Source organism: Dermacentor silvarum, chromosome 10, assembly GCF_013339745.2.
Source record: "Dermacentor silvarum isolate Dsil-2018 chromosome 10, BIME_Dsil_1.4, whole genome shotgun sequence".
NCBI classification, from domain to species: domain Eukaryota; kingdom Metazoa; phylum Arthropoda; class Arachnida; order Ixodida; family Ixodidae; genus Dermacentor; species Dermacentor silvarum.
Window position 1 is genome coordinate 151607302 of NC_051163.1, and position 144179 is coordinate 151751480.

General features: G+C 47.8%; 2 protein-coding genes and 1 long non-coding RNA gene across 3 annotated transcripts; 1 reads left to right on the forward strand and 2 right to left on the reverse strand.

Annotated features, from left to right (window-relative positions):
* The first annotated feature begins 19452 nt into the window (after nt 1-19452).
* Nucleotides 19453-94092, forward strand: LOC125941147 (uncharacterized). Its single transcript, XM_049658105.1, has 8 exons — nt 19453-19460; nt 20746-20824; nt 40119-40213; nt 48390-48453; nt 63054-63194; nt 64337-64414; nt 65940-66046; nt 93777-94092. The coding sequence occupies exons 1-8, from the start codon at nt 19453-19455 to the stop codon at nt 93982-93984; spliced, it is 780 nt and encodes a 259-aa protein (XP_049514062.1). The 3' UTR covers nt 93985-94092.
* Nucleotides 94093-121319: 27227 nt separating this feature from the next.
* LOC125940792 (uncharacterized) lies at nt 121320-124045 on the reverse strand. The gene is made up of 3 exons (XR_007463996.1): nt 123935-124045; nt 122716-122809; nt 121320-121433 (listed from the first exon to the last, which is right to left on the reverse strand). It is a non-coding gene; the product is annotated as an uncharacterized LOC125940792 (long non-coding RNA).
* A 5332-nt stretch (nt 124046-129377) lies between these two features.
* Nucleotides 129378-136878, reverse strand: LOC119431922 (putative nuclease HARBI1). The gene is made up of 3 exons (XM_037699364.2): nt 136417-136878; nt 136198-136343; nt 129378-129870 (listed from the first exon to the last, which is right to left on the reverse strand). The coding sequence occupies exons 1-3, from the start codon at nt 136870-136872 to the stop codon at nt 129378-129380; spliced, it is 1095 nt and encodes a 364-aa protein (XP_037555292.2). The 5' UTR covers nt 136873-136878.
* Nucleotides 136879-144179: the final 7301 nt, after the last annotated feature.

Consider the following 144179-nt stretch of genomic DNA (forward strand, 5'->3'; position numbering starts at 1 on the left):
AGGACGTGCCCCATAGTACTCATTTGCTGTAGCCACCTGCTGTTGATAATTTGAAATTACCGTAACTTCGCTAATTACGCACGTAAGTGCGGAAATTGCTCTGTATCCAGAGGCCGCCAATCCGTACACTCGAATGCTAAAGATAACGTGACCACGATTTATACGTTTCTAAGTTTACAAATTTGGTGCAGCTAAAAAAACAAAACACTGTATATTAGAAGGCCTAGTTTATTATTGCTACATTATTTCGCCGGATTGTTAAGCGGGGAATTCTGTCAATTCATTCCAAGTGGACACGCCTGACAAGCTCACCGGCTACAATTCGTAAATTGCAATATGTGTCGTAATGTAATTCACTAAGAAGTTAGTTAATGAATGTTTGTTAATTAATATGTGTTTCGATTGCTTGTGCTTCTAATGTCCGCCTCATCGAATAACCTAGCTCAATGATAGGAGTTATGCCGGCTGCCACAGGCCATTCTTGAAAATTCTGTAAAGCTTAAAAATGAGTATGTGCGTGTGTGTTGCGGGGGAGCGGGGGGGGGAGGGGCAGTAAACGTTTTAAAAATTAAATTATGGGGTTTTACGTGCCAAAACCAGTTCTGATTATGAGGCACGCCGTAGTGGGAGACTCCGGAAATTTGGACCACCTGGGGTTCTTTAACGTAAATCTAAATCTAAGTACACGGGTGTTTTCGCATTTCGCCCCCACGGGCAGTAAACGTTGTCGAGCCCTTTCGGCACGTATACGACATCGCTTTCCCGACTGTTCTTTGCTGAGGATCCGTTTCAACGTCATTCTTGAGCTTCCATTGCTTGCCGCCCCGATTTTTCGACCAACCACCGCAATCTAAGTAACCGAAAGCGGACCAATCGGAGACCGCGGCACCACCCTCTTCATCCAGTTATCTATTTTCACTGCGCTCCTTCGGCACAATCAAAACCGCCTCTACTTGAGCGTGCTCCTCGCCTCTTGTCAGCCAATTCGATAACAAAAACCGCTTAGTGTAGGCGATGTTATTCGTTTTGGAAGCGAACAAAGGTGACCCCCTCTAAACGAGGACAGTGTTTGATTAGGCTGTTCAGACAACGCCGCGGGTCACCACCCGATGCCTGCGTCGGCGGTTACGTAAATTTGACGTCAGGAGATTGAAATAAAAGCACATTGGATTAGTTTTACGTTATAGGACCCCAGGAACGTGACGCGCCTGAAAACCTGTTAGTTAATGAATGTTTGTTAATTAATATGTGTTTCGATTGCTTGTGCTTCTAATGTCCGCCTCATCGAATAACCTAGCTCAATGATAGGAGTTATGCCGGCTGCCACAGGCCATTCTTGTAATTCTGTAACGCACGCGGAACTCATGCCAACATTGGCCTTGGTGGCAAGATTTGTAACCGCCTGAACGTCGGCGATCTCCAGCTGAAGATATGACAGCATCGCATAATTTAAGCTTTGCATTGCGCATCAGAAAATTTTAAGCGTCATCTGCCATTGCCATAAGCAAATTCCCGACTTTGCCTTTCTTAGATATTTTTTCGTTTACTTGCTTACGTGTATTCAATATCTGCTCGACCGGCCTCTACAATAGCCAACGTGTAGCGGCGCACTCTGCGTTAGTGTCTGCTCTACACACTTCATTCATTTTTGCGTCCAAGAGTTCAAAACATCCTATAGCCTTTATTCTATGCCAGAATTGACGGCTACACTCATAGTCGCCAGAAACCTCGAGCATCTCCTTCGTCGCACGTGTCAGCAACAGTTTACTCGCGAAATTTCAAGCCCAGAGAGCCATCTACTCCGGCGGGATTCCGGTGCTTCCGTGTCAGCAATTAGTTGTGTGCACCCATCAGCCCTATTTCACCTGTTTCAATTCCTGCATCTGTCCTTTTGTGCTTGCGTGGGCAGCACATTAAGGTTGTGTGGTGTCTCAATAAACACACCCGTGAAATCAGCGCGTTTACTCCCTGCACTAATTTTAACACCGTTTTTGCTTTCGCAGCTTGTGAACCGGCGCAAGCCCCAGTGCCGGAGCAGTAAGCACCATTTGCCTCTTGCATAGGCGCGATCCTTGCAATATTGTCACATTGAGATGCCATATAAGGTAGACCATGGGATATAATGAGTCCCGTCTATGCCATGCACGGGTTTAATTCGCACTGTATTTCGTTGGTATGACTTGATACTGCAGCCCACTGCTTCGGACATAGCGCGGTACGTTTTGTGTAAAGAGAATATTTATGTCGTAAGTGGTTGAAGGATGGCGCCATGGTCCTGTGGATCGCTGTTTTGAAGGAGTCCCAAAGTGTCCTTCAAATTCAGAAACATCAGCACATCAGGAACCTTACTAGGTAGGGAAGGCGCTAATTTCGCAATGGACGCTATAATAAAAGTGTTTTTATACGAGACTGGCCCAATCGCCTTCACAAGTATGTTTGCTCTTATGGTTAGGTTTTAGTGGACCGAGCACGATTCCTGTAATATAAGGAGAATGACGATTCGCTGGCGTCTATCCTTTTACAAACCGGTGCTTACTTACAAACCCCTATGTGAATGTGACGAACGAAGTAGTGGGGGATTCCAAATTTGGAGCAGCTGGGCTTGCTTACTGTTACACAATGCACGGTGCAGAAACGTTATTACAATGTGGCCCTACGAAAATGTGGCAGACGCAGTGGTGAATCAAACCCGCAATTTCCGGCTTACCACTGCGAAGCCATACCCACTAAACTACTTCGGCTCGCTTCACAATGCCTCTAAGCGGCTTCTGCGTGAGCCGGCGTTCCGTGCGTAGCCAAACCACGGCACCACGGCCGTGGATTCGAAAGCCTTAATTCTACCTTTATTGACTATACCTTCACCTTAACACCCCCTGTGCTCCAAGGGGGTGTTAAGGTGACGGTACATTTAATTAAGGTAGAATTAAGGCACTCGAACACACGACCTTGCGTTGTGCGAACCTTGTGACGAACAACGTTGGTCGCGTGACGTTCGCGGCGTTTGTGCTGACGTGTCCGCTCGGGTCACGTGACTCCGCCAGTGGTGCCCCCGGACATCGCCGCGCTTCTGCAGACGTGGTCGCAATGCTGTCGCATTCGTCCACGTAGGGATAACTTAAGTGCCTCTTCAGGTATTTTGCTTACCTTCCACTTTTTTATCTTCTTTGTACAATCTATCTGGTTTACTACTCTTTTTTTCCCATTTCATTCATCTTCCACGGCGGCCTGGGTTAACCTGGTGTTAGGTTACCAGCCTTGGTTACAACATAAATGGTTATAGTGACAATGTACATCGGCAGGGCTTGCTTCCCCACATAACCTGCCGTCTCCCGTCATTGGGCTCCTTGTTAGGTAAATGGCACTGACCTCGAATATCCGATACATTTTATGAGATCTTCCAAACACTTCTCCACTGATCGTTCCTCAAAAAAAGGGGGTGCATCGATGCTACATTCCAATTATTTTTAGAGAACACGGAGACATCCCCAAAATAGGACAAGAAAGCCAGAATGATTTTGCTTTTTGCTGTCCTATTGTCTCACAGAGACCATTGGAAGTTACTATGAAGCCACCGAGTGAGCCAATGGGGACATTATACCTAAAGTCGGAGACCAATCGCCGTGCGTTAAGATAACAACAAACCTTGTGTCCTTTGGAGATGCCCTTATCACCGTAACAACACACCGAGTCCTGAATACTGTCAAAGGCGTAAATTCAGAGAATGAGCTGCTAGTTGATTGCGTTGTCATCCTTGCAGGAGTTCCTGGAATGATGAAAACGCAATCTACAAATGATCAAGATCAGACTCAATCGTCAAATTTAGTTAGCTAGCAGATTGCAGGAGGCAGAGAAACAGGGTACATACTCCAAGGTCAGAGTACGACTGTACATTCCAAATCGGTGACAATAGTTTTAAGCGCCAGTGTTTTGGCCATGCTTCTCCGGTCTATCGAGGGTAGCTTACCTGTCCGAAATGTGGTATTAAGGAGCATTCAGCTGACGATTGGGATACCGAACTCCATTACATCAATTGTGATGGTGGCCATGCTGCATACTCTAGATGATGTGCAGTTTGAAAGAAGGAAAATAAGATAATCGCATTAACAAAGCAAATGAAAACATAACGTCTGAGAAGCACGACAGCAACATTTGCACAGAGCGCATCCTTCGCCACAGTGGCGCATCGGGGGGCAGCATCACAACGGCAGTTGGCTGCCATCCGGGTCACGCTCAGCGAAGCAGGCGGCATCGCCAACGGCCTCCACGGTAGGAGCAGCCGAGGCTACCCTACCTTCCCAGGACTACCCCACACCACTGGCCTCTGCTAGCACTGGTAGCACAGCTCAGAGGCTAAGGTGTAGGGGTGTGCGATTAGTGCACTCCTTCATCGATTTGAGCATAGCATATCCTACACTAAAGCCGTACCTCAGGAGGAATGTAAGATCCTTATCGCAGCGAATACTTTACTAGAGTGCTGAACACAAAGTAGGATAAATGATCGCCACACGTCCTCGGTTGAAGGTCGAATTCGCTGACTGGAAGCTGTTCCGAGAACTGGCACATTTATCGAGGGATGACAGTTGCGCCTTAAGGATAAATGTTTTTGCATACTTCACAGCTTTTGTTACTTGTGCTGCAGCGAAATACGTACATCGCAGAAAGAAGGTAGTGGCTACCAGAGGGCGAGTTCCATGATGAAATGATGAATGTACGAAAGCGCAGAAGCAGGAAAACGTGCGGACGCTTTCGTAATTTTGGAACATTGAAAAACTAGCATGGTAAAATCACGCGGAAAAAGTCACCCCAATACGGTAGGAGGCACAACTATCTCCGGTACAAATACTTATACGGACAAGTGAAAATTATGGAATAGAGATAATAGAAACCGAGGCCAGCAGGCAAACCTATTACATTCGGTGAATACGCAAGTAGATACGGAAGATCCGAGGTATTTTCCGCGTGTACATTTTCAACACGCGTGTACATTTTCATCTCCAGCGCCTTGAACTTTTCCGGAACAATCCTGAGCTCAATACACACAAGCAGAACCGTAGTCTTTCGAAAAAAAAAAATGCGCACCAATTGACACATACAACGATGCATAAGCTTAGCGGAGCCCCAGACATCTTGAACTGCTGTAACACTGCTCCATTATCCCGCCAAATTATTGATGTAATAAGACACCGATACACTGAACCCCAGGAAACTCTCCGGTCTCTTATCAACGCCATATGGTCTTCAGAGTATATCCCATCTTCTTGGAAAGATATAATCCCAATTCTCCAAGAGGGCAACGGCCATGAATCTGGTACCAGTTTTGCTTGAAAAAAACTAAGAAACTATTGACAACGAATCAGGGACACTGAAATGTAAAATGAGCTGCTTTTAATTGATCCGGATTGGGAATGTTCATCTCCAATAACAAAGAACGACAAACTGAGCTAATTTTGTCGCGACCTTTTACATATCGGCATATTGCACACGCTCTTACTTCTTGAGTAGTGAGGAACCTCCTATCTGTGGCAAGTGTGACTATACGTTGACCGTACTCCACGTCTTGTTTAAATGTCGGGAAGCAAACAATTAGACAAAAAAGGACTTGCTTGTAACTTAACGACAGCAAACGCCACTACATCCGGCAATACTTGTTGGCACACAACCTTTTTTTTTACAGTGAAGCAGCTTTGAACTTTACGCACGGCAACTGCCGATTTTACCTTGGCTTCCGCGAAGTGAGGAAGCAATGGTGTGCCGCTTAGGCTTGGGCGTTGCATTCACCAATGCATATACGTGTTTCATTGGAATGGGTGATAGCGCCAAGTGCAATCCCTACAGTGTCGTTTAGAACATCTACTGTGATACTGCCCATCTTTTGCAAATGAAAGACATCTGTACAGCTCTGAATTACTTGGGTAGACAACAGTTCACCTTGAACAGGATCTTGGGACCATGACCTCCAATAAAAAAGTACGATTGGATCGTTGCTCGCTTGAAAAGCGCTGCTGCGATGTTTAAAAACTGCCGTATTGAGTGGCCGTCTGTGATCCGGACTGGGTGACTGGAACGTATATAGAGCAGAAAACTGTTACCACGTCGGCGATATCCACAGTGGATTTTCTCTTTTTCTCCTAATCTTTCCCTCCCCTTTTCCCTTTCCCCAATGTAGGGTAGCCAACCGGGCTCAGTCCTGGCCTCCCTGCCTTTCATTTATTTTCTCTCTCTACACGAGCAAAAATATTCGGAACAGATGTTCTCACTGAAGGCTGCTGCTACGATATAACGCTTTGTAGTTCATGTGCTTCCATGCCCTTGCGTTCAAGGGTCCTGCCTAAGCGCATATGTTTTAGTATCTCATCCCATCGTTGCATATCCTTTATATGTATCACACGTCTCGCACCTCGCGTGTGATTTTCATAGTGTTATTAGCTATTTTACGCACTTTCCAGCGAATGCATTTAGGCCTCTATAGAGCCGCGTTGCATCTACCCATCGAAAATCATTTCATGCACCACTGGAATGACTTACCCTATGCATTTGAATCATCATCACCTTTGCATACATATAAATATCAACTTTAAATTGTATAAGTAGTCGTCCTCTTACACACTTTGTACATAAAGTGTGTACTTCATTTGCTATAAAGTTTGTACAATTTGTATTGATAATGTGCGTAATTTTTATTTACATGTATGACTCCTTGTATATAATCGAATCTATTCATATCCACTACTACGTTCACAATATATTTACTTGTAGATTGCATATTATTTATACTCCTCTATCAATCATTTTGTAATCTTGTTAACCGAGGGTCCCGCTGCAGTCATTGGACTTTGAGAACCTCGCCTGTTTACTACTAACAACCAACCATGCATCTTATATCAATAATAAACTGAAACTGACAGCTAGTCGCCATAGACTTGGCGCTATTTGGCCATATTCGCCCTTGCACTTATAACATCAATAATCATCGCCAATGCTTTACGAACGGGGGTCTCAACTTCCCAGCGTCCTAAACAGTTGAGATCTCCTTGTCTAGTTTAATGGCCCAACGTAATACCGTCGGTACATGAGAGGGGGCGGCTAGATTAAGATTCATTTTGCATGCATAATGCAGCCTCCGTCGAGAAGTGTTGCAAGCTAAATTAACCTACTGTTGTTAACTGGCAATGCAGGGACCGGTCAAAGTACGTGACCTGCACTGTGATCGTACTCTGCCTGGTAGCCCTGGCACTGGGCTACATTTTCGTGACCACCGAACGTAAGTGAAAAACTTCAAGCTTCGTTAAACGGCGTTATGCGGCATTGACTGAGAGGTAGGGGGAATGAAGGAGGGGAGGGTTATACGACTTAAATACTGCGTGTCGCTTGGTAGACTGCGACAAGTTTCTGCACATGAACTTGTGCCACGATAACGAGCGCAAATGACGCTCTTACATTCTGTGCTTACGAAGGCTTTCAAGAGTATAGAGCGGGCTGGGTTTTATGGAGGCGGGTGTATCTTTACAAAGAAGGCGCTTTATTCCTGTGCACATGCGCTATTTAGGCGTTTGTTCATTCGGTCGCTGACGCAGCAATAATGAGGAGGCCCTGTGAATAGTTTTAAATAAAGCTCGCATTATGTGTCAACTTGTCCGCTGGTCGGCGACACGTGGCGTATACGAGCAGGCCAGGACTATCGCACTACTGTCGGCAAGCTGCCCCACCTAACCTAATCTTAACATAACACAACCTAAACTTATAGAACGAATCGAAAGAGTGAAATAGTTTTAATTCTCTCGCAATGTTGTCCCCGAATAACTGGATAACGCTCATACGTGCTTTGCTTTACATTGCTTTTGAGAGTATACAGGGGTTCATTTTCAAGAACACGGGTGTAGCTTTACATAGGGAACACCTTATAACTATAACAACTATAACATGGTTCTCTAGGAAGTATTGGAATTTGTGTATCTAAACCCGTTTCTGGTGTGTTCGGGTGAGGGTTCTGGTAAATATCACTGCACGGTTTCAAATTTGCTTTCAAAAAATGCCGGAAATGAGGCGTTTTATAGTGAATATTTTCAGTAAGTCCTGCAAGCGTTCGCATTCTTTGATACCTACCAGCCCTTCAAACGCACGCGGCTATTTCAAGGGCATGTGACCTGCGTTCTTGAAAGATCTGTAAATTTGTGTATCGTAAAGAATAATAAAATGTATAGGTTATCCCTGTTCCTCGAACCTTCAACGTTATTCAAATATTGCAGCACCAGAACAAAAAAAAAAAAAAAAAAAAAAAAAAAAAAAAAAACGCATATTGCGTTTTAGGAAGGGAAGCGATACAGCTACCTCTGAATTTGACGATGTGGTGAGTATTGTGGTCAGCGCGGCCTGAGAAAACTCCACATCCCACGGGCAGATTACCAAAGGCATGCATAGCCACACATTATTAGGTGACTGGTTTCAAAGGGCTATTTTAATTCATACATTTTAACGTTACAGAGCGTTCCGGTAGAGATAGTGGCATATAGTGGAAAGCTACACAAAGCATATTTAATTTGTCAATATTAAGAAATTTTTGTGTCCGGCTTCTATAGGGCCTTAAGGCTTGCGCTTCAAGAACTGATTAACGACGGAACACATCCTATTTCTCAAAATATCATCGTTTTCGACGTCAAAGGGACGGTGTGGGATTAGCAGCTGCTGCGGTCCGATTCGTGGGGATTGCATGTCTGCCTCCAGTACATGAAGTGAGCCTGCATAGTGTAGGAAAAGTGGAAAAAATGTTGATGATGATGACATCATCATCATCATCATCATCCTATTTTATGACCACTGCAGGACGTATATCTATACGTATATCTGGTTGCAAATATATTGAAAGGCGTCTTATAACTTTGCCTATATTGTATCACAGGCCCAACGTCCACGGCTACCACAACAGCGGCTATCACTACTCCAGCACAGCTGGAGACGACCAGCTCGACTACCATGACTACCACGACTACCATTCCAGGTGAGAGTTGACAACACGACGCATCGCAAAGATTCGCGGAGCGATAAATAGTAACGGGAATTAGAGTGTGGTTAGTTTAGTTAGGCGCCAACGGACGGCACGTTCATCCACGCAACACAAAGAGAGCACATGCATAGACGGGCCCATGCACAGCACATAGTGCTTCGTGTGTGTGCCTCTTTTGCGCATCAAATGCGATCCCGTGCAGCAGTGTGGTTTTCTTACGCGCGAGCGTATAAGACCCCCCTTCCTGTGAAATCGGCGAGTTATGTGTGACCGCGAGGGAAGCAAGCGCCGGAGGAGAATAGAACCGCCGCGTTTGGTTCCTTTTCGTTCGTGCTTCGACGCCATGGTGCTCGCTGTGCATGTTCGCGGTTTTCATACGCTTGCGCGTAGCCCGCATTCGCGAAGTGAAGGGTCACTAACTTTTTTATTTTTTTAATTCTATTTTTTTGTTTAACCTTTTTATTATTTTTATTTATTTTTTAATTTTATTTTTTTATTACTTTTTATTTTCATATTTTTTTATTTTTTATATTTTTTATCTCGTAGAAGCTTTATTTAGACGCTTACTATACTGAGAAAGTGTCTTCATGTTGGTATTATTAGCAGGCACCTTTCGCGTGAATAGATTTGCATGGATAAATAAAGAAACCAGAGTAAGGCCTAAGTAACGTAAAATCAGTGTTATATATATCAATGAGAAAATGTTTAGCAAGATCAAAGCAAATGTTTCAAATAACAATTGTCCACGTAAAGGAAATGACCATGCTGCGCTTGCCTGAAACCGCAATACTTCCACCCCAGTCAACACCGGATGTGTAAATGCACACGCCATGTAGGTCACGGCTGATTTTTATTTAAAAAAACGTGGACAATTGTTATTTTTTGAAACATTTGCTTTGATCTTACTAAACATTTTCTCGTTCATATATATAAGACTGATTTGTATGTTGCTTAGGGCTTACTCTGGTTCCTTTATACCGAGTATATAGCGTTCACAGATTGCACTAGTAAAACACCATAACACATTTGTCCCGACATTGGTACAGGCGACAGGCGAGAACTCTATATTGCGGGATCTGCGAGCGCTTGCCAACTTGCAACGTGCCAACTTCAATCTTGGCAACTTGCGCTAGCCAACTTGTAACGAAGCATGCGCACCGTGTCGAGCCATGTCATGGCGCATGCGCCTTCTGGTCAGCCCGCTCATCAAAATCGTGTAAACAGTGACATTTGCTACACTGCTTTTCTTTCTTCCGTGAACGAAGAAGCAACCAGCAGCACTGCAGAAAAGGGAGTTTTTTTGAAGTCAATCGTTTTTTTTTTCTGTTTATACAAAGGCGTTCCTACGTTTGTTTGCTCAGTTTATCCGAATTTGTCCTGCTGAAGGCAATGGTGTGGGTACAACTTCCTTCAGCGCTGGCTGTACTGCTCTGCAGGCAGACGAAAATAAGCTCCTGTACTTGTATTAAGGTAAGCGTAAAGAAAGGCTTGTGGTATCGCATATTTGATAGCCTTCATGGCGGCAATTCATACAGCGGTGTTGCTGATTTGAGTCATGCCGGCCGTGGTTGCTTAATGACTTTGGAGTTGAGCTGCGAAACACTAGGTTGCTTAATCTGACCCCGGCTGCCGTGGCTGCATTTCGATGGCCGTGAAATGCAAGAACACCCGTGCATCGTGAATTGAGCGCATGTGTAATGTGCTCAATTCCGTGTGCATGTAAAGTTAAAAAAAAAGCAAGGACAGGACGCCTCTTTCCTTATTATGCGCTACCTTGTACGCTTGATATTTACGATTTGAATGTACACTTACATTGTGTGTCTGGTCTGTTTCTATTAAGTTATAAAACCAGAAAGATCGCAAGTTCAGCAGCAACATCGACATACTGCTCTGAATGGTTTGCTGTCACTGAATATATTGTAGAAATTTTGAGGGAACCTTATACTGGCGTGCTTGCAGCGAGGTAAATTTTGCCCGTTGATTTTGCTCGTCTGATAAAGAAACCGCCTGAACAATGCGGTTTATTTATGTAGAAAATTTAAGGGAACACAATACTTGCATGTTTGCAGCGAGGTAAATTTTGCCCCTGTTGATTTTGTTCGGCTGATAAAGAAACCGCGTAAACAATGCGCCAGCTCTGCACGGGCCCCTACAGAGCTGGGACAATGCCTCGGCGCTATGCAAGAGACACAACATAGTTTCATACTTAGTTTCCCTTAATCACAGTCGATGCCTTTTATACCCTAAAGCTTCACATTGTTTGCTTCGTGATATAGCATACACGATGCAATTAAAAAACAAAAATGAAAAAAAAAATGATTTCCCAATGTACAGAGGGGTCCACTGTTAAAGGGAACACCGGAGCGCGTGGCGTCTGCTCGGCGCCACCGCCGGTCGGCGGCCGCAACGAGTGTCGCGCAGGCGCAGTGAGCGCTGTGGGCGGTGCTCTTTCGTCGTCTGCTACGGTCAGCTGCCGTGCTTCGTATCGTCGCGAAGCAAGCAGCTCGCGTAACTCGTGTTCGAACGCAGCAATTTTCCTTCCAGCAGGAAGGAAAGTGGCTGGATTGATGCATACTCACATAAATGCGCTAAACGTCAGCAACAGTGACCGTGCCCGTCTTTTGTTTGCCCGCCTCAAAAATTTGTTTACTGTGCACGTCAATTCCCATGATTCAACGATAACTCGTGTGATAGTTCTTTATAAATTAATACGCTCATTAAAGGCGTTTGTGGATTCTTTGTGCAGCCTACGCACTGCAGCGAATCTGATATGCAGTAGTACAAATAAGATGGCCACTACACACGGAGAAGTATTTCTAATATAGCTGTGCTACAAAGAGATCCGTAAAAAAATTATCATGTTTTTCTTGTAAGCTAAACGGCAAAAATACCTGCTTGGTAATATTTTGCCTCGTCTAACTTTCCTTCAGCTTTACAATAACTGGCTATCAGTGTGTGGCCATGCACTCACCGGCCAACATTAAAAAGGCGTGATCGGCTTGCTTCTCTGCTATCGTAAGCGCGGCAGCAGACGACAAAAGAGCACCGCCCACAGCGCTCACTGCGCCTGCGCGAAACTCACTGCGACTGTGCGGAACTTGTTGCAGCCACCGGCCGGTGGTGGCGCCGAGAAGACGCCACGCGCTCCGGTGTTCCCTTTAACAGTGGACCCCTTTGTACATTTCCTTAATTCACATACTATTGTTGAGTAAATAGCTAATATCAGACTCGCCCCTCGGATGAACACCATGGCTAAAAAAAACAAAAACAAAAAGAAAAACGTCCGCCCTTTGAAATGTCTCGATTACGTCATACCGCCTGTTATGCAAATTCTAAGTACAGCCGCGTCATTTCGCTCGTCCCTATTAACATACTGCCACCTTTGTACGGAGTTGCACTAGGAATTGTGTGCACTGCAAGGCTGGCATATCCTCTGCTCAACCCTACCTAGAACAAGCGAATGCTTTGGAACATAAAATCGCATGTTTCTTCTGCTGCGCTTCATGTTGCTTCTTAGTTCATGGAACTCGGCCACAAGCGGAAGCATGATTAAACCTGGCTTCCGTTTACGCGATGTTACAAAAACACTACGCGTCGTTAAAAAAGAAAAAAAATTGCCTCGGGGCGCTGAACACCGCATCGCATTTCACTGATTTCTACTGCAGTCGGGAGAAGTAATCAAGCATGTTTCTCTATATACGTAAAATCGACGAGAAGAGAAGATCTTGGCAAACTTTCAGCAAAAGGGGCGGCGATATTAATAATTTCCTTTGTGTAAGCACGAATTTATTGCGTGTTACGAAATATTTTAAAAATTGCTCAAAATATTCGGTGTACATGAAGAAATATAATTGAAGTGTCCATACCAAAATCCGGAGGGAAAGTAGCATATGCAACGCACAATAGGACATCGCCGAATGCCAATTTTTTGGCCTCCCGCATCTCACAGCGAAAATTCTGCTATGGTTTAAATTTATGAAACTAATGAATTTTATTTTCAATGCTTTAATACGCACGAATTTGCTATTCCGTAAAAGGTATTGTCCTACTTGCGTCTATGAAGATTATTTTCGTGCTGGAGCAAATTCCTGCATAAAGAAATGAGTTCTAAAACTGAATAGATTTTACAATGTTTTTAAAAAATATTGTTGAAATAAGAATATATTTCTGTGCACCGCGTGTAACACAATTTCGTTATGCGACGGAGCCGAACTAACAACGCCCTCCTTCGCTAGAATGTCCAGCATCAGCAGTGGCTGGAATTCACTTCACCTCGGATCGATTACGCGCTATAATACAGATCCTTGATGAACGGTGCAGTCCCATTAATACAAAGCTCAATACCGATGTAATTATACGCACTCTATGGGTAGAACTCCGAAAACTTTTACTCCCTTTGTACGAGGTATATTTAACCGGATTTATTTTTACACAAAGATACGCCTTGCAATGTCACGGGATACATTTTGATAACTACAATATATGGCTTTAGCTCAATTAGTTAAAAACGTAACATTTTTGTGTGACCTTTCCTAGTAGTCCGAGTAATGTATTAGAGTAATGGTATTTACCCCAGGCGACTTTACTCCTTGCAGCTAATAAATAATAGCGGTGGTTTCCTGGTTTCAACGTACGAAGTTAAACAGAAGCTTCGTATTTGCAACAGCCTTCACAAACATCTGAAGCATTTTATGCATTTGTTAGAGGTACTAAGTTTCCCACAGGCTAAATCTTATTGCTAGCCGAAAGCATTCGCCATGATGGGTGTAGCACAAGCAAATTACCAGTTCTGTTTTGCAGATTATACGTCGTTTAGCAAAGTACTTGCCAGAAGACGAGCGAATTACCTCTCGCATTTGGCAGTGAGCCATATAAGCGACCCTGAAATGTGACGTCTGGTATTATCTGATCGAGTTTCGCGAAGTATTCCTGCGGGCAGATTGCAGTGCAGGTTTTAAATATTAGCGCGGTACTCAGTTTGTGTTCGTGCATGATCCATAAATAAAAAAAAACTATTCTCTTGTTGTGCGGCCGAATAGGGGGAGAATTAGGGCGATTCGGGCGTAATAATCTTCTCGTATCACAGCCATGCTCCCATGAAATTTTTCTCTTGCTTTTGATGCAATGGATTTATCATTTACAGATATAAGGGAGGGGGCGCACCTCGCAAGATTGGATGTGAACTACATTTAAGAAAATTTTTCAGGCCGGATAGTTTGCATCACCGAAGTGGTCATTCAAGACACGGGCACACTGAAGAACATCTGCTCACAATTAGTGCTACTGATCACCTTTGACGAAAATGGACAGACAGACCAAAGTAAGTACACGCTTTGTGCAAAGACAGCCGTAACGTCTCGTTCTTTTTTGCTGGAGCAGAATATTGACACGTGCCTGCGTGATTTAGAACTTAAGCTAATGTCACCGTTATTCTACATGTCTATTCGTCGCCGAACCTTGCATTATAAGAGTTTCTCGAAACCACGCGGGTACCAGCGATTACACTCAAATCTTCGACAAGTGATGAACGAAAGCCGACGCACTTGACTCGCTGATCAAATTTCGACGAGAGTGCCGACTGTGTTCGCCGCTATCGTTGTGCTTTGAGTGTAAGTTGGTCTTGTGGGCACATGTTCTCCCAATGAGAAGTTAGTTTCGTCATTTTTCTGCTGTTTTCTTCACCGTCACTAGTGCGTAACGGTGAAATTCTGCTGGAACCTAAATTAGAGCTATTGTCACGTACTTGTCACCGATCTCGGCGGCGTGCGGGTGTTATAAGAGATGGAGAAGGAAGGCGCATGGCGACACAGCAAACAGATTTTTAATTGCACGCAAACTCCAAACCAAAAACCTCAAACTAAAAATCACACCAAAACATAGCGAACAAATACAAGTACAACTTAAAGTTCAATACACTGAACATGATCCAATTTACGCCTACGCTTGTCTGTGGCGGCTAATCCTTCAATGTCAGGCAACCCTGACCTACCCCGTTGAAACGCACACCTGAAGCGCTACAAAGAGTCACCTTGCTGCACCCGTCGTTGCACGTGTGTTCCGGCTTGTCGGCTCTTTTTCCCAAGCAGTTGGTGCTCTCGATGATGTAGTCGCCTTGCCGTCGTCGCGTCGTCTCTTTTATCAGTGGTGAGCTCGTCGGTGATTAGCTCGTCAGTAATTCTTCAGTGACCCGCCGTGGTTGCTCAGTGGCTATGGTGTTGGGCTGCTGAGCACGAGGTCGTGGGATCGAATCCCGGCCACGGCGGCCGCATTTCGATGGGGGCGAAATGCGAAAACACCCGTGTACTTATATTTAGGTGCACGTTAAAGAACCCCAGGTGGTACAAATTTCCGGAGTCCTCAACTACGGCGTGCCTCATAATCAGAACTGGTTTTGGCACGTAAAACCCCATAATTTAATTTTCTTCAGTGATGGCGCTCGGCGTTGCTTAGGCCCACCTGGATAGGCCTAGCGTCGGGATGCGTCGCAACGTCATGAGTGCCGACGTGGCGTCCCGCGGAGAATCGAACGTGCCGGTCTGCAGCAGAAGAGGGATCCTCTCTGGGGTGCCCGGTCCTGTCGTGAGAGGCTGCAGCCAGTCCAGGAGCCTCGCTCGAACTTGCCGAGGTCGACGGCGACACCTTGGACGGCCAACGTCACGGACTCAGCCAGACCCCCAAGTCTCCCGTCGCCAGAGCGTAGCTGGCGATGCGACCTTCCTGGCCTTGAGCCACGTCGATAATCCACGGACAGCACCGTTCATCCCTCGATTATGCCTCTGCTCATGCGCCTCGAGAGCTCGTGCCGTTCCGAACACCGTGCTTCACGTGCTCCTCTTCTTTTTCGCGCCGCAGGCGGCGTCTTACATATGACAGCTATACAGCGATCCAGGACGCAGTAGCGACAAAATTGATAATTTGGCGCCCTCATCTTGCGTCAACCTATTTTCGTCTAGTTTTGCGGTTTAGTAGGTACTGTTAAACTCTTTAATGCAGTTAATGAAGGAGCGCTTAAGTTGATGCAAATCGTCTTTCTCGCACTAACAGGAAAGCGACGAATTGCGGTCAACTACGTGAAGCCAACCCTTAATGAAGCCAAGGAGAGGATCAAATAGGAAAACTTTATGTTCACATTGTGTCACATTCCGTTTTGATTTCCGCGCTCTGCAGCTCCGAATCCATCCTTCATGTTGTCAGTGAAGAAATAACTTCAGCCAGTTCCGTGCTTTTGAAATCTGATATAACAGCGAAGCTTTACAAGCGTGGGGGTATAGCGTAGTGGGTATGACGCTCGCCGTCGAACCGTGTCATCATCATCATCAGCCTGTATTTTATGTCCACTGCAGGACGAAGGCCTCTCCCTGCGATCTCCAATTGCCCCTGTCTTGGGCTAGCGCATTCCAACTTGCGCCTGCAAAATTCCTAACTTCATCATCGCATCTGGTTTTCTGCCGACCTCGACTGCGCTTCCCTTCTATTGGAATCCATTCTGTAACCCTAATGGTCCACCGGTTATCCATCCTACGCATTACATGGCCTACCACGACTGGTAGGCGGACGTCTGGCAGCACAAGGTGCTAAGACTAGAGCACACAGGCCTCCCTCTCTCCCCCCCGGCCCCTCCCCTTTCTTAAAAAGGGAAATAAAAGTTCATTCATTCATTCATGGCCTGCCCAGCTCCATTTCTTCCGCTTAATGTCAACTAGAATATCAGTTATCCCCATTTGTTCTCTCATCCACACCTCTATCTTCCTGTCTCTTAAGGTTAGTCCTAAGATTTTTCATTCCATTGCTCTTTGTGCGGTCCTTAACTTGTTCTCGAGCTTCTTTGTTAACCTCGAAGTTTCTGCCCCTTATGTTAGCACCGGTAGAATGCAATGATTGTGCACTTTTATTTTCAACGACAGTGGTACGCTCCCAGTCAGGATTTGGCAATGCCTGCCGTATGCACTCAAACCCAAATTTATTCTTCTGTAAATTTCTTTCTCGTGATCAGGGTCCCCTGTGAGTAATTCACCTAGATAAACGTACTCCTTTATAGACTCTAGAGGCTGACTGGCGACCCTGAACTCTTGTTCCCTTGCCAGGCTGTTGGACAATATCTTTGTCTTCTGCATATTCATCTTCAACCCAATTATTACACTTTCTCGGTTAAGGTCCTCAATAATTTGCTGTAATTCGTCTCCATTGTTGCTGAATAGGACAATGTCATCTCCAAACCGACGGTTGATGAGATATTCGCCGTTGATCCTCACTCCTAAGCCTTCCCAGTCTAAGAGCTTGAATACTTCTTCTAACCATGCAGTGAATAGCATTGGTGAGATTGTCTCCTTGCCTGACCCCTTTCTTGATAGGTAGCTTTCTCCTTTTCTTGTGGAGAACCGAGGTAGCTGTGAAATTCTTGTTAGATGTTTGCTAAGATATTCACGTATGCCTCCTGTACTCTTTGATTACGCAATGCCTCTATGACTGCTGGTATCTCAACTGAATCAAACGCCTTTTCATATTCAATGAAAGCCATATAGAGAGGTTCATTGTACTCCGCAGATTTCTCGATTACCTGATTGATGACATGGATATGACCCATCGTAGAATAACCCTTCCTGAAGCCAGCCTGTTTTCTTGGTTGGCTGAATTCAAGTGTTGCCCTGATTCTATTGGAAACTATCTTGGTGAATATTTTCTACAGCCAGCCTGTTCTCTTGGCTGGCTGAAGTGAAGTGTTGCCCTGATTCTATTGGAAATTATCTTGGTGAATATTTTCTACAATACCTCATTCTTGAACGTCTCCCTGCTTATGGATTAGTATAATGTTGGCGTTCTTCCAGCTCTCTGGTACAAGTTGTGAGGCATTGCGTATAAAGGGCCGCAAGGTTTTTTGCGCATATCTCCCCCATCTTTGATTATTTTAAATAGACTGTTATCGCATCTTCTCCAGCATCTTTCCCCCTGGTCATGTCTTTCAAGGCCCTTCTAACTTCATCGCTAATTATAGAAGGGCCTCTATATCTGGTTCATCAATATTTCAAATGAAAGTAGCTTGGCTGTTTTGGGCACTGTACAGATCAGTATGGAATTCTTCCGCTGGTTTTATTATGTCATCGAAATTGCTAATGATATTACCATGCTTATATTTCAGTGCATACAGTTTGCCTTGTTCTATGCCAGGCTTTCTTCTTACTGATTTCAAGCTGCGTCCATATTTTACGGCTTCCTCAATCTTTCCCACGTTATAATTTCGAATATATCCCTTACTTTCTTCTTGTTATCAGTTTTGACAGTTATGCGAATTCTATCTGATCTCTTGAGATGGACATTTCCATGTTTTGTCATTTCTTTATTAGGTCCTTTGTTTCTTAAGGGAGCTTTCCTACTGGTTGCCTTGGTGCCTTACCTCCCACTTCAATTACTGCTTCTGAGATCAACCTAGTAACGGTTTCATTCGTTACCCATATGTTGTCTTTATCTGCCTTATCTAAAGCTGCCTATTTGTTTGCGAGCACCAGCCTGAATTGGTCTGCTTTTACCCTTACTGCCTCTAGGTTGGTCTGCTTTCTCTTGAGTAATTTCACTCTCTTCAAATTGAGAGAAATCCTAGACTTCGCTAACCTATGGGGTGTAGTCAGCATAATCGTGCCACGCCACAACATTGCTATTGCTCGAGTTCCCTAAACCGCGTATGTCTGCGCGGACTGCTTTTCTACTGCATATCTTATATTTCTCGCTGAACATACAGTTAGAACATGAGCATTATTTTATTCGTTACGGCAACGTCACGAGAATCAAAATATATTTTCACACTCGTACACTTCCCTTTAGCATATAGGCAGTGTATACCACTTCACCTAGCACTGTTTCTAGGCAGAGAACCGCCATTTGACATGAAGTCCGTTTTAGCCTTTTTAAATGATGTTCGTACGCTCAACGTATTCTGCCCAAGAAATTCGTAGCACGGCCTCCTGCCAGAGGCCGCTGTTGCGATGTCAATCTTTGTTTATGGCACATGCCTCGGGCCCCTTGTACTCAAGGTACCTAGTGAGGCTGCTGTGCTACTCGTTGTCAACCATCACTTTTTCATCTTTAAATACATGTTAAGTTATCACAACCTTCTTCCACCTTTGAACTCATAGCACACGCCACTTTAGTCACTATCATTATTTTACTACCTATGTTTTACGCCATTTACAGCGACAGTTTTTAGGCCCCTTTACAGCCATGTCACATCTACCATGAGAAACTCATTGCCCGCGTCATAACAGCTCATCAATTACATTACCACTTGTCATGGCGCTCGTTGGCCATATATGGCCCTCGCGCCATAAAACACCACACATCATCATCATCATTACACCCGTACACTTGAGGTCAACATCATTAGCAATTCAGTGCAAGTTTGAAGCCTTATGCTAATTCTCAATAAAATACATACATACGGTAAAAAAGGAATAGAGGATATGTCGGGGTAAATGACAGTCGTGTTCTAATTAAGTGTTCAAATTGCAATCAGGACAGACACGCTGGCGTGCTTTGTGTTCGTGTCAAATGACTGTGTACTAACTAGCCCAAGAGCAGTCTTCTAACATCGAAGCTGTTTAAGGCAGCCGTAATTTGTGGTGCGTGCCAAGAAACTGCCGCGCCATGGCAACCCGGAGTTTTTTTTTTTTTTTTTGTCCTGGCTCAGCGCGTCGCGGGGAGAAGAGGCGGGGTTCGGGAAGGCAGGGAGCTGGCGAGGATGAGACAGCGTGCACGCTGTCTCGTCCTCGCAATCTCCCTGCCTTCCCGAACCCCGCCTCTCTTCTCCCCGCGACGCGCTGAGCCAGGACAAAAAAAAAAAAAGCTGGTCGATTGATATCGAGCGGCTAGCCTCCAACGTGTTCGGCGTCGGCAAGCAGCAGCGTTCTTGGCACTGTGCCAACCTTGGTTAGCTTGCCTGCGTTTGTAGCATGCCAACAACGCTGTCGCTCGTAGGCGCCGACGCGTCCAGCGCTGGCCACGCGAAATGTCGCCAACGCGTTCGGCGTCGACAAGCAACACCGCTCTTGGCACTGTGCCTTGGCACTGCGCCTGCGTATGTAGCATGCCAGGAACGCTGTCACTCGTAGGCGCCGATGCGTGCAGCGCTCGCCACTGTTCTGATTTTTTCGCGAAAGAACGCGAAAGGGAACGTACCTCCGAATACATTCCTACATGCGTAGTTAAGTTAAACCAAGTTAAGACCAAGCCGCAGCGAAGTTAATTCCTAACAGTAGCAGCCGGTAAGACTTCAGGATCGACAGTTTTGCTGTGCCTAAGCTTTACACGACGGAGGGCCAACTTGCCCGTTTTTCCATTGCGCCAACTACTGTTGCTTCGCTCATTTCTTAAATCCACCTGTTTGGCGCCGTTACTGCAATTGCTTATTTTGCACTGTGTGTATGGGATGCCACATGCCATGTTATCAGAAGTGGAATGCATTCGCAGCTCTTAAAGTATCTAAAAATAGATAGATAATTTTTTTTTTGGTCTTACATTCGAGAAAGTTTCACGATTAACACAAATCCTGTCAATGACGTCCATAAAGGAGTTTGCGCGTAGAAAGGTGGACTCAAGATCGCGCAGCGTCGCCCCCATTTACAATGTTTTGCTATTTTATCCTGCAGGTCTGGAAGGATCTGCGAACGATGCAAAATTCTAGCCTCCTTCAGCTCCTCATCGGAACAAAATTTCGAGAGAACCAGGAGCTAAAATTTTTCGAGGCTGTGGGAAAGAGCGAAGCGTGGGTCTCAAGCCACTTCCCATGCACTAACGGCAGTTAGTCTGAGAGAAGAAACTTCAGAGACATTGCAGGTGGGTTCAATAACACGCAAACTACTTTGCAAGTCAATTTGCATTTTCCATGCGTACTAGTAGGATCACAGTGTAGTCAAAAGTTACATGCCTGAAAAATCAGCATGACGTAAAACGGTTATGCGAAGCGCTTCGTATCTGCGGAGAAACAGCGCTTCTGTTCAAATGTGCGGTTAAGATTCCAGTATTAGGTATTACGGCAGCGCTTAGTCTTTCGTATAATTCAAGTGCTTGTTGTCTAACTGTCAACGCACAACGGTATTTAACTCAGCTAGTTGCTTCTCTGTTAACCCAAGTGTTAACCACGTATTTAAAACACGCAACGAAGGGATACAGACAAGGATGCCAGGGCACAGTTCAAGTTTACGATTCAGTCACCGCTGTGAATTTCTTCATTGCAGACTAAGAAGTGCCTTGTTTGATACAAATCCTTCGTCTCGCACTAGCGGGAAAGCGGCACAGTTGCTACAAGTGGGACGCTGGTTGGGCCACCAGATTGTACCGTATGTGCAGACGACCAGCACGCATGAGCAGACGACCAGCACGACATGAAAGCGAGGACTCTGCATCCCGTAGTTATAGTCGTGCCACGCTTAAGCATTCTGTTGCATGACGCCAACAGTATTCACCGGAGCCGCCTTAACGTTACCGGTGGCTAGATGGATAGGTGTGCCGACCGAGCGTAGTTCACCACTTCTACGCATCATGACGCAGAAGTGGCGCTGCGGACAGTAGAACGGCTGAGCTGCGCGCAACGTCAGCTGCGCTGTGTAGACGAGCAACGTGTTTGGTAGTATCGCTGCCTCTGCTCTAGCTTTGAAGTACGCGTTACACAATGGCGTTTCGAGCAGAGTAAGCAAAGCCAGAATGGGGAATTTGTTACTGTCGTCTAGTCAGAAGACACGATATGCTGAAGTAAATTTTCTAGCTTGGCGATGGGTCACATATATTTATTGGTACAAATGCGGCGCTCCAGCCCATTGCATTAAAGACGTAGATGCATTTTTTTTCATGCATAAAGCAAAACTGCAGTGCTTTTATACGGTATGTGGAAACGTGTTTACGTGATATTTAGTGAGTTCTAAAGTTTCAATTTCGAGAAATCCAGCTATTGGTGTTTATTGCTGCCTCAGTTGCGGTATTTAAATTGTTACTAGACGAATTGTGTTGGTAAGTGCATATGGTTCACTGTTTGGTTGCAATAAAATAAAGCAATATGTCTTGGGCTAGATTCATGAATATATTTAAAATACAAGAAACGCTCTCATAACTTGACGCACCAACATAAATAGCCTAGCGCCAACAAGGCCGCAACGTTGGTCCACCACATCATAACATTATTCACAGCACACGCCTCCACTTCAGGTGATTCTTCTTCTCCCTGTTGCTTTCGCGCGCCAAGTTATTGCCCTTGACAAGAAAGTAAAGGCGTGTAATTGAACAGAACTTCACAACATCGTTTGTGAGCTTGTTCTTGTGCCGCTTACAGCCGATCAAATTCGGGTGATTCAGCTGCAGAAAGGATGCAAAGTCGGCGATACACTGTTCCTTCGTAACTCATTTAAACTGAAGCACAGCTTGAAGGCATCTTCGAGCGATGCTACCAGTTTTTTAGTGCTTCAGAAGGGAGCAACAGCCCTGACCTACTCATTCTGTTGAATTCAGTAATGTCCCTGAGCAATCGGAGCACTTGGTTCTTTGCAGGAACTTCCTTGCTACATAGCCTGGTATATAGAATATCAGCCTAGAATCACTTTTCTTTTCCCTGTAGCAGCGCAGCGGTGCTCGATGTCGCAGGCGCTGAGCACCTCATGTGCGGCTTACAAATTTCCAACGTCGAGGAGCTCATGGACGTACGCTTTTCGGTGTACCGCTTGCTCATTAACGTCGCCGATACAATCTAGCTATCGTACCGATACTGAGCAAGCTACTGAGCAGCTCGGGGCGAACATTTCCGCTGTCAGACAGCGGAACAATTCCGTTGTCTTTCACACAAATTTAGAGCCCGACTTGCAGTTTGGAGCGAAGCAGTAGGTCTCCTTGGTGGTCTTCTTTGGTGGAGCAACGCCACCGCCAATCTCGCCGGTCATTTTTCTGAGCTGGAACATTCCACATCGCTTAGGAACTTACAAACAGTACGAGAGATGCGGAGCTCTTCACCTTTGAAACTGACACGAACAGACGACATACAACTATTCCAATACGGGCTTTATTTTTTTTTTGCTCGCCGCCAGTCCGCCAGCCCCCTGTAGCAGACGACGCGCGCTGCGGAACCGTTCTACTGACCGCAGCGCCAATTTTGCGTCATGACGCGGAGAAGTGGTGAACTACGCTCCAGAGGCGCCGGTCGGCACACCTACCCATCTAGCCACCGTATTAACGTCACAGGCGAAGCGACTATAAAACCCGCCATATTGATGGCGCTTGTCACGAGGTGCTGTCAATCAGTCACTCGGTTAACTTGAAAACTATATTAAAATATCGAGGGAAGAAGACGTGCACTGAACGCGGACGGTCTGATGGAGGACAGTTGGTTCAGTCCACTGACAAGATGCGTTAAAAGTTGCCTTCAACGCGTCGGAAGACTACCTGTGCAATGCGGGCTCTCCTGCTCCTCATATAGAAATGATAGCTCCCGGTTCTGCTCAGGTGAGCGACACCTCAAGAAATACCAGACCCAGAGGTTGTGTGAGGCTGGAAGGCATCATCAAGGCAACAACTGTACGAGTCCTCGGCCTAATGCAGCATACAAATGGAGCTGCTGGAGAAGAGGTATAGGAATTAGACGACTGACACAAGTGACACACCTCATCAACATCATCAACCTATATTTCTCTCCACTGCAGGACGAAGGCCTCTCCTTGTGAACTCCAATAACGCCTGTCTTCCGGTAGCTGATTCCAACTTGCGCCTGCAAATTTCCTAACTTCATCACGCCACCTAGCTTTCTGCCGTCCTCAACTGTGCTTCCCTTCTCTTGGATGAATAACTGGGTCAAGGTCATACCTCAGCATCAAGAACGTCAGCATCAAGCGCCATGCACTAAACTGCATAAGAAATATATTCACTCGCTACAAGCAGAATAGCATGCGGCACACCCTTGCTTTTTGTCTATTTAATTTCCAATATTGTGACGTCACAGTAAGGGCGGACCTTTATTGTGCCCGAGAGACGACACGGCGAAGAAGGGCGGCGTCCACAATCAGCCTGAACAGCCTTCGATACAGTCCACGCTGATGATGATGCGCCCGCACGCGCGATGAAGATGAGGGGCACACGCATGATGATAATGTACAGATGATGAAGTGCACAATAAATGCCCACACTAATTTCCCTCGCGCGAAAGCTGCCATCCTGGCCGCTGCCTAAATGTATGGGGAACGCCGCGTGAAGGGCTTCATACGAGAAACGTGGACCACTTCGGTAGAGCGGCAACGGCGGTCAGTTGAGGAAACAGGGGTCACTCGATAATTAACTGGAGAAGTCACTTCCAGGACCATGTAGGGGCCAATAAACTGTCACTGAAACTTCTCGCACAACCCAGGAGTGCGAACTGGTGTCCAGAGCAGCACTTCATCGCCAGGCTGGTAGAATACTACGCGATGATATGCGTCATAATAATCCTTGCGGTCATTGCGGTCATGTAGTTTTGCGAGTGGTGCCAGAGGCTTTGAGCACTTCGCCTACTAGTTGGGAAAGGAATGTCTTTCCGCGGTCGCTTAGAAGGACACGAGGGGCGCCATGGCGCAGGATGATGGATTGAAGAATGAAGGCAGCGACTTCAGAAGCCGATGTTGAACTTACACAGGCTGTTTCGTCATAGCGTGTCAGGTGGTCGACGCCTGTCACTACCCATCGACTACCGGCGGAAGTCATGGGAAGTGGCCCATCGATGTCGATGCCAACAACCTCAAATGGTTCCGCAGGACATGAGACTGGTAGTAGTTGTCCGGCAGGAGCTGATGTTGGATGTCTGCGACGCTGACAAATGGCGCAGGAAGCGACGTATCTAGCAACACTGGTAGACAGGCCATGCCAGTAGAAGCGACTTCTTATGCGTTCGTAAGTTTTCTGGATGCCAAGGTGGCCAGCAGTCAAATCGTCATGAAAGGCCTGAAGGACATGCGCACGAAGGCAACGAGGTAGCACGGGCAACCAGCGTCGTCCATCAGGATGGTGGATATGGCGGTACAGCACGGAGTTTACAAGCATAAATTGTGTCAGCTGTCGACGAAGCCGGGCGTTAGGCGGGCGCGAAGCTCCACGAAGGTGGTCTATAATACGGCGACAGTACGAGTCAGCGAGTTGTAGATACGAAAATGATTCATGGTCGTGCGAAGTAAGATGATCAAGAGTGGCGAAGGACAAAACCGCCGTAGAAGAGACGTCGGTGAGTGCGTCACTGGAGGCGGTGGCGGAACCATTTGAGTGCGGCTGTAGGAAGCGGGCAGCGAGAAAGAGCGTCTGCGTCTTGGTGCTTCTTACCAGTCTTGTAGATGATTTCAGTCATATTCTTGCAGACGAAGAATCCAGTGGCCAAGACGCCCTGACAAGTTCTTGAGTGTGGAAAGCCAGCATAAGGCGTGGTGATCCGTCACGATGGTAAATGACGACCGTGGAGATAAGGGCGAAATTTCTGGACGGACCAAACGACAGCGAGGCACTCCTACTCGGTGATGGTATAGTTCTTCTCGGTAGGTGTGAGCACGCGGCTGGCATACGCAACGACTCTCTCACGCGAAGAGTTGTCTCGCTGGAGGAGCACAGCACCGATGCCATGGCCGCTAGCATCCGTGTGCAAGAGTGTGGGAGCAGTCTCATCAAAATGACACAGGACAGGTTCGGATGTGATGGCGCCCTTTAGCTGGTCAAAGGCAGATTCACATTCTGGTGACCACACGAAGGGAGGGCCAGAATGAAGCAAGTGGTGTAAAGGAGCCGCTATAGAGGCGAAATCGCGAATAAATCGGTGAAAATCGGAAGCGATGCCGAGAAACCTGCGTATGTCCTGGGTCCTTTCTGGACGAGGAAAGTGACGCACCGCCGAAATCTTGTCAGGATCAGGTCGAATACCATCCTTGCTTACAATATGATCTAAGACCTTGATCATCTTGCTTGCAAAATGACACTTTTTGGTGTTGAGCTGAAGACCAGCGTTGGCAATGCACGTGAGAACCTCGTCGAGACGTTGCAGGTGCTGTGAAAATGTCGACGAGAAAATAACGATACCTTCCAGATAGCACAAGCAGGTCTTCCACTTCAGGCCACGCAGAACGGTGTTGATCATGCGCTCAAAAGTTGCGGGAGCATTGCAGAGGCCGAAGGGCATCACGTTGAACTCTCAAGAGCATCTGGGGTTGCAAACGCAGATTTTTCTTTGTCGCCTTCGTGCATTGGAATTTGCCAGTAACCTGAACGCAGATCAAGACTGGAGAAGTACTCGGCGCGTTGCAGGGAATCGAGGGCATCGTCAATGTGAGGCATGGGGTACACATCCTTGCGCGCGATCTTGTTGAGCGCTCGGTAATCTACACAGAAATGCACGGAGTCATCTTTTTTTTCAGACCAAAACAATGGGAGACGACCAAGGGCTAGCAGAGGGGCGAATTATCTCACGTTGCAGCATGTCGGCGACGTTGTGCTCAATAATTTTGCGCTCCGCTAGAGACACGCGATACGGCCGGCGACGCACGATGGATCTGCCGTCTGTCTGAATCCGATGCGCTGTGACGGTCTTCTGTCCCAATGTCGAAGAATGGGCTTCAAATGAACCTTCATGCTTCTTCAACAAGGCAAGGAGCTGTTGCGTCTGCGAAAGGGTCAAGAGCGAGCTGATTGCTGCAGCAAAAGCGGAGGTAGAGGCAGAATGTCCAGCAGGAGGGATTTCAGAGGGAGCAGCCTTGAGGGGAATGACAGAGAGACTCTGAATCAGCAACGCAGGTCAAAGTGGTGCCTTTAGGAAGTAGAATTTAAATTCTCTCAGATGTTGTGTTCCTTGCTTCGAGAAGCGCAGAACCATTATCAAACCTAACTAGGCCTGAAACAATGGCTATTCCTTTTGTGAGCGAACGCGCACAAGGTAACATTAACACATCGCCATGGTCGATGGCGTCGGACGTAATGGTCAGAATTTGCTGACAGCCTGGTGGTAGCTCGGTATCTTTTGCAGCGAGTAGACGAAGTGGCTGGTACGGTTCATCGCCGACCGAATAGTCTGTGTCGGTGATATGTACGACACCTTGCCCACAACATATAGCAGCAGAAGCAGAGGCAAGGAAATCCCATCCTAAAATGAGCTGGTGGGAGCAGGGTGACAGCACAGTAAATTGTATGTAGTGGACGATACCATGGATGGATACACGCACTGTACGAAACGCGGAAGGGTGGATTGTTTTCCCTTGAGCTGAAACAAGCGCGGGCCCATCATAAGGCGTCGTAACTTTCCTGAGACGCCTACACAAATCGGAATGCATGACAGATAAAGTCGCACTGGTGTCCACCAAAGCTTCAACGTGCACACCTTCAACAAACACGGACATCATATTACAAGGGCGCGCTGGAGGAATTTTAGTCCTGTCGGTGAATGCAATTTTTCCTCCGAAAAGTGCATTACTTCGTTTTCCGGGCGGCGGTCAGGGATGAATGAGGCAGGCCGAAGCGGTGACGAGGAGCGGCGGAAGGGCGAAGGTGATCGGCGTCTGGAGGTACGGTAACCATTCGGCGTCTCTGTCGTTGCGCGCGGAGATGGGGAACGGCGCGGAGGAGAAGCGTAACGACGGCTTTGGTAAGAGGCCCCACCAGAATACGCATCGCGTTCACACAGGCCGTACCCGCGACGCTCTTGTTGGCGCTTGCGGCAAAAACGTGATATATGGCCGCGATAACCACAGTAATAACAGGTATAGACGAGATGGTCGCCAAGGCGGGTAGTAAGGGGCACTCTGTGCGCTGTGAGATAGTGCGGTCAGATGGGGCGATGACGGCTGAAGTGGTAATGAAGGGACATTGGCCGGAGGAGCGACACCAACCTGCGTGTATGTGGGTAGAGGCAACGTTGGACGTACACTAGTTGGAAGCGCGGCAGCAACCTACGCGTATGTTGGTACGGTGCGAGGGGCCGGAGGGTCCACATTCGCAGAGCAGGTCATTGACGCAAGCTCCTCTCGGATGACGTCGCACAATGCTGCACCAGAAGGCTGAGCGGGAATCATTAACGGAGATGACAAGCCAAGTGATTGCAGTTCTTCGCGTATGATCGCCCGGATCATCATGCGCAAGTCGGGGTCTGCCGCAGAACGGTGTTCGCTTAGGTCCGGCTGCAAGCGTACGGACTCGAGCTCATCGAGGCGCTGGCACGTCAAGACGATGTCAGCGACGGTAGCCGGGTTCTTGACGGCGAGCGCGTTGAAGGGCACAGTCCCAATACCTTTAAGAATGGGGCGTATCCTGTCTGACTCAGCCATGGCAACATTGACACCGCGACAAAGTGCAAGCACATCCTCGATGTACGATGTGTAGGACTCGCCGGAATATTGTTTGCGAGCACCCAGAGTTTTCTTCGCAAGGGCGGAGCGAACCACCGGCGTGCCAAAACTTGCCGAAGCGGCTGCTTCGGCCAATCGGTGAAATCAATGTCATGGTTGAAAAACCAGGTCTTCGCCACACCGGTCAGGTAAAACGAGACATGGCGGAGCTTGTTGGGATCATCCCACCGATTAGCAGAGCTTACGCGCTCGTAATCATCCAGCCAGTCCTCAGCATCTTCACCGCGAAGACCAGCGAACAAATGGGGATCACGCTGGTGGCCGCTGATGATCACAGAAGGTGCGGCTTGTGGAGGCGGGATGGTTAGGGTAGAAGCGCCAGGCTGCTCGTCCTGCGACATGCTGACGGACAGTGGGCAGAAGCGGTGACCCGAACGAAGCTCTAGGGAGTAGGCCAGGGGCGTAGAGGACAGGGAACCAAGAAGCGCCTCCACCACTTGTGACGTCACAGTAAGGGCGGACCTTTATTGAGCCCGAGAGACGACACGGCGAAGAAGGGCGGCGTCCACAATCAGCCTGAACAGCCTTCGACACAGTCCACGCTGATGATGATGTGCCCGCAGGCGCGATGAAGATGAGTGGCACACGCATGATGATGATAATGTACAGATGATGAAGTGCACAATAAATGCCCACAATATATACAAATTAGTCTTCAAAGTAAACATCAAGAAACTGACGTTGACATAGATGCTTGTCAAGACGCAGATGTTAGTCATAGATGCTTGTCACAACACAGCAAGAACTGATGAAGGCGCAGAATGCTAACAATTTAAGTGACTTAACCTAAGAATCATGTGGCGATCTGCGGAAACATGCCCTAGAATATACATCCTGAATATGACAGGAACTTCACACACGCATATGCACTGCGTGTGTGAAACTAGCACGCACGCGCAACGATGAAGACATCAGATACACCGATGCGGTAAAATATAGAACACTACAGAGAGAACGAATATACTGCGAAAGAGCACACATAAGAGTAACAAGAGACCAAAACAGGAACATATATAGGTACATGCACAGAACTGCATTGCACACATTGTTCCCGAGTACATATCAGACACATAATGTGCGTGGGTTAAGAAATGGAATCAATCTCCGCCTCCACATGGGCTAAAGACGCTAAGGAAGCGCGCAATGGTCTATTGCTCCCGCTTTCAAAACATTCATCATCATCAGACTCGGAATAAGGCTGCAGAAAATACAGAATGGGAAGAATGTCGTTAAGCATTTTACCTGCACAGGGGCAAGCGCACCCAAGAAACGTACATCTGGAAACCGGGAAGTGAGTGAGAGCGTATTGGTTGGGTCGTTCGCTACGGTTCGCTATGTTTTTCTTAGTTAAGCTGTCTGGGTTGGGTCGTCACGGTTCGCCATGCTTTTCTTGGCTATCTCTGTACTGAATGCCGCTGAAGTGTAGCCGAGCATCAGGAATGCACACGGGGGCTGTCATGGGAATTACGTTGAAAGCCGTGACGGCGTCCTCCGAGATGGCTGGAAACTTTGAGGAAAGCATGTCGCATAAAGTGCGAACAGGCTACCGCGAGAATATGATGGCAAAACAGCTGCCGCATATCCAACAGGGCAGACAACACTATGCGAGTAACCTGCGCACTGACCGTATGCTGTGTACGAGATCCGGGACATTTTCGGAGGAATTGTAAGTCGCTGCATGACATCGACCCTAGAAACAGGTTTCTCGCATAGCCACGAAAAGTGAAGGCGCATGTGAGAGAACGTCCCCTGTGAGGCGCTCGGATAGGCTCCCAAGCAGTAGCATGCAGCTGGAGAACATGCGGGTGCGGATTTTCGTTGGGAAAAGTCTCCGCACAGCTCGCATTGACTCTGGTGCGGACATCACCGTAATAAGGGCAAGCAAGGTGCCAAGTGAGGTTTTAGAGCAGAGCAGTGGTCACATGAAGCTCACGGGTGCATTTGGTCAAGCTGTGACCGCAGACATTATGTACGTACCCCTAGGCCTCCCATGTCCTTTAGGCAATGCTACTCAGCCAATGGCGGAGTCTCCGCGCAGAGCAACAGTACGCGCTAAGAGCACTGACGTGCTATTGAGCCCAGACAACTATGAAACTCTTTCTCGCCGTGGACGAGTCGGGACGTGACCTCGAGAGCGGTGAGTGTGCCTTAGTGGAGGAATCGCCGGAGCAAGAGGGCACAGTTGCGAGGAGATAATGTAGATGCCGCAGCCCATACCAGCTACGATAACAGCGCACCATGTTGTCCGTGAGGAGCCGAACCTAGGTGTTGAGGTTGACTCGTGCTGCGAGGCCAACGTAGGGCTGGGAGATGAGAGGGGGATGGAAGCTGTGAGGTCACCGAACAGGAGCAGCTAGAACAGATTTCACAGGACAGAGGCGAGCAGGTCAGCGTTGCTAACGTGGGCACCGCCGGATATCCGTTGCAGGGTGGTCGCACAGATGAAAGTGAGTGGCTTAGGCTGTCTACTGAAAGCTCTTTTGCGAAAAAGCAAATGGACGATGTATCGCTGGCAGATGCATGGCAACAGGCAAAGGACAGGACTCGTGGCATAGTTATTGAGGGCCGAATGCTTTATCATCGGGAGTCATTGAGCGGCAAACAGCACCTGCAACCAGTTGTGCCAAAGCATCGTCGCGCGGAAGTATTGGAATTAGCGCATAGCCCGTGCGGTGGCCATTTTTCGGAAAAACGACGACAAAGCGCATCAAGAGTGCGTTCTATTGGCCGTCGCTGGCTTCGGACGTAAAGCGTAATTGTCGCACATGCCATGGTTGCCAGGTGCACTCACGTAAACTCACGACAGACCGGATGCCCATACCGCCCCTCAACGACCCGCAAAAACCGTTTGAGGTCATCTATCTCGACGACATCGGACCGCTAGAGCCGGGTTCGTCAGGCGGTCATAAATACGCCTTGAGCGTAGTATACCTTTGTACTCGGTGGGCAGAGGTCATCCCATTACGTGCTGTAACGGCTAAAGCAACGTGTCAGGCCCTGGTAGAGGTGTTCGCGCATTACGAGACGCCAGAATCAATATGCAGTGACCATGGAACAAATTTTACAGCTAAACTGACTGCCGAGTTGATCGAGAGGTTAGGAGTAGCAGTGAGGTTTGCGACTCCTGATCACCCACATAGCAACGGCATTGCTGAACGGTGGCGTGGCACATTTAACGGCATAGCGTCATGTTATGGAGGAACATGGGAAGAACTGGGACCGCTATGTTCCGTGTTTGCTGTGGGCTTACCGTGAAATCGAACATGGTATCACAGGCGTTTTGCCGTTCGAACCCATGTATGGCCAAGCACCTCAAGGCCCCCTTAGTATCCTGCGCAAATCATGGACAGGCGAATGGGCACTTCCCGCGGGATTGAATCAACCACGGCGTATCTTAAGGAACTTAGCGAAATGATGAATGCAGCCGCGAGAGCTGTCGGTCAGATGCAAAGGAGATATGCTCAAAAATGTAACTTGCGGGCTAGGCAAAAAGACTAGCATAGGCGATGAAGTCCTTGTAATGCAGAATGCAGCCGGAAGCAAGATGCAAGCGAAATGACTTGGTCTTCTAGCTAGAAGGCGTGCTGACAGCTACTTGATGGTGGAATAAAATGACACCTTACTACGCCAGAACTAATGTCAGCGTGGTGTTTGAGGCTGACTATGAATATGGCAGTCTAGAAACCGCTCCAAATGCCATTGAACCTCGCGAACAATGTCCTGTGGCCACGAAGGCCAGTAATCTGAGCAATCACCAGAAAGAGGAGCTAAGTAGAGTTCTAGCCTAGACACGTGGCTTTTCGGTACAAAGGTCAGGATTAGGACTGACCACGACCTGCTGACTTTCTTAGCCCACTCGGCTTCCTCCAGTGCAAGACTCGCACGTTGGGCATTGGCGCTTCATAAGTATGATCTGGAAATTGTACACATAAAGGGTGCGCTCAATAAGGCTGCAGATGCCATTTCGTGCCTAGTCAGGAAATATAGCAGTGAGGACTTCTGCTGAACAGTGTGTGAGCGATAATTTGTTTGTTCTGAAATGTAAAGCATGAGCATATGTTTATCATTGTCATCTGGGTGTTATCTTAATGTTTTGCCCGTGATTTCTACCTAATATTGTCACCCAGCTAGTACAAGAGGTTTTCAAGAGGTGTTGTCGAGCAGACCAGGTCGATGCGAGCTGAGAGAGCCCAAAACATCTCTGGGCCCGGGGGCTACGCTGTCGCGAGTGCACACGTACAAGGTACCGATGGCTCTCAGAGCGGAAGTGGAGAGGCAAATGAGCGAGCTGGTAGAATGGGATTTTATCTATCCAGTGCAGAGCTCCTTCGCCCATCCGATAGTCTGGGCCGCCAAAAAGGATGGCTCAATCAGGGGGTGCATGGATTACCGGAGTCTTAACGCCATAAGGGGCCAGACATATTTCCAATGGGAATGGGTAAAGCGAAATACATATGTTTTGGATATGACCCGGGGGTACTGGAAGATACCGCTTGATAGAGAGTCGCAAAAACTTACTGCCTTTGCAACACCTAGTGGCTTATATGCGTGGAAAATCATGCTTATGGACTACGCAACTCTGCCGCGACATTTCAGAGGGTAGTCAATCAAATACTTGCGAATCACTGTCAGTACGCGTGCACACACATTCACGATGTGGCGGTATTCTCGGAGATCTGGCCGGATCATATTCATCACCTGCGCACTGTTCTGCAAGCAATACAGGCTTCTGGATTAACTGTAACCCCGGCAAAATGTAACTTTGCGCAGCCGCGGGTAAAGTATTCGGGGCATGAGTTGGGTTCTGGCATTCATGCTCCAGATTCAGATAGGGTTCGCGCTATCCAGCAGCTCAGACCACCAAAAACAAAAAAAGAACTGCAGAGTGTTTTGGGACTTCTCAATTATTATCGAGACTACGTCCCAGATTACTCAAGGCTAGTCCTGCCATTGACAACGATAACCAACTATAACTGAGATGCATGTTTCGACGTCTGAGCAGAAATGGTATTTTGGAGTCCCAAACACGTTGCCATCGACCGCAGAGGCGCAACATGCGTTCGATATAGTAAGGGAGGGAGGCCCTGGCATCTATTCCTGGCTCAACAAGCACCACTCTCTGGTAGGGAATTCTACTTGGCCATGGACGCCTCAGAGAAAGCGGTTGGCGCTTCTCTGTTTCAGGAGGCCAATGGAGATGAGCGCCCTGTAGCGTTCCTCGGGTAATAAGTTAACCCCTGTGCAGCAGAAATGGTCTACTATCGAATGGGAGGCGTTTGCGATTGTATGGGCATTAGAGAGCCTAGACACGTGGCTTTTCGGTACAAAGGTCAGGATTAGGACTGACCACGACCTGCTGACTTTCTTAGCCCACTGGGCTTCCTCCAGTGCAAGACTCGCACGTTGGGCATTGGCGCTTCGAAAGTATCATCTGGAAATTGTACACATAAAGGGTGCGCTAAATAAGGCTGCAGATGCCATTTCGCGCCTAGTCAGGAAATATAGCAGTAAGAACTTCTGCTGAACAGTGTGTGTGCGATAATTTGTTTGTTGTGAAACGTAAAGCATGAGCATATGTTTATCATTGTCATCTGGGTGTTATGTCAGTGTTTTGCCCGTGATTTCTACCTCATATTGTCACCCAGCTAGTACAGCTAAAATAGTTGACCAGCAACAGATAGGCAAAAAACGCGTCAGCCTTTAATAATGGCTGGACCTCGGAGAGCGCGCGCGCAACCATGAACTTAGTCGTTCTCGCCTCAAGGGGCCAATGTCACCACGTGCCAACTTATTTCGCGTCATTGCTCCCCTCTCAAATGCGACCGACCCGGTCGCTTCAAGGGCAGCGTGCGAGCACTATGGGCAATAGTGCCAATATGAAAAGAAAAAAAAAACATAGAGGAATGTACACAATGCTGAAGAGGTTTGTGGACCAAGAAGGTCCATTCCCACTCGCTGGAACGGCGCCTCGGGCGGAACCAAAGGCTGAAGGAGGCCGGCAGACTTGACGGGTGGGACTTTACGCTTCTGACAGTCACGGCACGTTCGCGCATAGCGCTGAACCGACGAAAATAGGTGAGGCCAATAGTATTTCTGTCGTATGCGCGCTAATGTCCTCGCGAAGCCTAAGTGGCCGGCACAGGGATCGTCGTGACACGCCTGTAAAACTACCTTGCGCAGCACCTTCAGAACGACGAGAAGTAACGTTTCTTGGCTGTTATCGAATTTTTTCTTGTCTGGGCATCGTTCCACAGGCAGTACGATGTCAATCCTCGTGAAAGTGGGCGTGGGACAAGGTTAGCTCCCTCGAGATATCGGATGACTGGAAGGGGATGACCCCGAGTCCTACGTTGCTTGCGTCTGTGTGAATTTCAGTTGCCGTGGTGTCATCAAAATGCACCAGCACTGCGGCAGATTGAAGGCGTTTGCGAAATTCGGTGAAAGCCTGCTCTTTGTCTTCCGTCCACACAAAAGGCACAACTTGTCGCATCAGTCTCGTGAGAGGTTCAGCAATCCTTGAGAAGCTTTCAACGAAACGACGGTAGTAAGCGCAGAGGCCCAGGAACCGGTGAACAGCCTTCTTGTCTTTAGGGTGAGGAAACTCGGCAATGGCAGCGAGCCTTTCTGGGTCTGGTCGTACTCCTTGGGAGCTGACCACGTGGCCTAAATACTTGAGTTCCTGGAAGCCAAAGTAACATTTTTTTCAGGCTTGATGGTGAGGTTTGCCTTGCGTACTGCGGTAAGGACACTTTGTAGTCGGGTGAGATGTTCATCAAACGTGCAGGAAAACACAACGTCGTCTAGGTACACTAGACACGTCTGCCACTTTAGTCCGACGAGTACAGTGTCCATCATACGTTGAAACGTAGCAGGAGCGGAACAGAGACCGAAAGGCAGGACTTTAAATTCGTATAGCCCGTCGGTTTTTTCACGGTAACGCTCGTCCACTTCGATTTGCCAGTACCCTGACTTTAGGTCTAACGAAGCAAAGAACTCAGTCTGACGCAGACGGTCCAAAGCGTCATCGATCCGTGGCAGGGGGTAAACGTCGCGTTTGGTGACTCGGTTAAGCCGTCTGTAGTCAACGCAGACGCGGAGCGTGTTGTATTTCTTTTTTTTCTAGAACAACAGGCGACGCCCAAGGACTTGTCGACGGCTGGATGACGTCATCATTGAGCATTTCTTGAACTTCACGCTTAATCGCCTCCCGCTCCATAGGTGAACGCGGTACGGATGCTGACGGACAGGCTGCGCCGACTCCTCTAACTATCCGGTGTTGCGTAATGGAGGTGCGCTGGATTCTGTGGAAAAACAGCCAGAGAATTCTGTCACTAGGCCCAGCAGCTGATCCTTCTGTACATATGCTAAGTCAGCATTATTGTGCACGCGGGTACTCAGGCTGGCGTGAGTTGTTGCATCCGGTGAAGTCACTTGTAACGTGCCGACGTCGCAGAAGTCAGCAATGTAGTTCAGAAAGGCTACAGCTGTACCTTGAGGGACGTGCTGATACTCATGGCTGAAGTTTGTCAACAAAACTTGTGAGCACTTATTCTGTATTCGAACAAGGCCCCGGGCGATGCAGATGTGTCTTTCGAGCAACAGCGGGATGTTTGCCTCGGCAATACCCTCATAGTCGTCGAATGCGTCGCAGGTTGTTACGAGGGTCAATACGCTGCTCCTTGGCGGCACCGTGATGTTCTCGTCGAGAATCCTCGAGGCGTTGACATACGTGTCGTCAGTGCAGCTCCCTGTTAAGTCCTGCGCCGTTGAAAACGTTACCAGCGACTTTTGTAAGTTAATCACGGCTCCATTAGCCTGCAGAAAGTCCATTCCCGGAATTAGGTCCCTCGAACAGCTTGGGAGGATAACGAAATTTCCAAGGTACGTAAACCAACGAATGCTCACTCGCGCTGTGAATCTTCCTACCGGGGTTAGCAGATGGCCTCCTGCAGTGCGAATCTGCGACCCAGTCCACTCGGTAGAAACTTTCTTGAGCTTGCAGGCAAGGTCCATGCTCATAAATGAGGTGTCCGCTCCAGTGTTGATTAACGCCGTTATTTCTTCGTCGTCTACGGTGATGGGAATGTTCGACGTTATTACCTCTCATACGGTGTTTGACTGCGTCTGTACGTCTGCGTCGTTCTGTTTTCGTCGTTGTCATCGCAGTGGAGGATTGCGCACAGTCGACGTCAGCGGCTTCACCTCCGGTGGTCGCTGAACTCAGTTCTCCCGACTTGCCGGGTAGGCGAGTGGCATCTGAGAGCGCCGCGAGAGAAGGCTTGGCTTGGTGATGGTGACCTGTAACGAGCAGGAGACGACGAACGGGGCTCGTGCCATCGTTGATTCCCATTTCGACGATTCGCGACGAAACTCTCTATTTCCGGCGGCCGCTCACCAGGTGCGAGAATCATCGGAGCCCCACATGACGATGACACATTCTGTAGACGTGCCCGGCTTCGCCACAATGATAACAGAGGGGCTTGTAGTCTGCGGTGCGCCAGACGTCGCTCTTCCTAGTTCTTGCTTCGGCGATGTGTGGTGGGCTGCGAGACCTGAAGCTTACGTCCATTTGCTGAGCGGGGTGTACCATGCTATACGCACTTGAGGGTGGTGGACGGCGTACTGGTTCAGCGTAACTCATTTCAAGACGCGGTCCCTGCTGTGGTGCCTCGTACTCTTCAGGAACATGCAGGGCCTGTCGGACCTCAGCGCGTACCAATTCCGCAATGGAAAGTTGTCCCACAGAGGCAGCGGTCATCTGCATCTTCTGCAGTTCCTCCTTGATGACAGCGTTGATAAGTTCTCGCAAGGTGCCGATGTCGTTTCCGAGGGTAACGGCAGAGAGCTCCCTTGAAATCATGGCGTCGCGGTTGTAATGCCTGGCCCGCTGTTGAAGGGTCTTTTCCATAGTAGTGGCCTCGTCGTGGAACTCTGCAAGTGTCGTCTGCGGATTTCAAATGAGGCCAGCAAAGATTTCCTCTTTGACGCCGCGCATTAGGTAGCGCACCTTCTTTGCTTCAGTCATAGAGGGGTCCGCACGTCTGAAGAGCCGATTCATGCCTTCTACGAACGCCGTCCCTCGCTCATTCGGGCCTTGAATTCTCGACTCCATTGCTAACTCCGCCCTCTCCTTCCTGTCCGCCCTGGCGAAGGCATTGAAGAACTGCCGACGAAATTCTTCCCATGACGTCAGTGTCGCCTCGTGGTTCTCAAACCATATTTTCGCGGAATCTTCAAGAGCGAAATACACGTAGCGTAGCTTACGCTCATGGGTCCAGTCGTTGAGGCTGGCGACCCGGTCAAAATGGTCAAGCCAGTCGTCGGGGTCCTCTGAAGCACTCCCGTGGAACGGAGTCATCGTCCGGGTCTGATTGACGACCACGTGCGATGGTGCAGTAGCAGCAGGAGGTGGTTGGTTCGTCATTCTACTTCGTTCGGGTAGCAGACCGTGCTGTGGATGGAGTCCCTGGAGACGTCGGCTGGTACGTACGTGCACAGGGGTAAGCTCGGCCGAACTACTCGCCGGGCTTAGGTCTGGGGTACGCTCCGGAGATTAACATCGACCGTACCCAGCACTTCCACCAGAAATGTCACCCAGCTAGTACAGCTAAAATACTTGACCAGCGACAGATAGGCAAAAAACAGGCCAGCCTTTAATAATGGCTGGACCTCTGAGAGCGCGGGCGCAACCACGAACTTCGTCGTTCTTGCCTCAAGGGGCCAGTGTCACCACGCGCCAACTTATTTCGCGTCAATATTCTTAGATATGTCGTTACATGTCGAGCATTTGTTTTTGTTTGTTGTTGATTGCTTTGAGTTCGCCGAGGATTCTTGTGTTTTTGTGTTGGACTTCCTCTTTTATCTTTTGATGTGTACGTTACTATAACTGAGCTGCATGTTTCAACATCTGAGCAGAAATGGTATTTTGGAGTATGTTCCTATAGGTACGGTAGTTCAGCAGTAAGTGTTGGACATTAAAGTACGCAGTACGCAAGTGTTAGTTACGTGCTGTTGACAATCCTAACCTCGCAGAGTAGGGCATTTGAGCCACCATGTGCCACTTGCTCCCATTGAGAGTGCTTGAAGAACCAGAGAGAGCTCGAAACATATCTCGCATGCTGGGACAATTGCTTGGTGATGTTTGGACATGTTTGAGTGCAGTGTTTTTTTTTATATTATTTGCGTGTGCATCGCGCTCCCGCACATCGCCAGCAACACTCTTGAACGAACGAGCGTGGAAATTGATGTCATTTTTGCGCGTTCATTGTTTCTTTTTTGTTGTTTTATGAGTGTATTTTTTTGCACTGTTAAAAGAACGCGTTTTCTTTTTTCTTTTTTTTTTGTCATGTCACGTGGACAAGTGTCCAGTAACACTCTGGAGGGGGGAGGAGTCAGTGAGAGCTTATAGGTTGGGTTGTTTGCTACGGTTCGCTGTGCTTTTTTTAGCGGTCTTCGTCACGAGTCTGAGAGTCTATGAGTTGAGGCGTTACGGTTCGCCATGCTTTTCTTGGCTGTCTCAGTACTAGATGCCGCTGCATTGTAGCCAAGCATCAGGAATGCACACGGGGGCTGTCATGGAAATTACGTTGAAAGCCGCGACAGCGTCCCCTGAGCCAGTGGGCAAAGAAATGACAAAGCACGAGTGGAAAGTGACATCACCTTGGTGACATCGAAAAAAGAATACCAACCGCGGTTGCTGACAACCTAGAACACTGCAAGAGAGAACGGAAATACTGCGCAATACCACACAGAAGGCTAACAAGAGAACAAACTTGAACATAGGTACATGCACGGAACTGCATTGCACAGATTGTACCCAGGGACATATAGGACAGACTTGCAAAAACTGCAGACACACCCAACACTACCAGTGCAGGCGGCCGCCATAACACCAGTGGCAGGCGCTGTTGACTTGCCAGGATCCTGAGGATCAGCTTTGGCTGCTGGAGAGGGCCCAAGGCTGTCAGCAGAGAAACATAATTTCATGGAATAAGTAGGCCATCCTACTACTACGACACGAGTCTAGCCGTCATATTATAGTTGTACTGCTCCGTCAGAACATCCCACACAGCACTGTTCCGCAAAGAGAAGTGCTGCCGTTGTACGCGTGGCTATAGGCTTAGGATAGTGCAGATACATGCATTATAAAATGTTGTGGTGTAACTTGCTCGAGGAAAAGAAGACGATCGCCTGTTGGGGCTGCTGCAGATCGAGTACCTTTCGCGCTTGAGCATTTGCACTGTGATGTCTGGCACTTTCATGTCCACGAAGGCTGGTTGTTCACTGCGCCTAAAACGCAAATTACCATCACCACTTGCTGTGCTGCTGCATTTCGCAGCATTTCGTGAATCATGTAAGCTGAGATGTTTATTGTGGAACAGCGCTGCGCAAGAGCTCGAGGCCTTGGGTTAGAGATTGTAGAAGCAATAAATATTCACGTAAGAAACTGCGTTTCTTACATGAATTCGGGCTTTCCTGCGCCTCACAGAAGTTAGAGCTCTCAGTTCTGCGCAAACGGACGACTCTTCGAGAGATACCGGACTCAGACGTTACAGTAGCCGTCCATGCAGATGCGGCTAAAATAGTTCCCACTCACTATGTACGTACATAGCATGGGGAATGGGAACTATTTTAGCCGCATCTGCATTAATCACAAAGCGTTCGTGTAATGTGGTGCCGTGTTATGTTCCTATCTTTACGCAGTCCAGGAATAAATAAGTTCACCGTTAATGGTGTTACTTGCATTTCAGATTGCAGCAATAAAACTGCAGAAAGTTGAAGTACTGTGCCTACTAGCAACTTCTCAAGTGAATGCAACCGTGGCCACATTACCCTTCATTAGGGGGTAAGTTCCTGCCAAATACTCTAGTTCGGGCTTCATGAGCGCACTGTCAAAACGCCAGGATGTGGTTGCATTGTGAAGGTGGTGGTTACAACATCTTTATTGAAAATCATGGTGGGGTCTCAGGGTGGCCCCTGTTGGGGGCGACTCCCTCGGCCCAAGTGACGATTTTCAGTTGTTCCCTGAGATCGGTGGCAGTCCTAAGTAAGGTCTCCCAGGTAAGTTTGGAGGGGGCTGGCAAGAGCGTACTTAGGGGAAGAAACCCCGACATCCCCAAAGAATGTGTTGCCAATTTGTTCATGTTACAATTTTTACATACGGGGTTAAATTCCCCAGTTGTGATAATCGCCAATCTGTGCGGACTGAGAAAATAGTGTCTGAAGCTGGCGAAGGACGGTGGCCTGCGCTCTGGTAAGGTCCCGATGAGGCGCCTGTGAAGGATCAGAAGTTAATACTCCGTTTTAGAATAGTCTTTTTCGCCTTCCGTACACAAAACGCGGGTGGCCTTACTGTGCGTTTTTTCCCTGTCCCTTCAACATTTTAACTTTAACGTCCAGGAATAAATGTAAGCAAGACTTTAGAAGACAGCGCACCATCTGGCACCTTGTGCCAAACACAAGGCGTTTCAGCTAGCTTGGGCCAAGTATTAAAAATTGCGGTAATGGCGCAGTATTGTTTTTCTTTCATTCCGTCAAGCTCGGTAATTAGTAAAGATTGCTTAATTAGCTTTTTTAAATATTAGCAATATCTGCAATACAAAGGTTGTACCAAAGGAAAGGAAAAGTAATACGAAAGGGAAGGAAAAGTAGTAGGTCAGGTACACACACGATAAGCTTCGCTTACCCCAATTTTCTCGACGAGGGAAGAGCCGCCGTGGTTGCTCAGTGGCCATGGGGCTGGGCTGCTGAGCACCAGGTCGCGGGATCCAATGCCGGCCACGGCGGCCGCATTTCGATGGGGGAGAAATGCGAAAACACCCGTGTACTTAGATTTAGGTGCACGTTAAAGAACCCCAGGTGGTCCAGGAGTCCCCCACTACGGCGTGCCTCATAATCAAATCGCGGTTTTGGCACGTAAAACTCCATAATTAAATAATTTTTCGACGAGGGAAGGGCTGGTGATTTCTAGCAGCGGAGCTGTTTAGCTCTTGGTTGGGCCGCGTAGTGCAAACGAAAACTGCTCCTGGAAATGACGTCACCGCGCGTTGACTAGCAGCCACCTCGCGGAGCAGTGTGTGCTTCGCCTCCTCTCCTGCCATGCACATGTTGCTATGACATGGAACGTTAAGGAGAGGGAAGGAGAACATGCGCGTGGCGCCCGCTATGCTCAGGAGAAAGAGAAAATAAGAGCGAGAGAAAGAAAGAGAGAAAGAAATTGTAGCAGCACCAACGCGGCGGCACGGCAGGTTTCGACCAGCCACGTCCCGGCAAGTGTGGAGGCGCAGCTTTGCCGTGACGTTACCGGGGAGATAAAGCTCGGAGCCGCCGCGACGGCGGCAGAATTCTCGTTGACTCTGTGGCGAGTACATGTACGCTTGACATGGAACTCCCGAAGAAGCCGCTCATCTTGAAGCGTGTCGCGCGGCCAAGCAAGAATCTGTGCGTCGGCGGCGAGCCGATTCGCAATACCGTTCCTAGCACCACTTAGCATTTCCTAGCAAAACTTAGCCAATCCGAGTAAAACCTGGAAGAAAAGCTAGGTCGATCACCAGCTCCACTGTTGACTCCAGCCTTGCACCACTAGTGCAAGCTGCCTACATTATTTTTTAATACTTGGCCCACGTTAGCTGAAACACCCTGTCTATCCAAGCTAAGAAATTTCATTACCAACCATCCTGTCGTTTGTATGCGGGCGCGTCTTAACCCTAGAGACACGGAAGTCGCCCACCGATCTCGGAAATCGTACGCGCTTTGTGTTCATAACTAACATTTCAGTGGAATCCAGACGTAGTGAAATATCAATTAGTTATTGGCTTTCAACAATACCGGGAGCATAGCATGGCCATCGCGAGAATTCACACTGAAGCGGAGGTCATTGGGGCTGCCATATTTGACAACGCTATTAATGCGAAGCATTTCTTGGCGAACATTTGTCACTTTGACAGTATCTATCTATCTAGCCGCCTATGTTTTGGTGCTCTCATGGTCGTATCGTTAACTTAATATTTGCCAAAATTGGCATATGACAAGAGTGTATGACGAACATCAATGATAGATCATGAGATGAATGTAATGACATGCGTGTCATGTAGTTCATAAAATAGCTGCCTAAAATGACAATGACCCAGCCAAAAAACACTTAAAAACCACTGAAATGGATTCTGACGTAGGTACTAAGTGAGGGAAACACTAAAGAATGGGGGTAGAAGCCATAGTCATAATCATAAGTCAGAAAAAATGACTGACTCAGCGAAAAAAGATTAACACTCAGAAACCACTGAAATGGGTTCTGAGGTGGGTAATAGGTGAAGGAAACACTAAAGGATGGTGGTAGAAGTCATAGTCATGACCATAACTTGGCAAAAATGACAATTACTCAGCGAAAAGAGATGAACACTGCAAAACCAATGGAATGGGTTCGGATGTGGTACTATAAAGCCTCAATGGTTGAACTCGTAGTCATGAGCATGACTAAGGCTTTCTCTTTAGGGCCTCCTAGGCGTTGCTAAAGGTACTCCTCAGGACTCTGGACGTGAATGTCGTAACATGCGTGTCGTGTAGGTCATGAAAAAGCCGCCTACGTCTTGGTGCTCTCATAGTCGTTTCGTTCACTTGGTAGTTGCACGCTGCTTCGCATAACCTCGATTCCCACAGGGCGTGGGATCTGCCGGCTTTTTTCTACCTATAACGTAGGTAGCATGGGCAGAACGCAATTTCTCTACTTGTGTAACGGTTGTACGTTTCACTGCAAACGCTATTTTACAACTGTTTTGTCAGGAGAATAAATCAAACACAGAAATAACTAAGGTATATAGATATACAAAAAAGCCGTTGCTTGTTTGCAACACGCGCAAGTCTTAACCGCGAGCACATAGGGAAGAAAGGAAAACTGTTTTTCGCGGAAAGGACCTATGATTGTTGATTGATTGTTTGTTCTCTCCCAGCAGTGAAATGTAGCTAATTACACATTACTGTTTTCTGCAAGAACCTGATATTGCCAATGGTGGTACAAAGCACGTCTCATGTACGTAAAGAAAATAGCTTTGTCAATGATGAAATTTCGTGCTTTGTACGCTATTGAATTTCCGCTTTGCGCACATACACAGCGGAAATATATATATTTCATATTTCACCTTGTTAACCTTGCTCACTAGATATGTCTCGATATAAGCGCCTTGCCCAATTCGTAGATTGCCGCGTCCTTAGGCATGACGACCCGCGTTTGCATAAACTGAGCTAAGAAGTTAGCTATTTCTCTGGTGAACACGGGCCCAGCGGTAAAAGTAAGGCAGTACAATGATAGCACCAGACACCTCAACTATTTACAGATAAGTATGCCTTACAGATAACCATGAAGCGTAATTAATGGTGCTGGCTGGCATAGGTTCTACAATGTACCCAACTATTCTTGTCGTGCACTGAATCTGATTAAACAAGCCTCCGCCATACCATAAACGTGTGGAACCAGCGATAATATAAACATCCATTGCAGAAAAGCGCGTCTGGCGCTGGGTGAGCTGTAAGCCGGTGAAAGACGGCCATGGTTCTACCGCAGCCGTGGCCTAGTGGTAGAACGCCCGCCTCGGCTGCGGGAGGCTGTGGGTTCGATTCTCACCGCCGCCGGGCACCCTCTGGTTCAAAAGGGTACAAGCGTACCCCGGCCTGGCGTTCGGCTTCCTTCAGGGGTTCATACGCTTGGGAAAGGAGCCTGCGCCCTGAATTCCCGTGAACCTACACATAGGTTCACTATTTGGGTCCCTGCAGTACTTGTTTTGCGCGTTCTCTGGTTAGAAACTTCGTCTCGAGATATCGCCACCGGCGCTGTCGCGGCCGTAAACCTCCTCAGAAAGACTGTATTCCGCTGATGGTGCTACGTTTACGAACACATTACTCTCTTGTATTAGCTTGCTTACGTGTTCCGGCGAACAATACCTTTTTTTGCATTATGCCCCGCACTTCCTCAAATATATTGGCCGGCAGTTAAACAATTGGTCGCGGCCTTCAAAACGGGCCGTGAATCGGGGCGGTTACAATTGATTATACCCTGACACTGGCCGGTCTCAACAATGCCGTAACTGTTAGTTCTCATGCATGGGGACGTAGGCAAATAGTTTACACACATCGCACAGTGAATCGTATAACTTGTTTTGAATATTTTTTTTTCGTTTGTTTATCTGAAATATGTATTCATTGGATGTAGAGGATGTAAGATCGCAATAAAAGCGAGAAACCGTGGCCGCTCGTATGGACACCTAGCGCAGGGGCACTGCGGCGCCAGTCGCGGATACCACCTACTGCAAGTAACATTGAAGTGGACGGGTCTGCAGCGCATCGTCCCCCTCAGTTTTGCTGTATTGTGGAATCCCGATTTTATGCTCGCCGGGCAGTATGCCTAAATTTTACTCGGACGGATACTCCTAAATGCTCGTGTCAAAAGACACCCTCGGACGTGGACAACTCTGAACAAATATTTTCACTGTTCTAACGTTGGGAAACTACAGCTAGCCCTACATTGTTACGTCGACTACGCGGAGCAAGGTACGAAAAAAAAAGTGCTTGTGTGAAAAATGCGTGTACTTGTGGTGCTTTAATTGGCCTGCATTTTCACAGCACACGTGAAATGTATGAAAATGCGTTCCATTATAGTAATGTTGCACCTAAACAATCCTTAGCATCATGTGCTATTTTACTTGGAAGGGGGGGGGGGGCAATGACATATTTGCAATTGTGGCTTAAAGAAAGCCAAGCATAAAAACCTATGGAAATTTCATGTACGTTCTGTTGAATTACCATTCGGCGCTTTCAATGTCGCAAAGTTGAAATTTAATTAGTGTCACCCTGCATACTGCGTTTGTTTTTACGATATGTGTCAACACAAGATGACCTGATCATTCGGACTAGTTTCTCTGTTATCATGCCCGTTATAAGGATGCATTAAGCGGCGCTGTTCTTCTAGTGCACCACAGTGTCACGATGTTAGGTTATAGTAAATTCCGCGGTTTAACTTCTGGACACTGTTAAATGGACTATGAAGGACGTTGTAGTGGAGGGTTCTGGACTTGTTGACCATTTGAAGGAGAAAGGGCGGTGTTACCTGCACCCTCAAAGCGAGGTACACAGCTGTTTTTGCATTGACGTAAGTAATTAAATAGAAAATGAGGCATCCATCCGATTGTAGCAATTGCTATGAAGGAAAACTCCACGGGTTCCTCAAAAGGAAAGCCTCGCAGTTGAACGAAAGTTCGTCCTGGTCCGGGACCACTGCCTTTGCGGGGCAGCCTTGGGTTTCCTTTGTAGCCATTGCTACGATCGCGTGGATGGGTAATTTGCATTTAATTTTAACTGTTTTTGCATTACATGTATATTGGAATGCGCGCCGTTGCTGAGAAGCGACCCCATGACATTGTTCTTAGCCGATCTGATTAGGTAAAGCGACGCTGAGTTCGAATACAGGTCCACTAATACGAATGACTTTGTGCCCGTTTATACTGTCAAAACAGTACATCTCCTCTAGCTGTTTTCACTTAAAATTAGGCTTGCATGTGGGGGTTCTTCCCTGTTTTGTATTCTAACTACCACGTGAAAGAAGCAATCGAACCCCCCTGCCATCACCAACGACTACATTCTCTCTTTTGCTTAACGTTTTTGAGAGGCGAGCGGGGTGCAGCTAGCAAAACGATAGGCTGCGAGGACGTGCATGACCACCTGTGTGACTTCACCTCCCTCCGGCCAGGCAGACAAACACTGTCGTCGGCGGCGATACAACACGCCAGGTTGTCCTCTCGCTTAGCTTTTGCATGTCGCAGAACACCCAATAAGCGCTCGCATATCTAGCACGTAAAGAAAAAATTACACCATCTTCCCGTAGGGGAACCCTGAGTAGTATGCGAAGCAGCCATGGGGTCGACTCCTAGTTAGTTCCCATTAGTTTTCAGTTCGTCGTTTCCGTTAGGTTGAGGTACGTAGCTACCGGCTTCGCGAGCCCGAAGTTCGGGATCGGCCTGTCGCCGCTGCCGTTTCGTGGCAGCGGCTCGAGCCCTCTTCTCCGCGGCGCTGTCCACGGCGCTGACACTGGCGTTGACGCTGGCGCTGTCCGTGGCACTCATCACGGCGTTGCGGGAGGAGATGAGAGGAGCGGAGCGCGCGCGCGCGTCATTATACCGCGAGCTACAGTGGCGCTCTCCAGCGGAGTATGCAGCGCCTACCGTCGCGCCTTTAAAGGTACGTCCACACTAGCGACAAAAACGCGCGCGACACGCCGCGCGCGGCGACCGATGCTGTCGCGCGCGGCAAGATTCGCGAAAAGCGGCAACAACGCGCGGCAAACGCTCGAATGGTTGCGAGACCCATTTTTTTGCGGCAGCCGCAAAACGAGCACCAATGTAAAGCTAGCCGCGCAGATGTGGCGGCACCTGTCGCACAAGCAAAGAATCATAATGTATGGGCTCAGAGATCGAACAGTGACGGGCACGCCGTAAAATCTCAGAGGCCATGTCCAGTCAATGAGGCCGTTTTCGTTAAGCCTTCCCTAACCGCTGTCCGCTTTCTGGCACGTCGACGTCGCGCCATGGTCGCACAAGCAAAGAACACGCTAAGATTATAATGTTCACAGTCACGAATACGTCATTCCAGATCTGACCTCCCTGAGCTTGAGCGACTCCCAGTGAAACGCCGAAACAACAAAGCAACTGCAACGGAGAACGGAGCGCGCGCTTTCACGAGAAGTCTCGGAAGGGAACGAGGCGAAACGGGACGTCAGGTTGTGTCATGTGACTGCCGCGTCTCGCAAAACGCGGGTCAGTGTGACCATCGCAACGCTTTTGTGCCTCGCGCTGGCTTGCCGCGCGCGACACGCCGCACGCGGCGAGCGATGCTGTCGCGCGCGGCAAGATTCACGAAAAGCGGCAGCAACGCGCGGCAAACGCTCGAATGGGTGCGAGACCCATTTTTTGCGGCAGCCGCAAAACGAGCACCAATCAGAAGCGAGCTGCGCAGTTGTGGCGCCACCTGTCGTACAAGCAAAGAATCATAATGCATGGGCTCCGAGATCGAGCAGTGACGCGCACGCCGTAAAATCTCAGAGGCCATGTCCAGTCAGGGGGCTGTTTTTGTTAAGCCTTCCCACACCGCCACCGAGACGTCGACGAAGAATTCGCCTCGCAATGGAGGCGTTTTTGGAAACCGTTCGCGGATATGCGTGCCTCTATGACAAATCGAACGTCGATATTAAGGACAAGGAGCTGCGTGCCAACCGCTGGCACATGCGGGAAAGCAGTGTGTGCGCCTGGCTCTCAGTGTCCCTGTACCGCCATATAGGGCGCACCCAAAACTTTCTCGTCCACTTTCTGGCGCGTCGACGTCGCACAAGTAAAGAACAAATAAGTATAGTGTTCACAGTCACCAGCAGCTCCGCGTCCGTATCCGACATGGCTGAGCGTGGCCGGCAGTGGCGCAACGAAACACACACTTCCAATGGAACACGAAACCGGCAGAACGGAGAGCGCGTTGTCACGAGAAGTATCGAATGGAACGAGACAACGCGGCACTCCACGCGCCGTTGCCGCGTGCCGCAAAACGCGTGTGGACTTGCCCGCGCGAGTCTGCCGCGCGGGCGCTTGCCGCGTGCGGCGTGTCGCGCGCGTTTTTGTCGCTAGTGTGGACGTACCTTAACCTAAGCTGCTTCACATTATCGCGCGCGGAGCCGCATGTGTTGCCATTCGTTTCGCAATCCGGAGAAGAGAGGAGCGTCGGAGAGGAGAGGAGGAATGCCGAGAGGAGAGATGAGACAAAGGAGAGGAGGGGAGGGGGATGCTCATGCGCAGTGCCGGTGTGGACGCCGCACGGCGGATGGATGGATGGAGAGAGTGACATAGCCCTGACCATAAGCTGCTAAAATGTAATTTAACAAAAATGATCTAAAAAAAGCATCTGAAAGCATCTAAAAATAATCCAAGTATCCACACTTCTCGCGTGTGGCATGGCCTAAATAGATATATGGTGATACAGTATTTTACTTACAGGCTGGAAGTGGTGGCAGTAACGCCAGAATGCGACGCCTACCAATGGAACAGAACGGAAGAACTCGTAAGTGTGACCTTCTATGAGAGTGAGAGTGAATGTGACTTGATTCGCGGTCTTTCGACAAGGCTAACAGGGCGTGGCGTGGTGGTGATATTGTATAAGGAAAGACAGGGGAATCTGTGTCGGTCACAACGGAATGCATCGGGGGGCTGCTTTCTTGCAGAAAAACATATGGCTTTCATCGAATGGAACGAGTACCGAGTTCGTGTCCCATTTGGTATCTGGAATGCAGGTTACTGTGTATGTATGTATTGAGCCATAAGGCAGATCCCAATTTATGCTAAAAATTTACGTGTTTTACGTGCTAAAAACAATATCTGGGTACACCATAGACAGGCATTCCGATTCATTTCGACAAAGACAAAATGCGGCCGCCGCGGCCAGGACTTCATACGATGTCTTCGTACTTAGCAGCGCAACACGTAATTCAAGCTGACTTGCCTTATATGCTGGGATCCTAAATAGCGCTTAGAGACGAAGAGAGGTTTAAAAAGGACTACAGACGGTGGTATTTGGTATCCAGGTAACCACAAGCCCTTATATTAGCAATTTATTCATCAACGATCGCAACTTCACACACACACACACACACACACATTATATATATATGTGTGTGTGTGTGTGTATTATATATATATATATATATATATATATGTGTGTGTGTGTGTGTGTAAAGCTGCAATCGTTGATGAATAAATTGCTAATATAAGGGCTATATTATATATATATATATATATATATATATATCAGCCTATATTTATGTCCACTGCAGGACGAAGGCCTCTCCCTGCGATCTTTAATTGCCCCTGTCTTGCGCTCCCTGTCTCGCTATATATATATAATATATATATATATACACTATATTATATATATATATAGTGTATATATATATATATATATATATATATATATATATATATATATAAATTATATATATTGCGAGCAGCTGTTCAACCTCGACGGTTTAATATGCAGGCCACGCGCAGAAGATAATGACGCTGGCCATGAAGATGAGTATATACAGATGAAGATGAAGGGGTAATATAATGCTCACACAATTACCCCCGCGCGTGGAAGCGGCCAAACTGGCCGCTGGCTATGGCTGCGAACGCCGTATGAAAGGCTTTAAACGTGAAACATGCACAATCTCATGTGGTACAGCAGCGGCCGTCCAAAGCGTAACAACGGGCGTGACACGATAGTTAACTGGCGAAGTCTGTTCCTGAACAGTGTAGGGCCCGACAAAACGGGAAATTTCTCGCATAAGCCAGGAACGCGAACTGGAGTCCACAGCAACACTTCGTCTCCAGGCTGGAAGGAAACCACACGGTGGGATGCATCATAGCGAGTTTTGCGGTCTTGTTGGCTGGCGTGGGTGTTGAGGCGGGCGTGTTGGCGACACTGGGCAATGTGCGAAACAAATTGCTCATTCATTGATGTTGACGAGGGCACGGGGACGCCAAAGAAAGAGATGTCGAGGACAGCGATCGGTTGACGGCCATACACAAGGAAAAAGGGCGAGTATAACGTTATGCGTTGGACGGCCGTGTTGTAAGCGAAGGTGACGAATGGGAGAATACATCCCAATTGGTGTGGTCAGGGTTGATGTACATTGAAATCATGTCGACAGCGTACGATGAAAGCGCTCTGTGAGGCCATTAGTTTGAGGGTGGTAGCTCGAAGTCGTTTTATGGATGGTATTGGACGCACGGAGAACATCGAGAAGTTTAGACAGAAAGGTCCTGCCACGGTCACTCAAAAGGATACGTGGGGCTGCGTGTCGTAAAAGATGGCTTCCAAGAAAAAGGATGCAACCTCCACTGCAGAACCGGAAGGTAGTGCGGCTGTTTCAGCGTACCGTGTCAAGTGGTCTACAGCTGTGACAATCCATCGTTTACCACCAGCCGATAAGGGTAGTGGTCCATACAAGTCGATACCAACGACTGCGAAAGGAGCTTCAGGACACGGGACAGGTTGTAGCAGTGCAGCCGGAGGTAAGGTCAGTCGTTTGCGGTGTTGGCAGATCGAACAGGAAGCCAAATATTTGGCTACGCTTGTTGCAAGTCCAGGCCAAGAGAAGCGGCTGCGAATTCGCTCATAGGTTTTATGGAAACCAAAGTGACCGGCAGTGGGATCGTCATGAAAGGTCTCCAGTATCTGGGTCCGCAGTGATTTAGCAAACTTTTGCTAAATCCATAACGATACTTCTAACCAGCAAGCTTTTGGCGATCGCTTCCTTGATTTTATCTGTTAGGTTACTCAACCGAAGTAGCACTTCTAAACTTAACAGATAAAATCAAAAGCGATCGCCAAAAGCTTGCTGGTTAGAAGTATCGTTATGGATTTAGCAAAAGTTTTCGACATAATTATTCACCAAATTCTTATACAGAAGCTTGCATCTCGCAGCATACTACCACGAAAAACTGAAGCTGGTAGACAGAACTTCCTGGCGTAGAAGAACATTTTTAACATTCAATCGTTCAATTTAATCTCAATCGTTTCAATCGTGTTTTATTATTCTACCAACTTTCAAAGAATAAAAAATCTTAAACACTTAACAATGTATGCTATGATAGATCATTAGAAACTATCGTGATGAGAGATTGGTTAACAACGTCTAGGATATATGTCCAGTTGACCTAAATTAATATATACCTTGAGAAACTCCTTAGTTATTAGGGGGCTTTAAAATAATAACCTATACACACTTCCATCAAACTGATATCGTGAATGTCTTCAGTGAGTATTTGTGTAGCACTAGTAATTCTCTAGTAGATTCCCCATTACCGACCTTGCTTCACCATGTTCATTCTTTCTACTAGCCATCAATGAGTGCACATAAAATTTCTCAAGGTATATTTTAATTTAGGTCAACTGGACATAGCCTACAAGCTCTTAACCAATCTCTCATCACGTTAGTTTCTAATGAACGATCCTATTATTGCCATTATTCAACTCTTGCTCTGAATGTAATTGCGTTTTGCACACTTAAATGAGGATGCAAGACTGATATAGTATTTTATGAAACGAGCTTTAAGCCCACTGCTGAATGGCTGACTCTCAAGCCTTTTACAGAAATTTTCCGAAATATATCGAAGCAGCCCCCTCGTAACACGTGGTTATCTAGGGAACATGATAAATGTAGCCGTGCATTCGTGAATGCAGTGCGTAACTTTATCCAAAATCGAACGCTAAGCCTTTAGAGCACAGGATTCGTGTGGTAGCGCGGTCCAGTCAGTTGAATGTATCGTAGAAATAAATTTGGAGGAGTCTAAGGATACTTTATTTTTGTTCCCAGTAGATCTGGAAGTTTCAATACCCAGGGTGAGGAATATAGGGGTATATATCATTGGTATTTCCTGCCTAATTGTCATAGTGGTCTGTCCTGAAATGTTTCTAGCCTTTCGCTTTCTCGAATTCAAGAGCGCCAACAGTCGTTTCATATTTTGCGTGAGATGATCGTTTGCGTATTACAGGCTTCTGATCGTTTACTTGAAAACCAAAGGCCGCAGAGGTCAATCGAGTCTTGCGCGGCGCTTTCACGAACTCTCCCTTTAAGCGCGTGGACATTCTTAGGCGACTCGCCAAGGAAATCTGCCCATGGGTCTGTCTGTCCACCCGATACGCGTAACACGATGCGCTACATTAAAATGAGATAACAGAATAAGTACCAAAGAAAAAGCGTTGGCGGCGGCGAGTTTCGAGCCTACAATCCCACGCATCGAAGCCGAGTATCTTAACCGCTAAACTAAACACCCACACTTGCAATAGATGAATATATCTGGACCATATGAATGGGTTGTACCGGTGGTACAAAACGAATGTCAAATGAAAACAGTTTCTGCGATGCGTTTGTTGAAAGACTTGGTAATGGTAGAATAAAACCCGTCTCTACAGGTTCACATGTAGAGCCGACTTTGAGCTTTCAGACAGGAAAATTCCAGTTTTGCCAAAATTAAGTGCCAAACGTACCACGTCGCCGATGTGCTACGGTGATCGCGGAATGCACTTTCCACTGGGGATGATCAGAAGTGATGAGGGGTTATATGGGTCTCGTAACGGTTGATTGATAATCGTTCGACGCGGATGCATAAGTTGCTAAAGAGCGATAAGGGCTTACAATAGTGGAATTTCTAAGTTTTATCACTACCGATAAGGGTCGGATGATGTCGGATAAGGTTAAGGATAAATAAAGATCGGATCGACTGCGATAAGGTGGATAACGACCGACAACGGTTATGGTAGGATCGAGTTCAATAACATAATGGCTGATAAGGGTTGATAAAGATGTATACTTAAGACTTCAGGGTTGAGATGAGAAAGTGGCAGAACGCCTACGCTTACTGAGACAACTTCAGAGGAGCTTCTGCATAATGCTTGTCGGATAGAGAAGCGCGCGGTAATACCTGTTATTTTTATTTATTTTTTTTTGTAGGGGGGGGTGGTGCTTGATGCGTATATCGACATCCTCAGGTGCCATCTTCCATATTTAATAGTTGCAGGGACACCTTTTATTCCTCCGTTATTTAGTCGGGTGTACTGCCAGAAACATTAGCAGCAATTGCAGATGTATAATGTACATATGTATAATGTGTGCACATAACGTTAAAGAACCGCAGGTGGTCCTAATTTCCGGAGTGCCCCACTACGGCGTGCCTCATAATCGGATCGTGGTTTTGGCATGTAAAACCCATAAATTATTTTATTTTTTAACGTGCGCGAAACATAATTATTATGCCAGGAAGCGGCGCCACTCTCTCGGACAACGGTTAACGAGCGATAATCACTCTTGTCAACATTCCAGGGTTGAAGTCCTTTCTTCGGAGGTTAGCGATACAACGCAGTCGGATGAGTGACCATTATTTTTTAAGCACGAGGAAAGCCGTGTACCGAGAAGAGCCGGCAACACAGCCTCTCCCTAAGTAGCAATGACCCATGTACTGGGTCACACATATTCATTCCGTTCCTTTATATGCCAGTCACTATTTTTGCAGCCCCCCCCCCCCCCCTTCCGTTCTCCGAAAAGTGAGATAAGCGGAGTCACGACAGAAGCGAAATCGCGAACTAGAAGCCGTCTAGCCGTGCCTAGACCACATGGAGACTTTCTGGAATACCGTTAGGCATATTTTCGCTTGCACCGGCACTAGAGACGTCGGCGGCAATAGGAAACGGTGTTACTAGCACTATATATTGAAGTGTTTAAAGCTACCTCAGATATAGAAGCCAACGATCCAGCTTGTCGTCTCAATATATCGAGGATCCCTAAACAGCTAACTCTTCCGCAATTGCATTCAGCGAAGCTTCCCGGTACCTTCCTAGTAACCTGGTTACAGTATGTACAGAGCTTGTCACACTCGCATGCTTTGCCGTCATCAAATATTAAGAAAGGAATGACTATTTTTGAACCAGTTCGCTGATCATTGCTACATACGGACAGCCTGTGTTGCGGGCCTATCTCGATACACGACTTTCTTCGTGGTTAGAAAAAGTTCACTCATCCGCCGGCGTTGCATCGCTAACGTCCTCCAGAGAACGGGCTTCAACCCCGGAACGTCGGCAGGACTGACGCTCGGTAAAGGTTGTCAAAGGGGTTAGCGCCGCTTCCTGGCATAGTAATTAAGTTTCGCGTACGTTATCTGCACACATCTACCCCAACTCGAACGCGAACTTACGCACACTCTTTGGCCAGCGCGAGGCACGCGACGCGTTGAAAGAACACGTTTTCGTGGTTGAGAACGTTATTAGCGTGTCGTTACTAAGCGTTGGGGATCGATACAGCCGCAGTATCAAACGGCGCCAGGTCCTAAGGCGCTGCCACAGCTGTACCCGAGATCAATAAAGGAGGCGAGTCAAGTCTGAACACAGTCGACAGTTAATATACGAGCAACGTGGTGTCTCCATGTGCCATGCTGTCTGACGCACCGCCGTGCATCCCAATGCAGGTAACTAACGGAGCATTGAGGAAACAGGTTTTGGTAGCTTTCCTGCTCCTAAAATTTCGCTGTACAACGTGTTAAATATTGTTTACCTGGCACTCGGGCACATGAAAAAAAAAAAAAAAAAACCGTACTAGAACTTGACCGGGAGGGTCGTTAACACAATGTACTCGATAAAACAACCTGGCGACAGTAGCCGCGAATATGCCTTGATCAACAAAAGGCACGCGACGCGTTGAAAGAATATACGCACTCGTGTAAGTGCACTCGTGCACTCGTCGTGGTGCCTGGGCAAGGGCACCTCGCCGACTCTGGAGGGCTGAAAATGGAATAGCGATTATGTTTTCTGAACCAGTAATACAGCGCGCGATGCGCGACGTCGGCCAGACAGTTGCCGGCGAGACTAGGAAGCACGAGAGAGCCCACGTGAACTAGGGTGGCCGGCACACGGTAGGCAATCCTTTGGTTACAAAACCAATCAGAATACGTGTTCATTTTCTTCGTTGATATGTACTGCTTTAATAAGTATTCGGCCAAGTTCTACCAGAACATAGAACACATTTCAACAGATTTAGCGTGCGTGCGCGAAGAAATCGAGTACACCCACCATGCCTTCCTGAGACCGGCGAGTCAACTTGCGTCCTCACGCTTACCGCGTTTGGTGACATCGCCGATGACCAACGACGTAACCTTGTCGAAGCTGCAAGATGGCATATTGTTCCGTTACAACATCCACCCTGATGGCCCTGAACTGCTGCTGGTTGTTCCCAAGCCCAAGCATAAGCGTGAGACTGTACTCGTACAGTTGCATGATGTTCCTACCGCTGGTCATCTGGGAGTCTCATCAAAGACGTATGACCGTGTTCGGCGTCGTTTCTTTTGGCCCGGTATTAACCGTTCCGTTTGCCCTTACGTCGCCTCCTGTAAATTTTGTCCATTCGACTTCGTACATTCGACTAATTGACCGACTCGAATACGCACCTTCCGCTCATACGTATTCCGATCATGGGTGTCGAGTTCGTCACCGTTAACACGCCCTAGATCGTTTCCTCGCCCATCCGCCTTACCCTCACTCCTTTTAAGAAGAACCGTACATATGCTGCATATGCCTTGTAGCGCATGTAGGAACAGCCAGCGCAATTAACCTGCTTAAACACATGAGCTAAATACCCTATACGTGTGGTTGTCGGGTGGCTGTTAGGCCGTACTGCTTCCTGTCATCTCGCCTTGTCGGGTACATAGCCAGGTCAAGCAAACTGGCGCAGGCAACTAATGAGCAAAAAAATGCCTTTTTTTGTTCTGTCTTGTTTCCTCAAATGGTGTTGCGTTTAACTGGATGCGCACATATGTGAACTTTCTGCTGCTATCGGAGTTACACGCTCGCTGTTGGTTCTCACGCGTTTTCCCAATCCCTTCCGTGGATTTTGTTAGTGTTTCCTATTAATTCTGACTTGCCAGGGCTTTCAACGGCTAGGAGTGCCGAGTTGCTGACTTTTGTTCGGGGTTCTGTGGCTCTTATTTTGATTGGGAGCACGCTCTCCGGCTGGTAGAACTGCGCTGCCGTCCAGAGGCTTCCGATATAGTTCCGATAGTTATATGTAGTTACATAGTTATATAGCTCCGATAGTTCCGGAACCGGATAGCTCGGAACCCGGAGCCGAGCTATCGAAACATCCGACGTCCAGGTTTTAGTTCCCAGGTGCCGGTACCCAATGAAGACGACAGCGCTCCGCCATCGTGACCAGCACAATCTAACTGCTCCCCTTCGCCATCCCGACACCTGCCCCGCTCACCACTGCGTCGTCGCTCTCCTTCTCCCTCCTACTCCCGCCGCTCCTACTCACACCAGCGATGCCAAACCCATACACAATGTCCCTATCGTGTCCCTTCCGCTGAGCGCCAAGTTGACAAAATGCTTACCCGTGATATCATTGAACCTTCTTCGAGCCCATGGGCATCTACTGTCGTGCTCGTTAGAAAGAAGGACAACAGCTGCGCTTCTGTATCAACTACCGGAATCTTAACCAAGTAACGAATAAAGGACGTGTACCCCTTACCTCTGATAGATGACGCCCTTGACTGTCTCAGTGGTTCCAAGTGTTTTTCTTCGATAGACCTTCGTTCCGGGTATAGACAGATTGCAGTTGACGACATGGATCGTGAAAAGACGGCGTTTATTACACCTGAGGGGCTCTATCAGTTTAAGGTGATGCCATTCGGGCTATGCAGTGCTCCCGCTACATTCGAACGAATGATGGACGCACTACTTCACGGCTTAATGTGGTCAAAATCTTGTGCTACCTCAATGATGTCATTGCCTTTTCGCCGACTTTTTACACACACCTCGAGCGTCTCTCGACAGTTCTTTCCGTGTTCCACAAGGCGAGACTTAGCTGAATTCGTCAAAGTGTCACTTCGGTCACCGGCAACTTACTGTGCTCGGAGACCGTGTCGACTCTTCGGGTGTTCGTCCAGATATGGAAAAAGTTCGCGCAGTCAAGGATTTCTCTGTGCCGACCTGCGGAAACGACTTTCGAAGCTTTGTAAGCCTCTGCTCGTGCTTCCGCAGATCTATGCGAAATTTTGCTGACATCGCACGTCCTCTAACAGAACTGGTCTTTATGAGACTTTTTTGGGGTCCCGAACAAGCTAGTGCATTTGCTGAGCTGACGATGAAACTCACGTCGCCACCAATTCTCGGCCACTTTTACGTGTCCGCTCCAACGGAGGTTCGCACCGACACCAGCGGCAACGGTATCGGCGCTGTTTTGGCACAACGACAGCACGGTTGCGATAGTGTCATTGCGTACGCTAGCCGTCTGCTGTCACCAGCCGAACGCGATTACTCGGTCACCGAACGTGAATGCCTCGCCCTAGTTTAGGCAGTGGGTAAATTTCGCCCCTACCAGTATAGACGGCCTATCAGGGTTATCACGAATAACCACGCCCTATGCTGGCTTTCGTCCTTGAAATATCCAGCTGGACGTCTCGGTCCCTGTGCTCTACGGCTCCAAGAGTACTCTTACACATTGGTGTATAAGACAAGCCGACTCCATGAGGGCGCTGACTGCTTGTCACGTCATCGAGTAGACCCACCATGCCTTCCTGAGACCGGCGAGTCAACTTGTGTCCTCACGCTTACCGCGTTTGGTGACATCGCCGATGACCAACGACGTAACCTTGTCGAAACACCATTCTCAGCCTGCTGCAAGATCGCATATTGTTCCGTTACAACATCCACCCTGATGGCCCTGAACTGCTGCTGGTTGCTCCCAAGCCCAAGCATAAGCGTGAGACTGTACTCGTACAGTTGCATGATGTTCCTACCGCTGGTCATCTGGGAGTCTCAAAGATGTATGACCGTGTTCGGCGTCGTTTCCTTTGGCCCGGTATTAACCGTTCCGTTTGCCCATACTTCGCCTCCTGTAAATTTTGTCAGCACCGCAGAAAACCCGCAGCCCTACGGCTGGCCGTCTTCAGCCTATTGAAATATTATCCGAGCCATTCATATTCGGGTTAGTCTTGATCTCCTTGGCCCTTTTCCTCTATCGCTTAGTGGGAACAAGTGGATAGCAGTTGCTACGGTCTACACCATCCGGTACGCAGTCACGATGGCTCTCCCTAGCAGTTGTGCAAACGGCGGCACTGACTTCCTTCTCAAAGCTGTGATACTTCCCCGCTGCGCTTCCCGACCACTCCTTACCGACCAAGGGCGCTACTTCCTCCCACAGGCTGTCCAGGACATCTTGCACACATGCGCTACAAACCACAAGTGTACAACAGCGTATCATCCTCAGCCCAACGGCCTCGCAGAGCGGCTCAATAGACCTGACACAGAAATGCTCGCTATGTACGTCTCTACCTACCATCATGACTGGGATGCCGCTCTTCTGTTCGTCATATTCGCCTACAATACGTCCCGCTGTGATTCTTTTGGTTTCTCTCCATTTTTGCTCTTGTATGGACAAGACCCAATGTTTTGACATGACCCTTTTACATGATCCTTCCATGCAATTCTCGATACAACGTCACAATGTGCCCGTGATGCCATATCTAGAGCTGCAAAGGCACGTGAGATTGTACGCCTCCGTCTGACCACTTTCCAGGAAAAGCAACGACGCATATATGATGCTCGTCACCGCGATACCCACCCTGGTGACATCATGATTCTTTGGTCTTTATGAGAAGCTGATTTCGCCCTATTCAGGCCCGTACCGTCTGTTGCGTCAAGTGACCTCTCGATACCTCTACTCCGCCATTCTCGACTCGACTGAAGCATCGTTCGACTGAAGCGATATCACTCGAACCTACCACGCGGCGGGACAGCGCCTCCGCCGCCGGGGGTCATGCTTCGAGGCGCTACAGTAGTGAACGATGATGACAGGACTGACGAAGACGACAATCGCCTGCGCACACGGGCTTCATCTTGTATGTCTGCGGCACCAAAGGAAAACGTCGCGTCGGACGCATGCGCGCCAGGCAGGGTGGGGAGAGGTTACCTTTCCTCTCGCAGGGAGCGCACGCGAATAGCAAGCGCCCGAGACCATTTGGTAAACAGCAAGCGGTGATAGCGGGCGGGCCCGCCGCCGCTCCCATCGTCCATGAAATCTCTTCTGCCTGTTGTATATATCGAGTAAATATATGTTCAAGCCTCTTTTCTCCCCCTCACAATATTGTAGAACGTTTCATTACGCAATTAACTGCAGTAAACAAGGTAAATCGAAACTCTTTCAATTTTGCCTGCATATGCAATAATCCTTGTACATGTGTACATGTTATGTTCGCCATTTGGCGAACATAATCCGGCCCTTATGTTCGCCAAATGTAGCCTTTGTGTGTCATAGAATTCCGCCAGGAAACTGGGAAACAGCTTACAATGATCACATAACGCCTTCGATCACACGTTAAACCGATTTTTACAATTCTGTATTACAGCCAAACTCGGCGCTTCTGCAAGACCTCAAGTTCATAACTTCAGGTGTTGCAGGTGACCATGTGAGCCTGAAATATAGGAAATATTGTGACTTTTGCATGGTAGAATTGAATTCAGAAGTATCAAACAAGAAAAAATAAATCGAGCTTGATTAGTGTAGTCCTGCATATATTTATCGAGATACTGCTTATTGCAGACACCACATTTTCCGAACTTTGCGTACACATTAGCCACAAACTGCCCCCTGTTTTAACGAAATGTCAACATGGTGCCTGGTCTAGTTAACCGACACAGCAAAATAGAGCAAGAACTAGGGCTCAGTAATTATTTGAAGCGCTTCGGTTTACCTAGAAACACGTGAAAATATTAACTGAACATTATTGTGACACAACAAAGTAGAGCAAGAACTAGGGCTCAGTAATTCATTGCAACGCTTCAGTTTAACCAGAAACAGGTCAAAATATTAACTGAACACTTCACGGAATTTGAACTTTGTGTGTTGTGCAGCTGTCTTAGAAATTTGGGAGATATAGCAAATAACTGCACTACGACACTCTTGAATGATTGAATTACCATCTAAACACGCTGCAATAATACTAACAAAAATGAAATATTCACCACTCAACATGAGTGAGTTCACCAAGAAGACCGAGCAACTAGAACTGCATGCATGTATAAGGTATAAAAACTCAGAGAAGGGAAGCATGAAGCAGTTATTTTCAAAGCGCATATTTACCCTTGCTAGCTCACTTTCAGTACTAATCACCCGTAGAATGGTGGGAAACTTACGTGTTTCATATCCGTAAACTAGGGTTTAACACACTTGACAGACATTCCAAAATTTCCCTGCCTATAGCCTCTTACAATTACCACATTTCTTCAAACACTAAAATTCGTGAGTAATTGTTTGAGTAAACTGCTTGTTGAGTAAAGTTTTTTTTTGTAAAATTGGTTCAAACTAGAATCAAAAGTTTTTAAGCACTTACCAGCATTATCAGCTTCGCGGTAAAACTTGAAGCCAACGAGCAAAGTTCGCCTAATGTGTTGCGTGTGTCGCTACCTTGGAAGGGCGACAGCACACTACGACAGGGAATTAGTTTCTAAACTTCTGCATGCCAAGCTTCCTCTATAGACCTCTTCCTAATTCTGCATTACTTGATAATAATTCTTTGACTTCATCGAGCACCTGCTACAAGTGATTTCATTGTTCTAAACCACAAACTTCGCGCTCAAGAAACAAATTCATGCGCACGATGGAGGCCCTTTATAACTATACCGAATAAGAGCGATCACAGGCTCTCATTTCCAACACAAATGAATGGACACCACAAGCACACACTATCTCCATTTCAAATTTACCTTTTGCATACTAAATAATATTGCTTTGTTATAAGCATGCTAATTCAGGACATCACTGTTATGTAGTATGCGAAAGGTAAATCTGAAATGAAGATGAACTAAAGATAGTGTGTGCTTGTGGTGTCCCTTCATTTGTGTTGTAAGTGAAAGCGATCTTTCTCCCGAGTGCGCTTTATGTTGGCAAAGTACTAGCTGGAAGCCGAGTTTCTCTAGGCCGTCAGTTTTTTCGTTCAAGTGAATAGCGCAGTTATCGTCTCGTTGATCGACTAAATACGATTGCGTCCATGGAGAGAATATTGTCATCATAGGCAGAACCACTGGTAGTTATATACTGCTCTATTCGCTGACATAAGGCTTCCGCCAACTTTATATCCAAGCCCTTCAGGAAGGTGCAGGTTACATACGGATTTCACAGGGTGAATCCCCTCGCATTCCATTAGTACATGCTGAGTTGTCTCCGAATTTTTGTTGCAGCATACACATGCCTGACCTTGTTGCGAATATTTGGTCAGGTTTTTGTCCTTAGGCGACCAGCTCGAGCCAGAATTAACACTGTCATTTGTGTTGTCATACAGATTTTCCTTCCAATTTCTTCTCATTCTAGTAAATCTCCAAGTCTGTTTCTCTCACTTGCTTTTGATGACTCTTGGTTGTCTATTTGCACTTTCAATTACTTAAAATTAAATTGTGGGGTTTTACGTGCTAAAACCAATTCTGATTATGAGGCACGCCGTAGTGGGGGACTCCGGAAATTTTGACCACCTAGGATTCTTTAACGTGCACCTAAACCTAAGTACACGGGTGTTTTCGCATTTCGCCCCCATCGAAATGCGGCCGCCGTGGCCGGGATTCGATACCGCGACCTCGTGCTCAGCAGCCCAACACCATAGCCACTGAGCAACCACGGCGGGTCTTTCAATTACTTAGCTGTACTTTATTTTCAGGTACAGATACTTCTGCACCTTAGCCACCTATTTATTTTCATCTATGCCCTCGGTTAACAGTGCCCCCTGGGAGGAGCCAGGATCGCTCACATCATTTCACTTTTTGCTGGAGTGCACACCGAAGAGAACGGCCGGAGGAAAATCTCGGAGGTCATACCGTACCGCTGATATAGCGTGCATATTACAATATATGGCGCTACGCTGTTCGGCTACCAATTGAAAGGTTTTATTCCCGTATTTCATAGTTTCGTACAGGCGTGCGAACTGGGCTCTTCTGCCACACTTCAAGCTGATAACTTCAGATGTTGCAGCTGCGCATGCGAGCCTGATTTATATGAAATTGTTTCGTGAGTTTTAAATGTTTGAATATTTAGAAGTATTAGGCAAGAAAGAATAAATCGAACCTGATTAGTGTGGTACTGCAAATATTTATCGATGTCCTAATTAGCGGTGCAGAACTGGATCGGCTTTCTACTTTGCGAGGAGCAGCCGCTGCCGCTTTCAAGAACATTGCCAGATGAATATTGTGGTCCCTAAGCATTTTGTACATTTACTTCTTTTTGCCGTCGCTCTTCTATATACGGTGCTTATGAACTTCGTAAACTTTACCACAAATTGAACGTAGGTATACTGGTGTTCCTCGTTAAGCTTTGTCATAAGCATGCTAACTCCGAACATGATCTTTCTCCCGGGTGCGCATTATGTTGGCCAAGTACTAGCTGGAAGCCGAATTTCTCTAGGCCGTCCGTTTGTTCGTTTAAGTGAACAGCACAGTTGTCGTCTCGTTGATGGACTATCGCCCCATCCAGCAATTCACCTCGAATTTAAGGCGAAAGAAAAGATACCACCACCATTTTGTTGCACGCACTGCAAGGCAATTTTAGTGACTCATATTTGACGCTTTTTTAGACCTCTATCCACCCCGTTAACTGTTTTCATACATGAGTTACGTACAAACATGAGAAAAGTTGCCAAGGGCTGAATATGTACAATACGGATGTTTAGCCCAACGCGTTCATTGCGCTATAAGAAAACACTCATTCTGAAAACATTTTTGCGCGCCGCTTAATTTGAGAGTAACTGCGACTGGGCATGTGTCGTGAAGGTCACAACACGCAACCATGTAGCGAAGCAGGACGACGTTGTCAGCTCTTCTTCAGAAGACAGCGATGGACTGTTTGGCAGCAAGCTGATGTCACAGAAATGCACTGTTACGGAGAAATCACTGAAATAGTGAAATAGGCTATTGAAATGTTTATTTTCGAAATGTGAACAAAATTTCTTTCTACTTAGTCACAAGTAAACAGAAGCAAGATAAGGAAATTCCTTTTTTCACTTCGCACTTGAGGCAAAAGAAAAATGCAGAAAACTTTGCTAAGCGTACGTTTCCTTTTAAAGAATGTTGTCATTCATTATTTTCTCGCTTGCCAGGCGTTCTTCAATGCCATTCAAGGTAGAGTGGGCCTAGACATTGCTCTCTCGTTCTCCGCGGCAGTCTGGGAGGCAGAAGTTCACGACAAAGCTGGGAACCCGCAGTGCACGGACTGGACTCGTAACTCAAGAAATATTGTGGTAAGAGATACACAATGGTATTACCGATATCTACAAATATGTTGGCCGGATAGCATGCGCCGGGTATTAAAGAATGGGAGATCATGTGACGCAAATAAAACCAACTAGGCCTGATAATTTATTATCGCAGCCGCAAACATTCTCGCCTGAAACATTCTCTTCGCTGGCGAAACAGGAAGATTGTAACAGTGTTGCTGTCTGCACTTACGATAGCCCGAATTCAATTAAGTGTTGCTGTCTGCACTTACCATAGCCCGAATTCAATTAACTCGTGTACGCAACCTCATGAGCGCTTTTATCGAGTGCCAACTAGGCCTGATAATTTTTTACTATCGCAGCCGCAAACACTCTAGCCTTAAATACCCTTCGCTGGCCAAACGGAAAGGATATGCAGGCCTGATAATTTATTATCGCAGCCGCAAACATTCTCGCCTGAAACATTCTTCGCTGGCGAAACTGTTTGGCCAGCGAAGATTGTAACAGTGTTGCTGTCTGCATGGACGAGAGCCCGATTTTAATTAACACATGGACGTGACCCCATGAGCGCTTTTATTGAGTGCCAACTAGGCCTGATAATTTTTTTACTATCGCAGCTGCAAGCATTCTCTTCGCTGGCAAAGCAGAAATGTAATTATGACCAGCAATTTAGTACAATCGCCTCAACATTCGTGCAGAAATAGATTTTAACCGGTAGTCATTCATGCACAATGCGCATTTGAAACCTAATTTGGTTCTGGTCATGTTTCCCGAAAAATGAATTTGTGCCTTGATGTGTGGAGTAATGATATCATCGTAACTTCATCATCTGATCTACAGCAAGGCAGTGCTGCAATATTTTTTGCTGCATGCAACATAACTGCGTCCCCTTTGTCTGGATAGTGCCTACAAGCTCTGCGTGTTTCCTTCATGTCACCCTCCTATTTATCGCTTTCTTGTAATCTTGTATTGCTTTTTCATAAATATGATAAAGAGCTGCCTATATTAAATGTAATATATATATATATATATATATATATATATATATATATCCAGATAGCTTCTAATTCTAAATACTAAAATTGGCACTGTATATTTAGAGCATAGTTAAGGGTCGCGTACATATAGTGTACCGGACTTCACCAACTGTTTGGGGTTTTTCGCAGAGATGTCTGAAAGAGAACCCGATCGAGCAGTGCGAAAACATCGCCGTCTTTGTAACGAATGATACAATCTCGAAAATGGTAAGGACCTATATTATCTACAAAGTGCTATGTTTGTTGACTGTTCTGGCAATGGTTTTGCAATGATTTTGCAGCAGAGCGTCAGAAAGTTTTCTAATCCTTAAATTTAGATTTTCAATAATCAGTTTCCGCGGAGAATGCTTCAAATAACCAAGAAACGAACCCCGCGGCAGCTTGACTTATTCACCGTCACGACAACGTGACGGTGAATCAAAAGTTTGGCCCAGGAAAAACGAACAAAACAATAATAAGCAAAATGATTTCGGGCAGTGCAGTCTTCTGTTGTTGAAATCTACCGGTCATACGCGTCGGCTATTTACGCCTCACTCGTCGCACATTACAGGGTCAATTGCTGGTGCTTACGCATGGTCTCGAGTGCGCGAGTACACCGCTATGCCTATCGCGCACGTCATCTGACTGCACAATCGATGACAATATTCGAGAAAGTTTCGACACTACAAGCGCACATTTCGCCGAATGCCATCTGGAGATGCCAGGTTGTTGAGATAGTGACGAATATTACGCTTTGAAATGCGTGACCTTAGAAGTTAACTTTTTTTATTGGGCTAACGTGTACACACAACACGTAAACCTCGACAGCGGCGAGCACAGTCGACGGTCGTCGAAATCTTATCTAATAATGAGACGCGTGGACTATTTATGCGCAATGCGTTGATCATTCCGGCGTTATCGCTTGCGGTCGTACAGGATCTAAAATGTAAAATTCCCATCGCGCACGCAGCCTGATTGGACAGACATCGGATACATGCAATTGCGACTCGCACGTTAGCAGGTAAAGACAACGTAAAAAGCATTAACATTGTGCACGTGACGATATTCATCTGTTCGGGATATTGCGCCTAAACATTGATTTTTCTGCACAATAATGAGCATTGTGAACGCGGACAGATTGAGCAGTGCAGAAATGTCAGGGCTATCATTATTATTATTATTATTATTATTATTATTATTATTATTATTATTATTATTATTATTATTATTATTAGGAAATATTCAGTCACATCGCTTTCAACGAATTCACGCATGAGTTGCAGCCCCTATCTGACTGGTTTTCGTGCGCTTTGTCATTGCTACAGTCTTATCACCCCAAAGCTGTGCCGTTCTTAGGAATTGGTCCCATGGAGCTCGCGGAGTGACTTTAAGCTGAAAAACTCATACTTCAGTATTGAATGGGGTTGTTTCACATGAAGAGTATCGCAGAAATCTGAAATGCCATCAGACCTGAAATTAATTTTATGCGGGTAGAGTACTCCCGCTGTATCCGAAAGTGTGGTAGCAAATATATTGTGATATTAAATTATAATACTAAAGGTAATGCCACCGATTAGAATATCGTAGTGCAGGTTAAGACCAAGGGGCGAAATCTGAGACATAAAAAACAATTGTTGCCTCATGTAAACATATTTCATGGAGGCGTCTTCAAGTGGTGTTTACAATTCAGTTGGTTGATCAGGCATAATACAGTAGATCAATGCATAATTTTAATACATGTCTGTACTTTCAGGTTCACTACGCCAAGTCAAAGGCTGTGAATGCATTTGCGATACTCAACGCAGACGAGATCATCAAGACTAGAGAGTTGAACCGCCCATTCCACCTTCTAAACTTTACGTAAGAACAGAAGTTTTCCCACTCACTTATAGGCAAGAATCTACGTAGTTTTTGCTTTCTTTCTTTCGTCTTTTCTTCAATATTCAATATCCCTATTCATTGCCGTCCTGCTTCCTTCAACAGCGTGCCTGTCTTTACTCGTTCCTCAGTCTGTCACTTCATAGAGATTAAGCCACCAGATTTGCAGCGTTTCATGAAGTCGGAATAACATAATACAGTTGCACCTCGTAGTGCTGTAGTATTCATGTGAAACTCTTAATATTAATATAATGACACTTTATCTTTTGTTGTCTTCAAGACATTAAAAGCGGTATTTAAATGGATTTCAATGAAGCCATTACGCCGGACTGTTGCGAGTGATCAGTGACATTTTAAGTCGTGCTTTCTGGCTGGTGAGTTCTTTAGAATGCTTTGAATTTCCGTTAGTCTGTTTTCTCTTGTTATACTGAAACTTAAATAAGGTCGTCAGCTGCATTGAGCACAACGTATGTATATGGAATGGTTAATAACGGTCAAAGCAGTTACACATATTTTCCCATCCCCTTGCTTTCCATTCCGTATTGACGCATAAATATTACAATGCCATTGTCAGCATAGGAAAATACATTCTCGAGCCTATATGAAATGCTTTAGTCCTCTAATTCTGAAATTCTATTTTAAATATATGATCGGAACTAGCGGTGCATTAATCCTGTCGAGATGATTGGCGACTTATTGGTATTAACAATATGTGATATCACTGGTGTGTATTTGTAACGATATGCATTGTATTGTCAGAATGATGAACGCAACATAGAATAATGATTATCTTGAGGTGGGAAATGACCAGTGAGATATATTCAGTGGCCTAAGTTGACCTAACTAATTTTTATTGAAGAACGCCGCGTGCCGAATGACAGATATTCCTTGACCCAAGTTAGCGTCAAAGAATTTAATTCAACAGTGCTACATATCCAGCAACACTTACCCCGTCACCCAAGTTGGCAGCAATTAGATTTATGCAAGAACCGCTCATACCCAGTGGCAAAGACCCTGTTACCCAAGCTGACATCAGAGATTCATTGATGCGCACCGCGTACCAAGTGGCACATATGTAGTGACCGAAGTTCGTGTCAGAATGTTAATTGATCATCTCTATTGTAACTGTTGAATTCCTTGAGCACTTGCTCAAGGACTGCGAGGCAAACAGACTGCTTTGCATAATCGGCAGTGCTCCTTGGTGAACTTCGTCTTCGTTTGCTCGCCCATGCGGCGATATACAATAAGACCTCTACTGAACTCTTAACACGGTGTAATTAAATCACTGTTACCGACTTTAATGTCTAGATTCTAGCGATTTCAGTACACGACCATAGCGACTGCACCGCACGAAGTCTGGAATGCTTCGCGACTATTAATTCGGCTAACTATCAGTTTGTCTGTCAGGCTCTTGCCGATTCAGCAGTGAAGACGAGCTCGTAAGCTCTTGGGCGCATCAAGGGACTCGTAGTCTCGCAGGTTAGCTCAGCGCAAAGCGTAATGAGAACCACTGGCTTCTTGGAATATTCTACGATGCAGTTGGCTTCATAGTAAAATTCCAGGTGCTCTACTCAAAATGGCCAGTCGGTGCCGTGCACAAACATTATTATCTTGCGTATAGTCAGTCTGCCAAACAGGCTCACTTCACCGGGTCTCATTTCCTGGTAGCCGGTATTGTAGCGTTCTTACATGGCATTCGGTGGAGCACTAGCTCAAACTGTAATTCAGGCCGACAACGTCCGGGGCTCTCGGCGGCGCCACATCGTTACCCTAGTCTTCACTTGCTCGCCTAGACGTCACTAGACATAGCCACAGTGACTACACTTGTTCCGACATTTGGTTCCGACCCAGTTTCCCCTGCACAGCAGCTCGCTGCTCTACCCATATGACCATGGACGGATAGTGACCCATTTTGGTGGGAATGACATTAGGCGCTGACAGAGATACTTGGAGACAAACGTACCAGCCAGACATACCAGCAAAGATAAAATAAAGAATTGATTCATTGCATTGGAAACAGTAGTATTGAGCTCGAGAAGTCGGGCCTGGCGATATTAAGGGAAATATGAATGCGGAGATGGAGGATTTAGCCGGATATGCTGATTAAAACGGTTCTCTAGTGTAGGATCTGTGCGATGAACAGAACCTAATTGTAGTTAACAGGGAGAATAAGTGTCGTGGACAGGCAACGTGAAAATGCGGAAATAGGCAGTCGTGTATCAATTACGCCTTAACCTCGGAACAGTCTACGAACGACTACACCAAATTATGATATATGAACAGAGAAAAGATAGCCTTGATAGCGATCATAAACGTTTAACCTTAAAATTTGGGTGAGGCTAACGCAAATCACGAACCAATGGCATCATAATTTCTAAAAATGAATGTAAAGAACTCGTAGACGTTATGCAGAAGGAGATAAGAGTCATGGCAAAAAATTGTTGGATAGGAAAGAGAAAACCACGTAAGTGCTGGAACAAGGAAATAAAGCAAGCTATATACCGTGTACAAATTGCATGGATAGGTCGAAACTGTAGTGAAGTGGTGGAAACTGAAAAAGGACTGAAACAAGGATGTCTAGTCTCACATGTTGCTCACGTTCCAAACATGAAATGCTTTTAGCTCCCGTTGTCGGCGACCTTCAAGTGACCTTGAGCCAAAGCCAGAGCCATTATACGGGCACTCAATCGAGAATATCCAGGCACTCAAAACAAGAATACGCCGGAAAGTTGCGAGAACAAAACGCGATAATTGGGGCCACCGGTGAAAACATAAAAAAATGCGGTTTTTGGCCGCCAACCCCATGTACAGGGCCGCATTACATACACTAGTTACTCTCCAAACAAGTCACAAAAACATTGCTTCCTAGTTTTTCTTAATGTTTGTTCACAATATCACTCAAGCTGCAACTTCTAGTACGCTGAAGTTTTATTTGTCATTTCGAACAGCGACGTTCAAAAGGCAGATACAGGGGACCTAAGGGCGCACATTTGAAGCCGACCACTTCGATGCGACAAGAAAAAGTGGCGGCAGGCGCTGAGCGAGTTGGACTGTTGCTAGAAGAAACGCGGTTGAAGGCAGCGGCACCACAGGCAGCAAAAGACGCTATATGGTAGCAATTTAATGCTTAAATCTACTCTCGATTACGGGAGAGCCAGTAACTTTTGTGCCAAGGGCATAGAAAGGCAACTAGAAAACAGTGAATTAGGGTTTTATTTATCATACATGTGTAATGGACAAATAGTGCAACAAAAAGCCACAGGCCTGCGCGGCACACGCAACACAGTCGCAGCGTAAGCTGGTGGAGCGGCTCAAGAGTAGCTCCAATTTGGCACCACACACAACAGGGTCATTGTGGCAGTCTGTTCAATTCAATTCAATTCTCTTTATTTACCAGAAATTATTCTGGCTGGACTCCTGGGCTCCTGAACTGCAAGAGTACAGCTTGACGGGGCCCAGGAGACCATACATACATGGCAACAAGTGACAGGTAAACAGATAACAGATGTTTAAAAGCATAATAGACAAAAATAAACAAGTTATTTACGCAGATAGTAGACATGATTACACATTTAGAACCTGTACTCTTACTGGTAAGCCGAAAAAAAAAGAAAAACAATGCATTTGTGTTAGAATGCAAAACAAACATTATTTCAAGAAACTAACAAAGCACAATTCTACAGTAATACGTATACAACACTCTAATTTACTAAGAGAAAGAAGTGATAACACCACTAATACAAGAACTGCAATAGGACAAAATAACATCAGTTATATATCAATAGCAAGTAACAAGAACGAAACAAATGACCGTGTTTTGATAGATAATTGAATGAATAAATAAATTAGTAATTCAGAAATATTTCACGTAATATATTTACTGTGGGTTTCTCTAAGTCATTATGTTTATTAAGAATATATGGAAGGTTATGTTTCAAAGACTGGTGTTTATAGTCAGTACGAAAACGGGGTATAAGCCACTTTCCTACGTTTCGAGTATTGATATCATGACTCCGACGCTGCAGAAATGTAGTAGTCTGAACGAAGTGTTGCAACGCAGAAGAGCAGATGTAAAATGAACGCAGGATGCGAAACTCATACAAATCTTGGATTTTAATTAAGCTGTGAGTGCAAAAGTATGTGGAAGTCGGAGGTAAATAACCAATGTTGGCAATGCGACGGACATGCGACGGACGTGTTCGCCTCGTTTTGACAAGAACGATGTGAACTGTCCGCCTGGCGTCGACGGCGAGCTGTGACTTGTAATGCTTTCTGCACAGCAGTCTGCTGAGCCTGATCAAGCCTTACAACTCCAACTTGCATGTCGGGCCGCCGCGTTTGCAGGTACCTTAACTAGATGGCGCCACCATAGTGCTGGAGGCTCGGCAGCATGTTGATAGCGCCTCGTCTGAATCACAAGCCGCGTTTACATGAATGCGACAGTAGCAGCATCACATTTCCAAGCGCATTTCGGAAAGGCGATGCGGTGCCGTTTACATGTAGCGCATTAACTGTCGCGAGAACGTAGCGCCACATATGTATGAGGTATGAGGTGTCGTATGAGGTAAGTGCAGCCCACTTCTGGTGTAAATGATTTCCAGTAGTGGGCCGAGTCAGTAAAGGAAACGGGAGTTTCCACTTACTCGTGTTGCGAAGTCCGAGCGGCCGCGAAGGTTCCATAAATGGTGCCGTGCCAAGTGCCGAGAGGAGGAGATATCCAGAGAGATCAGAAAAACTGTTTTATATACAAACGTACATATTTTACAATGTGGGCTCCATAAATATGTTAGCATGTAGACGGCTCGTCTACATGCTAACATATTTGCATTTTCTAGCGTTTACATATCCGAGCGTCTCAAAACACTCAAGTCGCGCTTTTTATCCCTTTCGTTTCCCTCGTTCACTCGACGCGGGAATGCACTTTGGTTCTTCTCAGCCAATGACCATCTTCGACCAGTTCGTCATATCCGGCTCATGATGTGCCATCGTTTCCCGCCGGGCTCCGCCTCCAATCTTGCCTGATCGCCCCTGCACACAGGCAACGGTTGACACCTTGGGAACCAAACGTTGATGTGGTTTGCACGGGAATGCTTGACGCTGACCCCTTGCAAGAATTAGTCGCCTCTCCGTGGCGGTCAGTTCGCGGAAGCCCCCATTTCCAGGAAGAGCGGTGGCCGTTGTCTCAGAAGGGGCTCCAGGTTGGCGCGTCTCAGTCGGCGCCGGGCCTCGTCGTAGCTCGGGCGGGCCCTGGTGCTTCACGAAACACACCAAGAGTGACGTTGTCGTTTTAGCTACGTACGAGGCCGATGACCCATTGCAGTTTGGGGACTAATTGCGTGGACAAAGTGCACGGTGACACTTCCCGGCCGCGATAAACAACAAGCGTGAAGAGCACTTGATATGTTCAAGTCTGTCGATGAGGCCTCCTTTGTCCCGAAGGACCGCCAGACACATCACTCGCGAGCATGGAGGAAGGAAAACATGTTTTCCTTCCTCCATTCTCGCGAGCAACAGGACCGTGGGACGCACTTGCTTTTTCAGCTGCCATGTTTGTTTTGATGTCTCGCAGTGCGGCAGCGGCCGGTTGGCCGGTTGTAATCCCGCAGAGAATGGTTTCCCATAATTCCTGATGCGATAAGCTTCAGCATAGCCTCCTATATACTTTCTGTGCCTGCTCGATCACTGCACTTCCCATTCTTTCGCGCCGTCGCGACTAGTTCGAACGTCAGCCGCCAGGTGACGCCTGCAGCCCTGGGTAGTGCCAGGGCTGCAGGCGTCCAGCAACAACAGAGCAACAACAGCAACAACATCCAGCAACAACAGAGAGGCCTGAGAGATCAAAATTCAGCATAGAAAGCTTTTATTGGAAAAAGGCAGCAGAAAATGTCCCTAACAACACGGCAGCAGGACCCGATGAAATCCCAATACAGCTAATCAAAAACCTCGGTCCAAAAAGCAAGGCACTGCTGACTAATGCCATAGAGCAAGTGATTAGAACAAAGAATATTCCCGTTGGATGGCGTGAAAGCAAGATGAATCTTATCTACAAAGGCAAAGGAGATAAGGATAAGACGAGCTCGTACAGGCCAGTTACAGTAACGTCGGTGATATATAGAATGGCAATGCAAGCCATAAAATTAGAACTGTCGAAGTGGGTGGAGGAAAACGGTGTATTGGGGGAACTACAGAATGGGTTCAGGCCAGGCAGACGCTTAGAAGACAATATGTTTGTACTAACTCAGTGCATAGAGATTTCAGTAGCTCAGAAAAGACCTTTATGGATAGCATTTCTAGATATTAAAGGAGCTTATGACAACGTAGACAGGGAATTGTTGTGGGATATTCTTAATACGAAGGCATAGATGACGATTTCGTGGAGCTGCTGAGGGAGATATATCGAGACAACGAAGTACAAGTGGCATGGGAAGGCCGAAAAGGAAATTAAATGGTGGGAATTCACCAAGGATTGAAGCAAGGATGCCCTCTGTCACCATTGTTGTTCACGCTTTACGCCAAGGGCATAGAAAGACGACTGGAAAACAGCGAATTAGGTTTTGATTTATCCTACATGCGTAATGGACAAATGGTGCAACAGAAGATCCCTGGACTGATGTACGCAGACGACATTGTGCTACTAGCGGACAATAAAAAAGATTTACAGATACTTGCGAATATCTGTGGGAACGCAGCGACAAATCTAGGCCTTAAGTTTAGCACAGAGAAATCAGGGATTATGATCTTTAATCAGCACACGAGTAACTTCGTGGTGTCAATTCAACAGCAAGTAATACCCATAGTGAAGCAATATAAGTACCTCGGCGTACACATAAACGAAGGAAAGAATTACTCAAGCAACCACCAAGATAATCTGAAAATAAAGGGGAAGCGGAATGCAGCATTAATGAAACACAGAGCACTGTGGGGCCACAATAAGTATGAGGTGGTGCGTGGAATCTGGAAAGGAGTAATGGTGCCAGCGCTAACATTCGCAAATGCCATTCTATGCTTAAAATCGGATATATTGGCGGGTTTGGAAGTTAACCAAAGATCAGTAGGCCGGTTGGCTCTGGGAGCACACGGTAATACGACAAATGAGGCAGTGCATGGAGACATGGGTTGGGCCTCTTTTGAAGTCAGAGAAGCACAAAGCAAAATTAGTTTTGAAGAAAGGCTCAGGAACATGGATGAAAATAAATGGGCGGCTAAAGTGCACAAGTATCTCTACATGAAAAGCGTGGACACAGAATGGAGGAAGAGGTCAAGGAAGTTGGCAACCAAGTACAGGATAATCGACACTGTAAATAGACAACCAGGGGTCATCAGAAAGAAAGTGAGAGAAATAGAGACCGTGAATTGGATGCAAAGAATGGAAACGAAAAGGACAATGGAGATTTACAAGAATGAGAAGAAAGAAATTAGAAGGGAAAATCTGTACGATAACACAAAGGGCAGTGCCTTGCTATTTGAGGCTCGAGCCGGTTGCCTAAGGACGAAAACATATCGGAACAAATATTCGGAATTAGATGAGACATGTGTATGCTGCAGTAAAGATCCAGAGACCACTCAGCACATCCTAATGGAATGCGACGGGATCCACCCAGCGAGAACCGTAGGTAACGTGCAATTCCCAGAAGCGCTTGGGTTTAAAGTGGAAGGAAACATAAACAGATCAGCCGTAGAGATCAGCAAGAGACGATTAGAGTACTGGTGGAAAAAAAGTAGGGAAAAGATGGATGCGACCTGATCTCTTAAAATCATAGGCAGCGGTACAAGGTAAATTTTTGAAAAAAAATAATGATAGGTATACAAAAATGCAAGATAAAGAACATGTATAGTATACCTGATTAAATCAAGCAGGCTAGGCGACTATTTGTCGCCGCCCCGTTTCAAAGGGGATGCCAATAAATCATCATCATCACTGCAGGCGACGGAGCAGCGCCGTTGTCTCGCTGCTAGCTTGGTCAGCATCGCAAAAATAGCGAAATTCATTGACGTAAATGCAGAAACATAATATTGTAATAATCTTAGACTACTTGTGTCATCTTTTAGTGAACATTAACTTCGCATTCGAATGTCAGAATAAAGTGGTATCTACACTATGAATATAAATACACGAAAATAGTGTATCTCATTGTCCTGTGCGCGCGGCGCATCGTATTCATGATAAACTAACGCGCAATACGGATATTTATTCACAACAGTCTTAAATTTCCAGTACCCCACTGGCGAATTCACAATACTTAGAGCTGCACCGTTTATGGTTCTTTAGTTCAGCGGCTTTGACGTTGCGTTGCTAAGCACGAAGTCGCGGGTGCGATTCCCGGCCATGAAGCCGCATTTTGATGTGGGCGAAATGAAAAAAACTCCATGAACATAGATTTACATGCGTGTTAACGAACCACACGTAGTCAATGTTAATCCTAAGTCCCACACTACGGCGTGCTTCATAATCATATATCGTGGTTCTGGCACATAAAACCAGAAAATTTAAGTAACACCACTTGTTACTTTGTTCTTAACATCAACCTTTACTTCGTTGGCATTCTTATGATGAATGTGAAGTGAACAATAACAAAATCAATAAAAACAATATTTTATTGAAGCAGCTGCAATACCAAAATTTACAGTTTCAGAACTTTCCTTGACAACGGCTTGTGGGAGAGTGCCTTCCTCACATCATTTTTGTCAGTTACACCCAGAGCATAGTTGGTGAACACAGGCTTGCAAAATTTCGTACAGACAAGCTCCAGAAATTGCAAACAGTGCTCATAGGCAAACACACTTAAACACACATTGTTAGCCATAGCAGAAATAGCATTGTTGATTCCTGCAGAGGTCTTGGCATTGCTCTGCGCTTGCTTAAAATCAGTTCCGTGTATTTCTTTAAAGCATACAGAACATGAATAAGCTCATTTGAGCGGTAGAGTAGCCCACCTCTCTATTGATGCCTGATCAGACTGTCAATTGGGGATGAGGATGCTGGCTTTGTGACAACTGAAATGCAGGTGCTACAAGCAATCTTCTCTTGTACGACACGAGCCACATAGCCTCCAACCATAGCAAGTGCTGCAGTGTCCACGGTCGGAAGCAAGCTTGCAGGACTACTTAGGTCTTCAAGAAGTTTCTTAGCTTCGACTGGAAACTGACTAGCTTGCTCTTCTTTCTGCTTGCTTGCAGCTTGTAAGTCCATCTGAGGCATGGCTTGATGCATCCACTACATTGCTGGTCTTTGAAACAGAAATTATTCCAGTTTTCAAGGCCTTTTCGACACCAGACAAAACAGCCTGAGCATCAGTCTGGTCATTGCTACCTGCTGACCTTCTTAACCATCCAAAAAAGGATAGTTAGGAACTACTTCGGTTGGCATTCATGTTTCAAATCTTCAAGGTATTGCAAGAAGGATGAGGTGAGCCACACAAGGCGCTCATCAGCAGCAGACTCTTACTGCTTGCTGTCTGGCATGTTTTTGTGTATGTGTTGCGTACAGTTACTCACGTCCATCAAGATGAACCACCGGTGCATTGTGTCCATGAACTCGATTGCTGGACCTGCTTCAACAAAGGTGATGTCGCATGTGTGTCCAGCTTGCTCCTGCAACAGCTTCAACGCTGCTGTCACTTCTGGTGACAGAACCTGAACAGCTCTGTGCACATTCATTGCTTCAATATTGGACGGATAAACATGCTTCCTCGTAAGGAATCGCACAGGTTTGATGACGCTCCCCTGTTGCATCTTGTACAGGCTTTTCACATGAGAGGATGTAACTTCACCATTTTTGCCGATGTCTCGGGCCAAGAACTGCGACCTGATCTTCTTTATAAGGTGGCACTGGTCAAAGGCAACGAACAGCCTTCGGGCAGGGTCTTCAGGATGCTTTATAGAATGCTCTAGTTTCCCATTGCAAAGCAGCTGCAAAGCGAGGACATTAATTTTATGGTTGTCTGTGACTATGCGTGCTACCAAGAATCCGGCTGTCTCCACTTCCTTTAGTACATATTTCATCAGTGTGAACAGCTGCTGGCAAGTGCAGTTCTTCGTGAAAAAATACCCCACAGGTATTCGAATGCGCACAGAGAGTCCCGTCAAAACAAAGCACAACAACGAATTTTGCCAGGAATGGTTCACCTTTCGTTGGAGTTCCAAAATCCTGACCCAAGTCAACTTCTCCAACAAAGGTGTCTCTTTGCTTGCTGTATTGGAGGCGTTGTCGTATCCTCATTTCGTCAACGAGTGAGCACACTTTTGCTTGCTGTGGCTGCGTGGTCAGATTTTCTAGTTATGCTTTAAGACGCTCTTTCACAAGACTTGTGAATCCCACTTCACCAGTCGTCACTCCCAGAAACCTCTGCAAGGTCGCTCGGCTTGGAAGCTTCAGGAGATTCTTACTTCTTATGAATTCATAAGCTTTTGCTGATAAATTTCTTAAGACAATGCAGTTACGAACTGTAACTTCAGAGTATGTAGGTCTGACTTTGGAGAAGTTAGTCACCTGGTCAACAAGGATGCAGGCTCCTACATGTTTTTGTTGTGCTGCTTCAAGTACTTTGACAAAAGCAGTCAAATTGCAATCTTCTTTTAGTTGCTTGAGTTCTTCTTTGTATTTATCGACAGTTTGTCGCAGCCGCTGTATCTGTCCCTTTAAATCGCGCTTATCTGTCCCTTTAAATCGCGCTCCTTACGTCGCAATTTCCGGCGTTCCAAAACCGAAATGCTGCTGCGAACATCTACTTGAGTGGCTTGGTGTTTCGAGATAGGTTCAGTAGTAGCATGCACCTCAGCTTGCTCTGGAAGGTCGAAACACTGAAGTTCTGTGGTACCTGGATAGCTAAAACTTGGAGAAGGTCCGTCCTGGCGTACCGAGTCTTCGTGAGCTCCAACAAAAAGGCTGGTTGATGTCCGTTTCTTGAGAGGCCGTGTAGCAGCGATGTCAACAGCGACCGCCCGTTTCCTCACAGCCGCATCGCCCCGAGATTTCTTCGGCTTCGGTTGCATGTATTCAGGGTAGTCGTCAAAAACACTGGGAGTTGCTCCCCTCTTGAGTCTTGAGTTTCCTTGTTTTACATCCTTCTTTGTAGTCCGTGGGTAGAAAATGACGGTAACACACAACTGAGTAACCTGATGTCGTATTCGGCGTCCAGTCTTTCCTAGCGATGGCTTTTAACCAAGCTGCTCTCGCTTCACTGTCGCTAGGAATCTCGTGAAACGAAATGCCAGGTAACTTACGTTTACCATCCGAATTGCACTTTGGAACACAACAGTAGCCATGGCATCACGAGAACAAATAAAAATCTCCAGTCGCAGCAGCGCAACACACGTTTGGACAAACAAGCATGTGGCGAATTCCCTGCACACTGGATGGATGGATGGATGAGGCTGAACCCTTTAAATCGGTCGGTGGCATACGCCACCTAGCCATGACTATTAACATAATTTGTACTTTGTGGTGGGTGAAATTTCACCCCTGCCTTAATTTTATCCACCAATCAGATAACCTCTGTTTGGTTATTTCTACCCGCTTAAAGTCTATTTTGCCTTCACTGTCCCTAAACCCCAATGCTTTGAAAAAATCAGCCCCGTTGCCTTGCACTGTAGGGTTAAGCCCCTTACAGAAAAGTATGAGGTGTTCAGCCGTTTCCTCTTCTTCTCCACACGCACAGCACAACGTGTCTATACCTTGGTACTTGACTCGGTACATCTTAGTCCGCAATACTCCCGTCCTGGCTTCAAACAACAAAGAGCTTCCCCTAGAATTATCGTAGATATTTTCTTTGGCAATTTCTTGCTTGAAAGTTCGGTATGAAGTCGAGAGTATGACGGAAGCCCGTCTGGTCGGGATGATGCATAGTTAAAAGGAAGGGATCGAGACACCGACCAAAAATGGTTGAAATATATTTAAAAATACATTAACGTTTCGGCTCCCCCACGGGAGCCTTGTTCACAATGAAAATCATTGTGAACAAGGCTCCCGTGGGGGAGCCGAAACGTTAATGTGTTTTTAAATATATTTCAACCATTTTTGGTCGGTGTCTCGATCCCTTAATTTCAAAGTTCGGTATGTACCCAGTGCTGATTTCGTCTGCATCCCTGTTTTCCACAGACCCCTCTCTGTTTCCTTAACCTTTTTCTTAACCGCTGTTTCCTGGTTTGCACCCCTCCTGCAGTCCAAATATTTGATTGACAGTTTTCTGGTCAGCTTCCTTCATTTTGTATCAACATTCCTCATGTACAAATAACTGAAAACTCTCCTTGCCCACCGCTTTTCTGCCATCTCTCTCAATCGCTCCTCAAATTCTATCTTGCGACTGGCTTCCCTGCCCTCGAATGACGTCCATCCCATGTCACCCTGTACCCCCTGATTTGGTGTATTTCCGTGTGCTCCCAGAGCCAGTCTACCTACCCCTCGCTGCTTAACTTCCAACCTTGCTCGAACCTCTGATGTCATGCACAGGACCGCATTGCCGAAAGTCAAACTAGGGACCATCACCCCTTTCCAAATCCCTCTCACCACTTCGTACCTATTGTATTTCCACAGTGCCCTATTTTTCATCACAGCTGCATTTCTGCTACCTTTAGCCGTCACATATTTTTCATGTTCCGTTAGGTACTCAGCCCCATTGTTTATCCACACTCCAAGATATTTGTACTTATCCACCACCTCTAGCGTAACCTCCTGTATCCTATGCTCGCTGCCCTGATTATCATTAAAAGTCATGACTGCCGATTTTTCTTTACTAAACTTCAAACCTAAGCTATCTCCCTCTTTACCACAGATGTCCATTAATCTCTGCAAGTCTTCCTTGCTGTCAGCCATAAGTACAATGTCATCTGCATACATCAGTCCTGGTAATGACTGTTTAATCCATTCTCCCTGCTTGAAATAGGAAAGGTTGAAGCCAAGTCCGCTCCTCTATAATTTTTTCTCTAATCCTTGTAAATACAGCATGAACAACAGAGGTGACAGAGGGCACCCCTGCCTAAGCCCCTGCTGTATCTCTATAGGCCCAGATACCTTGTTTTCCCATTTTATAAGCACCCTGTTACTTTTATAGATATCTTTTAAAAGATTTCTTACTCAATCTTCCACCTCTAGAGTGCCCAGTATGTCCCACAAATCCTTTTGGATTACACTGTCATAGGCTCCCTTGATATCCAGAAAGGCAAGCCATAGGGGCCTGTGTTCCTTTTCTGCTATTTCAATACACTGTGTCAATGAGAACAGATTATCTTCTAACCTTCTTTGTTTTCGGAACCCATTTTGTAGTTCCCCCAGCACCTCCTCGCTCTCCACCCATGCCTGCAGTCTGTCCTTTATAATCTGCATCACCACCCTGTAAACCACTGACGTCACTGTTATGGGACGGTAGTTGTTTATGTCGGCTTTGTCCCCCTTTCCCTTATATATCATGCTCATCCTACTCAGTCTCCACCCGTCAGGGGCTTTACCGTCCATTATCATTTTGCTCACTGCCTCTCTTAATGCTTTCTTAGATTTTGGGCCCAATGTCTTTATCAACATAATTGGGATGCCATCAGGACCTGTCGACGTGCTACTAGGAACCATCTTCTCTGCCCTTTCCCACTCGCTTTGTGCCAGTGGAGCCACTGCACTGACTAGTCCATCCTCACCTGATTGAGCACATGCTATGTTTCGTTCTTTAAATTTTTCTGTCATCATTGTTCTTATATGTTCCATTGCCTCATCTTCCTCTAGTCGAACACCTTGAGCTGTAACTATAAACCTCTGCTCTAGGCTAGTCAAGGAGTTGAGATGTTTCTAAAATTTCTTCGCTGCTTTTCTATCCTTTTAACACGAAAGTGTTTTATGCCGGGGTCCACCAAGACTTCACTGACGTATTTCCGTCACGGAAATACGTCATAGAACATAATACAAAGAAAGAAACCAGAAGAAAAAGTTCCACAAACATGCAAAATTTGGGAATCGAACCCACGACCTCTCGGTCCGCGACGATAGATCGCCGAGCGTTTAACCCATTGCGCCACAAACGCATTTGCAGAGAGCTACACAGACGCGCCTTATATATCTAACACTCCTCCGTGTACCCGCGCTCTTGTTCGTGGCGGTGCCGCCGCCTACGAGCAGAAAAGAGAAGTACTGCATTATGACACTAACGCGCACCGACAGTGAACGCTTCGGTGGTCTCACCACTACGACGCCTCGATGCCAGCATTCGAAGGGACGCTGGCATCAAGAAGCACTACCAACGCCACCTAGGTGGCGTTGGTAGTGGCGTTCACCGTACTCAGCACAGCGCAGCGTGGCCTCCGCAATTAGCTCTGAAAATGTTTCTGAAGTTGATCGCGGAGGCTGCAATTACGACGCGCTGTACGCGCTGATTTGACTCGGTGACGATTCAGTTACGTGCTTTGTCTTGCGCGTTGTATTAGTGTGTCAGTTACGTGCTTCGTCTTTCGCGTTGTGCTAGCGTGTGCAGCGTAGTGCAGCTTCCATATGCACGACGGTTGCTCATGGTCATCGACGTTGGTAGTCGTGATGGAGGAGACGTGCCACCAGGCGTCAGCGTGGGTGCATCAACGCCTAAGGGCGCTTTAGCCACAAAAAACCAATAGACATTATATATCAATGTGCAATAAACATTACACTACTTCTGTGAAGACACGTTTCACTTTCGTGTTCTATACCGATTCCTATATAAGAGGGATCAACCACATTTTAAGAGGGATCAACCACATTTTGTTTACTTCTGACAACCATTGGCTCCCCTTTCTTCTGATCTTCTCATTGATCAAATTGGATGCTTCCCTTATACAGTTTAAGAAGTTGTTCCATTTTCGGCCTACATCAGCTTCTGGTTCACCCCTCTACTTTGAATATCTGTGTTCCCTGGATGCTTCCTGGCGTTTGACAATGGCCTTCTTAACCTCCTCATCCCACCAGCTCTTGGGTTTGCGTCTTCTGTTCCCTTTTGTCCTGACTCGTACCTTAGTAAGCTCTAGCTCAAATAGTCCTGTTAAATTTGCATATGTCCATTCTGTTTTTGTATCCTTTGAAATTACTTCCTCAATTTGCTGGGTTGCTATTTCAAGCTGCTTTTCCGAGTAAAATATCCCACCTGGTTGTTCTTCTTGCCTCCTACCTACTTTCATTTCCCTTCTAAAACTCACTTAATTACGTTTGTGATCACTACCTAGACTTCTGGAGCCATATTCATCTATGCTCATTACATTTAGCCTATCGTGCATCCTGTGACATTATTGCATAATCTATCGTCGACTACAGGCTCCCTACCTCCCATGTTATGTGCCCTTCACACTTCTCAGTACTGTGGAATACAACTAAGTCATGCATTTCACACATATCCAGCATCATGTTGCCTGTTGAGTCTGTGTACCCGTCCATGTCTTCTATGTGTGCGTTCATATCTCCTAGTATAATAATCTCGCACCCTTCTCCTAGCTCATTAATGTCACTTGATATGCATTCCAGCATTTTTTTGTTTTCCTCTTTGGCATTTGCTCCTGTCCACAGGTGTACAAAGCCAAGGAGTGTCTGCTCTCCTGCAACTTTCCCTTTTAGCCATAAATGCTCCTTGCATTCCTGTTTGACCCTTTGCCAGTTCATACTTTTATGAATGAATGCACTACCTAGGGCTGGTGGCGCCACCTCGTGGGGAACAGTGTCAGCCAGCTAGCGAGAGCGGACGGTGGCTACGCCGCCATGGAGCTGGCACAGAAAGTATATAGGAGGCTATGGCTTCAGTTTACATGCGCCGCTGAAATGCGCATTCTCCATCTCAAACTACCCTTGTTTGGCGCATTGGATGCGATACGCCTTCCTAGCGAATTACCTCGTTTACATGAGATGCGATGCGCTTGAAAGCTGATACGATACGCTTCGGTCGTATTCATGTAAACGCCGCTACATATCGTCGTCTGCGCCTGCGGACGCTGCGTTTGCAGGCATCTGCGTTTGCAGGCGCCGCCTGATGCGTGTCTCGATGGGCTGCAGTCAGCAGTTTGAGTAGTCTGTGCCTCGTAAAGTCTGGCGCGGTTACTGCAGTGATGGGCTGCGCAATGTCTCCCTGGTGCTTTTGCCTGCCTGTCCGTGCCGTCTTCAGCTGGTTTTCTTGTTCTACCTGGGTAGCGTCCATATGGATCAGTGTCCAGTATGGCGTGCTGCGGTGTGGTGGGGTGTGCCGCTGCGAACATTCACTGCCTAGTACCATCTCCAAGCAATCTTTGCCGGTAGCAATTTTATGCGTACATGCTCTCGATTATGGTAGAGCGAGCAATCTTTTGACGACACATTGGGTAATCAGGTAATTGCCACTGTGCATGTGCGGCGACGCGGTCCATGCCGCTACAGGGCTCCCTCCTCTCTACCGTAAACGAGAAGATACTTTTCATTCAAAGGCATGGTCCCCACCCTAGGCATTCACGTTCAGGTGCAAACGTTCAACTGCCGGTGGATGAAACCAAAGCACACGAGTTCGTCATGTATGCTGGCTCAACGTTCTTATGGCCATTCACGGTCACGGTGAGGGTGTTTTCGTCGTGGTTTAGCACCTCGAATGGGCCTTTGTAGGGCGCTGAAAGTGATGGCCGGATGCCATCGCCTCAATGAAAGTCGGGACTTGGTGAAGCAGGACGCGCTTCGTCCCGTTGCAGCCATGGCGCGCAGCGAAAGGAAGTCTCCCGAGTGTTGTGCGACATGTTAGTTTCAGATTGAGCGAAAGCTTCAACCCGTACGAAGCAGGCATAGCGCGCGCAGCAAAAAAATAATAATAAATAAAGCTATCCGAGAGCTGTGCGACGCGTCAGAACCGCGCGCAGCGAATTCCTGAAAGTATATCCGACGTGAAGCAAGGCAAAGTAACTGCTTCGTCCCGTTGCGAAAGAAAACGCTCCGGTGGTTTTGCCATCGCGCTCCAAAATGCTCTACAAAGTGCTTCAAAAGCTTCATGCCGTGCGTATCAACAGCGCGCCCAGCGAGAGAAAGCGATTCGTTCCGCCGGGGAAGAGTAGCTTGCCACTAGCCACACGCGTGTCGGGACGGGCTGCGGTGAGCAGTTTGAGTAGTTGATGCCGCTAAAAGTCCTGTGCGGCTACTGCAGTAGTTGCACTCAAAGGATCATAATTGGATTCTTTGGCTGCTGCACCTGCCTGCCTCTTCGTTCCTGGCTATCCCTGCGCCTGATGGGAGCCAGTGGAGTGAGAGGGGGAGCCAGTCCTCTAGATTTCAGTGAGCCTGGCTAGGAGCAGGGCCACTGTGACACCTGCTCAGGCAGGTTCAAGCAGCGCCCGAAAAGCCGGTCGGGAGTCTGTGAAGATGGCCAGACGACCTGGAGTGGGTGTTCGGCAAGGTAGTCTGCTGCCAAGTGGAGTCCAGCCAGCTGCGATACTGTGGAGCTCGTAGCAAATGGAAGGTGGCACTGCAAAATCTCTCCAGCTGTAGGAGCTCTAAAGGCTGCTGCCGCCGCTGGCAGGGATGACAGATTCATGGTGAAGATGTGGAGGTGTCCGCCTAGTTCATGCAGGTTGGACAGCGCAGCCTGCTCTAGCTCGTATGTGGGTGTCCTCGACTTCTGGCTGCCTTCCAACTGGAGATAGATCTGGAGTGGCTGCTGGTGAGGTGGAGGGCGTGTCACTGCGGTGGGGGGTTGGCCTACCAGCTTTTCATTTAGTACGCAAGTGCTGTCCATCCGGGAGGAGGGTCGACTCCGAAGTCTGTTTACCAGGGCATCGCTATCCGGAGTGTGATGCAGTCTATGTGGAGAAACCCCTGGTGCAGCATGAGCAGCAAGATGACCCAGGCTGGGGCCTCCGCCGAGGATGCATCCACCGGCCACTGGCGTGGTAGTCTTAGGAGTATTCTTATGGCTGTCCGGTGCTACATCTCTAGCTGTTTCTTGCGGGGTGGCGTCAGGTTTGCCAGTGGAAGTGCATAGAGAAACAGAGGCGGCAGCAACATGATACAGTCGGAGGGGCCACCGTGATATGCAGCCTTTCCCTCGCTGGAGAAGCCGCCTAAGTGCTGTTCTTACCCTGATTCTTCTTCTTCTTTCTTCTTTCTGGGGTCTTACGTGCCAAAACCAGTTTTGATTATGAGGCACGCCGTAGTGGAGGGCTCCGGATTAATTTTGACCGCCTGGGGTTCTTGACGTGCACTACAACGCAAGCACACTGGTGTTTTTGCATTTCGCCTCCATCGAAATGCGGCCGCCGCGGCCGGGATTCGATCCCGCGATCTCGTGCTCAGCAGCGCAACGCCTTAGCTGACCGAGTCACAGCGGCGGGTCCTGCTTGCCTTGATGGTGGCGGCCTTGGCAGCAGATACCCATGTCAGACCATGATTCACCTGCAGCCCCAGGTACGTGACCACGTTCCCCCATGGGAGGACGTGCCTCCGAGCATCAGCTTCCACACAGCAGTACGGCAGCAGCGTTGGGGTGGATGAACAGTGCCGCTGCCTTTAGGGGAAGACTAGAAGCCCGATGCATCGGAAGTAGGAAGCTACTCCATCCAGGAATCGTTGCAGTGACGACCGGATGGCCTGCAGGTGCCTTCTGAGTCCGTGCATCCATAGGGCCACGTGATCTGCAAAACCCAACACTCGGCCGGGAACCTCGGGTCAGCTGGGACTGTGGCAGGGACTCCAGCCAGTCTCCAGCCTCCTTCCATTGAATAGGAATGGGCTCAGGATGTAGCCCTGGGCGCCGTCCATGGCCACCGTGCTTGGGGGGAGTGCTCAGGGTTCATCTGACTCTCACCCGGAGTGTCCGTCCCGAGCTGATGAACCACCGGAGGCAGTCAACGATTTCCAGTTCAACCATTGCATTCTCAACGACCAAGTGCGGCAAGGCGTCCAACGCGCTTATGCGCATCCAGCAGTAAGAGCAAGGCCACCTCCCCGTGGAAATGAGGTCCACAACTGAGTCGGCCGTGCATCGGTGGCGACAGCAGCTTGTCTGTTGTTCAGGAAGTCCACTGCCCCCGCAATCCAGTTGAGGCGTCCTAATGCGAGGGTCTCCATCAGCTTGAAAGCCGCAGAGATCAGGCATACAGGCCTGTTGGAGGTAATATCGGTAGCCGGTCGCCGCGGCTTTCTAATAGGTACGACCTCGGCTATTAGCCAGGTGTGCGGTAGCGAGCTGGTCTGCCAGACGACGTTCATGGCCCCCAGGAAGCGACGTCGGGCCCCTTTGTCCAGGTTTCGTAGCATTTGAAAACAGAAATGGCGACAGCCACACCTGCACGTTCAAAACCTCTCCCATATTGACGGTGCGGGCTTGATCCTTGCCTTTTGCCATTTCGTGCCGTGGCTGTGGTCATATGCCGTTGTCCGCCATCGTGATTGCGTGGGTAGCCATCACGTCAGTGTCAAAAAGGCTTAGGGACGAGCTGTTTGTTGCGTATACATGGTGTTTCAGGGAACATTTCCAAAATGTATTAAAGGTTGCCTGTGGCAAATAGCCCGATTCGAGTTAATGAGCTGGTCTACTCAGAGGCGGACATTACTTGCACAAAAATTGAAGTTCATAATCGACTAATTATCAAACATTAACTAAGTTTTTAACTAATTACCTGATGACCCATATCTCAATTTACAAATTGCAGCCGTGGAGTCCGCAAGGCGGATCCACTTGGAATTAATTCTCAGGATGACACCAGTTTCGAGATATTAATTCCCGAACTTTGCGGAGAAATGCAGTGGGGTTCCAGTTAATTTTGTGCACCAATGCATAAGGCGACGTTTTGTTAAGAAACTAACTAGAACGCCAATGCATTTCTCCGCAAATTTCGGGAATTAATATCTCGAAACTGGTGTCATCCCGAGTATTCGTTCCAAGTGGAACCGCCTTGCGAACTCCATGGCTACAAATTCTAAATTGCAATATGGGACATCAGGTAATGAGTTAAAAAACCTAATTAGTGAATTGTTAATTCTTCGATTATGCAGTTCAAGTTCTTGTGCAAGTAATGTCCGCCTCTTCGAGTAGACCATCTCAGGAACTAGAATTGTGCTATGTGCCATAGGCCACCTTTAAGAATTTTTGAAAGTGTTCGCTGAAACACCCTGTATATTGCTGCGCCCCTATTTGTACCCAACCACGCTGACGACGGAAAGCGTGATAGTGGAGAAGCCTGAACTGAGCTCTTGCTCGAATTGTCTCGATGAAATAAGTCTCTCCACTCTTGTTTCCACTGAGCCGCGACACTGGTAGGGGTGCGGGGTATCGCATAATCGACTGATTGCGACGACTCCTGCGAGCAGCCCTGCATCCAGCCCTTCAAGACATCATCCACGCGTTGAGACACGTGTACACCACGCCAGCCGCAGCCTGCAAGGTCCGTGCCCGGAATTCGGTCCCTTGCAAGGAACTTTGTCAGCAACCTCACCGACTCAAGAAACGGCGCTTGCAAGTCCGGCACAGGTGACTGTTCAAAATACCAGTTTCCACGGTGACACATACGAAAGCGCCGAACACTGGCTGGACTAGTACGAACGCGTAGCTAAGATAAAGCAGTGGGGTCCCGACCAGAAGCTTTCCTTTTCTTCTTTCTGGAGTTTTATGTTCCAAAATCATTTTTGATTATGATTTGCGAACGTGCACTTCGCTCTTGAAGGTAGCGAAAGGACGTGGTTTCAAAACCGTAAGGCATATTTCTCAACGTGGGGCGAGTTTTGATGTCTGCTACTTGATACCTTCGGAAGCACTGATCGCCGAGATAAAGCACACCTTCTCGATTGGCGCATTCAAGGCCCAATGAAAGTGTTTCCATATTTGCCGAGGACATGTCTTGTTTGTTTCGCCGCGCGGATCCCAACGTGCCTGATTAGAAGAAGCTGAGCCATCTCATGTGCCGTGTCAAAGAACAGCTATTCGTATTCGCTGGTCTTGTGCGCAACCCACCTACAACTGTGGAATAATTCATTAATGAATCCACGGCAGTCGAGCGGGCGCTCCAGCAGCGTTGCCGGCAATAGGAACGCCTGCAGGAGCTGCAGTACTGGCAGTGACAGACGAGACTTAGCTGCGCCAACTGATAAGATATATTGGGCAGGAAGAGACTGCGAAGCAAGCGGTGATACCGAAGGAGTTTACTGTTTCTTCGGTCGCTCAAGTGGTCGGCCAACGAATCCTGCCAGCATTTCAATCTCCTGAGGCACTCCCTGAACCGTCTCCTGAGCTGCGCTTCGAGATGCGCGCATACAGCTATGCAGACGCTGTGGGTGACGCTGCAGAGCGTCACCCACTTTCTACCGTGCCAGCATCGCAGTACCACCAGCCGTCATCTATTGCTTCCTGGATACAGAGGGAGCATTTCAGGCTACCCGAGCTTCGCAGGACCGACGTATGGCGCACTCCTGATCGCCGACCATTGTTTTCATTGGGGAGAATCAGGGCACATTTGTCGTTTTTGCCCCGATTGCCAGGGTAACATCCACGGAATGTCGCATGCCACTTCGCGACACTTTCAAGAAAGATACACACGCTTCGACGACAGTTTCACTGGGGAACAAGGCAGCTCAGCTAATCTCTGGTCGCCTTCGCCGTCTCCGTTACGTTATTCTTCTACGTTACGTTATTCTGCGCCGAACCGGCGCAGTTTAGCTGACGTGGTAAGAGCGCACACTCCAAACCCAAGGCACGGAAACTGTCACCCATTATTACTGATAAATGAGCAGACCAACCCGGAGGAACAGAACGCCGACATACGCTTAAGGCTAAAGAAAGTCAAAATGCAATGGATGGGTCCTTATGTTCGAATGCCGGGCGCCAGACAAGGACGCCTACAGAAAATGTTCTGCACGACTGCAGATAGCAAATGTCACATGCCACTGCGCGACACTTTCAAGAAAGATATACACGCTTCCACGACACTTTCACCGGGGAACAAGGCAGCTCAGCTAATCTCTGGTCGCCTTCGCCGTCTCCGTTATGTTATTCTTCGCCGAACCGGCGCAGTTTGGCTGAAATGGTAAGAGCGCACTCTCCAAACCCAAGGTATGGAAACTGAGTCACCCATTATTACTGATAAACGAGCATACCAACCTGGAGGAACAGAACGCCGACATACGCTTAAGGCTAAAGAAAGTCAAAATGCAATGGGCGGGTCCTTATGTTCGAATGCCGGGGGCCAGACAAGAACGCCTACAGCCAGCGTTTGTCGCCACTTTTATGCTACTTTTATGGGCGAGATGACTAGTAAAGACACCAGCCACGACGAAGAGCGCCAACGTACTCCATTACGTATCGCTGACGGAGACGTTTGCGTACCGTCAGTAAGAGAAAACAATGACGACGGTGTAGCTGAACAATTAACTGCACTTCTGTTCCATCACAGTGTTGCCATCGCTATCAGTATATCGTACATCACACATCAGTATCGCACGTCAGTAAAGCGATACTGATGTGTCGCTTTACTTTAACGAAATTGATGTAAAAGAGAAAACAACAAATACGATGCCGCATGCACCCGTAGTCGACGTTGACCGAGATTAGGCGCCGCAACATAGCCTCGGGGGACTGCCCGACCATTTTAAGGAATGCTCTTCTACAACGTGCTCCTATGACAAAACAGCGCATCATTACGGAGGTCATAGCAATATTCATCGGACAGAAAACGTATCGCGTTGCTCAGAAAGAGCATGAAGCAATACAGCAACAGGTCAAAAAATGTTAGAAAATGATGTTATCGAGCCGTCAGAAAGTCCTTGGGCATCGCCCGCGGTACTCGTAAAGGAGGATGGTAGCTTACGGTTTTTGTATCAATTACCGCAATTGTATTCGTGTTACCTTACCCTTAACAAGATGCGCGCAAACGAGCGGCTCAAGTAACGTTAGCACAACACAAGAACCGGCGTTAAATTGTCATTATTCTGCGCGCCCTGCGCACCGACATGCCGGCGATGTAAGCAGGAGCGCATCGCACGGAGCTAAAGCCACTGTAAGCGGGAGGGGCGACGCCAGGCAAGTAAGAAAGTATTTTAGTAGCGTTAGCATGGTTAGTAGCGTTAGCAGTAGTAGTAACGTTAGCAGGAGGTTCAGGCAGAGAAATTGGCGAGGTAATTGATGTTTGCTTTCAGGAAAACGTGACAGCTGAACGCTCGAGAAGGGATAGCGTCAGTGTTTTTTTTTCGCTGAGATATGGAGATAGTTCTCGTCAGTTTCCGTTAACTACGGAAACCATTCTGTAACCCATTAGGGTTACAGAATTGATACCAAGAGAACGGAAGCGCAGTCGAGGACGGCAGAAAACTAGGTGGAGTGATGAAGTTAGAAAATTCGCAGGCGAAAGTTGGAATCAGCTAGCGCAAGACAGGGGTAAGTGGAGATCGCAGGGAGAGGTCTTCGTCCTGCGGTGGACATAAATATGGGCTGATAATGATGATGATGTTGAGGATACTTCAGGCACTTTCCGGGAAATATGCATTTCTGGGTATTTCTGTTATAGTGGGTATATCTGTTTGTAGATATATGTAGTTGTATCGAACCGTTTTCCGGCCTAATTTGAGTCAATAGGTGGTCGAATGGACGTTGGGCTGCTGTGATAACAATCGGACCAACTTGGGTGACTTAATATGTAGGAATTTGTACATACGTTCTACTCTTCAACGAACCTCATTTGCGACGACATGGGTAAATTGCAGATGTGGGAAACTTTGTTTCCGTTACTATAACTTTCTTCAAACTAGGACTTCTGATATTACATCCGTGACGTCAACAAGGCTGTCAGTGTCACTATTACGCGCGTTAATAACGGATGTAGAGTACAAACATATGACATTTCAATTATCAATTATTTAGAGTCATTCTGCAGTTACGTTGGAGGATTGGCATAGACGTGTAGTGTTTTGTTCGATTAATGTTTTTTAATGCGCGAGTCGCACGCAAGAGTTCTGACCGCAAAGTGAGAGCTAGTCTGACAGTACATTCGTGAAGTCAGCGAGGCTCTCCGCGGCACTATTACGTGCGTTAGTAACAGATGTAGAGTACGAACAGAATAGTTTATAGTGTTTGTGTCGCATATGATATTTCAATGACCATTTATTTAGGGTCTGCAGTTAAGTTGTAGGAATATGGTGTTGTATACACAGACGTGTACAGTTCTGTTCGATTCTTTATAGTATAGTAATCTGAAGGCCGTAAGTCCGAATCCTCCTCGAGTTCACTACATTTTCAGGCATGGTGTGGCGCCTGACACACCATGCCCTGAGAGCTAGTGGGGCTATATTAGTCAAGGTGCAACCAAATTAGGAAGTCCCACTAAGCTTCAACAAAGTTACTCCCTCACCAGAACAGGAATTGGCCTCCCTGGTGCAGTATTCGACCGCTACCTCCTAATGATTCGTACAATTTACCAATAGCCCTCAGTCCCCAGCGGCTACGGAGCACCTGACCAAGGCGGTGGTCAGACCTGTGACGCGGCAGAGGGTGCTAAGAATCTCTGGGTCCGGACAGGCCGCCAATGGAAACTGAACCTGGCAACGTTCAACACGCGCACCCTATCGAGTGAGGCTAGCTTAGCAGGGCTATTTGAAGAATTATCAGGTATTGCCTGGGTTATTACTGGCCTTGGTTAGGTGAGAACTGGTGAGGCTTATACACTGCTGACTAATGGCCACGTCCTCTGCTACAAAGGTCTTCCAGATAGGAGATAATTCCGAGTAGGATTTCTACTCCACAAGGACGTAGCGGCCAACATTGGTGAATTCTACAGCGTTAATCAGAGGGTAGCAGTAGTCGTAATAAAGCTAAATAGGAGGTATAGAATGAAGGTTGCACAAGCCTACGCCCCAACCTACAGTCACGATGGTCAAGAAATAGACCAGTTTTATGAAGATGTTGAATTAGCAATGAGAAAGGCGCAAACTCAGTATACTGCAGTCACGGGCGAATTCAATGCAAAAGTGGGGGATAAAGCAGCCTGGCGAGCGAGCAGTTGGTAAATACGGCATCGATTTTAGGAACACTAGAGGAGAGAGGTTGGTAGAATTCGCGGAAAGGAATAGGCTCCGAATAATGAATACATTGTTAAGGAAGCGCAGCAACAGGAAGTGGACCCGGACAAGCACTAATAGAAAAACAAAAATGAAATAGATTTCATACTCTCTGCCGATTCCAGCATAGTGCAGGATGTAGAAGTGTTAGGTAAGGTGCCGTGAACCTATGTTAGTGAGGTCTAGGATTACTCTCATTTTGAAGAGAGAAAAAATAAAGTTAGTCATGAAGAAACAGTCCAACCTAGATACAGTAAGGGTTTTATAAAAGCAGGCTGGTTCTCGCAAACAAATATGCAGCGTTAGAACAGGAAGAAGACAACATAAAGGTAATTAATAAAACCGTAACTAGGGTGATCTCAGAAACAGCAATTGAAGTGGGAGGTATGGCACCAAGGCAACCAGTGGGCAAGCTCTCCCAAATAACAAAAGACCTAATAAAGAAACGGCAAAACACGAAAGTTTCAAACTCGAGATATCAGATAGAACTCGCTGAACTGTCGAAACTGATCAACAAGAAGTAAGGGATATCCGAAATTATAACGTGGAAAAGATTGAGGAAGCAGTAAAATATGGACGCAGCATGAAATAGAAGAAAATTAGACTTAGGACAAGGCAAAATGTATGCACTGAACGATAAGCAGGGTAATATCATCAGCAATTTCGATTATATAGTAAAAGCAGCAGAAAAATTGTATACTGACCTGTAGAGTGGCCAGAGCAGCCAAGCTACGTTGAAGAAGATACAGTGATGAACAAGATTATCAATTATCAATTATTTAGAGGCCCCTTCTATAACTAGCGATGAAGTGCCTTGAAAGACATGACCAGGGGAAAAGCTGCTGGAGAACATGGACTAACAGACGATTTAATCAAGAATGGAGGAGATGTCATGCTTGAAAAGCTTGCGGCCTTTACACACAATGCCTCACAACTTCAAATGTACCAGAGAGCTGGAAGAACGCCAACATCGTACTCATGGTACTCATCCATAAGAAGGGAGACGTTAAAGAATTGAAGAATTATACACCCATTAGCTTGCTGTCAGTATTATATAAATATTCAACAAGGTAATTTCAAATAGAATCAGGCCAACACTTGACTTCAGCCAACCAAGAGAACAGGATGGCTTCAGGAAGGGATATTCTACGATGGATCATATCCATGTCATCCACCAGGTAATTGAGAAATCTGCAGAGTACAGTCAACCTCACCATATGGCTTTCATAGATTATGAAAAAGCAATTTGATTCAGTAGAGATACCAGCAGTCAGGGGCATTACGTAATCAAGGAGTACAGGATGCATACGCGAATATACTAGCAAATATACTAGCAAATATCTACAAGGATTGCACAGCAACCTTGGTTCTCCACAAGAAAAGTAGAAAGTTAATATCAAGAAAGGGGTCAGACAAGGAGACACAACCTCTTCAATGTTATTCCCTGCATGCTTAGAAGTATTCAAGCTCTTGGACTGGGAATGCTTAGGAGTGAGAATCAACAGCGAATATCTAAGCAACCTTCGGTTTGGAGATGACGTCCTATTCAGCAACAATGGGGCGAATTACATCAAATCATTGAGGACTTTAACCGAGAAAGTGTAAGAGTGGGGTTGAAGAAAACAAAGGTAATGTTCAATAGCCTGGCATGGGAACAAGAATTCAGGATCGCCAGTGTCAGCCTCTAGAGTCTGTAAGGGCGTACGTTTATCTAGGTCAACACGGGACCCTGATCATGAGAAATAAATTTATAGAATAAAATTGGGCTGGAGTGCATACGGCAGGCATTTCCGAATCCTGACTGGGAATTACCCCTGTCGTTGAAAAGAAGTGTACAATCATTGCATTCTACCGGTGTCAACATGTGGGGCAGAAGCTTAGAGCTCAAGAACAAGTTAAGGACCACACAAAAAGCGATGGAACCAAAAATGTTAGTCTTAACGTTAAGAGACGGGAAGCGAGCCGTGTGGATCAGAGAACAAATGGGGATAGCCGATTTTCTAGCTGACATTAAGCGGAAAAAGTGGAGCTGGGCAGGCCATGTAATGCGTAGGATGGATAACCGGTGGACCATTAGGGTTACAGAATTGATACCAAGAGAACGGAAGCGCAGTCGAGGATGGCAGAAAACTAGGTGGAGTGATGAAGTTAGAAAATTCGCAGGCGAAAGTTGGAATCAGCTAGCGCAAGACAGGGGTAAGTGGAGATCGCAGGGGGAGGTCTTCGTCCTGTGGTGGACATAAATATAGGCTGGTAATGATGATGATGTTGAGGATACTTCAGGCATTTTCCGGGAAATATGCATTTCTGGGTATTTCTGTTATAGTGGGTATATCTGTTTGTAGATATGTGTAGTTGTATCGAACCGTTTTCCAGCCTAATTGAGTCAATAGGTGGTCGAATGGACGGACGTTGGGCTGCTGTGATAACAATCGGACCAACTTGGGTGACTTAATATGTAGGAATTTGTACATACGTGCTACTCTTCAACGAACCTAATTTGCGACGACATGGGTAAATTGCAGATGTGGGACTGGGTAGGTACCTCATTGACGCCGGTTCGGAGTACTGGGTATGTGCGAATCGGTTTGCGCCTGTGCCATTGAGGCAATTTGATGCCAACCTAAGCCACTGGGTATGCACCACTAGGTGTGTGCTCCATTGTTTGCGTAATGCTGACTGCCGATTCTGGGACAGAGAAAACAACTGCTATGCTTTTGTGCACAGGATGCCAGTTCGAGAAGGTCTGCAGACGAAGGACACACAGCAGCGAGCCATCCAACTGCGACCACCTGATGTCCATGAATGGGCATCACGTGAATCGGGCGGGGAATTGGTGACGGCGGATACAAGCGCAGAGTTCGAGACAGAGCAAGCAGAAACCGACGACGCAGTTCTGGGCAGCGAACATGCATCCAAGTCCGACATGGTGTAAAAGGCATCATGGGAGCACCAAAACACCATGGGAGCACCAAAATACCATGGGAGCACCAAAACATATGCGGCTGTTTCATGACCTACATGATACACACGTCATGGCCTACAGGACACGCATGTCATGTCATAAATGTTATCATTTATGTTCTTCATACACTCTTGTCACAGTATGCCAATTTTCGTACCTACCAAGTTAACGAAACGACCACGAGAGTACCACGACGTAGGCAGCTGTTTCATGACCTACATGACATAAATCATGATAGTCATGGCATCACCTATCATGCATTTTCGTCATAGACTCTTGTCATACTATGCCAATTTTGGTACTTACCAAGTTAACGAAACGAACATGACCCAGGCTGCACAAAAGAGGTTTAGTAGAGTTTATCCAAGACGATAAAAACGGTTTCAAGAAGACACCAGTAAGATCTATAATAGGTCTCAGACATATTCGATAAGCTCGTCTAGAAATAGGATTGGGAAAGACACAAATTATCCCTTTGCCATAGCTAGTCTAGAAATGGTCTTGAAAGGCTTACGATAATCTGAAGCTAATTTTTTGCGGGTTCCAGATGTGAACCGTAGGTGTCGAGTGCGACAGAGCTCCTGGTGCAGTGCCAAGCACTGTTGCCTATTGACGCCGACGCATCCTCTACCAAGTCGCATGAAAATTAACATCACGAAAATGAAAATTGGAATGACATCCCGCCAAGAAAAAAACGTACGCTCGCCTGGACGAGCGTCTAGGCGAGGGCTTTTTCGCCAAGCGCGCATGAAATGAGGACAGTATGAAAAAGCGAAACTTTATTGAAAAAGTAATACTTGTGCAATATTTGCAAAATGTATACGAATACAAAGTAAATCGAAATAAAAGTACCCCAACAATGAATAAAGCTCGCAGAAACAATTCTTAATGAACTAGAAAGTGATAAACAGTGACTAGAACATACAATTTTATTTAGCTAACAGCCGATGCTGTCAGATGAACAGACTAGAGTTATTTAGAAACTGATATTGCAGCAACTGCAAGAAGCAGACTGAGAAATGCGAGATTTAATCGCATGGTAGCTGCCTACAAGCAATGTTACAAATCTAGAAGCTTGAAAAGAACACAAAAAGGAATAACGCCGATAACATCAAGAACACTGGGAACACTGGGAATTGCCTTTAGGTTACATCAAATGTAATTGTGTGAATTAAAAGAACCATAAAACCAGAAAGTGAGCACCCCTGTAATGCAGTGTACGATGAGAGTGAGTAATGCTACATAAATTTAATAATCAAGCTTCATATTCGAAACCCATATATACCTGGAAATGAGCTGTAGCTCACTGGAAGCTGCATTTAAGTAACCAAGGAAGTAATTCTCGGTTTATCTGAAAAGCATTGTACAATAAGAGGCACACATATGTACCACTCTGGAAAAAAAAACAGCCATAAGGTCGCATTGAATCATCTGAAAAGAAAAATGGCCCATGTGGTGTGGTAGAGGGTTGCTTGCTCTGTACAGAAAGGACAAAGCGGCTGATAAAGGGTGGGGTACATCACATGAAGGGGCGTGAGGTGAGGATAGGTGTTGGTCTGGAGTTGCCTCCAGGTCGTGGCTTGAGCTCTAGTGAGGATTGGGTGCGGTGGCGGGACTTGGGTCTTCTGGCGTCTCTTGCAGTGACCTCGGGCTATCATGTTTGCGCGATAGTTTCCGCTGACGCCTTCGTGTCCCGGTGTCCAAATTATCGTGGTGCGGGGTATTATTATTATTTGTATTGATTTATTATGGCCTAAGAAGCACAAAAATGTTTAGTGAATAATACACATGTGAATAATACACATGTAAGCCCGAGCAATTGCTTTGCCAGTTCGCCCTCTAGCAGCCATCGTCATCTTCCTCGGCCGGTTTTCATACAGGGTGTTTCAGGTAACTTACTTAGGCCAAACTTTAAAATATGCAAATGCCACGTAACTGAGCAGAACAAAGGTAATGTTTGTCGTTGCTTGGAGATACTCGCATTATTGTTTGCATTAAGCCTAATTAGATAGTCTTCATTAATCAACTCCTCAGTTTTTGTCATTGACAGCAGCATATAGAGCAACATAGAAAACTCCTGATACAGCTTGCTGTTGCTCAATACGTGCTACATAAAAGCGTTTTTCCGAGTGTGAAAGAAGCCCCCGAACACACTCAAAACTGCCGCGCGACTGGCCACTCGAGCCAGTTTGCGTGTATTGTGACACTTATCTAATTATAATAACTGAGAATTTGGTTCATGCATGTTCGTCATAGACTCTTGTCATACTATGCCAATTTTGGTACTTACCAAGTTAACGAAACGAACATGACCCAGGCTGCACAAAAGAGGTTTAGTAGAGTTTATCCAAGACGATAAAAACGGTTTCAAGAAGACACCAGTAAGATCTATAATAGGTCTAAGACATATTCGATAAGCTCGAATATGTCTCGTGGCCTAGTGGTAGAACGCTCGCCTCGGCTGCGGGAGGCTGTGGGTTCGATTCTCACCGCCGCCGGGCACCCACTGGTTCAAAAGGGTACAAGCGTACCCCGGCCTGGCGTTCGGCTTCCTTCAGGGGTGATACGCTTGGGAAAGGAGCCTGCGCCCTGAATTACCGTAGAAACCAACGTGAGCACGGAAATCAAATGATGTCTGTGGCGCTCCCATGGCGGCCATTTCCCATGTGGCGCCCCACGCACCTATTGAGGTGGGGACGCCTTCGGGTTGAGGTCAAACACCCCTTTCCAAGCGTTCAGGTCCCATAATGGCCGAGCACCAGGCCGGGAGCGCGCTTGTACCTATTTTACCGGTAGGTACCCGGTGGCAGCACCTGCCTCCCACAGCCGCGGCGGATGCTCGTCTACAAGGCCGTCTGTGGTTGGATAAGAGGCGCCCAGAGACAACAGCTGAAATCTCTATTGGGCCCTCTTTCGAGATGTGTACCCCCACGACAGCCGAGCACCAGGCCAGGGGACATCTCTACCCATTAGAAAAACCGGTGGGTTCCCGGCGGCACCGGGATTTGAACTCGGTACCTCCCGCATACGAGGCGGATGCTCTAACGCTAGGCCATCGCTGCGGTTTATTTTGCAGGCTGTGCAGGGTTTGCAGGGTGTGCTCACTCTATTTGCGGATACACATATAGGGAGTGAGCGTGTACTAAAAACACGTCGTAGGTATTTTTGGTTGCCAACAGAGCCAGGCGGGGATTAACCGGAGAAGCGTACGTAATATGCGTATGAGGCAGGTGGGGGAGGGAGTTACCGCGTGTAAAAGGTTCGGAAATAATGATGAAATCAATTTGATGTTGTGTAATAAAATCTGACAGAAGTAGGGTGGGTTGTCTGGAATGAGCTAGATTCGCCTGTAGAAATTTAATAGGGGTGTTGGTATCCATAGTTGTTATCCGATAACCTGAACGTGCTAGCAAACCCGAGGCGCCACAAGCATGCGCTCCCACCATAATAGGCGACACCCGTTGGTAACCCCCGGCTACGGAAGTACTCGGCGGCCAAGAAAAAAAGGAAAGGGTGCCGAAAGATATGATTCCATAGAGTGTGGTGTTGTGGCAGGAAATGGAGTGCATGAGAGAAAAAAGGGGAAGAGAGCACAAGAGTATTGAATTGCCCCGAGAAGAGGGTAACTGGGCAGGATTGAAAGAATAAATGCAAAAAAAGAAAAAGGAGAAGGGAAAATAAAGGAAAAAGATGATGTAAGGAAGAAGGAAGAGAAGAGAATGACATATGAAAATAAAAGGAGACATATAAGGGCGGAGAAGGCCAGGGGGGCACGCCCGCCCGCCGGAGAGGGAAAGGGGCCGCGCAGCTGCCAGCAAACGTTGCCGAAAGACAAAGGGGCCAAAACGGATCGACCGGGCAGATCCAAAAGCCACCCGTTAACACGACTGTCGAAGGCAGCTGCGCGACCCCCCAGGTACCAAGAAAGGGTATATGAGTCGCATCAGCCATAGTTAGTGCGCAAACGCATCCGCGCAACACGCTCCTGTAAAATGGGACACCGCGCGTCTCCCAACGGATGCAACGACTCTCGCTCCGCCCGCCGGCACTCCGCACAAGACACCGCCGCATCTCCCACACGAATGGAGCACTCCTCCGCTAGGTGTGCGCCGGCACATTTTGTACAGCGTGCCTTTGAGGGGTCCATTCTGTGTGGGCACCCACGCTTCGAGTGCCCATAAGTGGCGCAGTACGTGCATGACGGGATGTGAACATCCTCGCGCACCGAGACAGAGGTCCAGCCGATCAATAACCTGCCGCACGCCATAAGCGAGCGGAAAGCGGCCGCGTCCACTTCAAGGACGTGAGTGTAATTGCCGGATCTTTCCCGAAAAGAGACCCGCACTTTACACGTGTCAGGGCTAAGTTGGAGGGACGGGTTCCGTGCATTGATCGCGGCAATCAGGCCATGAGCACAAATATCAGGATCAACCCCTGATAGCCTGACATGGGGGTGCCTTTTTTCGGCTACCTTAATTGATAAAGCGGTGCAGGTGACTGAATTGCGCTCTATCGCGCTCTTGAGGCGGTCGAAAGACTCTTTCTCATTTGAGAAGACCGTCAAGCCGAAACGAGTGTGGCGCGGACGAATGTCCCCGATGTCCTCGGCAACCAAGTCGATGTTTTGCTTAAGCAGTGCCGCGACGTCTCGCGCGGGCGCGGCGGACGGAGCAATAGGCGTCAGAAACATAATGAAATCATGGTCTCGCCTGGGAGCAAAATCTCGAGGAGGCGGAACAGCCAAGTCCGGGATCGTGTGAGGGACGTCTCCAGGAGCCGCAGGTGTTGGCGGCGGGATCGTCGATGGCGGCGGCTTATGCATGCCAAGGCGAGCAGCAGCCGCGTACGTCCTAATGGGGCAGGCTGTTTGTGCAGCGGGCGGCAAAGCGCCACTGGCCGAGCGCCTCTCCAGTCGGAGCTGGTCGCGCAACTCATCGACGCGACCCGACTGGTGCGCGGCAATCGCACGCACGTCGGAACACTCCTGCACAATCTCTGAGAGCCAGGAAATAATCTGGGACCGCTGGATATTAGGTATTTTACTGTTGGGATGAAAAAGCAGGTCCATTATTTGTTGCTGCTTCTCAGCAATACGACGCATAGCGGCAGTGATTACCTGATCCGAACCCGGCTGAACAGTGGACACAGAAGTGCCGCAAATCGAGGGCGGGGGGCTGTGGACCGTGTCAGCAGGCGGTAAAATGACTGTAGTGGGTACCTCCCCAGCCGGCGGACCCTGCTCCCCCCCCCCCCCCCCCCCGGCAACTCCGCACCACGAAGAATCGCGTCCCCATCCGCAGAAAAGACAATCGCTCGAACCGTCCGAGCGCGGCGACCTAACACCATCGGGAGGGTCGCGCCCGGACGGCAGGGCGTCCTGCTCATCCCTCGTCTCAGACATGGCTGCGCACACAGGCAGCGGCCATGTCTAACAGCAGGATGCCGGCCGATGGCAGGCTATGGCGAAAAACGGCGAAAAATCGCCAGAAAAACCCCAATTTCGCGTCGAATCAAGCCCGGGCACGTTAAAAAACCCCGATAAGAAATTCCGAGGACCGAATGGGAAAAACCTCACCTTTTAAAAGAAAAATCAGGAGCCGATGCAGCCGCCGGTCCGAACCACAGCACGAGCGCTCGTGCTGTCGCACTCGACACCGACGGTTCACATCTGGAACCCGCAAAAAATTAGCTTCAGATTACCGTAAGCCTTTCAAGACCATTTCTAGACTAGCTATGGCAAAGGGATAATTTGTGTCTTTCCCAATCCTATTTCTAGACGAGCCAGTTTGCGTGTATTGTGACACTTATCTAATTATAATAACTGAGAATTTGGTTAAATAATGAAGACTAATTATCTATAATTAGGCGGAATGCAAAATATAATTTCAGTATCTCAAAGTGACAGCAAACATTATCTTGGTACTGTCCAGCTATGTGGCATTTGCACATTTTTAAAAGTTTGGCCCAAGTTAAGTGAGAGAGACAAAACATTATTTTAATGGGGCACGGAGAAGCGTCGATCTCCGTGGTGGGTGGAGCCTTCAGTCCAGGGCCCCAGCGGCGGTGGCAGCACTTTCGGCTCTGGCGATTAGCTTTCGCTGATCAACCAGTGCCGAGCTGGTCAGCACCATCTCCCACTGCTAGTGCGTTGCGTTTCGATTTGGGGAGTTATTGGGAATATTTTCGCATTCCCATGTGGTGTGGTAGAGGGTTGCTTGCTCTGTACAGAAAGGACAAAGCGGCTGATAAAGGGTGGGGTACATCGCGTGAAGGGGCGTGAGGTGAGGATAGGTGTTGGTCTGGAGTTGCCTCCAGGTCGTGGCTTGAGCTCTAGTGAGGATTGGGTGCGGTGGCGGCATCGTTCTTCTCGAAAGGCGGTAGTGCTGCAGTATATAGTAGCAGGTGTTTAGTGTTTCTGGACTTGGGTCTTCTGGCGTCTCTTGCAGTGACCTCGGGCTATCATGTTTGCGCGATAGTTTCCGCTGACGCCTTCGTGTCCCGGTGTCCAAATTATCGTGGTGCGGGGTATTTCGTCTAGGCGATTAAGAATATCGCATGCTATTTTATGTAGATGGCCGTTCGCGTAGGCACGACATGCTGACTGACAGTCTGTAAGAATATACAGTTTGTAGTTTTGTCTCGATACCGAGATGGCGAGGGCAATGGCGGCCTCTTCTGCTGCGGCGACATTCTGCGTACGAACGGAGGTGGATACCAGTACCTGCTGTCTGTGTCCAGCCACGCTGATTACCATGCCCTCTCCATTCGGGTACATGGCCGCATCTGTACAGCGAGCAGTGGAGAGAGTGCCGTATCTCCTTTATACTGTTATCGCTCGTGCTTTTCTCCTGCCCAAGTGATATTCCGGGTGCATGTTACGCGGAACAAAGGCCACCATTATTTGCTCGTGTAGAGACTTGAGGAGTACTTGTTGATTGCTGGTTGTCACCACGGGGCATTGCAACTTACGAAGAGTTGCTCTGCCTGTTCTAGTGAAGTTGAGGCGTGTGATCTGCTCATGTCGGTATGCTTCGATTAGTTCTTCTAAGGTGTTGTGGATGCCCAGGAATAGAAGTTTCGTTGTTCCGGTGCCTGGAGGAAGGCCGAGGGCTTGTTTGTACGCTTTCTGCAGTAACACATTTATTTGCGATTTTTCTGTTGATGTTAGGTTCAGATAAGGTGTCGCGTACCTGACTCTACTGACGATAAGGGCCCGAGTCAAGCGTAGTAGGTCTTCTTCCTTCAAGCCATTTCTGCGACTGGCAACTCTATTGATCATGTGAGCTACGCTGTAGGCAGTTTGTTTTAATGCGTTTACAGTGTGGTTATTGCGACCACTGTTTTGCATGTAGACATAATATGCGGAGTGTTTGGACTCTGAGTATAGGTTTTTGGTTGAGGTGTATTTCTATTGCCTATCTCTCTCTGTGCTTTTTCTTCTGGATTTCTTTTTGAGAAAGAGGAGCTCGGATTTTTCTGCGGAGCATTCCAAGTTGCGCTCTTTGGCGCATTCGGTGACAGCGTCTGCCGCCGTTTCAGGGCGTCCTGCTGTTCTCCATCCGAGCCTCTAGTTGTCCTAATAGTAATGTCATCTGCATATATTGCGTGACGAAGGTGCGCAATCTTCTCTAGATGCTCTGGGAGGTTTTTAATGGCGACGTTGAAGAGAAACTAGAGGTTTAAGCTAGTTGGTACATACTCGAGAGAGGAACAAGGTTAAAAAAGCTATAGAAACGTTAAGTGAAACTAAAGGCTTAGGCTAGTCGGTACAAACTCGAGAGAGGTACAAAGCGAAAAGATGAAGGACAAAACAGGAACGCACACCAGCGCTGGTGTGTGTTCCCCTTGTCCTCCGTCTTTTCGCGCCGTTCCCCGGTCCATACTGTATACGACGCGCTCCGGCGCGTGTCTCTTACTGCAAGGTTAAAAAAAGGAAGAATATGAGAGCTGCTTCTGCCACCGGTCCGCACGGTTCTCGGCTCTTTTACTCGAGGCGAGACTGTCTATCTTCGAGGTGCTACAGCGGAACGGTCGTTGTTGCTACAGCACCTCTTGCTGAATTATCAGCGATGCGGTCGGCCAGCTAGACATGATTGTCGAGGGACATCTCTCCTTGTGTGGTAGAGACAGAGAGAGAATGAATGAATGAAATTTTATTTCCCTTTTTAAGAAAGGGGGGGGCCGGGGGGAGAGAGGGAGGCCTGTGTGTTGCATTGTTAGCACCTTCTGCTGCCAGACGTCCGCCTACCAGTCGTGGTAGGCCTCCGCTACCTCCTCAGCCCACCGCAGGACTCGGTCCTGCACGGTGGTATAGGTGCTGCGCAGGGCAGTCTCCCACAGCTCCTCGCAACTAATTAATGGTTTGAGGTTGCGGGGGGGGGATATTTGATGGGGCATTTCCACATTATATGAGAGAGATCTGCTGTTTGGACAGGGCAGAAGCGACACTTGGGTGTCGGGTATGTGTCGGGAAAGAATAAGTGCAAAGTGCGTGGGGTAAGAAAAGTGCGAGTTTGTAGTTGGCGCCACAATATTTCTCTCCATGGCGTGTGCTCTACACAGAGAGAGGTGGATACGTTAGGCGTTGGTGTTTGTAATGTGTGCAAATTTCATGGAATATGATGAGTGCGTCTTTATTCTTCTTTCTGGGGTTTTACGTGCCAAAACCAGTTCTGATTATGAGGCACGCCGTAGTGGAGGGCTCCGGATTAATTTTGACCACCTGGGGTTCTTTAACGTGCACTACAACGCAAGCACACGGGCGTTTTTGCATTTCGCCTCCATCGAAATGCGGCCGCCGCGGCCGGGATTCGATCCCGCGATCTCGAGCTCAGCAGCGCAACGCCTTAGCTGACTGAGCTACCCCGGCGGGTGCGTCTTTATTGGTCTGTTGTTGGGAGTCATTGGGTTCTGGGATAAGGCCCACATTTCCGTCCACTCGGTCCGTGAATCTTCGAGTAGTGGCAGAGAAACAACTTTATTTAAATAAAGACCGTGCTTGGTTACAGTGGGTGGAGCCGCTCTTCCAGGGCCCCACTGGCTATTGCGGCGTAGCCAAGGCGACCACCAGATTCTGCGACTGGTGCCGAAGGAACAGTTCACGCAGCAGCGGGCTGTTTGCGTCCAGCCTACAGTCACTATTACGCCGCCGCATACGACGTAGAAGTTCCGACAGTCGACGAGCTCCTCTTCGTTGAGGAGCTCGTCGCGCAGACACGGACTTGCGATCCTGCATCGTCGAATTAAAGTGGTCATAGGGTGTGGTGTCCACAACTTCTTGGAACTCCTCAACCACCTCTGTCTGTAGAGAATACTGAGACAACATGAAAAAAAAAAAAAAAAAACACGCGCGCAGGGGATAATGCGCCGAAGGTCGGAGATGGCCTCCACCTGAGTAAATCACGTTGCAGGATTTGGTGGCCAAAAGGATGGCAGGTTAATCTGCAACGTGGCGAGGCCTTCTGCGCTTGTCGTCGGTCTCTAGTTGGTGGCATTGTCCAAGACATGGTGCTTGCCGTACGATCCCGTCCGGGTCACCACGTTATAGCGACCGAGGTTAGGTCCACTACAACAACGTGTGTCAGCGAGCGGAAGATCTGAGGACCGTTCGGACCGATGCCAGGAGCAGAAGAAGCTCTTGTTTTTCTCCCTTTTTTATAACCTCGCCGCTCGCAGCACGAGGTATGACACACGTAATAGGTGGCCGAGGAAGATGACGATGGCTGGTAGAACCCCAACTTTCACATCCAAAAATATTTGGGACGCAGTCCAGGCAGAATTCCATTGATGAACAGCTTGGGAGCACACCACTTAACATTATGCAGCCCCTCTGGTAATGGAACTGTCGTACATGCTGGTACTTGAAATGTTTTCAACTTAGACCCACTTGGTGCCCGGGACAAGAACGCCCAGATATTTCCACGGGTGCTCCATTTTGTCGAAGTGGATACGTATCCTGCACTATGCTGGTCGTTGAAATGTTTTGATTGCGGATGCAGTGGCTTCACCAGAAAGACTTGCCCACATTCCACCGCTGGCATATACAGGGTGTCCCAGCTAACTTTAGCCAACATTAAAAATATGCCGCTGCACATTAACACGACACGACCAAATGCATGTTGTTGACTATTGTTTGCATTAAATCACGCAATTTTTTTTCTATTCGGCTGAATTCCATTATTAGTCAAGATTAATTAAGCAACTTCTCAAGCAACGAAGTTTGGCATACAAAATTCAAATTATGAAGTTGTAAAGCGGTCTGCAAAACGTGCGATTAAACAGTTTTTAACTGTATATTTATTAAGTATTAGTTTGTTCCGCTTGCTGCAGATGCCTGCGAAAAAACAAAATAAAAAAAATTCACAATCATCTCACCCTACGGGCAACCATGGTGGGATGCGAAAGCATCGCGGGGGGTGCGCATCTTGTTTCCGTTTCGTTTCACTTGGCAACACAACCCAATGAAAGTTAGAGTGAGAGAATGTATTGAGAAGAGAGGAGACGTGTGTACAGGGTTGTTGCGTTTTTATTTAGAGATCGTACGTGATTCCTGGCGTCGGTGCGCGCGGTATCTTGAAGACTATGGCTTTGTGATCGGTGAAGTGTAGCGTCAATGGGTCTTGCTGCAAAGGGTCGAGTTTGAAATTTGCGAAGACGAGGTCTATGCACGTTCCCCTGATGGTGGTGGGTGAAGTTCGACGCTTTTTCTTGAGATGTTGGGTTTGAGATACAGCGTCATGATGACGATGTTGTCACCGTGGAAGGATAGTCGGACGGCCGAGTGCTCTCCTTTGCGCCTTTTAGTGGTGACCGGTAGGTCTAGGTCCTTTGCGTTTGCGGCGAGGGTGCGTTTCACGTATACGGCGAGTGGTGACCGGTAGGTCTAGGTCCTTTGCGTTTGCGGTGAGGGTGCATCTCACGTATACGGCGAGTGGTGACCGGTACGTCTAGGTCCTTTGCGTTTGCGGTGAGGGTGCGTTTCACGTATACGGCGAGTGGTGACCGGTAGGTCTAGGTCCTTTGCGTTTGCGGTGAGGGTGCGTCTCACGTATACGGCGAGTGGTGACCGGTAGGTCTAGGTCCTTTGCGTTTGCGGTGAGGGTGCGTTTCACGTATACGGCGAGTGGTGACCGGTAGGTCTAGGTCCTTTGCGTTTGCGGTGAGGGTACGTTTCACGTATACGGCGAGTGGTGACCGGTAGGTCTAGGTCCTTTGCGTTTGCGGTGAGGGTGCGTTTCACGTATACGGCGAGTGGTGACCGGTAGGTCTAGGTCCTTTGCGTTTGCGGTGAGGGTGCGTCTCACGTATACGGCGAGTGGTGACCGGTAGGTCTAGGTCCCTTGCGTTTGCGGTGAGGGTGCAGTTCACGTATACGGCGAGTGGTGACCGGTAGGTCTAGGTCCTTTGCGTTTGCGGTGAGGGTGCGTCTCACGTATACGGCGAGTGGTGACCGGTAGGTCTAGGTCCTTTGCGTTTGCGGTGAGGGTGCGTTTCACGTATACGGCGAGTGGTGACCGGTAGGTCTAGGTCCTTTGCGTTTGCGGTGAGGGTGCGTCTCACGTATACGGCGAGTGGTGACCGGTAGGTCTAGGTCCTTTGCGTTTGCGGCGAGGGTGCGTTTCACGTATACGGCGAGTGGTGACCGGTAGGTCTAGGTCCTTTGCGTTTGCGGTGAGGGTGCGTTTCACGTATACGGCGAGTGGTGACCGGTAGGTCTAGGTACTTTGCGTTTGCGGTGAGGGTGCGTCTCACGTATACGGCGAGTGGTGACCGGTAGGTCTAGGTCCTTTGCGTTTGCGGTAAGGGTGCGTTTCACGTATACGGCGAGTGGTGACCGGTAGGTCTAGGTCCTTTGCGTTTGCGGTGAGGGTGTGTTTCACGTATACGGCGAGTGGTGACCGGTAGGTCTAGGTCCTTCCCGTTTGCGGTGAGAGTGCGTTTCACGTATACGGCGAGTGGTGACCGGGAGGTCTAGGTCCTTTGCGTTTGCGGTGAGGGTGCGTTTCACGTATACGGCGAGTGGTGACCGGTAGGTCTAGGTCATTTGCGTTTGCAGTGAGGGTGCGTCTCACGTATACGGCGACACCACCGACTCGGCTTGATAACGCTGACGTTCCAATTCGGCATGCCGAGCCCGTGTTGCTTCCGTAGAAGTTTCCTGCCGACGTTGACGTTTACGCTCGGCTTTCCTAGCCCGAAGTTCGGGGTCCGCTTGCCGACGCTGACGCTTACGTTCGGCTTCCAGAGCCTTCCTCTGCTCCGCGGCGGTGGCGCTGCCGCTGCAACTAGGGCCGACGTTGACGTTGTTCATGGCGTTTCGCACATCATTGCACAGAGAGAGAATGACGGAAGCACAGTGAACGTGCGCTTTATACGGCGCCGCGACACTTGCGCCGCCTACCGGCGTACCCTTAGAGAGAGAGGGAGAGATATATGCAATGATTTGTTGCGCCATACCTGTGGCGGAGAGGGGGAGAGGGGAGGAGGAGAGCGCACACCTGCGTAGGAGAGGAGAATGAGGCAGAGTTGCGCATGCGCAGTATGGGTGCGGACGCCGCAGGACGGACACTGCCCCGAGCAAAGATGCTCTCGCATCTAATAAACACGTGACATGCTCGCTTGCGCGCCGTGATTGCAGTGCTCCCAAACTGTCTGCGTACAAACGAACATAAGATTTAGCAGGGTGTGCTCAAGGTCGATCCAAATGGTCGCGAATCTTCGGGCGAAAAGCGGTTGAGAACGAATTGTCACCGACATCAGCAAGGGTGGTTATGGGAGCAGCGATTGAATAGCGACTCTGTTTGGAGGGAACAAACATTGGGAAAGAAAAAAGCGTTTTAATTAAAGCGAGACACAGTTAGATTCATTCAAGGAAAATAAAATTCCTCATCAATTTTATGTACGCACGGCGCAAAAATAACGGATATATTTTACTTGATAATTATCAAAAATACCTTTTTTCAGCGCCCACCGTAAGAACACCCACCGATATAGCGGCGGCCGTTGACGCCGCTATCACTTGCATTGTGATGCAGCTCTTGAAGTGGACAGAAAGGCGCTCTCGTAAAGTTCACGCCCCCCTCACATGTTGTGTTGCTTTGCTTGTCGACGTTTGTCTGAATTTGGTGACGCGTGTAGCTTCAATGTTTCTTAACCTATTCAGTCAAAAGCAGTAAGTTGCGACCGCCAGATAAGTGTTTAATTTAGTTGTTTTCGTGGGACAGCGCTGGCCGACGGGCTTGGCGTCCGACGAAAGGACGAGCACTATACGCCCAAAGCGTTCGTCGGCCACCGAAGAAAGTATGTTGTGAGCAAGGGTGCGGTTTCGACACCCGTACGGCTGAACTTTTCCTGCATCGCTTTCCGCGCTGAAAGCTCGAAACGCCCATCAAGTTGAATGGGGGGGCATTTGAATATACAGCTCTAATGGCAGGCCTTCGAAAACTTAAATGAATCGACTCACAAAGCAGAGGCTGCACAAAATAAGGGAGCAAACTAAGAAGCTTGTGGACAAGCTCAGATATCGGCCATCAAATTGCAGTTGCTCGATGTACATGTCAGAGACCTCCTGGGAGACTAATTTCCTGAACAGGTGTCATCACAGCCTCACACAATGTATCATAATTCTGTTTATCTCGTTAGTTGCACCATCGTAAATTTTCTCATCGCGTATCATCACTAATTACACACCGATTGCAAAATGGTAATTGTATTAACATTGCCAATCGTCTCCAAACGATGGTTGCACTGCCTTTTTTATGTGGAAAGAAACATTCGTGAAACTGCAAACCATCTATGGTGCTATACTAACGATGCCATGCCAAAAGATATCCCTGAACTTTTTTAGACACTTATACCTACTATATTTATTGAGTTTTAAAGGAGAATACCATGAGCAGATGTTTTTTCAGAGGTAATGAATGCTACAGCTCAAAGGAGCACACAAGACAAATTACCTTAAATAAATTTAGGGGTTTTACATGCCAAAACCACAATCTGATTATGAGACACACCGTAGTGGGGGAGTCCTGACAAATTCTGAACATCTGGGGTTGCATGGTACATGGGTGGTTTTGCATTTCAGCTCCATCAAAATGTGATTTGATCCAACGACCCCTTGCTTAGAAACACAGTGCCAAGCCACTAAACAGGCCGAGTGAGTACAAAAGAAAAAAAAATAATTTCAGATGTAATTGTAACTGACATTCCTGTTATAGAAAAGGATTCACTCGCACCATGACAAGAGGCTGGGTGAACTGTAAAAGACGCAAGACTAAAGTTTGGTGGCACTGCAACCTTGAAGTTCCCACACAGTCTTGCCGTGACATCATGAATTTTGCTGGTGTCTGCTCCAGCTCAGGTAATTTTTTTACAAATAAAGGTGTTCTTCATTGTGCTTCAAAAAAAAACAAAAAAACAAGAGACCAAAATTAAAAAGCGTCAAGAACTTTTACTGAACCAAGACGACCGAGGTTCGTAAAAGTAATTGAAATGCATAATGTCACAATGAGGTATCACCACGGCATTGGAGCAATACCAGAAAAATTGAACATTGAGCTTCATTTTCGCTTCTAATAATCAACGTTCTGCCAAGAAATTAACAGAAATATCTATTTAAAAGGATGCTTTTTCAGTTTATATTTATTTAGGGTGTCTTTACACTATTAGCAAACACCGGCTTAAAACAACGCATATAGGGCGGAAAGTAGATAAAAATTTCGACGCTTATAAATGGCTCACTGTAAGCGGCCTACTGCGTATGCGGCCTATTCTATGGGGCTCTTACTTATGTGGCCTGCATTTAAACGGCGCATAGTAGGGCCACTTGGCGGACGTCACGTATAACCCCAAATTTTTATGTGGTATTTCAGATCAAATCTGTCCGGCTTACTAAGCGGCTCAAATCTTATGCGGTTCAAAATTATGCGGCCCATTGGGTATATTTTTACGATGATGATGATGTGTAGTGTTTAATGGCGCAAGGGCCAGTTATGGCCAAAGAGTGCCATGCCAGTGTTTGTGAGTTTGATGATTATTAGATGTTACTGGCGCAAGGGCTATGTGTGGCCAAAGAGCGCCAACACGATACTAATTAGTTGTAAATGAAACATGGGCTGTGAATTTTGAAGGGTTGATGTTATACGGCTGTATAGAGGCCTAAAAACATAAGTGCGTAGAATATATATGCATTAAAACTATGAGAATGACACGTGAGGTGTGAGACGTGCAATGTCATAAAAGAGATGAGAGGATGATAAAAAAAGATGTGAGTGTCAGCAGCACTAATGCCTCAGCAGGACCCTTGAACGCAAGGGCCTAGAAGCACGTGCTCTACAAAAGCGTATTACCGTAGCAGCACCCTCCAGGTGGAGGACGTGCTACGAATCCCTTCGGTGTATAACATCCAGTACACCAACATCGTTTATAAAAGCCAAGATTGAATTATTTTCAGAGTGGGTCATTACCTAAGAACATTGCTGGGTGTAGTGGGACTTGTTGACGGTATTGTAAACGAAAGTGCTTTTTCCTGTGAGCCTCTAATGCATGACATTCTAGCAATACGTGAAGGACAGTTAACGTCGTGCCACATTTTCCACAGGTAGGTGGCTCGTCACCAGTCAACAGGTAGGAGTGTGTGCCATATATGTGGCCTATTCGATGTCTACAGATGATGACCTCCGTTCGCCGAGTTTTTGATACAGCTGCCCAATCCTAGTTGTGGCTTAATGACATGCAGCTTGTTTGATGTTTCATTGTCCCATGAGCGTTGCCAATAGTTCCTTAGGTTTTTTTGTAGAAAAGGTTTTAAGTCTAGGGCAGGGACAGCTACAGAGGAGGAATTCATGTCTTTTGCTGCTATGGACGTGACCACTTCGTCAGCGAGCATATTTCCCTCGATGTCTCTGTGTCCAGGGACCCAACATATTATTATATGTTGATTACACAAGTATGTTACACACAGGAGTGAGTAAAGATGATTCAATACAGAATTTTTACTTTTTTGATAGGAACTTAAGTATCTTACAACACTTAGAGAGTCTTTGTATATAATGGCTTTTTGTATCTTTGTTTTTTTAATATGTTTAACGGCTGACCAAACTGCGTGTACCTCAGCTGTAAAGATGCTCGTTTCAATGCGCAGAACATCTGATTCGCAGAAAGAAGGTCCGAGTGCTGCGTAAGACACACCAGCATGTGATCTTGATGCGTCGGTGTAGTACTCCGGGCATGAGTATTTCGCCTGAAGTTCTAGAAAGTGCATCTTAATATGTGCTTCTGGGGCGTGCTTAGTGACCTGAGTAAACGATGTGTCACATTCTATGGGCTGCCACTGCCACGGCGGTAACAACTTTGCTGGAGGCATGAGACGTTGTTCAAGGAGTGGTACACCTACTTCTTTGCTGAGGCTCAGCACATGCATCGAAAAAGGCTCTCTCGCTGCAGGTCGATTCTGAAAGAGTGTGGTACTAGTCGTGTCATTTATGGTCGAATATACCGGATGTTCAGAGTTGGCATTTACCTTTAGAAAATATGTGAAACTGGAGTATGTCCTTTGTAGGTGGAGTGACCACTCATTTGCCTCTACGTAGAGGCTTGCCACAGGACTTGTCCTAAAAGCACCTGTGGCCAAGCGGATGCCTAGATGGTGCACGGGATCCAGCATCTTTAGCGCGCTGGGCGTAGCAGACTCGTACACTATAGCCCCTTAGTCTAATAGTGTATGTATAAGGCTCTTATATAGGTTCATGAGGCATTTCCTATCACTACCCCACGTTATGTGCGACAAAAGTTTAAGAATATTCATTGTCTTTAAGCATTTGTTCTTAAGGTACTTTATGTGTGGGATGAATGTAAGCTTGGTGTCTAGTATTATGCCTAAAAGTTTGTACTCGGTACTTACAGGTATCCGCTGTCCATACAGTTCTACGTTAGGATCAGTGTACAATCCTCTGTTTCGTGTAAAAAGAACACAAGAGCTTTTATTCGGGTTGTGCTTAAAGCCATTTTCATCAGCCCATTTGGAGACTTTGTTGAGACCGAGCTGAACCTGTCGCTGACAGATTGCCAGGTTGCACGACCGAAATCCTATCTGTACGTCACCTACGTATACCGGATCAAACATACTGCGTGGAATGAATGAATGCAAGGAATTCATCTTTACAATGAAAAGCGTACAACTTAGTACTCCACCCTGTGGAACCTCGGTTTCCTGAATAAAAGGTCTGGACAGAGTACTGCCAATTCTAACTCGAAAAGTACGGTTGGACAGGTAACTTTCTATAACACTAAGCATGCTTCCCCGAATACCCATCTCGGACATATCTCGCAATATTCCAAAGCGCCACGTTGTGTCGTAGGCCCTTTCCATGTCGAGGAATACGGACAAGAAAAACTGCTTATGGACAAAAGCGTTTCGGATATTTGCCTCGATACGTACTAGATGGTCGGTTGTTGACCGGACTTTGTCAGGACCCGGGGCAGAGCTCTGACATTTCTTTAAGGAGGCTCTTCACTCGGCAATGGTAAAAGGGCTATTGTAGGGTTCGATCCGTCTGCACTTAAGATCTAATGGCATGAGTTCTAATTGTTCCTTGTGTTTAAGGAATGACTGCGTATAATTCATTGAGCTAGATACGTACTCGAAGTGCTCCCCGAGAGCGTTAGCCTGGTCTTCCAAGCTATTTCCATAGTCGTTTACCAGAGGCAAAGAGTGGGTTGATTGCCCCTTAAGCTTTCCGAGTCCACTCCACACTTTTGTTTCCTGTGTATAGGAATTAATTCCCGAGACAAACTTCTCCCAGCTGGCCATCTTTGCTTGTCGCCGCGTCCTTCGCCCCTGTGATTTAATTTGTTTAAATTCGATTAGGTTTTCCGCGGTAGGACATTTCCGTAGTTTGCCCCAAGCTTTATTTTGTCTCCTTCGTGCCTGTCTGCAATCGTCATTCCACCAGGGAACCCGTCTTTTGGATGTAGTCCCATTTGTCTGAGGAATGAACTTCTCAGCTGCGTCAATGATAAAATCGGTAAAATATGATATGGCATCATCTATACTAAAGTTACTTATAAAATCTTGTGATAGGTAGGTGGATTCCTTAAAACATTTCCAATCCGCTGAGGCTAGCTTCCAGCGAGGGACATGTGGAGGGTGGTCACGTTGCGTTACCAAGTTTAGACTTACTGGGAAGTGGTCACTTCCGTATGAATTTTTGATGACATGCCATTATAAATCAGAGAAAAGGGAGGCAGAGCCAATCGATAGGTCTATTGATGAGTATGAATTGTGATGGAGATTATAATAGGTTGGCTCCTTCTTATTGAAGAGGCAAGCACCGGAGTTTAAAAGGAAGTTTTCTATGAGCCGACCTCGCGCGTCGCATCGCGAGTCGCCCCAAAGCGTGTTGTGGGCATTAAAATCTCCTACGAGCATGTAAGGCTCGGGAAGCTGATCAACCAGGTTATGCAGGTCTGTTTTTTCAAGATGATGGTTCGGGGGTATACAAATGGAACATACCGTGACCAATTTATTAAAAAAGATAGCCCGAACAGACACTGCCTCAAGGGGCGTCTGAAGGGCGACGTATCGACAAGCTACGGACTTGTCGGCAACTATTGCTACACCACCAGAGGCGTTAGCCTCGTTACGGTCTTTTCGGAAGATGGTGTAATTCTGAAGAAAGTTCGTGTTTGTAGGTATCAGAAGTGTCTCTTGAACACAGAGCAACTTTGGATTATGTTTGTGTAGGAGTTCTCTTATATCGTCGAGGTTGTGAATAAATCGTCTAACATTCCATTGTAGTATTTGTGTCTCCATAATGAAGAAAGTGTTTGTGCTGTGTGTTCAGAAGATGGACTAGCTCACGGTGCCCTTTCCAGGCGCCGTGACGCGAGGTTTCTCTTTTCTGGAGCGGTCGAGAGATTCTCGCCGCTCCTTCGGCGCTGGCGGCGCCGTCTGGCCGGCTGTTGTGTCCATCGCCTCCTGCGAGGCGCTGGACACGCGCTCTTGCGAACGGTTGATCTGACGTGACGGCCTGGTCTCGAGGGGCGAGGCCCTTGAGGCCACCAGCCCGGAGGTCGACGGCCCCTTGTTCTGAGATGGCGGAGCAGCACTAGCTGCAGCCGCCGAGGGGCCGGATGGCGTCGCTGGTGGCTGACTGCGTGTGGGCAGGCCAGCCGCCGGAAACCGCTGTCGCTGTCCCCTGAAGCGCCACATCGGCAAAGGTATTCTTTGGCAGGTATGATGCCCGCCTACGTGCCTCCTTGAATGATATGTTCTCTTTTACCTTGATTGTCACTATTTCTTTCTCTCTTTTCCACGTTGGGTACGACCGCGAGTATGCGGCGTGCTCTCAATCACAGTTTACGCAGTGTAGGTCATTCTTGCAAGTTTCAGGTGCATGTTCATGGGCGCTGCATTTAGCACAGGTCACACGACCTCGGCAGTTCTGGGAACTATGGCCAAATCTTTGACATTTGAAGCATCTCAGCGGGTTTGGCACGTACGGCATGACACGAATTTTTATATAGCCTGTTTCCATACTTTCAGGGCACATACTTGAGCCGAAGGTTAGGATAAGATGCTTTGTTGGGATTTCTTTACCATCCCGCCTCAACTTGATTCTTTTGACATCGATTACGTTCTGGTCGCTCCAGCCCTCTAGAAGTTCTGTCTCAGTGAGTTCCATCAAGTCATCGTCTGAAACTACACCACGGGTGGTGTTCAATGTGCGGTGCGGGGTGTAGCGCCCACCGACGCCGCAGCGCGGAGCGCTTTGTTCGGCACTCTCAGCCGGTGCCTTGGCGCCGGCTATCAAAGAAAGAGAAAAATAAAGAAGCGCAGCGCGTGCTCGAGGCGCAAGCTCGGCACGCGCAGTGTCGTTCCAAAAGCCAGCCACGCTGGTCGTCGCAGCCCCGTCGCTCGGCTCGCCGCCTTCGCCCTTCTGAGTAGGGACGACGGCACGGCTCGTACAGCCGCCGTCACGTCCCTCCTACATTGGTGACCCGGGAGAACGCGCGTTTCACCGAGCGACACGCTGCCATGGCTCACTGGCCGAAGCCGCAGTTCGACCCACCACTACCGCCGTTCTCGTCCAGCTACGTCGGCGCATGGTTCGCTCAGTTCGAGGCGGCTCTGGAGCTTAACCACATCTGGATCCAGGAGTTCAAGGACGCGGTACTCCTCGACGTCCTGCCGCTTGCTCTCCAGCTCCACCTCGGCGTTCCATCGCCTGGCCCGCGCCCGTACGACGAACTGCGGCAGCGTGTGCTCGACTTCTTCGGTGCTGTCTACCACTCTCTTCCAGAGGTAGACCGCGCGGTGCGCGAGTCATCTCTGCCGGCGCCCTCAGCGCCAGCACCAGACGCGTCTGCTCTTGCGCCCTTTAGCTACCATCAGGCAAGCCTTCCTCCCTCGACTTGCCCCGATACCGTCTCGGCGATCACCCGATGCGCTACCGCACAGTCCCCGGCCTCCGGCTCTCTCCAGGGGTCTCTTTCTTGCGAGTACGCGGACATGGTTTTCGCCGAGGGTATCGTCACGACCATGACACCAGCCACGTCATCGCCTTTTTCGCCCCCAGCGGTGGCAGGCGACAGTGGAGACATCGCCGACCCAACGCCGGCTACCTTGCCCCACGCCATCGGGTCTGCCTCCAACGTCATTGCTCCTCCAACAACGACACCGGACCCGTCCACGCGGTTCGCTGAGCCGGTCTCGGTGCCGGCGCGCGAGCTCGGCACCGCACCGATCCCACTGCCTACGACTCTGCCGGATAACGCCACCGCGGACGTGGGTCACGACGACCTCCTACGACCCCCGCTGCATCCCACGTCAGGTGTCCTCAACGAACCACCGGACGCTCATGCAGGCCCTGACCCCACTTTTTTCTGCCGGTCCGTGGCTTCCTCGCGATGCACCCCATCGCCGGACGCGTCGGATCGTGGTCGCCTCCCGACAGGGTGTGCCACGTCCACATGCAATGCAAGCGTCGTGGCCCGTCCAGGGCTTCGACTGCATCGCTCGTGCGCGCACCCTACACGCCATGCAGCGGTGCGGTCCGTCATACGCCACCGGCAACGCTCGCACTGGTACCGTCGACGCGCCATTCGCATCAAAGGCCTACCAGTTCCTCCTTCCTCAAGACGCATGTCTATCTATGATTCTGATTCTATCGCCGGGTATGATTCTATCGCCGGGTGGACGCGCCTCTCCGAACAGCGTCCGTTCATCGAGTGCCTCGTCCGTTGCGGAGCTCCCAGTGCCGCCCGCCTGAGCTCTGCGCTGCAACTCGATGCCCTTCACGTTAACGACTTGGACTGTCCACGGACACTTTCGAAACGCGGTTTCACTGGATCGCCATTTGGACGTTCCGTCTGGGCAGGGGGCCCTGTAGCGCCCACCGACGCCGCAGCGCGGAGCGCTTTGTTCGGCACTCTCAGCCGGTGCCTTGGCGCCGGCTATCAAAGAAAGAGAAAAATAAAGAAGCGCAGCGCGTGCTCGAGGCGCAAGCTCGGCACGCGCAGTGTCGTTCCAAAAGCCAGCCACGCTGGTCGTCGCAGCCCCGTCGCTCGGCTCGCCGCCTTCGCCCTTCTGAGTAGGGACGACGGCACGGCTCGTACAGCCGCCGTCACGTCCCTCCTACAGGGGTAATTGTCAGTGGAATGTCCCCAAACGAGACTAGATTTGGCAGCTTTTCGGGTTGCTTCTTATCACGGAGTTCCAAGAGGAGGTCACCGCTGGCCATTAACCTGGGCCAAGGGCATCTGTGAGGCATTTCGCCACAAGGAACGGCGAGATGACTCTGACTGTTTTTTCCTGTTTTTAACTATGGATAACATGATAGCGGGGGAAAATTTCTGTTTGCGTACCAAAAAATTTGAACACTTCTTCGGTGCGCCCCATTTTATGGGGGCGATCAGGGAGTGGTGGAAAGTTCCAAGTCATATGTGGGTGTGTGTGCTTTCAGCAGTAACGCCAGCCACCCACCAAGGAGCCCAACAAGGGGACGCCGCAAAACATGTAAAACAAGCCCTGCAAACGCCAGCTGTACGTTACTGCTATAACCTAATATGATATAACCAAGTTTGGTTACGTCACACATGGTTAACCCTCGCTGCCTAGAAGATAGGAAGTAAATAGAAGAGAGGAGAAGACAGGAAAGATTGAAAGAGAGAGAAAGCCAAAGAGTGGAGACGAGGACAGGAAAAGGCAACTACCGATTTCCCCCGGGTGGGTCAGTACGGGGGCGCCGTCTACGTGAAGCAGAGGCCAAAGAGGTTTGTTGCCTCCGCCGAGGGGCCGTAAAGGTCCAAGCACCCGGCTTCGCCTCAACCCCCAGGATCCTCTTTTCCCCGGACATGGCTAAGCCGCGCACGGTTAGACGCGTGAGGGGCCAACCCTCATGTGCTCGGGTCCGTGGTGTCGCAACACACGAAAGGCCTGCTTGCGCAGACGGCCCTGCGGGCATGTTTTTACGAAAATAATTTAAGCGGCCACTTGGCGGACGTCACTTAGACGCAGGGCCACTTGGCGGATGTCACGCATAACCCCAAATTTTTATGTGGTATTTCAGATCATCTCTGTCCGGCTTACTAAGCGGCTCAAATCTTATGCGGTTCAAAATTATGCGGCCCATTGGGTATTTTTTACGAAAAAATTATTCATTTGAAGACAGGTGCCGTCCACAGTGGTTTTGCGTGCCGTTTCATCGACATTGCATTTCATTGTTTCATCGACATTATAGGAAATTCATAACACACAACACAAGCATGGCAATGCACCTAACACAAACATGGGAACACTGGGAACCTAACCCATGTACACCGCATGAGAACCAAACACGCTAACCACTACTCCACATCACTATACTGTCGCGGAGGACTCGCATAGCTATTTGTAGATAGATTTGTGTTTCCGAGGCCTTCCTTTTATGTCGATCGTTCACCGTCGGCGATCGTGCGTGATATACATATAGTTTGTGTAGCTGTTACCGATACATAGGTGGTTGGTCACAGTAGATGTATTTAAATGAGTGTCGGTATACGAATAGCGCTTTCAACAGCTGGGCGGACAGGCTAAATGGGGTACGATTACGGAGCATGGGGGCTGCACGAAAAGAAAAACTGCTTCGCCAGGCAACTGTAGTTCTTTAATAATTTCTCTTTGTTCGCTATGATGCGGCTGCAGTCACTGTTTAACCGGGAATTAGACTTTGAGAAGCTTTCAACCTCGTTCGGAAGGTTCAGTTAAAACTGATCCGCGCTGTTGCGCTGCCTCGACGGTATAACGACACTACGGCTCCGATATTCTGAGACGTCGAATAAAACGGGCGGGATTTTACCGGCCCGTCTAAGTTTGTTGAACTGAAAAATATTTCCATTCACCTCCGCTGGCCTCAACAGGGATGCGCTGTTCGAGAGACTGACATATATAGCTTTTGTGTGTATCAAGAAGAATGCTCTCGAACCGATCCTATTATGCTGTTCCGTTGTAGTTAATGATTCAGTGTTTATTTTGAAGGAGCAAGGTGCGTCGGTATCACCGCCCGTGAGCCTACCGTAACAGCATTGCAAATATTGGAAGCTTCACTGCTTTGCACACACTAGCTTGCTTTCACCTCTTCACCTGCCAGGCGCATGCACGCGACGTTGTAACGAGCTATCGTGGCCATACCTACAGTGCCATCGAGCTTAAAGGAACGAAGGGAGGTAAGAAATCGAGGCGTTGTTAAAGAATTTATATTATGGGGCTTAGCGTCCTGAAATTGCTGTGGATTACGAGGGACGCAATAATAGAGAGCTACGGATTCATCGTGGTCACCAGCAGTTATTTAACGCGCACCGAAAGAACGACACAAGTGTTTTTGCATTTCCGTCGGAATGCGACCGGTGCGGCCGAAACGCTAAGGTCACCTTGTTACTGCGGCGACTGTCGTTGAAAGTGAACGAATCAGCTGTTTGAAATTTCGCATAACAAGGCGGGATTTTGCCGGCGTGTCGAAGCTTACAACGGCTCCATTCCTACCCTTGCAAGTCGATGGCTTGAACCCAAAATGAACGTGGAATAACCGCAATTTGCCCATTGTATCTTGCGCTGCATTTGTGTGATCAGCACCACCCCAATGAGCACTCTCTGCTATCTGGAATGAAAGTGAATCTCCGTGCGCAAGATGAGCCGCATTCATGCACAAACTACTTTTAGTTACCTCAAAAAGAAAAAGAAAGCACCGTGCAGACTGCAATAAAGTGCACGTGCTGTATTAAGTAGGCACGCACTATTGTGATGTGTCCGACAAAGGAAGGTGTGCCATGAAGTAGTTGCAAGCAGGTGAGATACCTGGCATACCTAATTATCTCGAAGGAGAGATCGAATTCGGATTTAGGTATCGTGTACATTAGTTGAGTGCCTCTGCCTTCGTTACATCACTGTGCCCTGTATGCACAGTTATTAAAAGCACACGTTTTTCTTCTACAACGTTAAGTATGCTTTTGCGGAATGCCCACTTCATCTGTGTACGCCATCTGAAAGCATGCTGTACATTATTGCAGACACGTACGTTCACGCAGACACAGACAAAGAACATATTGAAGTAGAGCTCCAAGTCGGGCTAGTTGGTTGACATGCATGGTATAATTTTTTAACTGCGCTAACACACACTGACAAGGACGAGGCAGACAAGACGTGCGCAGTCTTGTCTGCCTCGTCTGCGCACGTCTTGTCTGCGCACGTCTTGTCTGCCTCGTCCTTGTCAGTGTGTGTTAGCGCAGTTAAAAAATTATACCATGAAAGAACATATGTTTCAAAGAAGAATGATTTATTTACAATACAAAAAAGTTAAAAGTGTTTCACTGTAGGTTTTCAACACAGAATAGGGACTTATATACCAAGCTCTGACACTAACAAATAAAAGCCCCACTGCTACAGAAAATACAAAACTAGATAGGCAGTGTTAGTGCCTGCAGCTTTTAAAATGCAGTTCATTCCTCAGACTTCATGCAGTTGTGACCAACAACTGTTGCGCCTCTCAGTTCACCCTTTTCTCGTTCATTAAAGAAAGTATTGTTTATAACCAAAACTATGTAAAATAGCAGATAACTACAACATGAGGAACAGAACACACATAAGTACTAAATTTGCTGTAAGGTCATATTTTCTATAGATAAGTTATCTAATGAGGAATTTACACAGCTAAGTGCTCGCAGCTTTAATGAAAAATAGCTATCCATGACTAGAATGAAAAAAGAAAGAATGAAAGTGCTGCATGAAAATGTACGAGGTGTGTTCAAAAAGAAACCAAACTTCTGAAATAGCACGCAAACCGGCAGAGAGCACACTGCGGCTACTGAACGCATGTAGCAGCGGGTTTAGACAACAAACTGCCATTTGCCGCGTTTCGCTCTGACCATTGCTTGGTGAGCTACAGCCGCTGAAGTGCGCACGTGTATAAGCTGTTTGCGGGATTAGTGCCAAAGTAACAACGAAAGAGGTTGAAGAACAACGTGTGTGTGTGAAATTTTGCTATAAACTTGGCAAAATTTTACAGAGACATTTCAATTGCTTAACCAAGCATACCGGGAAAACTGTATGAGTCGCACTCAGTGCTATGAGTAGTTTAAGCATTTTGAGCAAGGCAGAATGTCGGTTGGTGACGATCCCAAGCCTGGACGACCTTCCACATCAACAGATGATGACCATGTCGAGAGAGTGCGTGCTGTGATTCGTGGAAACCGTCGTTTAACTGTCCGAGAACTAGCTCACGAAGTGGGCATCAGCATAGGATCATGGCATCCTATTGTGAATAACAAACTTGATATGCGTCGTGTCAGTGAAAAATTCGTGCCGCGTTGACTGTCGATCAGAAACACCTGTGTTGAAATAAGCCAGGAACTGCATGCCACTGGCAATGATAATGAAAACTTCTGTAACATCACAACAGGCAATGAGACGTGGGTTTATGGCTCTGATATTGAAAAGACAGTGCAGTCGTTCCAGTGGGTGAGCGAACAGTCTTCTCGTCCAAGAAAGCACGCATGAGTCAGCAAAAAATCAAGGTAATGGTGGTGTTTTCTAACTGGAAAGACATAGTCCATCAGGAATTTGTACCACGTGGTCAGATGGTAAACAAGGCAGTCTACCAAGGAATTCTAGCGCGTTTGTGGGATGCTGTGTGCCGTAGGAAGCCTGAATTGTGGGGAACCCAGACTTAATTGTTGCAACATGATAATGAGCTAGTTCACGCATCGCTCCTTGTCTGCGGCTATCTAGCAAAACATCGCATTCTCGTGCCCCATCCACCGTACTTCCCAGACCAAGCCCAATAAGCCTTTTTCCTGTTTCCCGAACTTAAAATCACGTTGAAAGGACGTCGTTTCCAACCCATAAAAGAAATTTCAAGACAATGCGACACGACACCTACGCGCCATCCCAGAAAAAGCGTTCCAGGAGGCTTTCCCAAAATGGATGAGATGATAGGAACAATGTATTGCCAGAAGAGGGGACTACTTTGAATGGGACATGCATAAAATGTTGTACAATAAGCAATGAATATGGTAATGGACAAGTTTGATTTCTTTTCGAATACACCTTGTACGTATTTGAATTGAAGAACTCTTTTGGGAGCCAAGCAACATAAAAAATCTTTTGTCTTCCGGCGCACACACTCTATACATGGCGCAGTGGTTGGGTGAATGCAGAGAGATCCAAGAGAAGTTTCTTATGTATACATTGCTAACAAGATAAAAAAACATTTTTAAAACGTTGTCGCAGTTTCACCCGAAAGGCGAAGCACCAATTGCGATAGCTATTTAGTAGAGAGCTATACAGACTAAGGATACTAGTTTTATCAGCTGTATAAACTTGGACATGCAACAACACCAGCAACGCGCAGAACTGTTGTCGACGCCGTCGGTGTTTTGCCCGCGTTCGCACCGAACGCGCGCGGCGTCATTATATAAATGTAAATACGTATTTGGTGCCGCAGCTAAACGTCGCCTCCCCTCCCTCCCTCCCTCCCGTCCTCGCACAGCCTTTCGCGTGACGGAAAGAGTTGCGTTTGCTCTCTATACATGGAAAGGAGGAAAGAGACGCTTAATTATGCAGCCCTTCAGGGAGCAAGGTGCAGAACGCGCGTTTGCTCTCCGACGTGCGTTCGCTCCCCGTGAAAGCGCGCGTCCCTCGCGCCCTTTCACTCGCACATACAGCGTCCGGAGCGCGGCGACGATTTCATCGCCGTTGACGTCATACGGAACCTCACGGTGACGACGACGGCAGAAATCTGCTTCGGAGTGTCCATATAATTGCTATCGCAATAATATGTTTCATTTTGACATAATTGCTCCGTCATCACAAACGCATTAGATATCATTCATATATATTCAGGGTTATTTGTCCTGATGACTCCTGGGCCTCCAGGTGACCGTCGTACCTGGAAGGAAAAAGAAATACCCCACAATGTTAGACGATTCCAAAAACTGCTTCACTTTGGCTCTCTTAGGGCTATGTTTGTTCAATAGTTGTTCGAGGCCGATATAGCAGTGATCTTGCAAGGAACAGATCTCAATGTTAACCGTAAACTTCTGAGGTTGTGAGATAACGATCCGAGGTCTTTTATTTGACTGCCCTCATTTTGGTGTGGCTAAAAGACCACACTTGACTGCGCTTAATTGCACATTGTTGGGGGAGAGAATAATTGTTCAGACTGTGTTCAACACCCTTACATTGCCCTGCTACTTGACATGTGGGTTGTTTCTGAAGTGCAGGGCACTGCATTGATGTGCACACATTCTGTTCCTTTCTATTTTAAACATCGGCTCCCCTGTTGCCTTTCATTACCTTTATACCCTTCCTCATCAGCACAATCACTTCTATTTACGCTGGTGAACCTACCTGTCTTCCTATCTTTCTACCTCCTTTCGCCAAGAGCATGTGTCAGCATTATAAAACTAGGTGTCCATGATTTCCTACAGAAAGCTGAACATTCTATATCACACACTTCACATGTGAATAACTCGTAAGAGATTGTGAACGACATGCGAATGTGTCCGACCTTTGAATTTGCAGCATTGTATTTGAAATTTCACTGGTATTATTAGCACTAATGTCCATGCCTAATTAATCTGAATATAATGAGTGCATACACAGTGTAAACAAAGTAATCAAGCCATGACAATAGACACAAACACATAATGCTCTAGCAAGCAACTAAAGAGAGAAACATACGTTCAGTTGCATTCTTCACGTTATGTACTAACACATTTCACATATACTTGGCCTCTTCGAAATCAACTCAATGTGGTTGGGCTTATGGTTTATTTCACAGTCATATTTCCTCACACTTGCAGGTAATTATTAATTGGCCCACATTGTCAGCTGGCTCTCAGGGACACTCATTTACGTCCCTTACATTTACTGGCATTCAGTTGTACTTGCATTTACACTGGCCTAAACTCAGTGACTTCTCACTGTTCTGAAATCAGCAGAAATTAGTGCGAGGCTCTGGAATGTGTGTCTATCTCTAATGATGTCACAGCTAGTGTAAGTGCTTCAATGTTGTCCGCATGTGAGCAATATTGTAAACACTTGTATCTTTCTGAGCCCCACACCACTTTTGAGCTGGCAAAATATGAACTTTTTCTCTGTGTGCTTTATCATAAGCATATATTTCCGCACTGCAATGAACAGCCATTTCTGGCCTAATTTTCGCTTACCGGTGCTGGGGTACGCTCTTAAGTTCCAATGGAGAGCCCTGGGTTCTGCTTTCTTTGGTGGCGTTCTTATTAGTGTTGATGTCCCACTTTAATCCTGTATAGAAAAAAAAATCAGTGAGGCGAGAATAAAAAAAAGCTGAAATTTGATAACTCGAGAAGGATAACCTTATAAGAAAAGTCTTATTAAGGCCTATTTTGGGGCTAGTGGGTAGTTCATAGTCGCAAATCAACACTACATAAGAAAAGTCTTATTAAGGCCTATTTTGGGGCTAGTGGGTAGTTCATAGTCGCAAATCAACACTACATAGCACAAAAGCAAAATGTCCAACTTGTAATGTTCTTTTGCTTCTGTCATATTTTTTTAGCTATGCATGCAGCGCTTTTATCTCACAACATTATGGAACAACGCAATTAATGAAAACCAGATTTTTGTGCCGGCTATAAAACTTGAAATTGCTACAATCGACGTGACATGTCGCGTTGTTGAAATTTTGCCCGTTGCATAGAACTTCGCTCCTTCTACATGTAACGAGTGTACTGCTTATCTCCGAGATTATGTGGCAAATCCTGCGGCTAGTGCAAACCGTCACTTCGGAGCTGCTGCGTCGTCGAAGTTTTTTTTTTTTTTTTGATTATGGTCGCGTCACGCAACCTTCGAGCTAAATTGGCCTTTGAATTTTGGTGAACTCGAGACATTAAACAGGAACGCCAGAAATCTACGCAAATCGACACACTACACAGAGGAAAGTGCGTAACACACCAGAAAAATTTTTTTTTCAAAATAAGACCGTCGTTTGACAAACTGCAACTACGAAATGCAATGAATTAATCACGCAAAGCGCACGAAAGGAATTTAAAAAAAAGGCGCATTTCATGGTTAGAGCGCTACGCGCGATTACCAGAGCCGCTACAAAATGCAAGCCCGAACGAAAATTCGCGCATATGGTTTCAATAAATGGACACCTGACTCCGCAAGAAAAAAAAATCGCCTCCAATCATACAATTGAGGTAAACCTAAACGCAGCTACGCCTGCAGTTATAGCTCCTTCACACACCGAAACTTCCAATGCGCGTGTCCGCATTGGAAGTTTTGGTTTGTTCGACGACACGTTCAGATATTTAAATCACTGACACTCGTTATCTGAAGGCTCATAATAATGCAATGGTAGAAATTAAGCATTTAGTAAGCGTAGCGTATAGGAAGGAAAAATAGACCTACGAAATAGGCACAGGTTCGCAGCTCTACAGCACGCACTCCTGGGCCCGCGGACCCAGCGCACATGGCGGCCCACCGCTGCTGATCGCCCGTGCCGCCGTCGTACTCGCACGAGTTGTCGAAGTTGCACTGCTTTTTAGATGCGAAGCAGCTAATGGTCGGGGCTATGTCACTCCCTCCCTCCCTCCGCCGTGCGGCATCCACACCCCTACTGTGCATGCGCATCCCCCCCCCTCCTCTCCTTGTCTCATCTCCTCTCCTCTCGGTATTCCTCCTCTCCGGATTGCGCAACGAATGACAACACCTGCGGCTCCGCGCGCGATAATGCGAAGCAGCTTAGGTTAGAGGCGCGACGGTAGGCGCCCCAGACGCACCGGCAACAGTCACCAACGCCGCGCGCGTTCGGTGCAAACGCGGGCAAAACGCCGACGGCGTCGACAACAATTCTGCGCGTTGCTGGTGCTGCTGCATGTCCAAGTTTATACCGCTGATAAAACTACCTTGAGTCGACCCCATGGGCGCTATAACGTAAAATGATTCCAAGTTGGTTTGATTCCAAACTCCTAACGTCAAAATGACGCCGCAGAACATGCGTATGGGGGCGGGACACGACGACGTTTTTCAAACAGGCCAATCAGCAGCCTTCATTTTTGCCGGAAGCACGCTTTGCTTGTTTTTTGCTCCTAAAGGGATCGTATAGCAACTTCATGTTAGATGTAAACGCCTAATAAATAGATCATTGTTTTTCGCTGGCATTAAAATTGTTTTGTAATGTTTTGACGGGCAAGTGGCAGACGCGTATTGCCAATTATTTGCAAGTATTCGCATTTTTCGAGCCGTAGTCACACACGCGTCGATTCCGCATCCGAGCCAGTCCGAGCCATTTCGCTGTGCACAGGTAAGATGGCGGCTACGTAGAAGCAGCTGATCAGTGCCGTGGCCCGCATTTAGTGTACCTTTGCCCGTAACGCTGCACGATTAGATGAGTCTCTACCTCCGTGGTGTGCTTTCGCCCGAGAAGAATTTCGGAAGCTGTGAACATCATGGAAACCGTGAAAGCTTAGCGCAGGGTGAGTAAACAACATCGACCTCTTGTGCCTAATGCCTAGAAAGTCGCATCTGAACATCTGCGGTGGTCGCGGGATGCTCACATTTGCTTTTATTCGCACAGGATAGCCAAGAATCGATGAAGGTTGGAAAGCAGCACGATGTACTGCAGCAGATACTGGTAAGCAAACTTTTTATTTTCACAACGATCTGAACTGTCTGTCTCCGGATGTGGGTGAAGTGCGCAGTGATAAATCCCCCCTACATGTTGGAAGTGGACTTAACCGGGGAAAATGATCTGTTATTTTGTTTGTGTGCGAAGTTTATTACGTTTCAGAAAAACAGTGATTATGTTGTGATAATGTTACAAAACATTGCGTAAGTGTAACCGCTATTTTTTAACGGCATGGTGAAATGATATGTGAAATGATACGACTTGTTGCTTGTATTAATTTGCTGCGGTCCGGCGAAAATTGAAAGTACGAAAAAATGGCGGCACCTCCTAAGGGACCCCGCGTATCGGCAGCTCAAACCACTCTGCTTGTGGAGTTAATGGAGCAGCACCCGTACTTGGCGAGAGGCGCCACAAGCCTCTCCCCAAGTATGAGTGCTGCGCATAAAAAAGCGTTGTGGAACGAGCTGACTGCCGCGCTCAACGCGCTAGGGCCGGCTGTATTGGGCGCGAATTGTGCATGACATGAAAAAACTTGCCACGCAAGTTGGGTCGGAGAAGAGGTGAGCCTGCAGCTATCAACATACTTCGGAACGTAAGCTCACTGTGTTCATGTTTTTGCAGGGAAACCGGAGGAGGCAGGTTGGGTGGGCTGGAGGGCCGTGTGATGGACGTGTTGAGCCGCACCGGTCCCAGGCTACGCGCCGGTCAATTTTTTCGCTGATGACGCCGAGGTGCGTAGTGTTTTGTGTTGCTATGTGGACCGGTTTGGGGAAGTTGCACTGTTCAGAGCTGATGAATGTTGTACTGCTGTGTGTTTGTCTGTTTTCTTGCAATTAAGAACACATGCCAGCAGATGATATCCATATTTTGCAGAAATGAAAATCTGCCCCCCTCCCCTTAGAATAAAATAAGAAACCAATGCTGTACAGAAATGTCCTGTGATTGATTATATGGTTCGTTACTCCGTGAAGCATGTGTAGTCACGAGTAAGTCAGTTGATGTATCAAGCATATTCTGTACAGAGTGAATAAATCTGAATAGACTTGGCAAACAGTTCACGGAACTGAAGCAACAACAACAGTATTCAAATCATATTCATCAGGTGCAATGCTCACATAGTGTGTCTACTATGCTTTGTTATTGCAGCAGGCAAGCTCCAGCGAGGAAGAGGCCGCTGCTGCCCATGTGCCTCTCCCGACGGCCCCACCCCAAGTGTCCGTGGGCACAGAGCCGGGGACGAGCGGCACTGCACCTAAGGCACTTTAACAGCAATTGAAATGCGAAGCCTTCAGAACAAAGCACTGCCTGTTGTGAACTTTTGAGCAGAAAAAAATTTATTTCACATAGTCACCTACAAAGAAACACAGCTAGTCCCTGCGATAATCTGACTGTGCAAGACGAAACTATATTCTGTTTTACTAATCATACCACTTCAAAAAAAGATGGCTGACTAATGGAGTAGCACACGAGGAATAAGGATTATAAACAGGGATAAGGTGCCTCAGAAAGGCTGGCCAACGTTTCGATAGGAGGACCTATCTTCGTCAAAGGCGGCCTCGTCATCCTCGGCGGGTTAGTTTTAAAGGGTTAGTGGAGTGACGTCACGTCGATGTCCGCTGTGGCTGTCTGTAAAGGGGGAGACTGAAAAGAAAATGAGCGCCGGCGCTTGACTGGCTAGGCGCGGTCTCTAAGACGAGGGGACAAAAGCGGGAGAGCGAGAAAGTGACAAAAAAAATTATATAAAAAGAAAACCACCGTCAGAGGGGGTTGGGGGAGCGAGAGGCGAGTGAGCGTTCGGAGGAGTCGTGGTCGGCGTGCGCCTGGGGTCCCCGAAGAGCCGGTCAGTGTGCAGGTCACAATACGAGTTGAAAGCATGACTTGAGCAGCGTAGCATCAAGGCATCGGGTAATTTTGTGGTTTAATAGGGCCACCAGTGTGAAAGTGCAGTGTGACTGCACTTTCACACTGGTGGCCCTATTGTGGCAGTAGTTATTGCAAATAGCATCTATTTTGTGCTACAAACACGGATGCATAACAGGCAAGTCTTGCAACACCTTTTTGTGCTGTGAAGTTGCTGGGTGAACGCAAATGATTGTGGATGAGCCCAAAGAAAAACAGTATCAATGACAGACATTTATGTGATTTAACGTGTGCCAGCAGCCTTTCACAATGTATTAGATCCCATTTAGTGGAAACCGTACTGTCACTTTGGCACCGTGAAATCGTACCTTGTGTGCATTGATTTGTTTCATGATGACTGTTATTCACTTCGAATAAAACATGACACTGAAGATGTGTTGAAATTGTTCATTTACTGTAGGGGCATGAAGGAACGAGTTTCAAGAACATCACTGGCACTTGATATCACTTCTTACAAATATATGTACAGTTATACAACTATGTACAAATGAATGTACATCCAAGGGAGCATCATGTGCTTGACATGCCAGGCGATCTGTGTCAGCATGACATGCCCTCGCCCGTGGCCTCCGCGAGCCGCCTCAGCCGTAGTTTGTGGCAGGAGTCACCATTATATGTTGTTTATTATGTCATTTGTTTATTATCTAACGTTTCGCATAATGCATAATTTATTGTAATTTCTTTCTTATGTTTAGTTCCACTTGCTGAGCAAGTTTGTCTCAGTGAGTGAACTGTATGTCTAATGTTTCATCTTTTTGGTTAGCTGTGTGCTTTCGTTTTGTTGTTTATGAGCTATTTATGTATTTGCTGCTTTTCAAGGAACACGTTGACTATGTGGTCACTTTTATTTTAGCCACAACAGTGTTTCACCCACAAATGCTGTGATAACAGGTATTGAAATCCACTGTTATGATTTTCACACTATATTTATGTTGTTTCCAATCTTTTTTGCCCTATGGAAGTCACAAGTGGCTTTTTTATTTTTTTATTTTTTATTTATTTCTTTATGTTATTTATTTATTTTTTGCAACACGTGCGTGTTACTTGCAATAGTTATTGTGATATATCAGGTTGCCACATCGGTGATAGCAATGCAATCTAGTCCCCATTGATGTTGAGAATTTTTTATACACCCAACATTTATGTATTAGACAGCCCATTGATGTAGCCATTATTTTACTACATTCACTGCCAGGCTGTTCTTGTTGGCCTTGTTATATGTGAGATTATCAAAGTGCACGGTACTTTTTCACGTCTGTCGTTCCTTAAAGGCACCGGACTGCACTTTCACACTGGTGGCCCTATTGTGGCAGTAGTTATTGCAAATAGCATCTATTTTGTGCTACAAACACGGATGCATAACAGGCAAGTCTTGCAACACCTTTTTGTGCTGTGAAGTTGCTGGGTGAACGCAAATGATTGTGGATGAGCCCAAAGAAAAACAGTATCAATGACAGACATTTATGTGATTTAACGTGTGCCAGCAGCCTTTCACAATGTATTAGATCCCATTTAGTGGAAACCGTACTGTCACTTTGGCACCGTGAAATCGTACCTTGTGTGCATTGATTTGTTTCATGATGACTGTTATTCACTTCGAATAAAACATGACACTGAAGATGTGTTGAAATTGTTCATTTACTGTAGGGGCATGAAGGAACGAGTTTCAAGAACATCACTGGCACTTGATATCACTTCTTACAAATATATGTACAGTTATACAACTATGTACAAATGAATGTACATCCAAGGGAGCATCATGTGCTTGACATGCCAGGCGATCTGTGTCAGCATGACTTGGCCTATTGAAAAGGAACTGTGAGGAGGCTGTGTGGCAAAGCTGTGTGGGTCCTGCAAAGTGTGCAAGAACAGTACATATGATGGAGCGAAAAGTGTGCCTTGCTGCGGCCCAAGCAAGAATCGAGGAGACGAAGTCCAATATCCTCCCATGCACAGTGCAGACGGCGGTGACAGTGGCGGTGATGCCAGTAGATAAATGCATCAAGACGACAGTAGCAACAAGAGCAGCACCAATTCAACTAGCAACTCCTGCTGCCCAGAGAAGTGGCTACGACATTCTGCTAATGACCACAACGTTGTCTATCCACAGACACTAAGTAGTGTCGCAGTGGAATGATGCAATAATCTCCAGTTGCGACAGCTCATTGGTACACGCTATGTGAAAGCAATGGTGGTAATTTAGCAGATTCTATAAAAAACACCACGCTATCCACTCATGCCAATACGCCTTCACGTTGGTTCTTTCTCTTTATTAGGCATATGTGCTTGACACTGCAGGCAGGTTTACTGCTGCTGTCGGTGGTGCTGCCGACGCAGCCGCCTTCGCACCCTTCGCAGGTAGTGCTGGTGCTGCTGTCGTGTGGTTCCGAATAATCGAATTGCATTGTCACGGGCAGCACATCCTTTCAGGTACATTATGCGTGCTGCCCTCGCTCGGGGAACTACAAGTGGGAGGGAGCCACCGTTTGCATTGTCACTGCTGCTGTTGCTGCTGTCATCATCATCAACCTCATCAAACGCACTGTCACCTTCATCAAGACACAAATTGCGCAACACTGCACACGCTGCAACAATGTTGGCTGCGCGGTCTGGTTCATAGTGGAGGGCACGGTGCCTCTGAAGGCAGCGGAAGCGGCTCTTCAGAAGTCCAATGCAGCGTTCCACTACGGACCGCATGGAAGCGTGTGCAGTATTGTACCTGCCTTCTGCAGTGCGAGCGGGAGGATGGCCTGGGACCGGAGTCAGGAGCCATGGTTCCAGGGGGTAGCCGCTGTCACTTGCACGACCATAAAAATGGTATCAAATCAAATGCCCATTGTTGAGCTAGTGAAGCATGAGTCATGTTACATACATCTACTACACAAATGGATGGATGAATGGATGAATAACTTTATTAGAGTCCTTTAGGGCGCGTGCTAGCGCGCAGCTGGGCCGCTCCCACGTCGGGACAGAAAGGCCGAGCCTCTCCGCCGCGTCGCGGGCCCGTTGGACAGCCCATAACTGTTCTTCGAGGTTGGGGCTGCGTAGAACCGCATCCCAACGTGAAGAACTGTTGCTTTCATCGCCGCGTAACGCGGGACACCGCCAGAGCATGTGAGGTAAGCTCGCTAAGTCATTGCATAGTGCACATGCATTTGTTGTCTGAATTTCGGGGTACATTTTGTGAAGAAGTAGGGGGTTTGGGTATGCCCCCGTCTGTAGAAGCCTTAGTGTTAAAGCCTGAGGTCTATTGAGTTTACAATGCGGGAGGGGGTAGATCCTACGAGCCAAGTAAAAATGCTTAGTAATTTCGTTGTACGAGGAAGGAGAGTCCCGATAGTCAGTACCCCCAACGTCACGCTGCCCGGGTACTCGTAGCTACGCGGTTGATAATCCCTCGCGCAGCATTGTGTGCCGACTCATTGAGGTTGGGCGGGGCACCCTCGATCTGTCCCATGTGGGCTGGAAACCAGATCACTGTGTGTGGCTTGATCTGCTTGCTTCCTAGTATCCCTAGGGCCAGCTCGGATATGGTTCCTTTGGCAAATGCCCGAACGGCTGATCTCGAGTCACTGTAGATTGATGTCCTCTTGTCGTCCAATAAGGCCATCGCTATTGCAGCCTGCTCTGCGGTCTCAGAGGACGTCGTCCGAATCGAGATTGCGTTCGTTACTTTACTTTCATGGTCTACGCTAACCGCAGCGAAGGCCTGTCCGTCGGCGTAGCGAGCTGCGTCTACAAAACTGTTCTCCGAAGCCCGTTCACGAGCCTTTTCCAGGAGGGCCTTCGCGCGCGCCCGACGTCTTCCCACGTTGTGTTCCGGATGGACGTTTCGTGGGATCGGGGCGACAGTGATGCGGTCCCGCTGCTCTCGAGGGATGCTGCAGAACTTTGTTTTGACTACTGTGGGGGGAACGCCCAGCTCCTGCAGGATGTGTCTTCCAGCTTGTGTGGTAGATAGCCTGACGAACTGGGCCCTCTCCTGCGCTTCCGCCAATTCCTCGAGCGTGTTATGCATGCCGAGTTGAAGTAAGCTTTCCGTGTGTGTGTATATGGGGAGGCCGAGGGCTCTCTTGATTGCCTTCCTGATTAATGCGTTCAGCTTATCCCGCTCCGATCTTTGCCAGTTGTGCATGGCCGCGACGTAAGTGAAATGACACATTACGAACGCATGCACCAATCTCACGAGGTTGTCTTCTCCGAGGCCTTGCTGCCGGTTGGCCACTCTTCTTATTAATCTGATGGCATTGTCCGTCTTCTTAGTGAGACGCAGCACTGTCTGGTTGTTAGAGCCACTCGACTCGACCATCATGCCGAGAATCCGGATGGCATCCACCCTCGGAATATAGCCTCCGTCGTTTGTCCGTAGTTTGATGTCGCATTCGGCGAGTGGCTTCCATCCCTTTGGTTTGGGGCCTCTGCGCTTGGGTCGATATAGTAGCAGTTCCGACTTGTGAGGTGAGCACCGAAGGCCCGTGGACTCGAGGTATCTCTCGGTAGCATCAATCGCCTCTTGCAGGGCCGTCTCTACCTGTCCATCACTACCTCCCGTACACCAGATGGTAACGTCGTCTGCGTATATGGTATGACTGATACCGTCGATAGCAGAGAGTTTCCTGGATAGACCAATCATGGCGAGGTTAAAGAGGGTTGGGGATATGACTGCCCCTTGTGGCGTCCCCTTAGACCCCAGCTTGATCATGTCTGAAGTCAGGTCCCCGATCTTAAGGGTGGCTTCTCTGTCTGACAGAAAAGATTTCGTGTAGGAATGGAAGTGCTTCCCCAGGTTAAGGCTCGAGATTGTGTCTAAAACGAACGAGTGAAGAATGTTGTCAAAGGCCTTTCCAGATCTAGACCTAGTATGGCTCTCGTGTCCCGCGTATTAGAGTCAATAATGTGATGCTTGATGAGCTTCATCGCGTCCTGCGTCGATAGTCCAGCCCTGAAGCCGATCATGTTGTATGGGTAAATGTCGTGGTCCTCCAGGTAGCGAGAAAGCCTGTTTAGGATTGCGTGCTCAGCAACCTTCCCCACGCACGATGTGAGCGAAATTGGGCGGAGGTTATCGAGGCTGGGCGGCTTGCCTGGCTTGGGGATGAGAATGGTGTTGGCTGATTTCCACATTTCCGGAACTATACCACTGCTCCATGCTTGGTTAATGATGTCCTTTAGGTATTCGATGGACTTAGTCGTCCAGGTTCCGTAGAGCTTTGTTCGTGATCTTGTCCGGACCCGGAGCCGATCTGCCGTTGAGGGCGTGGAGCGCCTGCCTGATCTCCTCAATCCCGAATTCTGCGTCAAGCTCAGGGTTCCCGGAGCCGTCGTAGTCAGGTGAAGGTGGTGTAGGGCCCGATGCGACAGACAGGTATTTCTTCACGAGTCTGGATAAAATTTCCTCGCTCGAATATTCTCGCTTGGCTGCGTGTAGGGTGCGCGCCAGTGTGTTGTGTTGGTGGGTTTTTAGTGTTCGTCTCGTCGAGGAGATGATTTAGGAGGTTCCAGGTTCCCCCGTTGCGCATCTGCCCGTCGATCGAGTTGCACACCTCATCCCATTGCTGTTTAGAGAGGGCTCTGCAGTGTTCCTCTATAGTTCTGTTGATTTCTGCGATCTTTTTTCTGAGCCTGCGGTTGAGCCTTTGTCCCTTCCACCTGGCGAGGAGGGACTGCTTGGCCTCCAACAGGTGAGCCAGACGACTGTCCATCTTTTCCACCGGGAGGTCGGTACAAACCTCTTTGGTGGTAGCTTTGATGTCGTCTCTAACCTGTGCCACCCATTGTTCGAGGCTAGGCTTGTCCTCACTCTGCGTTCGCTCTTCCCTAATCTTGCGAAACTTGTCCCAGTCTGTGTACTGGAACATGCGCTGTCTCTTCTGCTCGACCTGGAGGTGTGTGGCCAAGATATAATGGTCGCTACCAAAGTCTACCCCGAGGTTCGTCCACTTAACCGCTGCGATGCTCCTGACAAAGGTGAGATCCGGTGTCGTGTCACGGCTCGACGATGTCCCGCATCTGGTGGGGAATGCCGGGTCCGTGACTAGCATCAAGTTTAGGTTTAGAGCCTCACGCCAGAGGTCCTCGCCCTTGTTAGTGTTGTATGGGTAGCCCCAGGTGTGGTAGGGGGCGTTGAAGTCACCAGCTACGATCAAAGGGGAGTCTCGCGCTCGTTGCGTGGCCTTGGTGATTAGGGCTTTGAAGCGTTGTCTTGGGTTTTGGGACTACTGTATACATTTAGGATGAATATACTTACGCGGTTCGCTGGGCTGGGGATGATTTCTATCATTATATATTCCACTTTACTTGCGGTCATCCTAAGGTCGTGAGTGATGTGGGTCAGCTTGTTGCTAATCAGTACAGCGATCCCCCGTCCGTCTTCGTGCTTCGCTACGGGCCTGTAGCCGGACAGCGTGACGTTAGATGTGAGTGTTGTATAGGGATGACATGTGGCTTCTCTGTGTGTGATCGAATATATTGCTGCAGGGGAGCCCTCTTGGGAAGGAAACCCCTGCAATTCATTGCCACATCCTGAATGAGCTAGTTTGAGTGGCCATCGTATTGCTGTGGAGCTGCTGTGCTAGCCTTCGGAGGCCCGATTGCCAGCGTGCTGTTACTAGTCGATGCTGTTGTTGGGGGCGTAGGAGCTTTAGGTACCAGCACAGGTGCTACCACGTTTTGCAAGAAGGGTTCAATTTTGCTGATGCGCTGATTAGTGCGCTCCTCCATGGAAGCCATGTTGCTTTGGAAGAGCGAGAACTTCTCATTTATCTCTTTAATGCTGTCACTGAGAGCGGAGAGCATCTCGCGAATCTCAGATTTGGCCCTACCTGATGCCCTTTCTGGCTCATTAGTGATTGCCCTCTTTTATCTGGCCTCTCCGTATCGCTTGTCTCAACCATGGGGACTTCCATTGGCTGGGGAGCGGCCGGTTGATTATCCGTATCGTTCTTCTCAGCCATGGCGACTTCCATTGACTGGGGAGTGGCAGGTTGCTTGTCTGCCATGGCCGGTTTCCTATTACTGCCCCTCTTAATCTCGGCAATTTCTGTCATGAGTCGAGCTATTGTGTTCATCATCTCGTTTTCGCGCTCAAGTTGTGCTAGTCTGTTGTTACCTCTATCATGCTCTGGCGGTGAGCCCCGCGTTACTTTTTCCGGCGTTCTTCGAACTCGGTCGGCCCAGGTCGGGAGGTACTCGGGTTGGCGATCCCTGGAGCAGGACCTCGAGCACGACTTGAACCGGACTTGACTGCCTCGGCGCTGGGATCCGAGCGACCCCTGGAGCGGGATCTGGTCCTGGTTCTGAACAAGAGCGCCCTCTCGATCGAGAGCGTCTCCGGGAGCTCCCTCTGGAGCGAGAACGTCCCCTGGATCGGGAGCGTTCCTATGCTCGTGCAGTGGAGCTTGCTGCAACTTATTTTTAATCTCGCTGCTTGTGTGGTGGTGGCGAAGCCCCATTCTCGAAGCTTCCACAGTCGCTCTCTTCCATCGTCTCCTTCTGACGACGTACGGATCTGGAATCTCTCCTTGCATGTTTTGTCCGCCGTAGGGTGTGGGCCCCTGCACAACCCACACTTTGGCGTGCTCTGGTGTTGATCGTCCGGGTGTACTGCCCCACATCCCCTGCAGGTGGTCTCCTTCAGGAGTCGGGCAAACGTCGGCACGATGGCCGAGCTTGCCGCACGCGTAGCAGATATCGACTTGTTTGCAAAAGAGAAAGCACTTCACAAGGACTGGGCCATAGCGTACAAAGTTCGGAACCTTGAGTCCGTCGAAAGCTATGATGATTGTGCCTGTGTTCTTAATTCTCTTGACCGCCAAGGCCAGCGGGTTTCTCTCGTTGACGATGTTGCGTTCGAGGTCCGATTGACTGTCGATGTGTCTGATTATTCCTTTACACGTTGTGTGGGGAGCGGCCTCGTATGCACTGACTTCAAACATTCTTCCAGCCGCATGAAGTGTCCTGATTCTCGTGTATTTTGAAGCGTTGTCTCGGTTGGGCGTGCTGGCCACCATAATGTTTTGTTGTATGTTAGGACAAATTATGTCCGAGCTTATCTGCGTCGGGGTAAGACCCGCCGCTTCCACGATCGCCTTACCGATCATGGTCAGTCCTGTCTTGGCAATATTCAGCCCTCCGCGGGGTCGTATGATAATTTTGGCATGTTCCTTGGGCATGAGAGGCATCCACGACGCCCTGATGATCTTGCTCTTGAGTTTATTTCCATTGTCCTGTGTTCTAAATAAGGCGCCGGCGTTAGGCCTATTCTCCCATATGCCGCAGCCAGGGCGGTTGGCCGAGTCCACCTTGGCAGACATACGCTTGGAAACTGCCGACTGCCATCCAAATTCTGGCGAAAATTTTTCAGGAGGAAGGTCCTCCCCTTCAACCGTCATCTGCATAGTCACTGACATCTCGGAATCGTTGCTCTAGCAACACTTGGTGGCGCCGATCGGCGCTACGCCGGGCTAGGCTTGTCGTTAGGGCCAGCAAGGCGGCAGCGTAGTCCGAGCACAAACACGTTCATAAAATGGAAAAGAGACCACCCACCGGAGAAAGTCCGATATCGATGTGATCCTCTTCCGCTTAGACGTGCGTTGGCACCAACATTTTGGAGATTAGAAGCGATAATCTTGCCGAAATCATTCAAGAGTGCAGGAGCCGAGATGGAACCCTGGCGCTTGCGTTCTTCTTCTTCCTCCGTGTTACTACACAGAGGCTGTAATAAAATAATGTACAGGCTGAGCACTTCATGCTGCTGTGATCAGCACAGATAACAATAGCTCGTGGTAAATAGTACACTTCATATTATTAGCATCCAGCAAGGTGGCCGTTTGGCCGAGTTGTGGTCTGTATTCTCGAATTAATGTCAGTGTAAAAAATAATGGGGCAAGACAAACGTTCTTTGTTTCCTAATGTACACACCTCATTTACATTAGCTTGCAATACAGCAGTTAAATGTCATTTTGCTGCAAGCAGATACTCATTAAAAAATTTACCAGCCCGCCTATGTAACCTATACTTAACACGCTACTACAATATAAACGGTTAGGGCTTCAACATATACTCTTACGGCGGAAGTATACTTTATTGTGTGCTGCTAGGCCACTGTATGAATTTTTCCCTCTGCTCACCGATGAGGTGCTCGCCGGCCTTGGCAATGTGTCCCTCCGGGAAACGACGACGCAACCACGTCGTTCGCCAGACGTGTGCGTCGTGATCCGACCCCGGCCGCAGAGCGTCGACGGCCAGAATCCGCATGCCTGCGTCGCAAATCTGACGAAAGAGTGCACAGCATCAGCCACGCGTTGCTATGAAAGGAAAATTAGACAAACATGACGATACATACGAACATGCTGTTAAGGGCATAGAAGCCTTTGCGGCACATGTATGCCGCCTTGTTGTCGCCCTCCGGTGCGATGATGGCAATAAGGCTGCCGTCCACGCAGCCGATGACGCCGGGATTGCCGCCGCGTCGAAGGAACCCTTCTTTCACGGCCGCCTTTTCCTCCGACGTCCTCGGGTAGTGGACCCACGTTTTTCGGGTCCCGGCGTGGACGATTGCCTCCGCCACGCGTCGCACGCACTTGCTGACCGCAGGCTGCGTCACGGCAATCGTCTCCTCGCTCCCAACGGACTCCTGAAGGCTGCCCGTCGCGAAGAAACGCAACGCGTACAACACTTGTCGCTCCACCGACAGCGCTGTTGATCGTACGCCTCCGAGCTCCTCCGCCACTTCGTCGCACAGCCACCGCACAGTTTCCTTCCTCAGACGAAAGTGCTGCCGAAATACGTTGTCTGGCATGTCAAACGCGTCCTCGGCCTCCCTCCTTCCGCGGCTCCGCCCGAGCTGACAAGCCGCCGCCGCCAGCACCAGCAAGAACGCCGCCATTTTTGATTCCAAACGGAACGGGTTACTCGCCGGTGATCCGCGGTGTTTCCTGTTTTGATCGGCATAATTTAGCATAAGTAGTGCGTAAACGTCACTATGACGTGTCAATTTTTGCGGTTTCGTGACGTCGCTTGACGCACCGGCGAGGTGGGCGCGGCCTCGGAAATATGAGCCAATCAGCGAGCGGCGATCGTGGATTTGGAATCAAACAGTTTGTAATCATTTTAAGTTATAGCGCCCATGGCTGCTTCGCATACTACTCGGTTCCCTTACGGGAAGATGGTGTAATTTTTTTGCAATTTCCGGTAACAACGGTGGATTTGAACATCACTGACATCACCGAGAGCGTTCACCGACGCGGACAGATCACTTCACAACACGAACACAGTCGCATAACGTCGCCGGTACAAAGATATGACGATAATTACCGCCGAAAGCAATCGCCTCCTACGCCGGCATACGCCATGTTCTCGCTCCTTCCCGGTCTGGTCGGCGCAGCCTTTCCTCCTCCTCCGCCATCAAAGCAACGCGGAGGCGTCGACTTGTTTCTCTTCGTTCTCTCCTTTCGCCTTTCGCTTTACTTTCTCCCTCAAAGTATTACCCTCACTGCTCCTTACAGCTTTTGCTTTCTAACGCTCTCTCAACGCTTCGGCACACTATTTGCTCGCCAAATTTGGAAGGCTGCATATAAGCGTTGCGTCCGCTCGCGGCCGCATATGGCGGGCCTAGCCTGCCGCTGCAGCTATTGTCATGCATAATATTGCTTGAAAGCTCGTTTATATGCAGTACTTTACGCTGGAACGAAAATATACCGCATATGTTCCGGAGGTTATACGGTACGAGTGTAGTGTCTCCGTACTATGAAAGAAGCAATACACTTGGCTCAATATAGGATAATATGCATCAATGATTCTCATTAAGGCGGAACTGTCAGTATAGCAGAAGGCATGCACTGGCTTATCCAGAGGGAGCCGTGCCACCCCCCCCCCCCACCGCCCAATTTCGAATTGTTTTATGAGCAGAGATCCGGTTTCTGCATCTTAAGAGACACAATGCAAAGAAGATTCATGCCGAGCTCGTTACAGTATGGAGTGACTGACACTGCATACTGCCCGGCTCAATATCAATCTCTTCGGAATTTTGTCCCTTCAATTGCAGAAATCCTGGATCACTTCCCCTTCTTCAATCAATTTTCTCAATGGGCACTGCGGTTTTGGTTTGCTGTGCATTGCAGTACTAAATTGGACATAATGTTTTCATTTTGTTAACACTAGAAAGACGTGCAATCATGTCGACGCCTTATGTGTACACTTGTTTCAAATTTATGGTACCGATAATACCAAGTTTCTGAAACCCTCCCCCTTGTATATACTCTGAAAAGGCACATTCTACATTTAATTTCTTTACAAGTATACCGAAATTTGCTCCCAGTCCCGGTGGCGTATTTCCATTTGCTAGTAGATACAGCGTTCGACCGCTGGCGCCACGCTGCGCCGCTCGCGCGTACCATGTTTCTAGCCGCCGCCGTTGGAACGGAGAAGGCGTTGACGGAGAAAAACGCTGGGCTGGTGGTGACTAGCCTGCTGTTGGGATCGGTGGTATTATAAACGCCTCACTGTTTTGATGATCCAAATATAATCTCACTATCAGGGAGAGAGCAGTCTACCTGACTGGAGCCGTATTTTTTTATTTGGGGTGTTGCTACGCTGCGCTCCGCAACACACCGCCGCTTCGCGTTGGCGCCCGGCACCACGGCTGCCGCCGTGGCACCGAGGTTCAACCGACCGCGCTGGCAAACAGAGAGGAAAAAAAAGGAAAAGCGTGAACTTAAGAAAAAAATTCCAGCCACGGCGGGATTCGAACCCGTGTGCGCATGACCCCGAAGCGAGCGCCGTAACCACAAAGCCGTACGGCCACGCTTCCAACGGTTGAATTTATGCGAACCATATGCTTGCGTTCGAGCGCCCTCGGCGACAGAAACCACCTAGAAACGCGGTACGCGCGAGCGGCGCAGCGTGGCGCAAGCGGTCGAACGCTGTATCTACTAGCAAATGGAGTGTTGCGTCCCGGTGCCGTTGCAAGGTGTCTTAGCTGAGTGATTAAAGTCATCATGTGTGCTACTGAAGGAACTGTGCCCCAACTGATCAATGGAGGAAATGCTTGCAGATGCATCAGCAATTTTTTTTTCCTTGCTCCCTGGAATACGTTCTCAAAGAATCAGTGGATTGGATCATGGTGACGCTAGCCGATGAATGGCCAAAGAATTCACCGTCTCCAGGTTCATTTCCATTCTGAAAGGAGATGTCAGTATTAAAATGCACGGTGATGTTAAACCAGGACAAAACCCCATGTTCAATATGACAAATCTAGTGCTGTACAACCAATTCTCGCAACGCAGCATAATACAAGTAATCAACACGAGCATGGAGGCGAGCGGAAGCCACGCACAGGCGATGTACGCACTTTCGCGCTTTTCTTGATCGCGTCGCAAAGAACGAGCAAGGGGACTGCGAAATACTGACTCACCTTTGATGTGGCTGAGTAGGAGGCGATCATGGTGATCTTCGAGGCAACGAGAAGCCCGTACAAAGCGAGCAACAAGTTGGAATATACCAAAGAGGTGACAGCGAGGCAAACAAAGGGCGTAGAAAATTCACGAAACGCAAGCAAACCGCACGCATCCGCCGCCGCGCAAACTCCCGGAATGCGCCAGAGTCAACAGCGGAAACGCGCATTCAGAGAAGTAAGGCATACAATACGCGCTTTAAATAGACATGAATTGTAATATTTATTAACAAATATTGTAATAAAATGGTATTTCCGTAACAATGTCTGCAGTTGGAAGTGTGTGAAAGCTTTCTGTTAGCTTTTTGATGAACTATTTTCTTTATCAGTAACGCAGTGCACCGGCCGCCCGCGTACGGAACGCGCGGGAAATTGTGAAAAGTTATAACGGTCGCAAATGTCGCGCCCTGTGTTCGCGCAGGTTTGCATCAGTCGGATTAAAAACATAATAATAATACTTGAGGCAACCGGTGTGAAATGAACTATTGACCAGGAATATTGACCCTTTTCGCGGAGCAGTTGTTGTAGAGAAACGAGATGGCGCTTACGGCGGCGCGCATACGTCTCCTCAGCGACAGCGCACGAATACGAAACCGCTTCTACCTATTTTCTGTGCGATCAGCTGTCGGAAATGCAACTGATTTTTCGCTAACGCACTGTGCTCCATTCATGCTGTTTTGAATCATGATGATTGAAGACATGTGCAGTAGTTGGCTAGCTGCAAATATAGTGACTTGTATATTAAGGAATGTAGTGAATTTGTTGCGCCAAGTTCGCGGACCGCTGCTGCAACTGTCCGTACGTGTTTCCGGCACTTCGAGATGTACGGCTTTGCTCGAGGATACAGAAATTTGCTCATCCGCCAGCGTTGTATTGCTAACCTTCAAAGAAAGAGCTTCAGCCCTGGTACGTCGGCAAGAGTGAGTAACCGCTCGCCAAACAATGATAACGGGAGTAGCGCCGCTTTCTGTCATTGTAGGTTTCGCGCACAGGTATCTACTCACAGCTACCCCAACCTGCAAGAACGCTTACACCTACACCTTCGCCAAAGTGCCAAGAATAATTGAATGGGCGACCACTTGAATATATGCGCACTGTATAAGCACAATAAGTGACGGTACTACACCGATAGCGCACGAATGGTCGAAGCTGAATATTTCGTGACGGCCCACAAGAGAAAAATACATTTTCCCACAAGGTATTACAATGTACAGAGCAGCTACGTTTCAAGCCTTGTGTGCAGCAAGAACAAATCTAACTGAACTGAGCACACCCACGAGCGATTAGGCAGAAAATTATCAGATAGTGACCGCACCAAGGAACCTTACTGAGTCAGAAACTTGACAAGCCGCCGCTTCAAAATATTTGCCAAATAAAGAACGAAGAGCAAAACACGCTAATCCTGATTCAATTTATGAGCGGAAGTTTGGATAGCTTGAAATACATATTTAGCCACGCTTTTAGAGCAAGCACCATACGCTGCTCGAGCCGTTTGGACGTAGCTTAATCAGCTCCGAAAGCGCTTTCACATGTTCTCTGAAGCTGTGGCCAAAGCTTCGTGTCGTCCACCCAGTCACCGTCTACGATATCTCCCGAAACAGATGTTTTCTAAGCCGCGCCGGCGTCATACACTTCCATTGTAAACAAGGAGGCAACGGAGCAGTTGAGGCAAGCAATGGACGCGTCACCACGTGATCAAACATGGCAGCGCCCACGGGATGGCCGCGAAAAGGGTCAATAGACAATTGTCGCTGTTTACGCTTGCTCGACATGATGACAAACCATAGACGGCATGTAATCCCATTCTTTAAGCATTTGTGCCTCTGCTTCTGCGCTACGATTTGTCACTGCCAAAGTATAACAGCGCAGATTGTGCTTGGTGGCCAAGCAGTTTCCCAGCACATTGGCCAGCACCCCTTCTGTGTTCTAGAATAGACCTTGGCCTTCATGTAAAATATGGACACCACATCTCAGATATCGGCCAAACTATTTCTTTCATTCTATTGTGAGCTAAGGAATAACAACTAACAAAACGCACTCTTTAAAAGCTTACTTATTTATTATACTTATACACTACTTTCCCCGCCATCCTGCCCATATTTAACATGGAGGCAAAATGCCGTTTTCCAACACAGCCAGGGTACTGGCCACTTACAATAGACGCCGATGGGAATGCAGAATGTGTGCAATCATCGGTCATTGCTTGTGGAGACGTTTGTCTTGCGCTCCAACTTTCTGTGTGTATTACTGTATTTCCCGGTGTATAAGACCAGTTTTTTCTTAATTTTTCGTCGGCACGTCTTAGAGAATGGTGCTACTTACGTTCGTTTCTATTTGTTTTTCGGAAAAACTGCCGTCCCAATCGGATTCGAGGTTATGGCCACGCGAAGCGCGCTGGTTGATTTAATTGTTGCGGGTTATGTGCGCGCTATCGAGGTGCAGGATAACTCGTGATCGAGTTCCCGAGCGCCGTGTGCGACGACCCCCAAGTCGTCGCATCTGCAGATCGCTGTCGAGATACGTCGCGCGCCGCTGCGCAAAATATGCAGTTGCTACCAGAGTACCAAGCCAGCCCTCCCCCTCCCTCCCACGCCGCCTTCCCGCTTTCCTCCCTAGTGCGCGATAGGTGAGGCGTAAACTCGTAAAGGCTGATGGGACGTGTCGTGTGCTCGGCGCTCCCGGTTCAACCGCCGACGGTTCCGGTGCACGATTCTCCGTTCGCGGGGCCGGTCGCGCTTGCTCTCTGTGCACTTTCATCACAAGGTATCGCCCACACTGCAAATCTCTCGAGCCTGTGATAGTGGCATCGATGACTGATCATGATATCTGAGCATAGGCAGTCATTTAGATTAATTTTTATATTTTTTTCTTGCCGAATCGACCGAACACGTGAATTCGGTATGCGTGCTGTCGTAGTCGTTAACTTGAATGACGAGTCGCACTTTCTTGTTCTCAAGTGATTCTTTTCGTGCCAATGACAACACGTCTTCACAGCGAGGCTGTTAAGGGCTATGTAGTTCCGCCAGGATCGTGTCCATATGTAGAAACAAACTCAGCGTCAGCATTGGCTCGAGCGTCGTCGTCGTCTTCCGCAGCTGGCTCGTTGCATCGTTGGCGCCCCTCGTTTGCGCTCGGGCCATTGGATGCCGTGCCGATAACGAGCGCGTGCTCAAAGAATGTGAAGTAATTTTAAAGTGATTCACAACAATATAATAAAAAATGTTGCAGTTTCGTCCGAAAGGCGAAGCATCATTTGCAATAGCAAATTAGTAGAGAACTATTCGGAGTAGGGTTAGTAGTTTTATCGGCTGCATAAACTTGGACACATTCGCTTACTAACTGAATTAACTAGCGTGGTGTCAGCGCGCACAACCAAACATGAATAGATCACACTCAATGACCGCAGACAACCACTGTCAAAACGCTGGAGGCAAGCCCAGCCGCCGCAGCGAGCGAAGGTTCGTGCGATCTATCGCTTCAACGGAAATTGAGCGGCGAATGCACAGCGCATACAAAGGTCAGAGCCGTGTGGAGATTGCTTTTAAGAGACAGTGCGGGCGACCGCACCAGCCGAGCAAAGTAGAACACAGTTGTTGACAGAGTATACGCTGCCCCCCCCTCCCTCCCACGCTGCCTTCCTGCTTTCCTCCTTTCGCGTGGGAGAGTGGCCAGTTCCCATGGAGGAAGGAAAAAAAAAACTAGGAGGGAGCGTCACGTGACAATCTGAAGCCTAGTCATAAAAAATTTACAGGAATGGGATGATGGGAAATAGGCCCTCACGTGATAGGCAAGCAGTAGATTTTACTCGGCTCGCTTCGGTGGCTTCGGTTTCGTCTGCTGCGGGGGTTTCGGAATATGCGCACATACTCGGCGTGGCAAACACGCGCCGAGGTTAGTGAAGGAATTCGAGTGTGTGAAGCAGTTGAGTCTCGCCGCTTAATTAGCAGACAGGCGCCAAGGGTGTTGCGAACGAAGGCGTCGGTTAACCGGCATTGCGCCCAACAACCCGGGAGGACCACCTCAAGAACGACTGGTTGCGTTTCGGTGTGGTTTCAGGGAAACGAGGGAACCTTTCGCCCTGCAAACGTGTGAAGGCAACCAAGCCGCCCTTCCAACGACGATTCTCAACCAATTCTCAACCCAATTCGACCCAATTCTCAACTACATAAACTGAATTTCAAAACTACATAAATGAACTTCCGGAGCATACATAGTTTTTGGAGATTTAACGCACATAACACCTTGTGGGGAGACTTTCGGGGCGATGAGAGGTCGCCTAATTGAAAACTTTTCTCTTTTTCTCAGGAGCATGTTTGTTGAATAAGAAAGAGCCAACGTACTACAGCGTGGCGAATAACACATACTCATCCATAGATCTAACTATAGTATCCAGTACATTAATTCCGTATCTGGAGTGGTCTGTTTTTCTGAAGAACCCCTTTGGAAGCGACCACTTCCCCAATTATGATAAGCTTAACAAAACAAGAGGAATGCTCCCCACACGTTCCCCGTTGGAAGTTGACTCAGCCAATTGGGAACTTTTCCGAGAATTAACATATTTAGGCAAAGATGATATTGCATCTTTTAATATAGACAACGCTGTGGCATATTTAACAGGTTTTATTATTGACGCTGCAAAGAAATGTATTAAACAA

What these genes read in the sequence shown, in the direction of transcription:
- LOC119431922 (XM_037699364.2), bottom strand. Translation starts at nt 136,872, where the DNA reads ATGCCAGACAACGTATTTCGGCAGCACTTTCGTCTGAGGAAGGAAACT. An exon ending in ATGCCCTTAACAGCATGTTC is followed by an intron (nt 136,344 to 136,416) that starts GTATGTATCGTC and finishes CTCTTTCGTCAG; the next exon opens with ATTTGCGACGCAGGCATGCG. An exon ending in GGCGAGCACCTCATCGGTGA is followed by an intron (nt 129,871 to 136,197) that starts GCAGAGGGAAAA and finishes TGGTCGTGCAAG; the next exon opens with TGACAGCGGCTACCCCCTGG.
- LOC125941147 (XM_049658105.1), top strand. An exon ending in AAACTTCAGAGACATTGCAG is followed by an intron (nt 20,825 to 40,118) that starts GTGGGTTCAATA and finishes CTTGCATTTCAG; the next exon opens with ATTGCAGCAATAAAACTGCA. An exon ending in GGAACAGAACGGAAGAACTC is followed by an intron (nt 48,454 to 63,053) that starts GTAAGTGTGACC and finishes CTCGCTTGCCAG; the next exon opens with GCGTTCTTCAATGCCATTCA.